The 124,783-nt window shown below is 44.9% G+C and overlaps 2 protein-coding genes and 8 pseudogenes across 2 annotated transcripts; 2 read left to right on the forward strand and 8 right to left on the reverse strand.

Moving 5' to 3' along the window:
* Nucleotides 1–10,762: 10,762 nt before the first annotated feature.
* LOC138825749 (cyclin-dependent kinase 11B pseudogene) lies at nucleotides 10,763–13,000 on the reverse strand (annotated as a pseudogene).
* A 14,934-nt stretch (nucleotides 13,001–27,934) lies between these two features.
* On the reverse strand, nucleotides 27,935–30,310 carry LOC138825852 (M-phase inducer phosphatase 1 pseudogene; annotated as a pseudogene).
* A 1,088-nt stretch (nucleotides 30,311–31,398) lies between these two features.
* On the reverse strand, nucleotides 31,399–36,768 carry LOC138825855 (crooked neck-like protein 1). Its single transcript, XM_070020498.1, has 3 exons — nucleotides 34,763–36,768; nucleotides 32,162–32,194; nucleotides 31,399–31,462 (listed from the first exon to the last, which is right to left on the reverse strand). Exons 1-3 carry the CDS (start codon nucleotides 36,766–36,768, stop codon nucleotides 31,399–31,401), a joined length of 2,103 nt encoding a protein of 700 aa, XP_069876599.1.
* On the forward strand, nucleotides 32,219–33,627 carry LOC138825816 (SNW domain-containing protein 1 pseudogene; annotated as a pseudogene).
* Nucleotides 36,769–39,898: 3,130 nt separating the features above from the next.
* Nucleotides 39,899–41,284, reverse strand: LOC138825856 (SNW domain-containing protein 1 pseudogene; annotated as a pseudogene).
* A 22,376-nt stretch (nucleotides 41,285–63,660) lies between these two features.
* Nucleotides 63,661–65,901, reverse strand: LOC138825751 (cyclin-dependent kinase 11B pseudogene; annotated as a pseudogene).
* A 17,812-nt stretch (nucleotides 65,902–83,713) lies between these two features.
* Nucleotides 83,714–91,957, reverse strand: LOC138825857 (crooked neck-like protein 1). The gene is given in 3 exon segments (XM_070020499.1): nucleotides 83,714–83,827; nucleotides 87,346–87,394; nucleotides 89,955–91,957. Coding segments are annotated over 3 exon segments (2,166 nt in total).
* Nucleotides 87,419–88,372, forward strand: LOC138825817 (SNW domain-containing protein 1-like; annotated as a pseudogene).
* Nucleotides 91,958–94,800: 2,843 nt separating the features above from the next.
* On the reverse strand, nucleotides 94,801–96,436 carry LOC138825752 (SNW domain-containing protein 1 pseudogene; annotated as a pseudogene).
* A 22,806-nt stretch (nucleotides 96,437–119,242) lies between these two features.
* Nucleotides 119,243–121,483, reverse strand: LOC138825753 (cyclin-dependent kinase 11B pseudogene; annotated as a pseudogene).
* Between the last annotated feature and the right edge of the window lie 3,300 nt (nucleotides 121,484–124,783).

Here is a 124,783-nt window from a genome sequence, read left to right on the forward strand (position 1 = left end):
TAGACATCACCAGTTAGAGTAAGAATGGATGTTGTTTGAATTGTGGAGTTGGAGTTTTGTGAAAAGATGTATGCTCCTTTGGCTAGGAATGTGTTACCTGCAGTGGTAGCTGCCAGGGACAGATGCTCTGGTGGCCTTTCTCTGGGTTTCCCTAAGAACTCTCAGTACCATTGTCCTGGAGCTTCTATTTAGCAGTCTATTATTCCCACTTTCTCTGAGAAAGCTTGTGAAGCCTTATGATTGGATCTCAGGCTTTTAGTGCCTGAAGCATATCTTAGCCTTTCTGGTCCCACCACTGAAGACAAGAGGGCCAGAGTAGGTTGAAGCCAGCTATTTGTTCTTATGCAGGACAAGGGATCTAGCAATGAGATCTTCAAAGACAGACCCTTGTTAGGGAGGCTGCTAAGCATAGTTCAAGATGACATTCTCCTCCACATTGCCTGAGATAAGCTCCCTCCAATACTCAGTGTTCACAGGAGTAAACGCTAGAATGTACAGCCATTGGCTTTCTAGCTACTTTTCAGAATTAATGATTATTGCCAGCTTACTCTTTCTCAAGCTAGTGGCTCTAGCAGGTTCTGCATGTAAGCTTCTCTTGGCTGATTCTGTACTTTCCTCAAGGTTGAGGTGACCACTTTCTCTAGCACTTAAGTAGAAGTCTAAGAGATAGTTGTTCACCTTTAACCAGTAGGCAGGGAAGCAATTGGTAGCTTCAAACTGCATGCACAAGGGTTAATATCCTCTAAATACCTCCAATAGCAAGAAGACGCTAAACTCTCCAAACTGACCTAGGACCTCTCAGGAATGTGGATTCATTTAAGCATCTCTTATTGAGGCAGAATCCAATAAGAGGAACTGAACCCAGCTCCTCACTATAGAGCTTCTATCTTGATCCTGGGATGCTGAGAAATCTGGGACCATGCTAGTGCTTTGGCCCTCTTCATTCAAAGGGAACTTTGAATGGGTTTTTAATTTTTATTTATGATGTAGATTCTAGACTTCTCAGGTAAAGGAGAGGAAGAATCTGTTCTGAATTGTCTTCCGTGGCTTCATTTCTTCAGGGACTGAGGTTTCCCTTACATGAGCCTCTCTGAGCACTAGGTGAGGCACCAAGTGAAGGGAGTTAAGCTCCAGTCACTGAGACAACATGGATCTAAAAAGCAGGTGTGTTAATCACTAGGTCTAAGGCCATGCAAGTTGTTGCATTTATTTAGTTTGGACTTCTTGATTCAAGGATCTCTAATTGTTATTGCTAGGTGAATTTGGGTATTTCATCAGAAAGACTCTAGTACATATATATTTGTGTGTGTGTGTGTGTGTGTGTGTGTGTGTGTGTGTGTGTGTGTGTGTGTGTGTGTGTGTGTTTGTTGTTGCTGGGGCCTGAACTCTGGGCCTGGACACCGTCCCTTAACCTTTTTTAGTTCAAGACTAATGTTCTGCCACTTGAGCCAAGTTCTACTTGTGATTTTTTTCTGCATATGTAGTGCTGAGGTATCAAACCCAGGGCCTCATGCCTAGGAGGCAGGCACTCTACCACTGAACCACCATCCCAGCCCCTCTACTATTATATTTTAACCCTTACAGAGCTTCAGGCATATGCAACCACTATGAAACCTCAAATACCAAATGGCCGATTTGGACAGCATGTGTCCTAGGAAGGTGGGCCTTAGCTCTGTGGAATTGGGCTGAACCTGGAAGAAAATAAACTTGAAGTAAATGAAGGGGTTCTTAGAAAAGCCTTGACCGCCAGGGATTCTTTGCCTTTCTGGTGCTCAGGGGAGGGAAGGATTGGGGAGTAAGAACACTGCTGCCCCACTGGTGTCTGTGGCTTGGCTTGATCTGCTCTGTGGGGCTGAGGACACCATGGGTAGGTTCTAATCTTTTGGGGGAGGGTTAATGACTTTTATTTGTACAATCTTCAACTGTCAGCTAAACAATGCTAAGATGGTACAAAATACCATGGTATCCTGATAAACGAAGACAGAGATTTCTTCCCATGCCTGATTCCCACATTGATTTTTCAAGATTATTTTAGAAGCCAAATAAATGGAACTCAAACAAATAACACAGCAAACTACCCATTTCCACTATCCCCAATTCCTTCCCTGACTCCAGGGCAGGAAGGGAGAAGACTAGACTCCAATGGAGGCATGATGGCTGGCATCTGAGAGTGGGGATGAATCACCTAAGGACAGCATCAGCTCCTTCAGTGGGATGTGTTCCCTTGAGACCCTTACTTCCAGTTAGGGTTACCTAACTGATGATTCATCGCTGTCGGTCTCTCAAGTTAAAACATGATAAACCAAGTTTTTTTCTTGTTCAAAATCCACATTCCCTTCTGAATAAATAGACTACAATATCATCTTTATGCCAGGAATCACGTTCTTCCTTTGAATGCCCAGGGCTTTCAGCCCAAGATCTGCCCTCAGATGGCCCACTGCACATTGATTCCAATCCTGACTCATAAAATGACTTATTTTCCTTCTTTGGAAGTGGAGAAATCAGAGGTGTTATTGTTATTGGGCTTATTTTTTGGCTTTTTAGGAAGTGCTCTTGACTAATGCCTGTGAAAGGGTATGGGACTAGGAAGAGAGATGATCCTGTTTTTTCTTATGTTGTCTTCAATAGCCATCCTTTTCCTTGACTTAATTTCATCTGTGCTCTGCTGAGGTAGAAGTAGAAGAAGCTCCATCTCTCGTTCTTAGCTTCTCTTAAAGAGTTGCTCAGCCTGGGGTCTGTTCTTGTGCCAGTACCAAGGTGTTTTGATTACTATGACTTTGTAGTAGAGTTTCAAATTTGGTATTGATATTCCTCCAGCACTGTTCTTTCTGTTAAGGATCCTTTTTGCTATCCGGGGTCTTTTATTGTTACATATGAAGTTTTGGATAACTCCTCTATTTCCTTGAAGAATGAGGTTGGAATATTGATAGGTATTGCATTGAATTTGTAGATAGCCTTGGGAAGTATTGCCATTTTCATGACGTTGATCTTTGCAATCCAGGAGCATGGGAGTTTTTTGCCACTATCTAAGTTCTGTTTTGATTTCCTTTTCAAGTTTTTAGCATTTTCATCGTAGAGTTCCTTCACTTAATGGGTTAAGTTTATTCCTAGGTATTTCATTTTTTTGTGGGGCTATTATGAATGGAGTTGCTTTCTTGATTTAAGCCACACTTTTCTCATCGGTTGCATATAGAAAAGCGATTGATTTTTGAGGGTTAATTTTATACCCTGGCAATTATTTGTACTGGGCTGGAGCTTTCATTTATTACCTTAGCCACTTTAGGAATCCATTGTCTACTTACAGTGGTGAAGGCTGCTATGTATGCAAGAGGGGACCCCAGAAATCCTCCCTCACACTTGAACCCCAGAAACCTGCCCAAAAGCTTGCAAACATTAGGAAGCTTCCGCACAAAACCGAGTCCCAGGAAAGAGTTTATTTAGTTGTAAGACGAAAATGCCGACCTGCTTCCCCAGCAGCTATAGAAGTAAGTAGTAAGAACACTCCTGTCCAAGGGCAGCATTTTTGTCTTGAGGATAGTGGTGATTGTGGCTCAGCTTGCTCTGCTCTGTGGGGCTGAGCACAGCATGACTGGGTGCTAATCTCACAGGGTTTATTTTGAGGCATTTTAGGAAGTACTCTGGACCAATGTGTGGGACTAGGCAGAGAGATGAGCTGGGTTGAAGTTTCCATTAAAGCTTGTCAGCTTAATGGAAGGGTTTGGAAACTAACCAGCTCTAAAGCTTTTCAATTTGGGACAGAAAAATAGGTCAGTCTGGAAGTGAGTGGGTTTTCTTCAGAGGCATTGCCCTGTAGGGCTGGGCTCTGAAATTTCTGGAGGCCAGGGGTAGCACCATTCCTGCAGAGGGATGTGGAAGCCTATTGGTGCCTGCCTACTACACTTTTGGTCTCTGCCCTGCTGTAGTGGAGTGAAGGCTTCAGAAATAGGTGTGCTGTCATGATATCCTTTAGAGATCTTTGGGGCAACTCTTTCTAAGGTCATAGCATGACCTTGTTGTGTACATCTGACCTTAGGCTCCTGTCTTCTGTGTACTTCCGAGGTCTAAGTATTTGCACTTCTAAGCCTGATATGCCACAGATCAGGTTCAATAAGTACTGCATCCAAGTTCAAGCTCACTAAGTACAGCTCCAAGTTGAATTGGTTGCACAGCCATTCCCACTGTACCTCTATCTCCACTAGAATGCAGACTTGTATCTTGTAGGTGAGAAATAACCACCATGAACCAGTGGGCAGACAAATATATACTGTGCTTGTCATTGTACAATTCATTGGTATATCCTTCCTTACTGTTCTGAACTCATCAATCCCCTTCCAATATTGCTGTTATTTCCCTACTTTGGAGATTCTCCTTATCTAGGAACCTATTTTCATATTGCTGAAAAATCTATCATTGGTCTAATTCTGATCTGACTTATAGACCATAAGAATAAATTGATGCTCCTCCCTGTCTTTAGTCTTCCGACTTGATTTTTAGTGTTAATAGTGTTAATACTGTTATTCCTTCACTGTGAAGACTACTCTAGAAACTTCAAACAGAAGCAAAGCAAAATATTTTGGTTTTGAAGTTTCTGGTTTGTGGAGGTCCACTGTTCAGGAAGTAAAGCTAACTTTCCAACTTAGTAGGGGGAAGGTCAGATTCTGTTCAAAATGCTCTGGGTTTTTGAAGCCTTTTTTAACCCTATCTGCATAAAGTTGCAGAGCTTCTGCAGGGCAAATGACACAGCTAGCAAGATCAATAGAAAACCCACGGATTGGGAGAAGATCTTTACTAGCCGTACAACAGACAAGGGTCTCATATCTAAAATATACTTGGAACTCAAAAAATTAAACCCCCCAACAACAAATCCTCAAAGAAACAACTGCCCAATAAATAAATGGGCGAAAGACTTAAAGAGAAACTTCTCTCAAGAAGAAAGGATGGCCAATAGACACATGAAGAAATGTTCAACATCCCTAGCCATAAAAGAAATGCAAATCAAAACAACATTGAGATATCACCTCACTCCAGTTAGAACGGCAAAAATCAAGAACTCTAACAACAACAGATGCTGGAGGGGATGTGGACAGAAAGGAACTTTACTTCATTGTTGGTGGGAATGTAAACTTGTTCAACCACTTTGGAAAGCAGTATGGAGGTTCCTCAAAAGACTTCACATAGATCTCCAATATGACCGAGCAATCCCACTTTTGGGCATTTACCCAAATGTTTACAAACAAGACCACACTAAAGCTACCAGCACAACTGTGTTTATTGCAGCATTATTTACCATAGCTAAGATATGGAACCAACACAGATGCCCCTCAGTAGATGAATGGATCAAGAAAATGTGGTATATATACACAATGGAATTCTATCCCTCCATCAGAAAGAGTGACATTGCCCCATTTGTTAGAAAATGGAAAAACTTGGAAAAAATTATATTAAGTGAAGTAAGCCAGGCCCAAAGAAACATAGGTCCAATGGTTTCCCTTATTTGTAATATCTAGTATATGTATGAGTCAAGCGGAAAAGGTCAGATAATGTGATGTCAGGAAAATTAACCCTTAGATGTGTATTTTAAATTTTTTTTCTTTCATGCATGTGTTTCTAACGCATTTATAAGATTATCTCTTTGTTGCTTTGTATGTCCCTCCCCCACAGTATGACCCCTGCTTTCACTATATTTGATGTCAGTATAACTTGTGGAGGAGATGGGGAAAAACCAGTAGTTTAAGGATACAGGTGGAACTGTTGCAACAATGAGAAGTACAAGTTGTCATGTCCAAAACGAGCTTTACAACGTCGGTGCGGGGGGGGGGGGAAGGAATAGGATTGGAATGGGGGGGAGGGGGGAGGCTGGGAAGGGATGTGAAGGGTAAACAAAGGAGGCTGCAATGCTTGGTAAGAAATGTATGCATTATCCTGCCCATGTAATTGTAACTCCTCTGTACAGTATGTTCACAAATAAAATTAAATTAAATTAAAAAAAAAGAATATAGGCATTCACACAGAGTGAGATCAAAGGAGGATATTTTTAGGAGATGAACGCAAAGGTGCAATGCCTACATAGTCTGATCATACAAAATAATTATTTATTAACATGAGCTCCAGGTAATAGCAACAAGAAAAAAAACAGATGCATTAAGGGTTTTGAGAAAACCTGAGAGTGGTTTTGGCCCCTAATGATCAGCAGAGGATATGATCTGGATTCTTCTTAGAGATTCACAAGGGAGCCCAGGAAAAGACTTGTGAGCATATTTCATTTGCTATCATGTCCTAGTATTAAATGAGCAGACAGAAGCTTGTCTCATTTTCAGAAATGTCCTATGTATGTGTGTATTTACATATATACATATGTAGGTATTTGTGTCTTTCTATAATGTGAGTATATATATATATATATATATATATACATATATAAGTATTTTTAGGTCTAGATTCTGCAAATTGGAAAGCATGCAATATATCTCAACTGAATAAAATGAATTTAAAAGCCAATATAAATGGCAAAACAAATTTGAGGCTCATACATTCTCGACCCATGACTCAGGTTCAAAGTGAGTCGTTTTTATGTAATAATGCAGCCTATGGAACACTGCGTTCACCTTGGTCAGCTAAGCACACAGCAGATGTCTTGGAGGCAGGAATTCTGCAACAATGACCATACCTGCAGCTGCTTAACTGACTTGACTGTCAAGGGACACTTGAATGCTAACAGAGGAACTTATACAGTGAGTCAGTCTTAGCTTGTCTTGCTCATGGTCATCGGAGTGTATTTAGTAGTCTTTAATAAGAGTGGTTGCAACTCTGAGGCCTGTTCACAAAGAATGATGTCAGACATTAAATTAGAAAAAGTAAAACCATAGCTACTGCAATGCCAGTAAGATGACGATCCTAGGGGAAGAGATGTACATAAATGGTTCTTTGGAGCCCCAGGAAGATGCTGGTCCTGGACCCTCAAGTCTTCTCACTTAGGTCACAAGCTAGACTGAATTCTAGATCTTCTCCCATGGTGATATGCCACATGCTAAGCAGTAGACCAGGACATGAAGTACTTACATGCCATCTTTTGCATTTACAATAAAACTGGAAGTGTTGATGAGAGTAGATTAACAAGAATAATGCCAAACACACACACAGTGCTTACTCTCCTTGGAGTTTGTCTTCTACTCACATTTTAAATGTTTTGCCAGTATCTTAAATAGTTTGCCAACTATTCCAGTCTTAAATATTATCAGACATCAATGAGCCATCTTGAAACTTCCAGCTAGTTGATTTGCCTTTGAAGTCGAGTTGTAAAGCACATTAGTAGGATAGGCACCCCCTGGGAGATGCTCCTGTCTGTAGTGGAGCTAGCTATGTGACTATGTTCATACTGTTTAGAGTAACGAGGACTGATTTATGAAAACATGCTTGCCTATTTCTAATTTTAAGTGAGAGACTGTTCCTGAGCAGTTCCTAGAAGGGAATTTTTCAAGGATGGAAATGAAAAGGAAGCTTCTAGTAGTAAATCATGGGTGATGACTAGCTGTAGGTCCCCTCTTGAACCTGGTCTTGGTTCACCTTTCAGAGGATCTGGTAAGAAGTAGTTATGATAACTAGTCCATGGGACTGAATAAGTGCAGTTAGAGTTGTCTATTTTAACCCCTCCTATATTCCAGCTCACAAAGCAGTGCTCCCTATTGAGGCCCTGAAAGTCTTGAGCCCAGACCTCATGCATCTGCTGCCCACCAGTGTGCCCATGTCAGCAGGCAAACAAAGAACTACTGGGAGGTTTCTTGAGGGTTGGTTCTTCAGTTTTGGACAACTTGTCTTTTTTTCATGGTGCCTTGTGTCTTCAACTTTCAGGTCTTGTAACCTGAAGGTATTAAGGGAACATTTTGTCCACCAAGGAAGGGACTGGAACTAAGCACATGTTCCCTTTCTTGGGACTCCCTGGGACTGTCCAGGCAGCCACAAGTGTGCATTAACATTACTATTGCCAGTGTGGACAGCACCCACACTTTAATGAGCAAGCCAGTGTATAAGAACTGCTTGTTTCAGATCATTAACTGAAGATGGTAGCCATATTTCTTTATTTCCCCTTCAAGGCTAGCACCACAGCCTAAGATACTTAAGAGGCAGAGCAAACAAGGCTGCCCTTGCTTTGTAAGCCTCCTATTCCTGCTTCTGAGGTTAATGCCATTCGAGGCGAAGCAGATATCAAAGCTGCATTAGCCTCTTTGTGAGCCTAGCTGTCTCAGATGATGTTGTATTGTGCTGTCTTTTTGGAAGAGTGCAATGGAAGAAATCTGCAGAATCATGTTAGATATGTTTAAATATTTGCAAGATATCAAAGAAAATTCCTGTTTTTCTTATGCTAGATATAATTGATTCTTCGGGTCCAAATACCCTTGAGGCTATTATCTGTTGAATAGTTGTGGGGATGGTGTTTTCTTACAGAATAATTGTAGTATCTGGCACTAGATTGCTGGTGTGAAAGAAATTGTGGCAGTGGTTTCCTGTTTGGTCGGCAACTAGAACATAGCAGAACTGTCTGCTTGTTCCCTGAGGAACAAACTATATGGAGAGACTGTGACAAGTAAGATCAGAAGCTAGCCTGAAGTGTATTCTTCAGGTATTTGCATTCCAAGAATCCTTTTTCCAATTTCTGCTTTATGCCTAGATTATTTTGTATTTTTCTTCAGCCCTACCATCCCGTTAGGAGTTTAGAGTTCTGTGGGGAAATACATAGTCATTACGATGAGTGGAACATTATGCTTCTGGAAGGTTACTGGAGAAGTATAGATGAAGTGTGTGTGGGTTGAGTAGGGCTAAGTATATGTTCAGAAGCCTTTTGGTGTAAATAAACAGCAATGGAGCCTGGGGAAATAAATAGGTTTAAGGCTTGGTACAGCAATGACAGTAACAAGAAGGTAAAGTAGGCAATAATCCTAAGTGTGATGTCTGTGCTCAGCTACTTCAGGTAGGAAAAGCTACGGGAATTCCAATCAGAGCTCCATGGGAAAGGCACCAATTTGGTCCTGAGAACTTGGTCTGTCACCACTGGGACACTGAGTATGAATACCTGCAGGTGACAGGGCAGTTGAACCTAGAGTTAGGACTAAAATCAGGAAATCTAGGGCTGAGAATGTGGCTCAGTAGTAGAGTGCTTGCCTTGCATGCATGAAGCCCTGGGTTTGATTCCTCATCACCACATAAGCAGAAAAACGAGAAGTGGTGCTGTGGCTCAAGTGGTAGAATGCTACACTTAAGCTGAAGAGCAGAGGAAGAGCAGAGGGACAGCGTCCAGGCCCCAAGTTCAGGCCCAAAATCCCTCCCAACCCCTCCCCCCAAAAAAGATGGAAATCCATCAGTTAGGGCAGATAGTTAGCTAAGCAACCTGAGACAATGCCAATGTGCCCTTCTGGGAGTGTGCTGAGGACACCCAAATGTTTGGTGGAAGCAAAGGGCCCTTGAGAGTCTGGGGATTGGTGATGACAGTCTAGGGAGAGTTCAAGATGTGCCTCTATTGAAAGTTTAGTATAGAATGAGCACTTCACTTCCACTTTAAAATGGGAAACTTGTGCCTTCATCGGTTCCAATGTGGCAAAGGAGCTTGACTAAAGGAATGGGCTGGGGAAGGGATTAAATCTGACAATGTAATCCTGCATTTTTGCTGGAAGGTGGATAATTGCTAGTCCCCCAACCTTCTCCTAAGTTTCCTCACTATATAGACAGAAACCTAAACCTCTGGGCCTGATGAAATATCCCAGCTTCCTGGGACTGGTGGGACTCATCCCCCCAATCTGTGAAAAGTGTCCACAGCACTCACCAGCCATATGGCATCGGTCTCCAGCTCTGAGTTTCAGAGAACAGCCCCATTTGCTTTTCATGGGATTTCTATAGGAAGGGGTTTCACCTAGGTCATGTTTGCAAAGCATCAAGCAGCAAGGTTACAGAGCAAAGCATAGCCTTTGAGTCACAAGAACATAGGCAACACATAATCTTCACTTGGTCTGCATGATCCATACTATCAATTTATTGACACTTGATTACAAAAAAACAAACAATATCCTTGGATTACATAAATCAAAATACAATCTTGGGTGGGGAAAGTCTATTGAACAGAAATTATTATTATAAGCTCCGGACTAATACAGCAAGTCAGTACAGCCGATGACAAGCCTCAAGCTTGTCATTGGCCTTCAGCAGAGTTTGTAGTCAAATGCAAAGCTGCCAGGCTTGGAAGCTTGAGAGACGGAGAGAAGTTCTTTTACTTTGTAGTAAGGATGTAAAGGGGCTATAGCTGACTGCTGATCAGCCTTAGCCTGGGGTTTTTCTTTACCAAGAGGTTTTCCCCTTTATCAATAATTTTGTTCTGTATTGATCTCACATTTTGTTTTCATGGATATCCTTTCTTTACTGTGTCAGGGGAGACAGTAACTTTCCTGCAGCAGGAGAGACTGAGGCCAGACAATAGAAGGAAATTTCTGCCAGTGATTAGTAACTCAGATACCTTCAATTTTTAGTGGGGATTATCACACCAGATAGTTGGGTTCCCTTGTATAAGATTCTCAAACAAGAGACCACTACTTGTTTCAGGCAGGAAAGAGTTTATTTTTATTCTTCCTAAAGGAAATAGTCATTTAATTATACAAGTTCACAAATCAAAATACAAAACAAGTGGAGAGGTTTAGCGGCAGTGTTTCCAGTCAGGTGTCCTGGCTGAGGGAGGCTCTGGATGGAAGAGCAGCACTGGGTGAGGCGGGGTGGCTATACTTCAGAACTTGAGGCTGAAGCCTGGACCCATGGCTGAGGCCCCCTGGTTGGTGGTGGTGAGGTGGAAGCCTGTCTCCATCACCTCCTCCTTCTCACCCAGCCAGTTGAAGCCTAGACCACCGCTGGGGGGCTGGGGGCTGGTGCCACACTTCACCCTCTGCTGCTGCTGCTGCTGCTCACTCTTGGCAGGCCAGGTGGGGAACATGGAAGGGTGGATAGGGAGGGGGTTCTCACGGAAATACTCGTGCTTGAGGCCATCTTCTGCGGTCATCCGCCTCCCAGGGAAATAGGTCAGGAACCTGTTCATGAGATCAAAGCCTTGGTCTGAGAGCAGAGTCCCGAAGCGCTTCCGGAGGTGATTGTAGGGTTGTTGGCTGAAGGTCATCTTCTTGACTGCTGGGAGCTCATTGTAGCCAGGCCAGATTTTCTCACTTGGAGTCCCCAGATCCTTGAATATCTTGTGGATCTGATCCATCTCTGACTTCCCGGGGAACAGGGGCTTATGTGTGAGCAGCTCTGCAAAGATGCAGCCCACCGACCACATGTCCACGGGTGTGGAGTACTCCTTGGCGCCAAGCAGCAACTCGGGGGCTCGGTACCAGAGGGTCACCACCACGGGGGTGTAGGCCTTCAGGGGCATCCCGTACTCTCGAGCCAGCCCAGAGTCAGCGATCTTGAGGATGCCTTCATGGCTCAGCAGCAGGTTGGAGGTCTTGAGGTCCCGGTGCAGAATCCAGTTGTCATGCAGGTGATTCACCCCGTGCAGCAGCTGAAGCATCAGCGTCTTCACTTCCCCTGGCAGAAAGGGCTGCTGCATGGTCTGCATGAGGCTCTTGAGGTCATGCTCCATGTAGTTCATCACTATGTAGATCTGGTCCATGTGGCTGCCCACCACGACCTCCCGGATGGTGACAATGTTGGGGTGCTGGGCCTTGAGGAGGGTGTTGATTTCTCTCAGGGATGTGATTGGGAACCCTTCTCTCCCCTCCACTTTCAACCATTTCAGAGCCACAATGGCATCTGTCTTCTTTTCCCTGGCTCTGTACACGACCCCATAGGTGCCTTCCTCAATCCTGTTCAGGCACTGGAACTCCTCCACGCTGCGGCAGCCCTGCAGCGCCGGCAGGTATTTGGGCAGCTCCTGCTTGGGCTCGGTGGGCCACAGTGCTGGGGAGTCAGGAGGGTGGTCCCCTGCGGTGGACATGCTGCTCTGCGAGGTCCTCTCGCCCACTTCTTCCTCCTCCTCTTCACTGTCCCCGTAATCTCTGTCAGATCCCGACTGTGGAACAGCCAAGATGTGGTCTTCGTGGCCTGGCTCTTCACCCTCACTCATTTCCTCCTCATTTCCTAGGTCTGCAGACTGCTCTGAGGCCTCCTCCCAGTGGCTCCGTGGATCTTCCGAGCCCGAGCCTGATTCCACTGAGGACCTGGCAGAGCTGCTTTTCCTCTCCCTGTCACTGACACTGTCCTGTAGGTTAGACAGCAGATCTCTTGCCTCAGTTTTCTTTCCTTTGCCTGGCTTTGGTCTGGCTCCCAGTGCAAAGCTCTCCCTGGGCAGCCACACAGGGCTGTCCAGGGAGTGGCCCTGCCCTTGTTGCTGTAGGCCTCCCTGGTCCTCCAGTGGTGTGCCAAGCCCTCCCTGCGGGCCTCAGGCTCCTGGCGCCATCCCTGTCCCTTCTGTTCCCGTGTCTCCTTCTGGTGCTTGCTCCTCCTGTGCTCCCATCCTTGCTTCCCTTTGACCTGCTCGAGGCGGTCCCCCTCCCTCCCGGGACGTTCTCTTACCAGTTTCCTCCTTTTCTCTCTTTCCCATTCATGGTGGTCTTGCTCCTGTTGTTCTAGGTGTCCCTTCTGACATCCGTGCTTGCTTTCTCCTTTCACTGGAGCATGCTTCCCCCCTTCTGCTGAGCGGCTGACATGTCTGTGCTTCTCTTTTCTCTTCTCTTTGCTGCGATGGGCCTTTGCTCGCTGAGACATCTGCTGTGAGGGATGGATGGCCAGAGACTCCTCTTCCTCTCCCCTGTCTTCCATCATGTCCTCTCTTCTGTAGGGCAAATTCCTGATTGTGATCTCCATTGGGGGATCTCTCTGCTCCCCTTGTTCAGCAGAGTCCTTCTTGGAATCCCAGTCATCAGAACATTTTAAGTGTTCTATCTCTGCTTTCTCCTCTTGTTTTCTCCTTCTTTTCTTGGAGAATTTCTTCTAAAGTTTTCACTCTCCATGAGTCCTGTCCACCACCCATTTGAATTAAAACAGCCTGCACCAGACTTCTTCTGAAAGAGATTATTCAGGAGAAAGACCAGATTACTGGCCTGCTGGAGATGGAGATGGGCATAGAATGAAGGTTTAGGACAGAGGAGAGGAATTATATAGGGAAGGGCAAGGAGGTATGGGCCACAGCAATGCAGAAATGACCTCAGAGCCTAGGGAGCCTCTCACTGTAGGAAAGAGGCAGGACTGAGCAGATGAGGGCCTGGCTGGGCAGCTGAAGACAAGACAAGGAGGTTTGAGGGCGTGGCTGGGCAAATGAGGGTGTGGCTGGGAGGATCAGGGCCAGGTAGCAATGCTTGAAGGCAAGTCCATCAGATGAGGGCATGCCTGGGCCACAGATGTGATTTTGGGTCAGGCTGTGGTGGGTTCCTTCTGAGGAAGACAAGCCAAGGGGAGGGTGGGGGCTGTTCTTCTGGGTAGATCTACCATTGCTTCCTTGTTACAGTTCTGAAGCACATCCATGCTGACTAATTGTGGTGATTTTTCAAGGCCAAGATCATTAGTAATACTTCCTTGGTTGTGACTAGGCTTATGCATCTAAGGAAAGTGGTCTTGGGAGGCAGGGGCTGAACATTAAGGATAAAGCCATTAGAGAAGTTATTAGAGGGCACACAAAAGTCACACGGAAGGGCAACCACACATTCGGGGCAGAAGTGAGAAAACCACTTGGAGATGACAAAAGAAATGGAAAGGATTACAAAACAGGGCAGTCAGCTCCTTGTTAATCTCATCTTCAGGGATGCAGACAGCTTTACCTTAGTAGGCCTGAGAGAAGCAGGTGTACCTTGTAGTCAGTGTCAGTCTAGGAGGAACCGGAGCATAAACCTTTTTCACTCTTGACAGATGAAACCACTGTGGCTGTCCACTGAGCTACACTGGGGTGGAGTGGTCAGCAGGACCTGGTGAGACCCTGTCCAGCTAAGATGTAAATCAGATGCATTAAGGGCTTTGAGAAAGACTGGATCCCCAGAAAAAAAAACTGGGAGAAAGGAAAAGGCCTTGATGAGTCTGGGGGAGGCATTTGTCAGCTTGTTGGCATAGCATGTGTCTAAGAAGAATTAAGATAGGAAGATAATCCATTTTGAGAAAGAAAAAGTTATTTGACTATGACCAGAAGAGCTGATCCTTCACTCTGGTCTCTATGTCAGGCTTCTCTGATTCCCAACCTTGTGTAGCTAGTGGGAATCATCAGGAAACTGTACACCTGAGATCTCCATAACTTCAGAAGCTCTTCTCAATGGAAGCCAATCAAGAATGCTCTACTTTTCCTGTACTCTTGAGTATTTTTGAAAACAGAAATAGAAATTTATGTATGAAGTATGAAGATACTGTGATGTGAAGAGGACATGGGAATGGAGAATAGATGGCTTGTTAACACTGTGAGGAGAATGGAAGGATGTATTTTGTCAAGGCAGGAGCACCTGAACTGACAGGACACAGGTGATAGATGAGCCAGCACAGTTATCATAAAGGTAGGATATGATCTTCCTTTAGGATCTTTTCCCCCCACTTGGAGTTGGAGATGGAAAATGCTAGCTGAACAACATTCCTGGCCATGTTTTGAACTTGTGACCCTTCTTTCTCAGCCTCATGAGTTCCTGATATTGAAGGAATGCACCACCTTTTAGTAAAAGATCCATGACAGGTGGATAATTGGCTTTTCTGTTTCCTCAACATTGTTTTGTGTATAGGCGTAGTGATGGCAGTTCTACAGCTGCCTTAGAAAAATTGGGGATCTCTGAAAACGAGCATATGCAGACATGAGAAATTCTCCCCTGCTTGCCTTCCCCTGCTGTCTGTTGGCTATAAATACCAAGTGGGTGCTAAGAATGGGAGAAAATGAAGATGGACCCAATTCTAATGCTGCTGGATACATGAAGCCCTGTGTTCCATCTTCTTGAAGCTGTGGGCCCATGTGTTGACTTGCAATTCCTGAGCATTTCCTGTTCCGGAACAGTTCTTGTTTGGTTACCAGAGAGAAAACCCTGGATCTTATTATTGGAGGTAGACTTGACAGTTAGAGTTCTCCCTTGAGCTAATCCTGATTTAAGCCCAACTAGGATTGGCTTGACCTTGACCTGAGAGTTGTCTTGGCCTTCTGTTGATCAGGGGAGGATATGATCTTCTGGATTCTTCTTTGACCTTTCATAAGGGACCTCAGAAAAAGATATGAGAGGAGGTCTCACTGGTATTGAGAGGATGTTTCAGTGGCTATCATGTTCTAGTGTTCAGTGAGAGGATTAGTTCTAAGTTTTAGAAATATTTCATGCATAAGTATCTGGCTTTATGGGTAATGTGTGTATACATGTACATTTATATGTATATGTATTTTAAAGACTACATTCTACAAATTGAAAATCATGCAATATATCTCACCTAATGTATTTATAAGCCATGATAACTGGCAAAAATATTTAGGCTTATAGTTTTGTCACACATGGTTTAGTGTCAGTGACTAGGTTTTACATAATGATACAGCCTATGAAACACTGTATTTACCTTGGTCACCTATGCATACAGCACATGTCTTGGAGACAGCAATTCTGTAACAGTGATCATTCCTGTGAATGCTTATGTGACTTCAAGGGATACTTGAGTGCTAATACAAGAACCTGCAGACTGAGTTAGTGTTACCTGGTCTGGGTCATCTGGGAGTGTCATTAGGAGCCATTAGTAAGAGTACTTCCAACACTGAAACCACTTCAGACATTTTAAAAAGTCAAAAATATAACTTTTGCAGTGCCAGTAAGATGATGATCCTAGGGAAAGGGATGCAGAGAAGTGGTTCTTCTCATTCTCAAAAAGATGCTGGTCCTCCCAAGACTGCAGGTCTTCTCTCTTTGGTCACAGGCTAGACTGTGTTGCCATAGCGTGTTCTAAGCAGTAGACCAGGACATGAAATGCTTACCTGTCTTCTTTTGGGTCTATTACAAAACTGGAGGACCAAGAAGTCAAAGCCCCAATGTGGAAGGAAGGTGTCTGATCTCTGAACCATAGAAGGGAATGATTGTATCTGTGAGGTGAGAGTAACCTCTCAGCCACTGAGGTTGGTTCTCTCAAATTGCTAGTGTTGATAACAATAGGATATATTAGCAAGAATGATGTCAAACACACAATGCTTATCCTCCTTGCAGTTTGTCTTCTAAGCCAATTACTCAAATTTTATATATTATCAAATGTAAATGTGTAATTTTGAAATTTCAAGAGAGTTGATTTGACTTTAAAGTTGAATTGCAAGTCACATTAATAGGGTATGCATGACCTGGGAGACAATCCCCTGTCTCTATCCCAGATCTAGCCAGTATGTGACTGTTAATACTGAATACCAAGGACTGAGAGATGAATTCATATACTTGCCCTATTTGCAATTTTAAACTGGAATCCATTTCTTGAACAGCCCTTTGAAGGAAAATTTCCAAGGATGGAAATGAAAGGAAACGTATTCTGCTAAAGCATGGATGATGACGAGGATCTATTGAGGAACCTGGTCTTGGTTCCTGTTTCAGAGGAGCAGTTAAGGTGTAGCTATTTTAATTAGTCCATGGGACAGAATGGGTGAGTGCGGTTTGAGAGTTCTCTATTTATCCTCTCCTACATTGCAGCTCACAAAGCAGTGCTCCCTCTTGAGGCCCTTGAAATCTCAGTCCCAGAGACCATGCCATCTGCTGCTCACCTGTGCGCCATGGCAGCAGATAAACAAGTCACCAGTAGGAGGTTTCTTGAAGGTTGTTTTTTCCATACTGTCTTGTGCCTTTAACTTTCAAGTTCTTGAAATGTGTGTTAAAGGAACTTCTTTTCCAGTAGTGACAAGGTTAAAACTGAGCACGTGTTTGCTTTCTAGTGACTCCCTGGGAGTCTCAGGCAGCCACAAGTGTGCATTAACTAATGCACAAGTGTGCATTAGTATTGGTGGTATGGACAGGAACCACACATAAACTGGAAACCTGGTATGTGGGAAATGCATGTTTCAGACCATTAACTGAAACTAGGTAGGTCATATTTCTTTGTTTCCCATTGAAGACTGGTACCCCAGCCAGTGGTGCTTAATAGAGGCAGAGCAAACAAGGCTGCCCTTGTCTTTGTATGTCCCAATTCCTGCCCATGTGGGCAATGGCATTTTGGAGTGAAGCAACCAACAAAGCTGCACTAGTTTCTTTGTGAGCCTAGCTGTCTCAGATGATAATTGAGAATTTTTCAGAGACATACTCATGAATTTCTTTTCCTCCCAGTATGTTGTCTTGGTCTTGGTAGGAATAGCTTGGCCATTAGGAAGTCATGTTGGTTGTTGCTTAGATATCTACCTTCAGCACCTTGATGTTCAGCTTGAACCCCCACAAAGGCCCTGTCCACTTTTTGGTGGAGCAAACAGCAGAGGCATTGGTTTCAATACAATGGATGGCCTCTGAACTATCCAGCCTGTCCCTGAGGATGCGCATTGATCTCATGGGTCTACCTGATCTGCTGAGAAGCTGAGCTGCTTGTGATGTTGATGTATATGATTGGCTGAAAGTCCGCTGTTCCCTTCAGGTTCTGCTATAGAGGTGTTGTTTATGAGGACAGAAAAATTCTTAGTTTCCTGTGGCGTCCTACCTCTGCCCTCTGCTCCAGAAGATTCATGAATTAATAACCAAGTACATGTCTTGCCTATTTTGTGTATATCATGAATTCCTTTGGATTCTTTGTGGAAGCTTCCCAGGCAGGTGGGGTACATATTCCTCGTGGGTAATGGCCAGAATGGGGTAGAGTTCTTCCAGAAGCTTGAGCAAGAGCACGCATGAGGTGATTCTCAAGACCCCTCCCCCTGTGTTTTTCTTCTGGCCTCAGTGGTGAGGGGTAGCTCATGCAGTATCTTTCTCTGATTCTTGTTATTAATGAAAAGGTAGGTAACGTCATCTTGCTATGGACATGTTCTCTTATGGTTGGTCATGCAGCTTAGGCCCTTGCTCCTTGCTGAGTCTTGATGGTTGCTGGAGTTTGTTCTTCTAGTACCCCTCTCTTATCATGGAATTGCTATTGTCCTTGGTATTGGCATGGAATGGCATTGTCTGGGGTGGGGCTGTCAGCTGTTGGTCTCAGCATCGGTCTCTTTCCAGGGAGGGTTTTTGCCTGGCTGAGACAGTTTGAGCTCTGGCCCTGGAGTGGTCTCTGTCTACTGTTTGTGTAGTAACATGGGATTTGTCTATCCTATGTGGGCTCAGAGTTAGTTCGGGACCCATACTTCCCCTGTGGGCAGTTGTTCTTCAGCTGAAAGCTTCATGACCATGAGATAGTAATGGTCCTTCTCTCTCCTCCTTGGACTTTGTTCTTTTCTAACAATGCTTAGCTTCATTTTGAAGAGGAAATGGCCTTTAGCCTTCACTCAGACGAGGATAGCTTTGAGTAAGACACACTTCTGCCAACTTCTGGGTAGCCAAAATTCTCTCTGGAATCAAAATACTTTTGTAGCCTCTGCAAGACCAGACTCCTGAGGAGCCTGCATGTGCTGGGTCATTGGCCAGGCCCATGCCCACTCTTCAGGGTTCTGGTGTTTGGTAATATATATCAGGTATACAAACTGTGGTCTTGCTGCATGAGTGATCATGTTTGCTCCACATTGTCTATGGCCTAGAGGTTTCTCTTGCTTCAGTATTCAAAGTGTGGTCTTGCTGAATGAGTGCACATGTTTGCTCCACATTGTCTATGGCCTAGAGTTTCTCTTGCTTCAGTGTCTAGTCTACTTTTCCTTATGCATCATCCTTCAGACTTCCCTTTGACTATGAAATCACCATGAGTATGGGCCTTGGGTTTCCAGGCCACCTGTTTCTCTCATCTATGAGTGATGTGGTCTATGGGCAGGTGCTCTTCTAGCCTATATTTCAAAGGGTGGAGTCCTTCCCACCCTTTACCTTGAGTTTTATTTATTGGTCTCTGCCCCCATCTTTCAGTCTAGCTTGTAGGCCCAATCCCTGATTGATTTGGAATTACATCTTGGAATCGACTAATAAGTTTATATCCCTTTAGGGTCCTATAGTCACTTTCAGATATGACAGAAAATCTGATTCCCTCCATCTAGCTGTTGGCTTCATTAGTCAATTTGGTCTCCACAGTCTGGGTCCAGAATACTTAGAGAAAATGATGTAAACAGCTGCTCACATCTTGCTCACGTCTTGCTTTATTCAGGCTTAATCCTGGATCTGGTTATTAGATGGGTTATGTCCATTATCCAGGTAAATCTCTCACCTACATCAGAGACTTGGTGGTATGGAATTGGAAGAATTTTCTGGTGTCTCTGATTACTATTCATGATTAGAAAGCTGATCTGGAAAGCTAGCTGACTGTGCCCCCGTCATGCTAGGTGATGTTAGAACTTCGTTCTGGAAGTGTCCCCTCTGAGGCTGGTGGTCATCTGGGAAATACAGGATGATCCTGTAGGGCCCGTGCTCAAAGCTAGGACCTCCATTCTGGTTACCTAGGGATCTTGGATAGAGTCTCACTGGGGTCCCAATCAGCTGGAATTGATGACTTGCCAGGCTTTCTTAGTCCAGCTTCTTGGGACCTAGTGTAACTACTTTTCCCAATTACTACTTTTTCTTATGTATTATTATACCCAGATGCTATAACAGATCATGGTAAATCTCATTGATCTGGGGCCTTGAGTTGATTCCCTGTAAAACTTTAAGAGTGTTTCCTGCTGTGTGGCCTGTTACTGGTATGTTCAACCTTGGCCAGCTATTTCTCTTAAGTTTTGGAGGCAGCTACCATAATAGAAGTGGAGTCATGAAGTTTGTAAGCTCCTTGCTATACCTAGGGCCCAATACCTTTTCAGTGAAATATCCTCTGCCTTTAATCTGATGCCCCTCTGACCTCTGAAATGAGCTTTTGGTAATAGCTGTGTTTCCACACATAGAAATTGTACAAGGACATCTGAGATTTGTGAGTGCTATTCTTAGGTTTGATTCCTGAGATTCTGATCAAGGGTTTGCTGCCTGATACCATGGTACCAGTATTTGCAAGGAGTAACTGACAAGGGGACAGTAGAAACTCAAAATTGTCTGCCTAATTGGCAGGTAGTGAAGGAATTGAAATGCCCTGGGATTAAGTGTGAGCAGCATCTGGTTGTAACTGGGAGTCTCCAGTCTGTTCTGGTCCTTCTCCAAGTCTGATGGCTCTCATTTCCTTATAGGGTAGTAAAGCACTGTTCTCATGTTGCAGGTAAGACATGTCACATTCTTTGGTTCTACCAGGCTCTCAAGTTGCCAGTTCATGGGTCTATTTCTATTTTTATTGGAATGTACAGGCATGTTGTAGGTTCTTGGCTAATAATGGGGCCTAGGCTCCTCTGGAGGAGGAATATCCAGTGTGAAGGTCCTTCATGGTCTCTGGACCCATTTTATAGGTGGGTGCCCCTTCCTACCCTATGAATAATTCAGAATCCCTTAGACTTGTATTCTTTATCCTTGTACTTCTGATGGTTGTCTAGGATTAGATGGCCAGCCTTGTAGATAGCTGGCAACTCTCCTCACCTGGGGCAAAGGAAGATTCATAGAGCAGTCCCTGGAGTCAGATACTGTCATGGAGGCCTCTCAGCAGAGAGGCTTAAAATGGAATGGAGTAAAGTATTCCTTGAAATGAACTCAATGGCATACTGATGCAAAATGATGAACCCTAGTTGGATGTTATTTCTGTTAAAATGTTTCGTTGAATTCCTACTCTAGTGTTACATTTTAATATGTTCTTCAAAACTTTTCACTAACATACATGCATACCTATGGGGAAGAGTCTGATACTTATATGCATAGTAATGCTATCATCTCAAATGCTTTACAGTTCTTTGTGTAAGAACACGGGAAATCTCCTCTTAGATTTTTGAAATATTCAATATATAATAGTCTCTCTCCTGGGCATCAAACACTAGAATTTATCCATTCTATTGAGCTGGTACTTCTTGGCCACTCTTCCTTATCCTATCTTCCCAGCCTCTGACTACTGTTCTCCCAAGGTGAGATGCTTCAACATGGAGACCATACATTATTGTTCTGTGCTTCAGCACTGAACTGTTCCAGGTTCATGCATATTGCCATAAATGATAGCATTTGATTATGCTTGAGTAGTATTCCATTGTGTAGGCAAACTATATTTATCCATTTATCTTAGGGTGAATCTATATCTTGTGAGTTATTCAAATTATTTTGAGTAATCTGCAGTAACACAGCAGTGCAGACAGGACTTTGATCTCTGCTATATACCCAGTAGTGGATCCCATGGTAATTGTGTCTTTGAATTTATTAATTTTTTGCCTGATCTTGGGAAGTCCTCCAGGCAGTCCTGGGTACTCTCCCTGAGCTGCTTCTGCTCAAAGCTAGCACTCTACCACTTTGCACCACAGTGCCACTTCTGGCTTTTTCTGTTTATGTGGTACTGAGGAATGGAACCTAGGGTTTTATGCATGCTAGGCAAACACTTTACCACTAAACTGAATTCCTAGCTCTTGTCTATAAATTTTAAGCATACTACCATACAGTTTTCCTTAAGGGTTGTACTACTGTACCAATAGTATATAATGTTCTTCAAAACTTTAAACTTAAGCGGACTTCTAATTGGGGAGGGGTGATATCTATTGAATCTTTGTGAGTTATATAATCCTAATTAGCAATATTTTTCATAGGCCTGGTAGGTAATTTGCAGATTTCTTGCACTATCTATTCAGGTCTTTTTTCACTTGCAATTGTATATTCTCTTGATACTGAATTTATAATTTCTGAATATTATGCCCCAATCAGCTTGTTTACACATGTCTTCTTCCAATCTCTAGGTTTCTTATGCTGTTTCTTTTGCCATGCATAAATGTTTTAATTTGATGTAGCCCCATTCAGTTGTTTTTGCTTTGGAGATCTTACTTTTCAAAATACTTGCTCAGACCTATGATGTACAATATTCCCTGAGGTCTAATTCAGAAAATTCAAAATGCTCCTAAATGCTCACACAATGCCAGAAATGGAAAATTCTACTTGACCATAGGTGACAGGTTGTAGTCAAAACCCAGGCATACCAAACTGTAAAAATGAGTTCAGGTATGTAAAAGGTACACATATACAAAATATAGCAATTTCATGTTTCCCTCTTTAAATTTGGTCATTTCCAATACATCCCCATGATCTCTCATCCAAAACATTTCTGACCCAAGGCATTTGGAAAAGGATGACTCACCCTGCACGACTCTATTTTTTTGAGTCCAGTGTTTGGATTTTGCTTTGAAGTCTTATATTTTGAGTTGATTATGTGTATGAGTAGGAGGTCTAGCTTACAAGTATGACTATCGAGTTTTCCCAGCATGATTTATTGATGAAGACCTTCTCTCTGTTGTGTTCTTTGGGCTTTTGAAAATCAGTTGCCTAAAAATACTGGTTTGTTTCTGGTCTCTGTCCTGTTCTGCAGTTGTTCTGCCAACACCATGCTGTTTGGGTTCCAATTGCTTTGTAGTATATTCTGAGGTCAAACATAGCTCTAGCTTTATACTTTTTCCTCAAGATTGCTCTGGTCATGGTGAGGCCCTCTCTGGTGCCATTAGATTATAGGCGATCATAATGACCTCAATTTATCTTGAATTACTTCTGTAAATACACAGTCTTTAAAGACATCTCCTTGGGTACAGTTGGTTAGGATTCAAAAGGTTTTTGAGGGAGATTTCCACCCTTGAAATGACAACATCCTTCATCTTAAGCCCACTGTGAGCTAAACATAAGTCACTGAAACCTGAATTCACAGGTATCTCAAGATTATGGAGTTTCTTCCATTCTAGCAAATACCCACACTAAAGGTCTGTGAACTGATCTTGAGTGTAGTTTGGATATGTGGCAGGAAATTTTCATGCTTTCTTTTTACAGGCATGTGGGCTTTCTTCCTGTGATTGCTGAGGACAATCATGTCCTAGAATCTTCTGGTGATATCCACAAACTTTGGTGTAGATGACTATTAGGGCATTATGGGTGTTTGTAAGTTTTAGGAACTATTTATATAATCTGCCAGATATTCATCAGCTAAAAGATTGATAGCCAAAGATTTTCCTCCCATTCTGTGTGTTGTCTCTTGAGTGTGACAATTGTCTCTGTGTGTGTGTTGGATTTCCCCTAGCAGTTTCAGGTCTTCACCATAAGATCTGTGATCTACTTTGAATAGCTTGTCAGGGTGAGGAGAGAGGGCTCTACCTTCAGTCTTCTACATGTTGCTATCCAGCTTTCCCAGCACCACTGTTTTTTAAAAATATTGTCAAGGTGATGTATAGAAGGGTTACAGTTACATAAGTAAGGTAATAAATACATTTCTTGTTGAACTTCTTACCCCTTCCCTCGCTTTTCTCCTACTTTCCCTATCTCCCCAATCCCCCCTCAAGTTGCATCTTGTCTTGTATATGTCACTGTTGCATTGGTTCCCCCTTTGTCCTTTGTCTCATGACTGTATTGTTCACTTCTCTTTCCAATTCAAATAAACATATACACAATCCAGGGTATCAAAATCACATACAGTTACAACAGGGGATGGATATACTATAGGGGGAAGAACAGACAAGACAAACAAGAAATCACATAGTACATTAAAATCAACAACAACAAAAACCGCTTGTGTCCATATCTTGGAGTTCATTTCCCTTAGCATCATCTTATATGGTTGTATGTGCATAGCTTTTGAGCTATTCTGCTCATCTGATAAGATTACCCTAGACATATACTAATTATTGCCAATAAGGGAAACCATGGACCTGTGATTCTTTGGGTCTGGATTACTTCATTTATAATATCACCCTGTGGTCATAATTAGCTTAACTTTTTAATGCTTTGTTTACATTTTCATAATTGGAATTGGCCTGTGACTTGCCTTTCCAGAACTTTCCATTGCATTGAATCATTCTGTCTCAAAGTGGCAAAGTACAGTTAAGGTTACATTTTCTGCAATGTGTAGAAACAACCAAGCTTGGAAAGAAGGGTTTGTTTTCTAGTCCCTCACGCAGACCCAGTGCAAATTTTTACCAGTCATGGTTGGGCTTCCTGTCAGAGAGGTGGTGTAACCAAGTCTGGCCATGGAGCACTTCATCCACTACTCCTAACCCTTTGGAGACTGTCCTGTCACTAAATGTCTTTTCAAGCATCTCTGGTGTGGGAGTCAAGCACACTTTTCGTATAGAACAGCAGAGTCTGTGGCACTGTGGCTCAAGTGGTAAAGCATTAGCCTTGAGCTGAAGAGCTGAGGGACAGCACCCAGGCCCAGAGTTCAAGCCCCATGACTGACCACAAAAAAAAGAACAAAGGAGGCTGTATGGGGACCATTTCTAAGAGCTTCATGTCTATCAAGCCTTTGGCTTTAGTGAAATAAGACATAGTGCACTTCTCTAGATTCTTCTTTGCTTTTAGCTTTCCTCTCTGATCAGAGCAGTATACTACCATTAAGGAAAGCAGAGGAATGATGAATGACTTTATGGTTTCATCTCTGGAGATGGCTACAGAGACAATTTGGTACTTCTTCTAGTTCCCTCAATGTAGGAAATGAGCTCAGATTGCATATGCTCTCTTATAACCTCTTTCCTTCGCTCTGTCTGCTTACATTGGTGAGTGTTGGTACTTTAGCTTTTGCCCTATTGAACCCAAGTATTTTTCTGGTTGAAAAATTCACAACTTAGTGGCATGTCTTGTATCTGGTTAGATCTAGTCTGAGAGTAGATGGAGAGTCTTATTTCATCTTTTAGAGATGCCTTGTTTTCTAGGATGGTTTGTCTTCCGCTTCGTAATAAGCCGCCTTTATTCTTAATATCTAGAAGCATCTAAATGATTGACCTATTCTAGCCAAAAGAATCTATCATGTTCATAATGTTCCATGTGGAATAATAGCAGATGATACAATTTGTGCTGGTATTTCCACAATATTTGAGTGGCAAAAGTCTGTTTCCAAACTTGGCCAAGGCCAAGTTTGAGGAGAGACACGAGACCAGCAAGAACAAGTGTTTTTCCAGAAGCTTCACTTTAGATGTTTTCTGTTTCCATTATTAAAAATTGGGAGGCGGGAGGTTAGAAACCCGATGTTCTACGTGGTCATTAGCTAGTAAATGGTAGTTTAAGACTATCTCTGGAGATCGACAATGCTTGCTGTCTACATTTGGGATGCAGAGTCTCTTAGAGGGGAAGAAGGAAGAGCTGGCTCCTAGTTGTGCCTCTTCTTTTTGTCTTCTACACCTCCTGAGTGAGCAGAAGCCACTTCACTTGGTGATACCCAAGTACTGTGGGTGAATTTGATCAGATTGTGTTTGCTCTCAGGGGCCTGCTTATGGGTCCCTGATTGATGCCCAGTAGCTCCCATTCATTAAAGAGTTCTTCTATCCACTTATATTTCTATTGTAGTCCCAAGCACAGTGTTCTGGGGGAGAGGGCTAGTAGGACTAGATGGAGCTCACATCTGACTGCTATGTAGCAGGTCTCCACTGACAGGGCTTCAGCAATGGACATGGCAGGAATGGAGAGGTAGGCCTTCTTAGATGAATGAGGCCGAGAGTATAGCAATCTTAATGGTCAGATGGGACTTAAAGGCCTAGGTTTTGGGGAGATAACGTCTCAGGATCTTCTTGTAGCTTCACAAACCTATACAACATCAGCCTGGAGAATCTCTGAGACTATTCTGACACTAGCTTTAAGCTCTGAGGTGGGGGAGAGAACCTATACCTTGGAGGTGTAGAGAGACAGAAGTTCCTGCTGGATGAGGCAGGCTCAGCACACTGAAAGCCTTAACCCTGACATTATTGACTTATCTGTGTCCTGAGGAGGAACTTACCTCTGATCAATATACAACATTGCTGGCCCCAAAGGTAGCATTTGAGGTGCAAGGAAAAGCAACCACCAGGATAGATTACCTTTAGATGTTTGGCATGGCCCATGGGGGCTGTTCCCCAAGGGGCCTGGCCAAATGCTTTTCATGGGTAACATGCAGTGATTGTGAACAGGAGTCCTACCACTCAGTGACACTGTCTGTGCCTTCTCTCTTTGGTCTAGAATTCTAAAAGGAAACCCTTGACTACTCAGCTATTGAGAATTGTCTTCATTAGAAAGTATGCATCATTAAGTATCAGTGATCTGGTAGAGCTGCTTCTAGCCTTGGTTTAGCCAGATAGCCATTGGTTATAAGGCTTTTATATTTATTCAAGAACTGTCTAGAAGATGAGAAAAGTCAACCAGAATTGATGCATACTTGAATGAGTGACTGTGTTTGCCTCATCAGAGACAAAGATGTTGATCACTCTTCTGACTTGTCATTAGACACCTGCTTTGCTAGCCTTTGTTCCCATGGCCTACACAGGTGGCTCAGGATCCTACCTGCTCCATGGACAATGTCTGGGATTCTGTTGTTGGAGAGTGAGGCTAGATGCAGGGGTCTGAAAATCAGTGGTTGCTGTTCATCCTGTGGCCCAAGGGACAGCAGCTTCCAGGAGAGCAGGAAGCTGGGGTACATGTGTGAGCATCACTAAAGGGCCTGGTTGAGCCTGGACAAAGGCAGCTTGGAGATTAGGATGCCAGTGTTGGGACAGTGTCAGGAATGAGACAAGAACCCAAGTCCAGCTGCAGCAGTGTGTGCCCGTGGCCTGCCAGAACACTTCCTTACAATCTGTCTCATACCTCAAGTGGACACAAAAACAGGAGGCAGCATGCAGTGTCTAGTCTTCCATTTACCTAGGTGCCCTGCCATGCTGTGTATCTGTATATGGGGACTTAATCTTGGTCTCCTGATCTGCTTTGTGCTTTTATTCCATGGAATTTTTTGATATTCCTAATTTCCTGGCTATTGTACTCATTCACCTGAGTTTTTAATGTGTTTTTAAAGGCTGTCTTTCTGTGACTTCTTTCCCTACATCTGACGTGATCTTCTGCTTCAGGATACGTCAGTAACCAATTCACTGAACTGGCTGAACTGGCTTTAGCCATCTTAGGACAGAAATGGCCTGACACTACTGAGATACTGAGACCACTTCTTATCCAGCCACAATTCAGTGTGTTGTCTGGTGATGTTTTCACGGAGAGCTTGGATCACTACCATCATTGTCATCAGTTTCTTGGCTACTCAGGTACTCCTTCTCTTCCTCCTCCTGAGCATTGTTTTTCCTTTTTTAAATATATTAAAAAGCAATATTGTACAAAATGCTGCGACTAGTAGGAAACAGACACACAATTTACAGTGAATATTTTTTTTCGGTCCTGGGACTTGAAATCTGGGCTTGGGTTCTGTCTGTGTGCTGTTCAGTTCGAGGCGAGAGCTCTACCGCTTCAGGCACAGCACCACTTCTAGTTTTCTAGTGGTTTATTGGAGAAAAGAATCTCAGTTTCCTGCCAGGGCTGGCTTTGAACCATGATCCTCAGATCTCAGCCTCCTGAGTAGCTAGGATTACAGGTGTAAGCCACCCGCGCCTGGCTTCATTGAATTTGTATAAACAATTCTGCAGTGAAACAAATGTTTTTCACAAGATTTAGAACTTTTTAAATCAGAAATGTTGACTTTCCAATAGCACCACACATACCCAAGAGCAACATGTACAAGTTGTATAATAAAATGTGTCCTGCCTTGAGCACATTGAAAATTTAAAATTTCTCAAGTCTGAGAGGAAACACATAAAAGTTTCTATGAATCTTTTCCCCAAAAGGAGTATTTTTAGTAAAATACTATTGACTATGCATTGATATTTTTCTCTATGGTACCTTTGGAGGAATTTGTCAGAGACAAAGACTGGTGTAGAATCTCAGGGATCCTCTAGATTAAGTGATCCTCCAGGACTAATTGCAGCCAAGCTCTTCTGCCACTTTGTGCTTCCCTGTGGAGATTCCTCTTGAGATTGTTCTGTTCCCTTCATTGCTGACCAAATGCTGGAGTCACACTGGGAAGGAGAGGCAAACAGCCCTCACCCACTGCCAATATTTGTAGCTCTTCTCATAACTATGGGTGCTGTCCAGAGACTTGCCATGCTCGATGGGGCCTCCACATCATTCTTCAGAGTCTCTCCATCAAGAAGGTCCATGAAGCCATCATCCTCATCAGACAAACTGGCTGTCACAGGTGACTGGAGTGTGAAAAGAGGAACAAAATTCCCTTGCTCACATCTCTTTCATGTGAAGAAAGCATCCGAGCTGGGGCTGAGTTCTGCCTCTGTGAGAAGTCATCTTTACCCTCGTCTAGTCCATGGGCATACAGGCAACCATGAGATGCAGGTGTTATGAGCTTCTTAAACTCAAATGCTTCTTTTCCCTTTTTTTCATCCTGGCCAATGAGCTGAAAGATATCATGTTCCAGAGAATCGGAATGCCTCCTATTCCAAGCTGGGCTATACCCCAAAATCTTCTAAGGCAAGGAATCTATCCTCATAATTTATCCTCCTCATCTGATTTTAAAAGTGTTTTTTTCTGTCCAAGGTCCAGGAAAATCCAGCCAGAAATCTGCATCAGTGGATTCAGAAGAGCCGGTTCCCTGAAGACTGCTGTTGTTTTACACCTCCAGTGGCTGCTCACACTCAATTCTCAGCTCATGCAACTGGTACATCCTGATCACCAGGTTGGTGACAGGGAACATTTCCCCAGCAGCAGATATGCCCACCAAGGCCTGGGCCAAGGAGTATAACACGGGTTGAGGAGGATTGCTGGCAAAAATCTGCCGTCCTACAATCCTCCGGATTACAGAGCTGAACCCTTGCCCCTCAGCCCCATGCAATTTTTTGCTATTCCCTATTTCCAGGCTATTGCACTCATGACCTGTGTGTGTGTGTTAGTTCTTTGGAAAAACAGGATTGATATATTATTTTCTTGTCAAAATCTTTGCAGGTGCAGACAAAGAAGTGTTAAAGTATTCACCAACAGTTAAGGAAATAAACCACTTAAACAGAACAATGTCTGTACTTATATCTGTATAAAAATAAGATAAATTTTTACAGAATTCACACTCCAGTTTTTATAGCAATAAACAATACACAACTATAGTAAAGTACAATCATTCCTGACTATGGTTTCGCATTAGATACTTCCCTTTCTAAAAATTCAATTAGACTTTTTCCTGGTGTACAGCCAAAGCATCTTATGCATATTTCTTGAACTTCCTATTCTGTAGTGCCAAAAAAAAAAAACCTGTGAGAATGAGTAGGCAGTAAAAACTGGAGCACCCTAGTTGCCAGGTAGATGCACTTGCACGATATGTTCTCTGGTTGGAAGTGAACAAAAATATTGCTCACAAACTATCGTTCATGTAATTCCATCAGGGACTACCTAGGCAGTCTGAATGAGGATTTGATCACGTTCACATTTTAAGACTTGTAAATACATAGCAATGATCATCTGGGGTGCTTGACATGCGCACAGAACCCCAGCTACTTCAGCACCCTCTGCTTCGCCTTGATAACTTGCATTTGCTGTTAATGGTGTTCTGGGCAAAGACCAGAGGGCTTGGAGTCTTACTTCTTCTTTACTGGTGGAAGTGGTGGAATACACTTATCACATCTCTTATCCTCCTGGGAGCTTCTGAGATTTCTGATGCAAGCTAGACTTGAAGGACCATAGAAAGGAGGTGTCTTCCTAAAGGGCAGGACTCTGGGTTGTCACTGGGTTGTCTTTGCCTAGTAGGACAAATGGTCTAAAAAGAAGTCATTCTAAGTCATGGAATTAGAAGTAGCAACACTATGATTTATCATGAGACTGAGCTGGGCTGGGGAATATACAGGTGGAGCACTTGGAGTGAAAACACGGTACCCTTGAATACTCAAAGTCCTGGCCATGAGAGACTCAGGTAGTTGAACAAGATGGCTGCCCTCAGATGGACCTGCGTCTTTCCCTAGCTACTCTACTGCTGACTGAAAGGACTCACAGATGAAGTGCTCTAGAGGAAATGATCCCTAGGTGGGATCCATGACTTGAATGTCTTTAAAAAGCTGAACTGATACTGCTGCAACAGTGACCCTGATAAACTTCTTGAACCTGGGAGACAGCCAGCCATCCAAAGGCCAATTGCTGGCATTGGACTGCTGTGATAGGATGGAGCCACTTGCCTTTAAAAGATTCTTGCTGGGATTTTACCCTACTTTGTCTGACAGACACAGTCATTTTTTATAACACTCAGAACTTTCAATGTAACACTTGGTGTCACTGATTCCACATCAGTTCTGCTTGTGATGGAGAAAGTGCCTTCTTTGTACCAGTGAATCCACAGGCTGGTGCCCATGGAACCTTCTGGCATGCAGAGCATCCCAGAAGCAGCTGGCTTTGTAGAACACTGGAAAGGCTTCCAAAGCCTCCATCATGGCACCAAGGGACATTCTACTGTGGGAGACTGTGGTACTGTCCCTGGGTGAAGCCTGTGTCCTGAGCATTCATATCAGGCAATTGCATTTCCCTCTACCAGGCTGTTCAAGCTCAGACACTGCAGGAGGACAATGAACATGGTATCTCCCATGGCAACACCAGAGAACCCACCAAACAAATGACTCCCATCTTTGTGATTGCAGCTTTGCTGGTTCAGAGCTATACCAGGAAGAATGCTTCTCTCTTCTTGATGTAGAGGCTGTCTGTGGTCTTCTGTAGCTGCAACTTTATATAGGCAGAGGGAGCTGAGGAATCGAACCTGGGCCTCAGGCATGCAAGGCAAGCACTCTACCACTGAGCCACCTTCCCAGCTCAAACTTGACTTTTCTGAGTGAGCTTTGTTCTCTAGCTCTGAAGCCTTCTGAAGGGCTGTAGGCTATTAAACTCTTTTCTCTTAAACAACATGCAGCCTGTTTCTAATAGGGCCAGGGGTGAAACATTTAATCAGCTCTGAAAGCATGTTCTCTGGCCTTGATTAACCCACCCTCTCATTCTCTACATGTACTGGACACCACCTGTCTACTTAAACCTGTGTGTCTCTGAACTCTCTCTGTAAAACTTGGCTTACCTAGTCAACCTTCATACCTACATATGGGCATGTGTATGCACTTATGTGCTTGTGTGTTCATGGCCATACCTTCCCTTACTTGGTCTGTCACACCTGACTATTCTCAGGAGTTGTCACTGGGATCAGCTCCCAGGCTCTCTCATTTTTTTCATTTTATTTGTGAACATGCTGTACAGAGGGGTTACAATTACATGGGCAGGATAATGCATACATTTCTTACCAAGCATTGCAGCCTCCTCCTTTGTTTACCCTTCCCCTCCCTTCCCAGCCTCCCCCCTCCCCCAGCCCAATCCTTCCCTCTTCCCCCCCCCCACCGACATTGTAAAGCTCGTTTTTGACATGACAATTTGTACTTCTCATTGTTGAAACAGGTCCACCAGAATATCTCTCACTTTTGACCTACAGATGGGCCACCAGGAGTTAGTGCTGCTGTCCTCTGTCCCTTATCCTGTTCCATCACTGGACCACCTTTGCCCCTCTCACTTGGATGTGGAAATGACTGGTCTTTAGCTCCTCACACCTGGAGGTGAAAAGTGGTCCAGTCAGGTCCTCACCCCTCCCCCTTAACCCTCCCCAGACCAAATCTTTGGTCAAACCCCTGTTGGTACCATGGGAACCACTAAGGGCATCAAGTCACCCATTTTAAAGTGGAACAGAACTTTTCATTCTATGCTATACTTTCAACTTCTTGTTTAGCCCCTGCCTCCTAAGACTTCTTTCCATAGACAAATATAAACATTCACAACCAAGGAACTGTTACTGCTGCTTTATATCAGTCGGGATGTCATCTCAGCCTTCTACCCCTAAAAATGACCCCCCCCCCCCGTGTCAGCAGGAAGTAGCCAGAGAGAATCAGTGGCTCTTTTCAGTTGTCCAAAGGCTAGAATGTTAGGTATGCCCATGACATTGGCCCACTCTCCTCTTCTCTGCTAGAAAGGAAAGCTCAGTAGCCATTCCAGAAATCACCTGTGGGAAACAAGTAATCAATCACATCAAAGTGTCAATCCCCTGATTGAGTTTGCAAGGCCCCGGGCTCTGAGGTCACTTCCTCATCCTCTGAGGTCTTGTGCTTATCTGCCCCAGTCAGGCCTCTTCCTGCCAGAGAGAAGATCCATCAGCTCTGATGTCATTTCCACATCTGCTGTGGACACATCTCCTCCTTGCCCTTCCTATATAATTCCTCTCTCCTGCCTGTGTTCTCACTGTGCATGCATCCAACTCAGGCAGGACATCCGTTTGCTCCTGCTCTTGACTAAATCAACTCTTGCTGAAGAAGATGGCACTCGCCAGCTTTTTACCTGTACCTACTCAGCTATCTCAGAACCAACCTGAAGCAGAAGAGAAGGCAGAATCACACAGTCCATGGCAAATTTCCCTGGCCTCTTCCCGTAGAGAAACTTCCCTCATACAGATACCAAAAAGGCTGTTTGTCTCGCTTGCTAGAGGACTTTGATGATGCTTTTCCAGAGATCTATGTGGCCCATTATCCACTGGATAGAGATGACAAAAAAAAAAAAAAACAGGTCAAATGCACTGGCCATTCAGGTCGATCCTGAAGGAAGAATTCAGTACGATGCAATTGCTCAACGAAGACATTCAAAAGACAAGGTCATTTACAGTAAATATACTGACTGGAGCCAAAGGAGGGTATGAATACCAATGATCCATACCCACAGAGACCCTGCGAAGAAGTTCTCAAGAGCTCATAGCAAAGACATGAGAGCCTTAGACAAGTATGTCCAGGAAAAGGTTGCCACAGCCATGCCAGTTCAAGCAGCTGATAAACTGGCTCCTACTCAATATATGAGATACACACCATCTCAGCAAGGAGTGGCATTTAACTCTGGAGCTTCACAGAGACTAATACAGAGGGTAGAGATGCAGACAGATCCAATGGAACCTCCGAGGTTCCGGATCAACAAGAAGATTCCCCGGGGACCACCTATTCCTCCTGCACCTGTCATGCACTCTCCAAGTCAAAAAATGACTGCCAAGAAGCAACAAGAGTGGCAGATTCCTCCTTGCATTTCCAACTGGAAAAATGAAAAGTGTTATCCAATTCCATTAGACAAGCAACTGGCCGCTAGTGGAAGAGGACTTCAGATGGTACACATCAATGAGAACTTTGCCAAACTGGCTGAAATTCTCTATATTGATGACTGGAAGGCTCTGGACACTGTTGAAAGATGGGCCCAAGTGGAGAGAAAAAGGATTCAGAATGAAAGGGAAACTTAGAGTGATGGCGCAAAAGCCAGGGGGAGGAGAGCTGGGATCAAAACCCATGTGGAAAGACTATAGGGAGTCACGCACGTAGGAGGGATGAGATCCAGCAGGAGAGGCAAAAAGAGAGACGGCATGACCATTATCTTTCCTGGGCAGCTGCTGGGAAGGGATCAGAACTGCAGAAAAAGGAACAGCAGATATAACTGAAATCACTGACCTCATTGGGGTGTCCCCAATCCTTGCACCTCAAATGAAGTTCAGTATGACCAACAGCTCTTCAACCAATCCAAGGGTATGGACAGTGCATTTGCAGGCAGAGAAGATGGAATTTACAATATGTCACAAGCTAAAAAGAAAATAATACTGACACAGATAATAGCAAAAAGTTTTAAATCCTTTCTTCTGCCTTCCCCTACCATCCATTTAGAAACTAACACACCTCACCAAATCAACAGGAAATGACTTGACAGCTTACTTGGTTTTATGGTCACATCCTACTTTGGGGTGATAACCTTTGTCCCTGTTGTCTATCAAATATCCATAATTTTTCGAAAACAATAACCAAAAATATATTCTTTTAAACATGCTCTATCCATGTTGTCCAGGCTGCTTCAAACTCCCAATCCGCCTACCTGAGTCTCACAAGTGCTGGGATTACAAGCAATCACTATCAGAGCTTAAATCAAAAATCATTCTTCCTCATGTTTCCATGAGTTGACTGATCTCCCTTGGGATCTGTAGTAGGGTGGAAGTCAGGCGCCTGCAGGGGCTGAAGGGTTACTAGGTGTGGACATCCACATGGCTTGCCAGTGGTGAGCAGAAGCTTTGTTGGTCAGACCTCCTTAATCCAATCAACCAGGCACAGGGAAAGGTCAGATGTGACATTTCAAGAAACAAGCCTGAGAAGTGCTTACAATGAAGACCTGTGATGGAATTAACATGGTCAACATTGGCAACAGTACTTCACATTCCGTACCTCTAGTTGGGCAGAATTGTTCCTTCTGATCTGCACTGTGACATTTTTATAGTAGCTTCTAAATAAATACATACCTACCATAGGACTTGGCAATCTCTTTCTTGGAATCAAAACAAGTATACTAAAAGTGGATGTCCATCCAAAGTCTGCAATGTGGGTGTTCCTAACAGCTTCAAGTGTCTGAGCCAAATGTCCATCCCCAGTGAGTTGATTAAAAACTATACATGTACTAAGTAATACTATCAAATAAACAACTGTACTTCAATATCTTCCATATGAAAACAAAGAACTACCATTTATACATATATAGGACAACGTTGTCCTGCTCTTCCGAGGGAAGGTTGATAATCGCTAGTCTCCTGACCTCCTTTTTAAAGTATCCTCAGTAAGTTTAGAGAAGCTGAACCTCTGGGCCAGGTTGTTGGGTTCTCTAATGTAAGTTTCAATAAATGCAGACCACAACATGCTGCAGATAGGTAAGAGTTTATTTTATTTTAATCCTTCCAACAAGGAAAAATTTTACAAACTTTACAATATTACAAAATTTTACAACATTACAAATAAAAATATAAAACACCAAAATGTGGCAACATTTAGAGAAAGCATCCTGAGTCAGGATGCTGTTGTTTCTTCCAAAGTTTAGCCATAGCCAGAAGTTTGAGGTTAGCTTGGCTGGCAGCTTCATCTTCTGGAAAGATGTAGTCACAGTATTCTTCCCAGCCTGCATCAGACCAGTCATCCATCTGAACCTTTCTTCTCTTCTTCACTTTCTCTGGCATGAGTCTGTCTACTATCTCCTTATCTGATACTGTTCCAAATTCATCCTCAAAGCTTCTCCAAGATTGCAGCAGCATAAGCCTCGCTTCCTTTTCTTCACAGTTCCGCATGATTTTGTTAGCCTCTTCATAAATCTGTCTGCATTTAGACACATTTCCGTCTTCTCCTGCAGACAACTCAAAGTGAGCCAAACTGATCCATACCTTGACATGCTGTGTCCGTTGGAGCAACTGTCGGTAAAGATTTCGTGTTCTCTCAATTTCTCCCTGTTCCATCTCAAAGTCGATGTAGGATTTCCAAAGCACCTCTGGCATGTCTAAGCGAGGCTGGCTGATGGCTAACTCATAGATTGCCCTGGCTCTCTCCACATCACCAAGGATTGTCTCTAATTCTGCAAACTTAATCCAGGAGGTACAATTTTCAGGTGCAAATTCCAACAGCTTTGCATAAAGCTTCCGGCATCTGTCAAATTCTCGAAGCTTCACTTCCAGTTCTATGTAGCCTTTAAATAACTTGCTCTTTGGACACTTGCCTATGGAAGTCCCCAGAGCTCTTCTGGCAGATGATAAATTTCTCTGTCTTATTTCAAATTGTGCATAATAGAGCCACATTTTGGCAAATGTGAACTCTTGATGAGGAATTAATTCCAAAGAGGCTTGATACACCTGCCTTGTCCTCTCAGGATCCTTTGCCTGCAATTCTTCATAGAGTGCATAGTTGATCCAGAGGTAGATGTAACGCTTCCAGTGTCTCTTCTCCTGAATGGGTGGGACATTGGCAATGGCTCTCTCATAAACCTCTCGCACTGTGTCAGCTTCTGCAGTGCTTTCCAGTAAGCGCAAGTAATCAAACCACGCATCATAATTGTGTGGACTGGCCCTCACTTCCTCTTCATACTGGAATCTGCATTTGCTCACAATGATAGCTTCAATACCCCGCCTGTCACCAAACTTCTTCTCAAAGATGGTATAGTTCTTGAAGAGCTCTTGAGCCTCATGTGTTGGGATTCTGTCCAAGGCATACTTGTAGATGACCTGGGCCCTCTCAAATTCTTTCTGGTTTTCCTCAAATTTGGCAAAGGCAACATAGAGGTGTTCATCCATATGTTCCTCTCCGAAGAACTCAACAGCTCTCTCATACACTTTCCGTGCGTGGGCAAAATAACCATGTTTTTCTTCAGAGTGGGCATATTTGATCCAGTTCTTCACCCACGGGTGCACAAGAACAAAGCGTTCGTAAATGGTCCGAGCCCGCTCCACCTCTTTGTACCTCAGCTCAAAGTTAATGTAGGAGTGCCAGGCTTGCTCCTCGGGCTGCCATTCCATCCAGCGCTCAAACACCTGCCGGGCACCGGCCATGTTCCCCAACAGCTCTTCCATGTATGTGTACTTGTACCAGAACTGGCTGACTCGTGGCAGTGTTGTGATGGCACGGTCCCACACATTTCGGGCATGGTTGGCCTGGCGATTCCTCATTTCCATTTCTGCATATTTCAGCCAGAGTGTGATATTTCTATAGTCCACGTCTAAAGCACGCTCGTAGATGGATCGAGCCCTCTGAATTTCCTGGAGCCTTTCTTCCCACTGTGCGTATTTTATCCAGTTCCCAATCACAGTCCGGTTCTTCCTTAAGTTATCTTCAAAGGCCTTCCTTTTCCTCAGCTTGTAGTCATTGAATTCTTCTTCATCTGCGATCCTCTGTTGAGGTGGAGGTGGAAGAAGCTCAAGCTCTCGTTCTTTGGCCTCCCTCAGCAGTTGTTCAGCGGTGATCTGGACTAGAGCTGGAGCTTTGTTTTTGACCTTGGCCAGCTGAGGGATCCGCAGTTTCCCGACTGCGTTGGAGACCGCCATGTCTGCAGGAGATCCTGGGAGATGTCCGCACACACTGGGATCGCAGAGAGCTGCCCGACAGAGAGCTCTTGACACTACCAAGCTTCCCAACAACGAAGCGAGTCCGCGGGAAGAGCTGAGTTACAGGAGGGAGCAAGACCAACCTGCGCTCCGACCTGACTGGAGGGAGGCTGGCCCAGAGACAAAGCTTAGCACCAGCCAGAGGGCTTATATAGTGCCAGGCGGGGAGGAGGCGTGGCCACAGCGGAGGCGGAAATGACCTCAGAGCTAAGAGAGCCTCTCACTGGTGGAAGCAGGCAGGGCTGGGCGGATGAGGGAGTGACTGGGCTTATCAGGGTGTGACAGAGAGGATAAGGGCGTGGCTGGGCTTAGGAAGACAGGGCTGGGTGGGTGAGGCCGTGACCTCAGAGGGTGAGGTGGTGACCTCAGAGCCTGGAGCCCTTTGCTGACTCTCATTCAGGAGATGGAATGAGGAGATTACTGCTTTCCTTCTGGAAAGGCTACAATGCTGCCCTCTCCTGGAAAGGAGGAGGAGAGCAGGAGGGGGATTGGGGGCAGTGTTGTTTCCCAGGGCACTCCTACCATTCCAGCATTTTGGCACTTTTGAAGGAGAGCCTTTTCTCTCTGGCTACTTCCTGCTGACACAGGGGTATCATTCTTTGGAATAGAATGCAGAGATGTCATCCTGATCAGGACAAGGCAGCAGAGATGGTTCCTTGATTGTGAACCTGGATATTCTTCTAGGGAAAGAAGACTGAGGAAACAGTCTGAATAAGAAAGTTGAACGTATAGTTTAGAAGGAGAGTTCTGTTTCAATTTAACATGGGTAGCTTGATATCCATAGTGGTTTACATGGTGGCAATAGGCGATTGACCAATATATGGGCTAAGGAGGGGTGGGAGCAGGATCTCATTAGGGCTGACAAACTAATCTTACTTTCAGGTGGGAAAATTGATAATCATTACTCTGCTGACCTCCCACTTAAAATGTACTCAGTATATAGAGAGAAGCCAAACCCTCTGGGCCAGGTTGTTGGGCTCCCTTGTGTAAGGTTTGCCGAAAGGAGACCGGTGCCACATGGTTCAGATAGGAAAAACTTTATTATATTATATTTTGTTCCTTCTACAATGAAGGAATTTTATCCTGCAAGTTGACAAATGAAAATAGAAAAAAGGAAAACGTGGAAACGTTAAAAATAACTTTTCCTATTTTTTGTATTGTGAAAATACATACAAAGGGGTTACAATCATGTGGGCAAAGTAATGAGTACATTTCTTTCTTTTTTTTTTTTTTTTTTGGGGGGGGCTTGTTCCGAGCATGGGGCCTGAACTCTGGGCCTGGGCCCTGTCCCTCAGCCCTTCAGCTCAAGGCTAACACTCAGGTGAGCCACAACACCACTTCCACTTTTTTCTTTTTGCTTTTGTGGTGCTGAGGAATCAAACCCAGGGCCTCAGGCATGCAAGGCAAGCACTCTACCACTGAGCCACCTTCCCAGCTCCACGAGTACATTTCTTATCAAGCATTGTTGCCTCCTCCTTTGTTTCCCCTTCCCATCCCTTCCCATCTCCCACCTCCCCACCCCAGCCAAAGTTGTAAAGTTCATTTTTCGACATAACAACTTGTATATCTCATTCTTGCAATGGTTCCACCTGTATCCCTATTTAAACGATGTGTTTCTTCCCTTCCACAAAATATACCAACATCAAATACAGTGAAAGCAGGGGTTATACCGTGGGGGAGGGACACACAAAGCAACAAAGAAACCATCTTATAACTATGTAAGAAACAACAGCAAGAAAGAAAGAAAAAACATTTGAATACTCATCTTGGCATTCATTTCACCGAACATCAATTTATGTGACCATTTCTACTTGTCTCAGACATATACTAGTTATTGTAAATAAGGGAAACCATGGGACCTATGTTTCTTTGGGCCTGGCTTACTTCACTTAATATAATTTTTTCCAAAACTTTCCATTTCCTAACAAATAGGGAAATGTCATTCTAAGGGTTCATTTTCCTATCACATTATCTGACCTTTTCCGCTTGACTCATACATATACTAGATATTGCAAATAAGGGAAACCATGGGACCTATGTTTCTTTAGACCTGGCCTACTTCAATTAATATAATGTTTTCCAAGTTTTTCCATTTCCTAACAAATGGAGCAATGTCATTCTTTCTGATGGAGGCATAGAATTCCATTGTGTATATATACCACATTTTCTTGATCCATTCATCTACTGAGGGGCATCTGGGTTGGTTCCATATCTTCACTATGGTATATAATGCTGCAATAAACATAGTTGTGCTGGGAGCTTTAGTATGGTCTTGATGGGGAAACACTTGCATAAATGCTCCAGAGGGGGATTGCTGAGTCCTAGGGGAGCTCTATGTGGAGTCTTTTGAGGAACCTCCATTCTGCTTTCCAAAGTGGTTGAACAAGTCTACACTCCCACCAACAATGCAGTAAGGGTCCCTTCTGTCCACATCCTCCAGCATCTGTTGTTATTAGAGTTCTTCATAATAGCCATTCTAACTGGGGTGAGGTGGTATCAGAAGGTTGTTTTGATTTGCATTTCTTTTATGGCTAGAGAGGTTGAGCATTTCTGCCTGTGTCTATTCGCCATCCTTCTTTCCTCTTCAGAGAAGTTTCTCTTTAAGTCTTTAGCCCACTTATTTATCGGGCAGTTGTTTCTTTGGAGATTTGTTTCTGGGGGATTTAATTTTTTGAGTTCCAGGACTATTTTAGATATGAGACCCTTGTCTGTTGCGTGGCTAGTGAAGCTCTTCTCCCAATCCGTGGGCTTTCTATTGATCTTGCTACCTAAGTCCGTTGTCATAAAGAAGCTCTGCAATATCATACAGTCCCATTTGTCCAAGCTTTCTTTGATTTGTTGTGTTTCTGGGTCTCTTTGAAGAAAATTTTGGCCTGTGCCAAGTAGACCTAGGCTTTCTCCTCTTCCATCCTGTAATATTTTCTGAGGGTCTGCTTTGACTCTGAGGTCTTTGAACCATTTGTGGTGTATCCAGATTTGGATTTTACTCTGACCCTTTCCAAAGCATATCCCCATGACTTGCATCACGAGGGTTCTGGACAAAGTTCATTGAGTGGGAAGAGAGAAGTATCTACGGCTTCCTCCTCTTCTTGCCTTCATGCTCATGCTCCTCGGGTCGGCTGCTATCTGCAAGTCTTTTGGAGCCACTGTGCTGTTTAGCTTCTTGCAGAAACTTGTCCAAACCAAAAGGATCCTCCTCAAACTGCACTGGCCCTTCTCGTGCGGTCTGCCTATGTTCTGAACCAGAAAACTCTTGAACTAGAAGAAAGCTGTTGGTCTGGATTTTGGTTTTCAGGTCATCACCATCCATGTCCTTGTCCAGATTTGTCCTGGGCCTATAGATGGTCTGGGCCATGTCTTTATCACCTCTCCAGGTGAGATCATAAACGCTGTAATTGTCATCTTCTCCACCTAGAAATCTGCTGTCCATACCTTTGGACTGGTTGAAGAGCCTCTGGTCATACCAAACTTCCTTGGAGGTTCCAGGATTGGGGACACCCAGAGCAATGACTTCAGTGATATCTCGATGTTCCTTCCTCTGCGGTTTCCATCTCTTCTCAGCAGCTGCCCTGGAAAGATGCCGGTTGTGCTGTCTCTCTTTTTGCCTCTCGTGCCGGATCTCCTCCCTCCCACGGGCCTCCCCATCTTCTCTGTCCACACGGGTTTTGATGCCAGCTCTCCTCTTCCTGGCTTTTTGGGCCATCACTCTAAGTTTCTCTTCATGCTTCTCTTTTGCTTTCTGAGCCCTTTTTCTCTCCACTTGGGCCCGTGTTTCCACAGCCTCCCGAGCCTTCCGATCGGCAATGTAGAGAGCTTCGGCGAGTTTGGCAAAGTTCTCATTGATGTGTACCATCTGAAGTCCTCTTGCATCGGCGGCCAGTCGCTTGTCTAAGGGAATTGTATAACCCTTTGCATTTTTCCAGTTGGAGATGCAAGGAGGAATCTTCCACTCTTGCTGCTCCTTGGCAGTCATCTTTTGGCTTGGAGAGTGCATGACAGGTGCAGGAGGAGAAGGTGGTCCCCGGGGAATCTTCTGGTTGATCCGGAACCTCGGAGGCTCCATTGGATCTGTCTGCATCTCTACCATGCGAATGAGCCTCTGTGTAGCTCCAGAGTTCAATGCCACTCCTTGCTGAGATGGTGTGTATCGCAGATACTGAGCAGGAGCCAGTTGATCAGATGCCCGAACTGGCATGGCTGAGGCAACCTTCTGCTGCACACACTTCTCTAAGGCTACCGTTGTCTTTGCTGTGATCTCTTGAATAGCTTCTTCGCCGGGTCTCTGTGGGTCTGGATCACCAGCATTCATGCCCTCCTGTGGCAGCAGGTCAGTATATTTGCTGTAAATGACCTTGTCTTTTGACTGACCTTGAGGAGCAACTGCATCGTACCGAATTCTTCCTTCAGGATCGACCTGAATGGCCAGCGCATTGGACCTGGTTTGTTGTCGTCCCATATCCCTGAGTCCTTTCCTGTGACCTAGCCCCACTGGGAAACAAGACACCAGATATCAATTAAGATAGCTTGACATCTCCCAAAGCAAGACTTCCTGTGTTGGTAGTGTCAAGTGTGATTTAACATTAGCCTGTTTTCCCAGTTTCCTCAGTGTTGAGAAGTTGACAATAAAGTCTGAAGAATTAGCATTATCCTGTGAGTGTTACCTTCATATGCCAAAAATGGAAACATACTTGATTCTGTTTCTGAACTTTAGACTTCCAGGATTGCAGTAACTGTCCTTGTTTTGGACAAGACCATAGGAGATAAAGGATGGCCTCTTCCTTCCTCCAGAGCATCCATTTCACATTGAGAATCCTTTCAAACAAGGCTCAAAGCAGAGATATGCATGCCTTGCATATCAGATCAGATCCCTACTTGGATCTGATCCTTTCTGTTGACTAGCCAGGGGGGTTGATCTCCACAAGAGTGTTCATGGTCTGTTTCAGAGACAAAAGAAACACCTCTTTTCATCACCTGTCATGACCTGTTTTCTAATCCAGTTCTAAGTAAAGCCCATCCTTTAGTGTTCTCAATACTGTCTTTGACTAGATGGAGTGCCTGGAAGCTGTCCGCAGGTCTCCCATGTGTCCTGAAACTTGGTGAAGTTTGAGGCAGGGATCTTGTTTTGTGGTTTGGTGTGGCAGAGACTGGAGATGAGTCTGAAGCTGAGGGCTTGAGACTAGGGCCCATTCCAGGGTCTCTGTGGTCACAGCAACCCACTATGCAGGGATGTGTCATGCTGAGACCTTGCTAGCCAGGGTAAAGGCCATGGGGAAGGTGCATTGAGTATGGAATGAAATATTTTTTTCTTTCCCTAGACAACTCAACTATAATCTTGCCTTTCAAGTTGCTGTTTTACCTGCTATGGTATGTATACCCCATTACTTGGGCTTCTGGAAAGTTGATCTTCAAGGTTCTTGGCTGGTGGAAAACCTGATATCTCTCTCGTGCCTACTACCTCCATCTCTGGCAGCACATATAGCTCCTATGTGGTAGGAATGGCATATTTGGCTTGCTTGAGGTCAGGTTTGAATCTTTCTAAGATCTTTAGTCCTACAGGTGTGTCCTAAATCTCTTGATACCCTTCAACTCTCTATTATCTATCTCCTTTGCATTCTAGGTGTGAGATAAAATATGCTTGCCTATACTATTCAGTGTCCAGTTTTGTGGTCATGACTGGAAGGGTCATGAGAGCTAGAATATCTGACCTTCTCTTCTAAGACGCAGCTTTCCACCCTCATAGGTGTCTTCCTGTAGATTTATCTTACACAACTAGCTCTCCCTACAGGTGTAAGCCTGGTTCTCCCTCCTGGGTGCCCACCCCTGGGTGGGTCATCACCCCAGGCCCAATCCATCTCCCACTTTGGTGGTACAGGGATTGTGCCTGGTATCGTGGGGCACCCCTCCCTGCTTTGCCAGTGGGTGCAAACTCAGGGAAGAACCACCTCTACTTCGGGCTGGGCTCAGGGAAGGTAAAGGGGGGGGGGTAAACAGGGTCCCCTCCACCCACCACCCCTGCCCAATCTGGTCCCTGGCTGCTTCCCAAATGCTTGGTTCAGCCTGGGCCCCAGCAGAACAACAGCTCCCCCAGCTCCAGCAGCAGCATGTCCAGTGCTCAGCTCCAGGTCCATGTGCTCCTGTGGCCAGACTCAGGAGCCTCTCCCCTGTGCTCTCTCCCTGGCCCCAGCCTCTAACTCTGGCTGTGCCAACTGGTTGAGGGTGGCCCTGCATCTCTCAGGAAGCAGGCTCCAATGCGCCCCCTCTTGGCGCTCCCCAAGGTGCTGCAGCCTCCTGGCAAAAGCATTCCCTGGACCCACTAGCCCAGGATCTGAAGGTGAGCTACCAAAACCAAGGGAGCTCAGGGGTGCTCTAGAAGCCCTGCAAGTCCCTGGTATGCGCCACTCTGTCCCTGCATCTTCCCGGTGGTCAAGGAGCCCTCGCCTTCTATCTCCAATTAAACACCCAAAGACTGGAAGTGGCACTGTGGATCAAGAGGTGGAGGGCTCTCCTTGAACTGAAGAGCTCAGGGACAGTGCCCAGGCCCAGAGATCAAGCCACACGACTGACAAACAAACAAACAAAAATGGCTGGATTTGAACCACAATCCTCAGATCTCAGCCTCCAGAGTAGCTAGGATTACAGCTGTGCTTTCTATGGTAGTGAACTGGAGATAAGAGTCTCAGGGCCTTTCCTGCTCAGGCTAGCTTCAAACTGGGATCCTTGGATCTCAGCCTCCTGAGTAGCTAGGATTACAGTATGAGCCAACAGAGCCCAGTAAGATGCTGATATTTAAACATGGGTTAAAAATGAAATAGGGACTGGGAATATGTCTTAGTGGTAGAATGCTAGCCTAGCATGCATGAAGGCCTGGGTTTCATTCCTCAATACCACATACACAGAAAAGGCCAGAAGTAGTGTTGTGGCTCCATTGGTGGAATTCTAGCCTTGACGGAAAGAAGCTCAGGGGCATTGCCAGGCCTCTGGGTTCAAGCCCCAGGACAGGCTTTAAAGAGAGGGGGGAAGGAGAAAGGGGGAGAGAAGACGAGAGGAGGGGAGCAAGAGAGAGGGGGAGAGAGAAGGGAAGAGAGAGGGGAAGAGACAGGGGGAGGAAAGAAAGAAGAAACAGAAAAGAAATTGAAATAGTTCAAGTATGTCTCCTTGGGGTCACCTGACCCCAGCTATCAGTTTGACTGACAATCAGGTGGCTTTTTCAGTGGTTTTCTAAGAAAGGACATTTTCAGCCAGCAGGTAGTTTGGCCTGGAGTCAGGCCTGGAGTCACCCTGGAGGGTGTGGTCCTGGCCCATGTACTCCAGCTGTGGAGTGAGGCTGCCTCCTGGCAGCCGCAATACTGGATGAGGTGGACAGTGAACCTCCTGTCAGCTCCTGTTGAGGGTGGGGGAACACTCCCAAAACTGGGGGTGGGCTCTCAGCCTAGGTCACAGGCCAGCAGCTTGAGACATAAGAGAAATAGGCAGCCTAAGTCAGGCCACCCCAAGAACTAAAAGATGGGGCCCCACCAGATCTAAGACCACAGCCCTGTGGTCATTCTATGAAACCTTCTCACAGGGAGACCCTTAGAGCCAAGAGTCTCCCTGGCCTTGAGCAGGCCCTCTGGGTAGGCCTAAGCCAGACTTCCACAGCTGAATTCCATGCACAGCAAAGGCCGTGGCAACAGGATTCCAACATGGGGAGTTGGTGATTTTAGCATCATCTTGAAGCCTCTCAACAACTACAGGTTAGTAGTTTCAGTTGAAAAAAACAGAAGGAAGCCAGGTGCCAGTGGCTCACACCTGTAATCCTAGCTACTGAGGAGGCTGAGACCTGAGGATTGTGGTTCAAAGCCAGCCTGGGCAAGAAAATCAGGAAATTCTTATCTCCAATAAACCACCAGAAAACCGGATTTGGCTCTGTGGGTCAAGTGGTAGAGTGCTAGCCTTGAGCTGAAGAGCTGACAGACAGCAGTGCTCAGGCCCAGAGTTCAAGCCCCATGACCAACAACAACCACCACCACCACCAAAAACAGAAGGAAAAAAGCCACAAAGACTCAGAAAGGTTAAACAACTTGCCTAAAGTCACGCAGCTGATCATGTGGGAATCATGATTCAAACCTAAGAATGTGACACCTCAGATCCCAAATGCTTCAGTGAACTGCTCTGCCCGCAAAGTGGGTTGGAGAAAGCCCTGGCATGTGGCGCTCCACAAGCTGTGGGACTTGTCCCCATGTTATGGGGGACATCTGTCTCATCTGTAATGCTGGGATGGAATCAGAAGAAATCTGGTGAGATTCTCAGAATTCCCTCCTGAGCTCACCACCAAGCCATGAGGGTAGAACAGAGCAAAAGCCCACCCACTGTTCAGGAGATTTGGGGGCCTAAGCATAGCTGGGGTTGATTATGTGGGGTCCCTGGCTCTGCAGCATTGTGGCCCTAGGGAAGTCACTCCCAGTGTGGTGCTCCTGCTTTGCTCATGGCATGTGTAGCACGCCTGGCACCTGTACACTCAAAGAGCACATGCGTGAAAAAGAGGAAAACACCACTGACTTCCCCATCACCACTCCATCTCCCTAGGGCTTGTTTAGCAATTGGTAAAATAAAGGGACTGCCTGGTGACATTGATGCGATTATATTTGAGTGGGAGACACTGGTTTGCAAATCAAGCTTGAAAAAGGAAAAGCAGCATGAACTGAGTGCAGGCCTTGGTTCCCTTAAGTAACAGGCATTGGTTTCTCTTAAGTAACAGGTAAGTTAAATACTCAAATTTGTTGGTTAGTATACATATATAGCATCAGAATATGAAATGTATATATAATAAAATCTATGTCTGCAATCTGTATAATCTATCAGCTTTCTGTATCCAAGAAATAGGTATCATTGTTGTCAATCAAACCCCAAATCAGGGAAATTTCCAAGCCCTGAGTTCAAACACAAGACCAGAACAGCACACACACACACACACACACACACACACACACACACACACACACACACAGACACTATCACCACCAACCACCACCACTACAACTAAGGAAACATTAGGACACCCAGAAAATCAAGTGGACCATTCTTAGCCATTCCCCAAATCCTGGCTGATGGCCCTCCACTGGCCATCGACTCTGGAGACTTGGGAACAGTAGGTCTCAAAATGGAGGCAGTAGAATAGTAATATTAGTGCCACCTGGGAACCAAGCATGTTGGGAGGCAAATTCTCCAATTCTAGCCCAGGCCTACTGAATCCAGGACTCTGGGGATGGGGCCCAGAGGGTGTGTTTTAATAAGCTCTCCAAGTGATTCTAATGCAGGCTGCAGAGTTGAGAACAGCTGATTAGAAGAATGAGCCCAAGCGGGTCTATAAAAACCTCCTTCCCAGGAAGCCCTCAGCTCCGCTTTGTACCGGTCACTCTAGCCAGCCATGCTGTAGGCCAAAACAGGTCTCTAGTGGAAGCTAAAGTTCTCTTTGTCTGACAGAGCAGAGGGTCTCTTGGGCTTCTATCCATGGACTAGAAGGAGTGATTGGACTGGGAAGTAGACCGACCTGGCTGAGTCTGGAGGGGATTCCTGGCTTTTAGGGAAGCCAGGAACAAATGCATGCTGAGGATAAATAGGGACTTTCTCTTCCATAGGGTCTGGGCCTGCTTCTCCAAAAGATGGACTTTGTCTAGGCAGGGAGAAGACAAGTGACTAGATGAGCACTTTTGCACTGGGAATGCTCAGCCTGGCTTCAGCATGGAGTTCTGGGCACATGCCTGAAGCGGGGGTGGGGAGAGTGGGGCGGTACGGGTGGTGGTGGGGTTGATCCTGCCAGTCCTCAGCTAAGCAGCCGCTTGAGAAGAAAGAACTGTGGGTGGGGGTCAAGAAATTTCCAGAGTGTTAGGTGGAGTGTAGGCTCTCACTGGTAAAAGCTGAAAGAAGAGGAAGGAGAAGGAGGTTGGAATTCTAGCAGCTTCTGGTCTGAAGGAAAAGTAATGTTGGCTACTGGGTTGGCTGGAAAGGGAGCCAGGGAGGTGCTGCTACCACTGGTTCTGTTCAGATCTGACACTGGGCAATGGGACAAGGGGCTTTCTGAGGCTTCCTGGTCAGCCTGGTGAACTTTAGGGGTTTGGAGTTTGGATGGGAGAAACAGTGTTGGTCTCAGTTACTGAAGAGTGGTCCTTTAACCCTGTCTAGCTCCCAGAAGGGCTGAATGCAACCCCAGTTACGGAGGCAATGTCATAGGCAGGACCCCGGGAAAGGCCGCTCCTAGCCCATGCTGGGGTACTTTGGGCCTGGAACCAACAGGGTTTTTTTTTGTTTTGTTTTCTAAAAGGCCTGGCTCAAAACCCAGGTGCTTGACTCATCAGGAAGCTGGCTGTTAGATGCCAGGAAATAACCTAGTTTGCTTCTAAAGCCTTGTGGCCATCCAGCTCTGGTGCTGGAGTCTGACTTGCTTGGTAGCTCAGGGAGGTACTCTGAGCACAAGGCTTGAGTGTGGACAACCGGAGCTGTCTGTGACTCCTATCTTATCTGCCATGTGTGAGCCACTGCCCAGCAATGACAGGAAGAAGGTCAGAACCCAGAACTTGAAGGGTTCCCTGGATAGGGAGCAAGAGGGAGGAAATGCACCGAAGCTGGACCTCAGAAGTGGGCTAACTGGAGCCAATGACAGGTCTCTTGATACAAGCATGGGCAGGGCCCCACTTTGGCCTTGAGGTCTCTACTGTAGCATGACAGCTTTCTAGCTCTTATGAAGAGGGGAAACCTAATAATGGCTGTGTTCTCAGGGAAGGAAGGCACAAATGGCTTCAGATGTTGGAGCAAGGAGGGGGAAGAACCAGAAGGGCCTAACCCTAGCTCAGGTGGAAGATATTGATGCCTCCCTCTTCTATCAGGCTGTGGTGTGGAGATGACTGAAAATGGTGACAAAGTTGAGGATTCTCTCAAGAAACCAAGGGCAGGGAGAATGTGTGAGGCCCCGTTCCCAAGAGGGCTGAGTAAGGCTAGCAGCAAGCTAAGCGTAGGCAGCTGGGTAAATGAAATCGGGTGTTTGCAAAGTGCCTGCTCTTGGTGGGGGGTGGAGGGTCCAGGTGGGCTGCCCTGGGCCTTGTGAGCTAGGCTGCGCTGCTCCAGGAAGCTAGGGGACTTGTCCTAGTCCACTCTTTTCTCTATGGTCTCAGGAAGTAGCATCTCCAGGCTGGGGCAACTTCCTGTATGTTGCTGACAGCAAGGAACTGGTAGTTCTCTGCAAAGGTGCCGTCTCCAAAGAGCCTGGTATCTCACTCTCCAAGCAACTGCTGATGTCAGTCACCTGCTTTCCCAGCTCTGATCTTCCTTTTCAGTGAAGCACATACCATAGCCAACTAGCTGAGCCTGAGCTGTGCACCTTTGTGCTCTCTACAATCTCTCTCAACCTTAGAATATTCCCTTCAGACATACCTCCATCTCTTCCCCTCTTCTCATTTCAACTATTGAGAGATGATTTTATTTTTGGTCAATCCTGATTTCAATGAAGCTCTCTAGTTTTTCAGTTGAATCAATTCAGCTTGCAGAGCCTTTACATACTATATTTGAATGGTTTTTCAGGCCTCATTTAGTATTGGCTTATAGCCTTGAGCCCCTTGGCCTATTTTAAATGCTTAACCTCTGGCAGGTGATCTAGTAGCCATCCTGAAGGAGAATGTTCCACTTTGGATTGAGTTCATTTCTCATGGAGAGCTTTTGTCTGGTCCAAGGACATCTATGAGGAGGGCCAGACCTCAGCCCTTGAAGCATTCAATCTCCATCCCCAGGGAACAGAAATAGAGAATGATGAGTCTTGGGAGAGAGAACAGGTCAAATGACTTCTTGTGCAGAATCTCCCATTGTTAGCAGGCAGAGAGCCACAGGAGGCCAGCATGACGTTTATAAGAATTCACTGGTTGTGGAAGTGGTGGGAACAGGGATGGTGAAGTGGGTAAAGCAGCTTCCTTGTTAAGGATTCATGTGGGGATTTCTCACTTGTCTTTGACTTTAGCTCAAGGCTTTCTGAGGAGATTGTCTTCTGAAAGACTCCAACTTACTGACCTTAGGAGTGGGTGTTAACTGAGATGATGAAGGGGGTAAAGGAGCTTCCTTGTCAGGCAAAGATGTGGGAATTTCTCACCTGTTTTTCCTTGGCACAGAGCTTTCTGACTTCATTGTCTTACAGAAGAAAAGTCACTGGAGGTAGTGGTTTCTGCCAGTATGAAGCAAGCTAGGGCCTAATCTATTTGTGGAGGAGCAGGAGGTGAATTCGTCTTGGTCCTTTCTCCTCTGCTGTACCAAGCTACCTCCAGCTTGGCCTAGAGACAGCCACCCTCTTGTACCAGGTCAAAGTAGTACCTTACCTGGAGGCCTTTTTTCCCTCCAGTTTCTTTGGTTGTAACTCTGGGAGGGGGAGCTTGACAACTGTGCCAAAAATCTTCAGGGCTGACACCAGGTCTAATCTTGGACTGAAGAATTTAGTGAGGAAAGTACTGACTAGCTGAGCAATGACTTTGCCCTGCTTTGTTGAGTCCCAGTAAATAGAAGTAAATCAAATACTTAGTAATGTGGACTAAAAGTCCTGTTGAGGAGTGCACAAACCTCTGCAGCTGCTCTGTACTGACTTCTACCTGTGTTCCCAAGAAAGTTTCCTTTGCCTTCGTGGCAGGATCAAAGTTTCTAAACTTTGGTTTTGTTTCCTTCCTGGGACTCTCAGCTGAGCTATGCTGTTGGTAATCCTAAAAGACCTTGCTCAATTCTAGACGAAGCTCCTTAGAGCCTGCTCCTGACCTTGACTCTTCCCCCTGTCACTCTGAGGATGAGGCGATTTGCCTCTTGCTAAAGTGGATGGCTGGATGTAGGGGCAGCAGGGAAGCTCAGCCTTGAGCTCAGGGAGCTGCCAGGCACCTGAAGGGGGCCACAGACAGTTCGCATATGGTACTTGGAGGTCCTGAAGGTAAAGGACACAAGGTTCTCATTGCTTTGGCGACCACACAGCATGGGTTCTGTGTCTGCCTGTCTTTATGCTTTTTGAATAATCGGGAGAACAGCATAGAAATGTGTGTCTGGTGACATAGCATGTTAATGAGGAGAAAAGGATCCAGTCCAGATGGAACCAGATCTTCAGGATTGCATATTTCCTAAGGGTTTGTGGGAAGGAGACATCCAAAGATTGGAAAAGGACATCTTAGATCAGCCCACAGCTTACCATTATTAAGAAAAAGGAAGTGCTGAGAGCCCCCGTCTTGGAATCCATTCCAAGCATAACAGATGACTTTCCTCCAGTTTCCTTTGGGACTCCAGTTATGCTGGGGAAGCCCTGCTCAGACAGCATGCACACACTTTCCTTTGGTTTCCATTCTTGTGGAGAAGAAAAAGTAGTGAGTAGTCTTCGGGAAAAATTTCAGTTCAGCACTTACAAAACAAGAAAAGCTAGAGGTTTTTTTTAATTGTTTGAGTCTTCCACCTAGAATCTCTAAATCTTACAAAGTCAGATGTCAGGTGAATCTAAGATTCTGCTCTCCTCACTAGGACAGATGACTGTTTGTTGGTTATAGAAGCCACTTGCAGTGGACCAGATAGGATTCTGGGCAATGGGTTTTTGGGCTCCTTGAGTGACTAGACCAGCTGTGGACTATGGGAAGTGAAAAGTAGTATAATTGGCCAGCATGGGCAGGTGAGGCTAGTGATCATTCTGGCAGAAGGATAGCAGGGTTACTGGGGTAACACTGAGTTAACTGGCCATGGAAGATGGAGTTGTTCAGCCTTCTGCAGTCCTTGGTTGGTCTGACCTCGGTTTGCTCTTAGGCTTGCTTTTGGACCTGAGCAAATTTTCTGCATCTCCATTGTGTCCTGGCTTTGATCATTTCATTCCTTCCTTCCTGATCTCTTCCCTCTCTCCCCTCCCCACTTTCTCCCCACCCGCCATTTCTAGCTCAGTAGCTGTGAGTCTGTTGGTGTCTCACAGCTTTACAACCTTAACATGTAAAGATCATCATCCAGAAGAACTCTGGCTTCATTTCCTTTCCTTGCACAGGAACGATGATGTTCTACTGTCTTCTGGCTGCTTACGTCTTGGAGATAGTTAATGGCACTGAAGTGTATCAACATATGGAGGATGAACAAACACTGGGGTCTTGAATTCTTGGTGGCTCTTGACCACCTAGGCTTACTGAGCTTTGACAAACTATGAAGGTGGTATCTTGGGCTGAAGCCACCACCCAGAATACCCAGTTTACTTGAGAACCTGCTTCTCCTTGCAGAAGCCAGCTCAGCCTTTGCTATTTCCCCTTGCAGAGAGGAAGCCTCCCTAGGGAATGGTATAGGGGCCATTCTCTTGGAATATGCTAATATATTATATATACTACGTGTACATATATATTAATTGCTCTGATGTCCTAATAGGTAATGTCTGCCTAAGAGCTAATACTCCAGGATGTCAGGAACTTGGGGGTACCAGGACATGCTAGAAACCTGAAAGTATTTCGAGGATGCTGGGAGGCTACTTTCTTATCTACCAAAATTACTATTGAAGGGGCTAGAAACATAGCTGAACTGACTGACTATGCACCTAGAAAGCAAGAGGCCCCGAGTTAAAACACCAGTACTGCCAAGAAATATTGTTCTGCGCAGGGCATTGGCCAGGTATCCAAACTCTTAATTTTCCTACCAGACATCAAACAAAGGCCAGCTGAAAAGACAACTCTGACCCAAGTTGAATGGCAAAGTTTCAGCAGGAAAACACAAGTGCAGCACAAAAGGTAGGGGTGTGTAGAAAATGGGAATGCTCTAGATCTCTGCCTTTTGGCCTCATTCAGAATTTGGGGATGCCTCTGGGAGGGAAAACCTACCTCAAGGTGGTCCAGGCACCTCTTCTTCACTCTGGGAATGATTATATCTGAGTGTTATGATGCTGAATCCTTGTAGAGAGCTGCGAGAGGCCGCACCTGGAAGATGGCGCCGGCTTCCGCCATTGGCCTTCCTGATGGCGAGTGATCTCCTGGTAAACAACTCCTTATATGGCTAAGGCAAAGAATCTGGCTTGCTTCCGCACACCTGAACCTATTGGTGGTTCCCACATGGCGTATCACGGTTGGCTACCCAGCGGGTACTTAAGGATGTGGGGAATTCTCCCCGGGGTTGGGGTCAGAAGATTACTCAAAGGTCCTGAATAAACTGCAGAGAGAAGAGTCCAGTGTCGCGTCTTCCTTGCTGGTCGAGGCGGTAGCGACAAATCCTGTAGTCAGATGTCCAGAACAGCTGTGCCGTCCTCCTGTGGGACTAGTCTATTAACATAGTTTCAAGCTCAATTATTTTGGTCCACTGTTATTAAGACATGGAGTTGTTTTCAAAACTCCACCTTTTCCCTTATATCAACCATTCGTTCTCATGGTATCTAAGTCCTAGAGATTTACACATATGTCTTCTCTTTTATATTCTGTCTGACTCTGAGGATCTGACATCTGATTACGATGCTTAGTAATTCTCTTTGGAATGATCCTGCTTCTGGCATTCACTAGCAATTTTTGGAGAAAGCTAGACATCACCAGTTAGAGTAAGAATGGATGTTGTTTGAATTGTGGAGTTGGAGTTTTGTGAAAAGATGTATGCTCCTTTGGCTAGGAATGTGTCACATACAGTGGTAGCTGCAAGGGACAGATGCTCTGGTGGCCTTTCTCTGGGTTTCCCTAAGAACTCTCAGTAACATTGTCCTGGAGCTTCTATTTAGCAATCTATTTTTCCCACTTTCTCTGAGAAAGCTTGTGAAGCCTTATGATTGGATCTCAGGCTTTTAGTGCCTGAAGCATATCTTAGCCTTTCTGGTCCCATCACTGAAGACAGGAGGGCCAGAGTAGGTTGAAGCCAGCTATTTGTTCTTATGCAGGACAAGGGATCTAGCAATGAGATCTTCAAAGACAGACCCTTGTTAGGGAGGCTGCTAAGCATAGTTCAAGATGACATTCTCCTCCACCTTGCCTGAGATAAGCTCCCTCCAGTACTCAGCGTTCACAGGAGTAAACGCTAGAATGTACAGCCATTTTCTAGCTACTTTTCAGAATTAATGATTATTGCCAGCTTACTCTTTCTCAAGCTAGTGGCTCTAGCAGGTTCTGCATGTGAGCTTCTCTTGGCTGATTCTGTACTTTCCTCAATGTTGAGGTGACCATTTTCTCTAGCACTTAAGTAGAAGTCTAAGAGATAGTTGTTCACCTTTAACCAGTAGGCAGGGAAGGAATTGGTAGCTTCAAACTCCATGCACAAGGGTTAATATCCTCTAAATACCTCCAATAGCAAGAAGACCCTAAACTCTCCAAACTGACCTAGCACCTCTCAGTAATGTGGATTCATTTAAGCATCTCTTATTGAGGCAGAATCCAATAAGAGGAACTGAACCCAGCTCCTCACAATAGAGCTTCTATCTTGATCCTGGGATGCTGAGAATTCTGGGACCATGCTAGCTCTTAGTGCCTTGGCCCTCTTAATTCAAAGGGAACTTTGAATGGGTTTTTAATTTTTATTTATGATGTAGATTGTAGACTTCTCAGGTAAAGGAGGGGAAGAATCTGTTCTGAATTGGCTTCCCTGGCTTCATTTCTTCAGAGACTGAGGTTTCCCTTACATCAGCCTCTCTGAGCAGTAGGTGAGGCACCAAGTGAAGGGAGTTAAACTCCAGTCACTAGACAACATGGATCTAAAAAGCAGGTGCGTTAATCACCAGGTCTAAGGCCATGCAAGTTGTTGCATGGATTTAATTTGGACTTCTTTATTCAAGACTCTCTAATTGTTATTGCTAGGTGAATTTGGCTATTTCATCAGAAAGGCTTTAATATATACATATATATATATATATACACACATATATACATATATATACGTGTGTACATATGTGTGTGTGTGTGTGTGTGTGTGTGTGTTGTCGGTGGTGGGGCCTGAACTCTGGGCCTGGGCACTGTCCCTCAGCTTTTTTAGTTCAAGACTAATGCTCTACCACTTGAGCCAAGTTCCACTTGTGATATTTTTCTGCTTATGTGCTGCTGAGGTATCAAACCCAGGGCCTCATGCCTAGGAGGCAGGCAATCTACCACGGAGCCAGCTTCCCAGCCCCTCTACTACTATATTTTAACCCTTACAGAGTTTCAGGCATATGCAACCACTATGAAACCTCAAATACCAAATGGCCTATTTGGACAGCATGTGTCCTAGGAAGCTGGGTCTTAGCTCTGTGGAATTGGGCTGAGCCTGGAGGAAAATAAACTTGAAGTCAATGAAGGGGTTCTTAGAAGAGCTTTATTGGCTATGAGCTACCCTAGCAGCTATAGGTTACCCCAGCAGCAGGTTTCAGGACCGTGGTATCATTGATATTGGGGACCGCCAGGGATTCTTTGCTTTCTGGTGCTCAGGGGAGGGAGGGATTGGGCAGTAAGAACACTGCTGCCCCCCTGGTGTCTGGCTCGGCTTGATCTGCTCTGTGGGGCTGAGGACACCATGGCTAGGTTCTAATCTTTTTTTGGTGGGTGGGGTGGTTAATGACTTTTGTTTGTACAATCTTCAACTGTCAGCTAATCAATGCTAAGATGGTACAAAATACCATGGTATCCTGACAATTGTGGACAGGTATTTCTTCCCATGCCCGATTCCCACAATGAGTTTTCAAGATAATTTTAGAAGCCAAATAAATACAAGTCAAACCCATAACACAGCGAACTAACCATTTCCATTATCACTGATTCCTTCCCCAACTCCAGGGCAAGAAGGGAGAAAACTGTACTCCAATGAAGCCATGATGGCTGGCATTTGAGAGTGGGGATGAATCACCTAAGGACAGCATCAGCTCCTTCAGTGGGATGTGTTCCCTTGAGACCCTTACTGCCAGTTAGGGTTACCTAACTGGTGATTCATCACTGTCGGTCCCTCAAGTTAAAACATGATAAACCAAGTTTTTTTCATGTTCAAAATCCACATTCCCCTCTGAAGAAATAACCTACAATATCATCTTTATGCCAGAAACCACGTTCTTCCTTTGAATGCCCAGGGCTTTCAGCCCCATAACTGCCCTCAGATTGCCCACTGCACATTGATTCCAATCTTGACTCATAAAATGACTTATTTTCCTGCTTTGGAAGTGGAGAAATCAGAGGTGTTATTGTTATTAGGCTTATTTTTTTGGCTTTTTAGGAAGTGTTCTTGACTAATGCCTGTGAAAGGGTATGGGACTAGGAAGAGAGATGATCCTGTTTTTTCTTATGTTGTCTTCAATAGCCATACTTTTCCTTGACTTAATTTCTTCATCTGTGATCTGTTGAGGTGGAAGTAGAAGAAGCTCCATCTCTCGGTCTTAGCTTCTCTTAAAGAGTTGCTCAGCCTGGGGGCTGTTCTTGTGCCAGTACCAAGGTGTTTTGATTATTATGGCTTTGTAGTAGAGTTTCAAATTTGGTATTGATATTCCTCCAGCACTGTTCTTTCTGTTAAGGATCCTTTTTGCCATCCTGGGTCTTTTATTATTACATATGAAGTTTGGGATAACTCTTCTATTTCCTTGAAGAATGAGCTTGGAATATTGATAGGTATCGCATTGAATTTGTAGATAGCCATGGGAAGTATTGCCATTTTCACGATGTTGATCTTTGCAATCTTGGAGCATGGGAGTTTTTTGCCACTATCTAAGCTCTGTTTTGATTTCCTTTTTCAGGTTTTTAGTGTTTTCATCGTAGAGCTCCTTTACTTAATGGGTTAAGTTTATTCCTAGGTATTTCATTTTTTATGGAGCTATTACGAATGGAGTTGCTTTCCTGATTTCAGGCACACTTTTCTCATTGTTTGCATATAGAAAAGCGATAGAGTTTTGAGGGTTAATTTTATACCCTGGCAGTTATCTGTACTGGGCTGGAGCTTTCATTTGTTACCTTAGCCACTTTAGGAATCCATTGTTTCCTGACAGTGGTAAAGGCTGCTATGTATGCAGGAAGGGACCCCAGAAATCTTCCCTCACACTTGAACCCAGAAACTGCCCAAGAGCTTGCCAACATTAGGAAGCTTCCCCACAAAACCAAGTCCCTGGAAACAGTTTTAGTTGAGAGAAAGACCAAAATGCCGGCCTGCTTCCCCAGCAGCTATAGGAGTAGGTAGTAAGAACACTCCTGTCCAAGGGGCATCATTTTTGTCTTGAGGATAGTGGTGATTGTGGCTCAGCTTGCTCTGCTCTGTGGGGCTGAGCACAGCATGACTAGGTGCTAATCTCACAGGGTTTATTTTGAGGCATTTTAAGAAGTACTCTGGGAAAGGGGTGTGGGACTAGGCAGAGAGATGAGCTGGGTTGCAGTTTCCATTAAAGCTTGTCAGAATAATGGAAGGGTTTGGAAACTAACCAGCTCTAAAGCTTTTCAAGTTGGGACAGAAAGATCGGTCAGTCTGGAAGTGGGTGGCTTTTCTTCAGAGGCATTGCCCTGTAGGGCTGGGCTCTGAAATTTCTGGAGGCCAGGGGTAGCACCATTCCTGCAGAGGGATCTGGAAGCCTATTGGTGGCTGCCTACTACACTTTTGGTCTCTGCCCTGCTATAGTGCAGTGAAGGCTTCAGAAATAGGGTGCAGTCATGAGATCCTTTAGAGATCGGGGAACTCTTTCTAAGGTCATAGCATATCCTTGTTGTGTACATCGGACCTTAGGCTCCTGTCTCCTATGTACTTCCGAGGTCTAAGGATTTGGCACTTCTAAGCATGATATGCCACAGATCAAGTTCAATACGTACTGCATCCAAGTTCAAGCTCATTAAGTACAGCTCCAAGTTGAAGTTGGTGCCTAGCCATTCCCACTGTACCTCTATCTCCACTATTATGCAGACTTCTATCTTGTAGGTGAGAAATAACCACCATGAACCAGTGGGCAGACTGATATATAGTGTGCCTGTCATTGTACAATTCATTGGCATATCCTTCCTCACTGTTCTAAACTCATCAATCCCCTTCCAATACTGCTGTTATTTCCATACTTTGGAGATTCTCCTTGTCTATTTTCATATTGCTGAAAAATCTATCATTGGTCTAATTCTGATCTGACTTATAGACAATAAGAATAAATTGATGCTCCTCCCTGTCTTTATTCTTCCGACTTGATTTTTAGTGTTAATAGTGTTATTCCTTCACTGTGAAGACTATTCTAGAAATTTCAAACAGAAGCAAAGCAGAATATTTTGGTTTTGAAGTTTCTGGTTTGTGAGGTCCACTGTTCAGGAAGTAAAGCTAACTTTCCAATTTAGTAGGGGGAAGGTCAGATTCTGTTCCAAATGCTCTGGGTTTTTGAAGCCTTTTTAACCCCATCAGGAACAATGGGAATGTCTCTGGCAGGAAGGCAAAAAATTGGATGACTTGGAGATAAGAAAAGGAAGGAGGTAGACAGGGACAGAGAGGAGAGCAGTCAGCCCAGTGTTACTCTCATCTTCAGAGATGGATGGTAGCTTGATATTAGTCTGTCTGAGAGAGGAGCTGGCCACCTTGGAGTCAGTGTTGGTAGAGAAGGGGCAGGAGAATAAGCATTTTTTAATCTTGACAGATGAACCCACTGTGGCTGTCCGTTGAGCTTAACTGCGGTGGCACTGGTCAGCAGGACATGGTGAGGGCCTGTCCAGCTAAGGTGTAAACCCGATGCATTATGGGTTGTGAGAAAGACTTGATCCCCAGACAAACTCTGAGGAGAAGGAAAAGGGCCTTGATGAGGACAGGGGTGTATTTTGTCAGCATGTTGACATCATCTATGTCTAAGACAAGTTAAGACAGCAAGAGAACTCAAACATTTCCTTTCTCAAAATGGATTATCTGAATATGACCAGGAGAGCTGGTCTTTCTTCTGGACTCCATGTTAGGCCTCTCTGAGCCCCCACCATGTGTAGCTAGTATGAACCATCAGGAAACTGTATACCTAAGAACTCCATAACTTCAGAAGCTCTTCTCAATTGAAGCCAGTCAATAATGCTCTACTACTGGTATGTTCTGGAGTATTTTTTTCCAGTCCTGGGGCTTGAACTTCTTTTGCTTCTTTTTCTCAAGGCTAGTGCTGTACCACTTGAGCCACAGCATCACTTCTATCTTTTTCTGTGTTTGTGGTACTGAAGAATTGAACCCAGGGCTTCATGCATGCTAGGCAAGCACTCAACCACTAAGCCACATACCCAGCCATTCTTGAGTAATTTTTCAAACTAACATATATGTTTATTAAGTAGGAAGACTGTTTGAAGTGGAGAAGCCATGGAAATGGAATTCAGACGACTTGTTAACACTGTCAATAGAATGGAAGGGTGCATTTTGTCAAGGCAGGAGCACTTGAACTGACAGGTCACAGGATGGTAGATGAGGCAGTAAAATGATCAGAGGTATGAAATGATCTTCCTGTAGTATTTTTTTTACCTTTCATGCTGGGGCTGGAAAATGCTAGATGAACTACATTTCTAGCCCTTGGTTTTGGCAATGGGGTACCTTGAACTTGTGGCCCTTCTTCCTCAGCCTCAAGGGCATGTAGACATGAGTTGTTCTCAACTCCTTGCCTTCCCATGTTCTCTGTGGCTATAATACCCAATGGGTGCTAAGGATGGGAGAAAATGAAGATGTACTAGATTCAAATGCTACTTGATTCAGGAGGCCCTCTGTGGCATCTTCCTGAAAGCCTGGGCCTGTGAGTTGACTTGATGTCCCTGAGCACTTCCTGTTCCTGAGCAGTTCTTGTTTGGCTCACAGGAGATAAAACCCTGAATCTTATTATTGGAGGTAGACTTGACCGTAAGACTACTCCATTGAGCTAATCCTGACATAAGCCTAACTAATGTGGACCTTAGTCAGTCTGTGAGAGGAGCAGGTGTACCATGGAGTCAGGGTTGGTATAGAAGGAGCAGGAGCATAAGACTTTTTTACTCTTGACAGATGAAACCATTATGGCTGTCCATTGAGCTTAACTGCAGTGAGAATGGTCAGCAGGACCTGACAAGGGCCTGTCTACTTAGGATGTAAACCAGATGCATTAGCAAAAAGCTCAGGGACAGTCCCAAGGCCCTGAGTTCAAGCCACAAGACCAATAACCCATGACTGACCAAAAAACCAAAACCAAAACCAAGCACAGCCATGAGGGTTTGAGTTTGAAACCCAGTACAGAATGATATAAGACAATAGGCATTCACACAGAGTGAGACCAAGGAGGATATTTTTAGGAGATGAATGCAAAGGTGCAATGCCTACGTAGTCTGATCATACAAAATAACTATTTATTAACATGAACTGCAGTTAATAGCAACAAGAAAAAACAGATGCATTAAAGGTTTTGTGAAAACCTGAGAGTGCTTTTGGCCCCTAATGATCAGCAGAGGATATGATCTGGATTCTTCTTAGAGATTCACAAGGGAGCCCAGGAAAAGACTTGTGAGCATATTTCATTCGCTATCATGTCCTAGTATTAAATGAGCAGACAGAAGCTTGTCTAATTTTCAGAAATGACCTATGTATGTGTGTATTTACATATATACATATGTAGGTATTTTTAGGTCTAGATTCTGCAAATTGGAAAGAATGCAATATATCTCAACTGAATACAATGAATTTAAAAGCCAGTATAAATGGCAAAACAAATTTGAGGCTCATACGTTCTCGACCCATGACTCAGGTTCAAAGTGAGTCGTTTTTATGTAATGATGCAGCCTATGGAACACTGTGTTCACCTTGGTCAGCTAAGCACACAGCAGATGTCTGGAGGCAGGAATTCTGCAACAATGACCATACCTGCAGCTGCTTAAGTGACTTGACAGTCAAGGGACACTTGAATGCTAACAGAGGAACTTATACAGTGAGTCGGTCTTAGCTTGTCTTGGTCATGGTCATCGGAGTATATTTAGTAGTCTTTAATAAGAGGGGTTGCAACTCTGAGGCCTGTTCACAAAGAATGATGTCAGATATTAAATTAGAAAAAGTAAAACCATAGCTACTGCAATGCCAGTAAGATGACGATCCTAGGGGAAGAGATGTACATAAATGGTTCTTTGGAGCCCCAGGAAGATGCTGGTCCTGGACCCTCAAGTATTCTCACTTTGGTCACAAGCTAGACTGAATTCTAGCTCTTCTCCCATGGTGATATGCCACATGCTAAGCAGTAGGCCAGGACATGAAGTACTTACATGTCATCTTTTGCATTTACAATAAAACTGGAGGTGTTGATGACAGTAGATTAGCAAGAATAATGCCAAACACACACACAATGCTTACTCTCCTTGGAGTTTGTCTTCTACTCACATCTCAAATGTTTTGCCAGTATCTTAAATAGTTTGCCAACTATTCCAGTCTTAAATATTATCAGACATCAATCAGCCATCTTGAAACTTCTAGCTAGTTTATTTGACTTTGAAGTGGAGTTGTAAAGCACATTAGTAGGATAGGCACCCCCTGGGAGATGCTCCTCTGTCTGTAGTGGAGCTAGCTATGTGACTATGTTCATACTGGTTTGAGTAACGAGGACTGATTTATGAAAACATGCTTGCCTATTTCTAATTTTAAGTGAGAGACTGTTCCTGAGCAGTTCCTAGAAGGGAATTTTTCAAGGATGGAAATGAAAAGGAAGCTTCTAGTAGTAAATCATGGGTGATGACTAGCTATAGGTCCCCTCTTGAACCTGGTCTTGGTTCACCTTTCAGAGGATCTGGTAAGAAGTAGTTATGATAACTAGTCCATGGGACTGAATAAGTGCAGTTAGAGTTGTCTATTTTAACCCCTGCTATATTCCAGCTCACAAAGCAGTGCTCCCTATTGAGGCCCTGAAAGTCTTGAGCCCAGACCTCATGCATCGGCTGCCCACCAGTGTGCCCATGTCAGCAGGCAAACAAAGAACTACTGGGAGGTTTCTTGAGGGTTGGTTCTTCAGTTTTGGACAACTTGTCTTTTTTTCATGGTGCCTTGTGTCTTCAACTTTCAGGTCTTGTAGCCTGAAGGTATTAAGGGAACATTTTGTCCCCCAAGGAAGGGATTGGAACTAAGCACATGTTCCCTTTCTTGGGACTCCCTGGGACTGTCCAGGCAGCCACAAGTGTGCATTAACATTACTATTGCCAGTGTGCACAGCACCCACACTTAAATGAGCAAGCCAGTATATAAGAACTGCTTGTTTCAGATCATTAACTGAAGATGGTAGCCATATTTCTTTATTTCCCCTTCAAGGCTAGCACCACAGCCTAAGATACTTAAGAGGCAGAGCAAACAAGGCTGCCCTTGCTTTGTAAGTCTCCTATTCCTGCTTCTGAGGTTAATGCCATTCGAGGCGAAGCAGATGTCAAAGCTGCATTAGCTTCTTTGTGAGCCTAGCTGTCTCAGATGATGTTGTATTGTGCTGTCTTTTTGGAAGAGTGCAATGGAAGAAATCTGCAGAATCATGTTAGATATGTTTAAATATTTGCAAGATATCAAAGAAAATTCCTGTTTTTCTTATGCTAGATATAATTGATTCTTCAGGTCCAAATACCCTTGAGGCTATTATCTGTTGAATAGTTGTGGGGATGGTGTTTTCTTACAGAATAATTGTAGTATCTGGCACTAGATAGCTGGTGTGAAAGAAATTGTGGCAGTGGTTTCCTGTTTGGTCGGCAACTAGAACATAGCAGAACTGTCTGCTTGTTCCCTGAGGAACAAACTATATGGAGAGACTGTGACAAGTAAGATCAGAAGCTAGCCTGAAGTGTATTTTTCAGGTATTTGCATTCCAAGAATCCTTTTTCCAATTTCTGCTTTATGCCTAGATTATTTTGTATTTTTCTTCAGCCCTACCATCCCGTTAGGAGTTTAGAGTTCTGTGGGGAAATACATAGTCATTACGATGAGTGGAACATTATGCTTCTGGAAGGCTACTGGAGAAGAATAGATGAAGTGTGTGTGGGTTGAGTAGGGCTAAGTATATGTTCAGAAGCCTTTTGGTGTAAATAAACAGCAATGGAGCCTGGGGAAATAAATAGGTTTAAGGCTTGGTACAGCAATGACAGTAACAAGAAGGTAAAGTAGGCAATAATCCTAAGTGTGATGTCTGTGCTCAGCTACTTCAGGTAGGAAAAGCTACGGGAATTCCAATCAGAGCTCCATGGGAAAGGCACCAATTTGGTCCTGAGAACTTGGTCTGTCACCACTGGGACACTGAGTATGAATACCTGCAGGTGACAGGGCAGTTGAACCTAGAGTTAGGACTAAAATTAGGAAATCTAGGGCTGAGAATGTGGCTCAGTAGTAGAGTGCTTGCCTTGCAAGCATGAAGCCCTGGGTTTGATTCCTCATCACCACATAAGCAGAAAAACGAGAAGTGGTGCTGTGGCTCAAGTGATAGAATGCTACACTTAAGCTGAAGAGCAGAGGAAGAGCAGAGGGACAGCGTCCAGGCCCCAAGTTCAGGCCCCAAATCCCTCCCAACCCCTCCCCCCAAAAAAGATGGAAATCTATCAGTTAGGGCAGATAGTTAGCTAAGCAACCTGAGACAATGCCAATGTGCCCTTCTGGGAGTGTGCTGAGGACACCCAAATGTTTGGTGGAAGCAAAGAGCCCTTGAGAGTCTGGGGATTGGTGATGACAGTCTAGGGAGATTTCACGCTGTGCCTCTGTTGAAAGTTTAGTATAGAATGAGCACTTCACTTCCACTTTAAAATGGGAAACTTGTGCCTTCATCGGTTCCAACGTGGCAAAGGAGCTTGACTAAAGGAATGGGCTGGGGAAGGGATTAAATCTGACAATGTAATCCTGCATTTTTGCTGGAAGGTGGATAATTGCTAGTCCCCCAACCTTCTCCTAAGTTTCCTCACTATATAGACAGAAACCTATACCTCTGGGCCTGATGAAATATCCCAGCTTCCTGGGACTGGTGGGACTCATCCCCCCAATCTGTGAAAAGTGTCCACAGCACTCACCAGCCATATGGCATCGGTCTCCAGCTCTGAGTTTCAGAGAACAGCCCCATTTGCTTTTCATGGGAGAATTTTATAGGAAGGGGTTTCACCTAGGTGATGTTTGCCAAAGCATCAAGCAAGCAAGGTTACAGAGCAAAGCATAGCCTTTGAGTCACAAGAACATAGGCAACACATAATCTTCACTTGGTCTGCATGATCCATACTATCAATTTATTGACACTTGATTACAAAAAAACTAACAATATCCTTGGATTACATAAATCAAAATACAATCTTGGGTGGGGAAAGTCTATTGAACAGAAATTATTGTTATTATAAGCTCCGGACTAATACAGCAAGTCAGTACAGCCGATGCCAAGCCTCAAGCTTGTCATTGGCCTTCAGCAGAGTTTGTAGTCAAGTGCAAAGCTGCCAGGCTTGGAAGCTTGAGAGACGGAGAGAAGTTCTTTTACTTTGTAGCAAGGATGTAAAGGGGCTATCGCTGACAGCTGATCAGCCTTAGCCTGGGGTTTTTCTTTACCAAGAGGTTTTCCCCTTGATCAATAATTTTGTTCTGTATTGATCTCACATTTTGTTTTCATGGATATCCTTTCTTTACTGTGTCAGGGGAGACAGTAACTTTCCTGCAGCAGGAGGGACTGAGGCCAGACAATAGAAGGAAATTTCTGCCAGTGATTAGTAACTCAGATACCTTCAATTTTTAGTGGGGATTATCACAACAGATAGTTGGGTTCCCTTGTATAAGATTCTCAAACAAGAGACCACTACTTGTTTCAGGCAGGAAAGAGTTTATTTTTATTCTTCCAAAAGGAAATAGTCATTTAATTATACAAGTTCACAAATCAAAATACAAAACAAGTGGAGAGGTTTAGCGGCAGTGTTTCCAGTCAGGTGTCCTGGCTGAGGGAGGCTCTGGATGGAAGAGCAGCACTGGGTGAGGCGGGGTGGCTATACTTCAGAACTTGAGGCTGAAGCCTGGACCCATGGCTGAGGCCCCCTGGTTGGTGGTGGTGAGGTGGAAGCCTGTCTCCATCACCTCCTCCTTCTCACCCAGCTGGTTGAAGCCTAGACCACCGCTGGGGGGCTGGGGGCTGGTGCCACACTTCACCCTCTGCTGCTGCTGCTGCTCACTCTTGGCAGGCCAGGTGGGGAACATGGAAGGGTGGACAGGGAGGGGGTTCTCACGGAAATACTCGTGCTGGAGGCCATCTTCTGCAGTCATCCGCCTCCCAGGGAAATAGGTCAGGAACCTGTTCATGAGATCAAAGCCTTGGTCTGAGAGCAGAGTCCCGAAGCGCTTCCGGAGGTGGTTGTAGGGTTGTTGGCTGAAGGTCATCTTCTTGACTGCTGGGAGCTCATTGTAGCCAGGCCAGATTTTCTCACTTGGAGTCCCCAGATCCTTGAATATCTTGTGGATCTGATCCATCTCTGACTTCCCGGGGAACAGGGGCTTATGTGTCAGCAGCTCTGCAAAGATGCAGCCCACCGACCACATGTCCACGGGTGTGGAGTACTCCTTGGCGCCAAGCAGCAACTCGGGGGCTCGGTACCAGAGGGTCACCACCACGGGGGTGTAGGCCTTCAGGGGCATCCCGTACTCTCGAGCCATCCCAAAGTCAGCGATCTTGAGGATGCCTTCATGGCTCAGCAGCAGGTTGGAGGTCTTGAGGTCCCGGTGCAGAATCCAGTTGTCATGCAGGTGATTCACCCCCTGCAGCAGCTGAAGCATCAGTGTCTTCACTTCCCCTGGCAGAAAGGGCTGCTGCATGGTCTGCATGAGGCTCTTGAGGTCATGCTCCACGTAGTTCATCACTATGTAGATCTGGTCCATGTGGCTGCCCACCACGACCTCCTGGATGGTGACAATGTTGGGGTGCTGGGCCTTGAGGAGGGTGTTGATTTCTCTCAGGGATGTGATTGGGAACCCTTCTCTCCCCTCCACTTTCCACCGTTTCAGAGCCACAATGGCGTCTGTCTTCTTTTCCCTGGCTCTGTACACGACCCCGTAGGTGCCTTCCTGAATCCTGTTCAGGCACTGGAACTCCTCCACGCTGCGGCAGCCCTGCAGCGCCGGCAGGTATTTGGGCAGCTCCTGCTTGGGCTCGGTGGGCCACAGGGCTGGGGAGTCAGGAGGGTGGTCCCCTGCGGTGGACATGCTGCTCTGCGGGGTCCCCTTGCCCACTTCTTCCTCCTCCTCTTCACTGTCCCCGGAATCTCCGTCAGATCGCGACTGTGGAACAGCCAAGATGTGGTCTTCGTGGCCTGGCTCTTCACCCTCACTCATTTCCTCCTCATTTCCTAGGTCTGCAGACTGCTCTGAGGCCTCCTCCCAGTGGCTCCGTGGATCTTCCGAGCCCGAGCCTGATTCCACTGAGGACCTGGCAGAGCTGCTTTTCCTCTCCCTGTCACTGACACTGTCCTGTAGGTTAGACAGCAGATCTCTTGCCTCAGTTTTCTCTCCTTTGACTGGCTTCGGTCTGGCTCCCAGTGCAAAGCTCTCCCTGGGCGGCCACACCAGGCTGCGACTCCAGGGAGTGGCCCTGCCCTTGTCACTGTGGGCCTCCCTGGTCCTCCAGTGGTGTGCCAAGCCCTCCCTGCGGGCCTCAGGCTCCTGGCGCCATCCCTGTCCCTTCTGGTCCCGCGTCTCCTTCTGGTGCTTGCTCCTCCTGCGCTCCCATCCTGGCTTCCCTTTGACCTGCTCCAGGTGGTCCCCCTCCCTCCCGGGACGTTCTCTTACCAGTTTTCTCCTTTTCTGTCTTTCCCATTCACGGTGGTCTTGCTCCTGTTCTTCTCGGTGTCGCTTCCGATGTCCGTGCTTGCTTTCTCCTTTCACTCGAGCATGCTTCCCCCATTCCGCTGAGTGGCTGCCATGTCTGTGCTTCTCTTTTCTCTTCTCTTCGCTGCGATGGGCCTTTGCTCGCCGAGACATCTGCTGTGAGGGATGGATGGCCAGAGACTCCTCTTCCTCTCCCCTGTCTTCCATCGAGTCCTCTCTTCTGTAGGGCGAGTTCCTGGTTGTGATCTCCGTTTGGGGATCTCTCTGCTCCCCTTGTTCAGCCGAGTCCTGCTTGGAATCCCTGTCATCAGAACATTTTAAGCATTCCATCTCCAATTTCTCCTCCTGTTTTCTCCTTCTTTTTTCTTGTAGAATTTCTTCTAAAGTTTTCACTCTCCACGAGTCCTGTCCACCACCCATTTGAATTAAAACAGCCTGTGTTGGACTTCTTCTGAAAGAGGTTACTCAGGAGAAAGGCCAGCTTACTGGCCTGCTGGAGATGGAGATGGGCAGAGAATGAAGGTTTAGGACAGGGGAGAGGGATTATATAGGGAAGGGCAAGGAGGAGGTGTGGCCAACACAATGCAGAAATGACCACAGAGCCTAGGGAGCCTCTCACTGTTGGCAGGAGGCAAGACTGAGCACATGAGGGTGTGGCTGTGCCGCTGACCAGGTCAGACAAGGAGGGTTGAGGGTGTGAATGGGCGAATGAGGGTGTGGCTGGGAGGATCAAGGCCAGCTTAGGAGGCTTGAGTGTGGGCCCAGCAGATGAGAGGGCTTGGGTGGGCTACAGAGGTGATTTTGGGTCAGACTGTGGTGGGGTCCTTCTGAGGAAGAGAAGCTAAGGAGAGGGTGGGGGCTGTTCTCCTGGGCAGATCTATCATTCCTACCTTGTTACAGTTCTGAAGGGCACCCATGCTCCCTAATTGTGCTGATTTCTCAAGGCCGAGATCAGTAATAGTTCCTTGGTTGTGACTAGGCTTATGCGTCTATGGAAAGAGGTCTTGGGAGGCCTGGTCTGAACATTAAGAACAAAGCCATTAGAGAAGTTATTAGAGGGCACACAAAGGTCACACATAATTGTAACCATCCATTCCCAGTAGAAGTGGATAAAATGACTTGGACATGACAAAAGAAATGGAAAGGATTACAGAAGAGGGCAGTCAGCTTGGTGTTAATCTTATCTTTAGGGATGAAGACAGCTTTACCTTAGTAGGCCTGAGAGAAGCAGGTGTACCTTGTAGTCAGTGTCAGTCTAGGAGGAACCGGAGCATAAGCCTTTTTTGACAGATGAAACCACTGTGGCTGTCCACTGAGCTACACTGGGGTGGAGTGGTCAGCAGGACCTGGTGAGACCCTGTCCAGCTAAGATGTAAATCAGATGCATTTAAGGTTTTGAGAAAGACTTGATCCCCAGAAAAAAAAACTGGGAGAAAGGAAAAGGCCTTGATGAGTCTGGGGGAGGCATTTGTCAGCTTGTTGGCATAGCATATGTCTAAGAAGAATTAGGACGGGAAGATAATTCATTTTGAGAAAAAAGTTTGAGTTATCTATGACCAGGAGAGCTGATCCTTCCCTCTGGTCTCTAGGTCAGGCTTCTCTGATTCCCAACCTTGTGTAGCTAGTGGGAATCATCAGGAAACTGTATACCTGAGATCTCCATACCTTCAGAAGCTCTTCTCAATGGAAGCCAATCAAGAATGCTCTACTTTTCCTGTACTCTTGAGTATTTTTGAAAACAGAAATAGAAATTTATGTATGAAGTATGAAGATACTGTGATGTGAAGAGGAGATGGGAATGGAGAATAGATGGCTTGTTAACACTGTGAGGAAAATGGAAGGATGTGTTTTCTCAAGGCAGGAGCACAGGTGATAGATGAGCCAGCACAGCTATCATAAAAGTATGATATGATCTTCCTTTAGGATCTTTTTCCCCCCTTGGGTTGGGAATGGAAAATGCCAGTTGAACTACATTCCTGCCCATATTTTGAACTTGTGATCCTTCTTTCTAAGGCTCATGAGCTCCTGATATTGAATGAATGCACCACCTTTTAGTAAAAGATCCATGACAAGTGGATAATTGGCTTTTCTGTTTCCTCAACATTGTTTTGTGTATAGGCGTAGTGATGGCAGTTCTACAGCTGCCTTAGAAAAATTGGGGATCTCTGAAAACGAGCATATGGAGACATGAGAAGTTCTCCCCTGCTTGCCTTCCCCTGCTGTCTGTTGGCTATAAATACCAAGTGGGTGCTAAGGAAGGGAGAAAATGAAGATGAATCCAATTCTAATGCTGCTGGATCCATGAAGCCCTGTGTTCCATCTTCTTGAAGCTGTGGGCCCATGTGTTGACTTGCTCTTCCTGAGCATTTCCTGTTCCTGAACAGTTCTTGTTTGGTTACCAGAGAGAAAACCCTGGATCTTATTATTGGAGGTAGACTTGACAGAGTTCACCCTTGAGCTAACCCTGATTTAAGCCCAACTTGTATTTGCTTGACCTTGACCTGAGGGTTGTGTGGCTTTCTGATGATCGGGGAGGTTATGATCTTCTGGATTCTTCTTTGATCTTTCATAAGGGACCTCAGAAAAGGACCTGAGTGGATGTCTCAGTAGTATTGAGAGGATATTTCAGTGGCTATCATGTTCAATGAGAGAGGATTAGTTCTAAGTTTTGGAAATATTTCATGCATAAATATCTAGCTTTATGTGTAATGTGTGTGTACATGTACATATGTATGTATATGTATTTTAAAGACTATTTCTACAAATTGAAAATCATGCAATATATCTCACTTAATGTTTTTATAAGCCATGATAACTGGCAAAAATATTGAGGTTTATAGTTTTTTCACATATGGTTTAGTTTCAGTGACTAGAATTTACATGATGATACAGCCTATGAAACACTGTATTCACCTTGGTCAACTATGCATACACCAGATGTCTTGGAGACAGCAATTCTGTAACAGTAATCATTCCTGTGAATGCTTATGTGACTTCAAGGGATACTTGAGTGCTAATACAAGAACCTGCAGAGTGAGTTAGTCTTACCTTGTCTGGGTCATCTGGGAGTGTCATTAGGAGCCTTTAATAACAGTAAGTGCAACACTGAAGCCAGTTCCCAAAGAATACTGTCAGACATTTTAAAAAGTCAAAAATATAACTTCTGCTGTGCCAGTAAGATGACGTTCCTAGGGAAAGGGATACAGAGAAGTGGTTCTTCTCATCCTCAGGAAGATGCTGGTCCTCCCAACACTTGCAAGTCTTCTCTCTTTGGTCACAGGCTAGACTGTGGTGGTATACTGTGTTCTAAGCAGTAGACCAGGACATGAAATGCTTACCTGTCTTCTTTTGGGTCTATTACAAAACTGGAGGACCAAGAAGTCAAAGCCCCAATGTGGAAGGAAGGTGTCTGATCTCTGAACCATAGAAGGGAATGATTGTATTCTGTGAGGTGAGAGTAACCTCTCAGCCACTGAGGTTGGGTCTTTCAAATTGCTAGTGTTGATAACAATAGCTTATATTAGCAAGAATGATGTCAAACACACAATGCTTATCCTCCTTGGAGTTTGTCTTCTAAGCCAGTTACTCAAATCTTAAATATTATCAAATGTAAATGTGTAATTTTGAAATTTCAAGAGAGTTGATTTGACTTTAAAGTTGAATTGCAAGTCACACTAATAGGGCATGCATGACCTGGGAGACAATCCCTGTCTCCATCCTAGATCTAGCCAGTATGTGACTGTTAATATTGAGTAGCAAGCACTGAGAGATGAATACATATACTTGCCTTATTTCTAATTTTAAACTGGAATCTATCCCCTGAACAGCCCCTGGAAGGGAATTTTCCAAGGATGGAAATGAAAGGAAACTTATTCTACTAAAGCATGGATGATGACGAGGATCTATTGAGGAACCTGGTCTTGGTTCCTGTTTCAGAGGAGCAGTTAAGGTGTAGCTATTTTAATTAGTCCATGGGACAGAATGGGTGAGTGCAGTTTGAGAGTTCTCTATTGAACCTCTCCTACATTGCAGCTCACAAAGCAGTGCTCCCTCTTGAGGCCCTTGAAATCTCAGTCCCAGAGACCATGCCATCTGCTGCGCACCTGTGCGCCATGGCAGCAGATAAACAATCACCAGCAGGAGGTTTCTTGAAGGTTGTTTTTTCCATGCTGTCTTGTGCCTTTAACTTTCAAGCTCTTGAAACATGTGTTAAAGGAACTTCTTTTGCAATAGTGACGGGGTTAAAACTGAGCACATGTTCCCTTTCTAGTGACTCCCTGGGACTCTCAGGCAGCCACAAGTGTGCATTAACTAATGCACAAGTGTGCATTAGTATTGCTGGTATGGACAGGACCCACACATAAAATGGAACCCTGGCATGTGGGGAATGCATGTTTCAGACCACTAACTGAAACTAGGTAGGTCATATTTCTTTGTTTCCCATTGAAGACTGGTACCCCAGCCAGTGGTGCTTAAGAGAGGCAGAGCAAACAAGGCTGCCCTTGTCTTTGTATGTCCCAATTCCTGCCCATGTGGGCAATGGCATTTTGGAGTGAAGCAGATATCAAAGCTGCACTAGTTTCTTTGTGAGCCTAGCTGTCTCAGATGATAATTGAGAATTTTTCAGACACATACTCTTTTTTTACAATATTATTATTATTAATTTTTAGGTAGTTGTAGAAAGAAGTTTCCATTCTACAAAACAGTATATAAATATAAGGTGCAGAGATAAACTCTTGAATTTCTTTTCCTCTCACTATGGTGTCTTGGTCTAGGTAGGAATGGCTTGGCCATTAGGAAGTTGCATTGGTTGTTGCTTAGATATCTACCTTTAACACCTGGATGTCCAGCTTGAACCCCTGCAAAGGCTCTGTCTACGTCTTGCTAGAACAAACAGCAGAGGCATTGGTGTCTGTACAATGGATGGCCTCTGAACTATCCCCTGTCCTGAGGATGTGCATTGATTGTTGTGCCCAAGTCACAGCACCCCCACCAAGAAGACCACTGAGAGTCAGACTTACAGCTGTTTTAATATTTTATTTAGTCGGGCTGCAGATTGGGCCTTGTCATACACTCTGACACAGCAGAGCTTAGGAGGAGAGCCCCAAACTAAAGATTTGCAGATCTTATGAAGTCACACAAACAACCAGGTGTTTGGGATACCACTAGGAATTGCTCTGCTAGACAGAATTTGCTGATCTTAAGTTTAGTTTAAACAAGCAACTAGTGATCACTGCCTCAAGTACTTTAAGCCTTCATTGATCTCATGGGTCTACCTGATCTGCTGAGAAGCTGAGCTGCTTGTGATGTTGATGTATATGATTGGCTGAAAGTCCAGTGTTCCCTTCGGGTTCTGCTATGGCAGGTGTTGTTCATGAGGACAGAAAAATTCTTAGTTTCCTGTGGGCAGAAGATTCAAGAATTATTTTCCAAATACATGTCTTGACTATTTTGTGTAGATCATAAATTTCTTCGGATTCTTTGCTGAAGGCTTCCCAGGCAGGTGGGGTACATATTCCTGCTAGGTAATGGCCAGAATGGGGTAGAATCTTCCAGAAGCTTGAGCAAGAGCAGGTATGAGGTGATTCTCAAGACCCTTCCCCCTTTGTTTTAATTCTGGCCTCAGTGGTGAGGGGTATCTCATGCAGCATCTTTCTCTGATTCTTGTTCTTAATGAAAAGGTAGGTAACGTCATCTTGCTATGGACATGTTCTCTTATGGTTGGTCATGCAGCTTAGGCCCTTGCTCCTTGCTGGGTCTTGGTTGCTGGAGTTTGTTCTTCTAGGACCCCTCTCTTATCATGAAATTGCTATTGTCCTTGGTATTGGCATGGAATGGCCTGGGGTGGGGCTGTCAGCTGTTGGTCTCAGCATCCATCTCCTTCCAGGGAGGGTTTTTGCCTGGCTAGGACAGTTTGAGCTCTTTCCCTGGAGTGGTCTCTGTCTATTGTTTGCATAGTAAACATGGGATTTGTCTATCCTATCTGCACGCAGAGTTAGTTTGGGACCCATACTTCCCCTGTGGGCAGGTGTTCTTCTGCTGAAAGCTTCATGACCATGAGATAGTAATGGTCCTACTCTCTCCTCCTTGGACTTTGTTCTTTTCTAACAATGCTTAGCTTCATTTTGAAGAGGAAATGGCCTTTAGCCTTCACTCAGGCGAAGATAGCTTTGAGTAAGACCCGCTTCTGCCAACTCGGGGGTAGCCATTGTTTTCCCTGGAATCAAAATATTTTTGTACCCTCTGCAAGACAAAACTCCTGAGGAGCCTGCATGTGCTGGGTCATTGGCCAGGCCCATCCCCACTCTTCAGGGTTCTGGTGTTTGGTAATATATATATCAAGTATACAAAGTGTGGTCTTGCTGCATGAGTGACCATGTTTGCTCCACATTGTCTATGGCCTAGAGTTTCTCATGCTTCAGTGTCTAGTCTACTTTTCTTCACACTTTCCTTTGACTATGAAATCACCATGAGTATGGGCCTTGGGTTTCCAGGCCACCTGTTCCTCTCTTCTATGAGTGATGGTGTCTGTGGGCAGGTGCTCTTCTAGCCTATATTTCAAAGGGTGGAGTCCTTCCCACCCTTTACCTTGAGTTTTCTTCATTGGTCTCTGCCCCACCCTTTCAGTCTAGGTGGTAGGTCCAATCCCTGATTGATTTGGAATTACACCTTGGAATCGACTAACACATTTATATCCCTTTAGGGCCTGTAGTCACTTTCAGATATGACAGATAATCTGATTCCCTCCATCTAGCTCTTGGCTTCATTCGTCAATTTGTTCTCCACAGTCTGGGTCCAGAATACTTAGAGAAGATGATGTAAACAGCTGCTCACATCTTGCTCACATCTTGCTTTATTCAGGCTTAATCCTGGATCTGGTTATGTCCATTGGCCAGGTAAATCTCTCAAAAATGGCAGTTTATATACCTAGTTACATGAGAGACTTGGTGGTATAGGAATTGGAAGAATATTCCGGTGTCTCTGATTACTATTCATTTTTACAAAGGTGATCTGGAAAGCTAGCTGGCTGAGTCCCCAGTCATTCTAGGTGATGTTGGAAGTTGGCTCTGGAAGTGTCCCCTCTGAGGCTGGTGGTCATCTGGGAAACACAGGATGAGCATGTAGGGCCCGTGCTCAAAGCTAGGACCTCCATTCTGGTTACCTAGGGATCTTAGATAGAGTCTCACTGTGGTCCCAATCAAGCTGGATTTGATGACTTGCCAGGCTTTCTTAGTAGGGCTTCTTGGGACCTAGTGGAACCACTTTTCCCACTTCTTTTTCTTAAGTATTACTATACCAGAGGCTATAACAGATTATGGTATGTCTCATTGATCTGGGGCCTTGAGTTGATTCCCTGTAAAATGTCAAGAGTGTTTCTTGCTGTGTGGCCTGTTACTGGTATCTTCAACCTTGGCCAGCTATTGCCCTTAACAGTTTTAGTGGCAGTTACTATTACAGAAGTGGAGTCATGAAGTTTTTAAGCTCCTTGCCATTCCTACGACCCAATACCTTTTCAGTCAATTCTCCTCTTCATGTAAGTTGATGCCCCTTGGACCTCTGGAAATGAGCTTTTGGTAAAAGCTGTGTTCCCAAACCTACAAGCTGAGCAATAAATCTGTGTTTTGTGAGTGCTAGTCTTACCTTTGATTGCTGAGAGTCTGATCAAGGATTTGCTGCCTGACACCCTGGTACCAGTTTTTTCAAAGAGTAATTGACAAGGGAATAGGAGAAACTCAAAATTGTCTGCCTAATTGGCAGGTAGTGAAGGAATTGAAATGCCCTGGGATTAAGTGTGAGCAGCATCTGGTTGTAACTGGGAGTCTCCAGTCTGTTCTGGTCCTTCTCCAAGTTTGATGGCTCTCATTTCCTTATAGGGTGGTAAAGCACTGTTCTCATGTGGCAGGTAAGACTTGTCACATTCTTTGGTTCTACCAGGCTCTCAAGTTGCCAGTTGATAGGTCTATTTCTATTTTTATTGGAATGTACAGGCATGTTGTAGGTTCTTGGCTAATAATGGGGCCTAGGCTCCTCTGGAGGATGAATATCCAGTGTGAAGGTCCTTCATGGTCTCTGGACCCATTTTATAGGTGGGTGCCCCTTCCTACCCTATGAATAATTCAGAATTCCTTAGACTCGGATTCTTCATCCTTGTACTTCTGATGGTTGTCCAGGATTAGATGCCAGCCTTGTAGATAGCTGGCGACTCTCCTCACATGGGGGAAAGGAAGATTCATGGAGCAGTCCCTGGAGTCAGATAGTGTCATGGAGACCTCTCAGCAGAGAGGCTTAAAATGGAATGGATTAAAGTATTCCTTGAAATGAACTCAGTGGCATACTGATGCAAAATGATGAACCCTAGTTGGATGCTATTTCTGTTAAGATGTTTCCTTCAATTACTACTCTGGTCTTAGATTGTAAGACGTTCTTCAAAACTTTTCACTGACATACCTGCATACCTATGCAGAAGAGTTTGATACTTATATGCATTGTATCATATATGAATACTATCTCAAATAGTTTACAGTTCTTTGTGTAAGAACACTAGAAATATCCTCCTAGATTTTTGAAATATTCAATATATAATAGTCTCTCTCCTGGGCATCAAACACTAGAATTTATCCATTCTATTGAGCTGGTACTTTTTGGCCAGTCTTCCTTATCTTATCTTCCCAGCCTCTGACTACTGTTCTCCCAAGGTGAGATGCTTCAACATGGAGACCATAGATTATTGTTCTATCCTTCAGCACTGAACTATTCCAGTTTTGCATATTGCTATAAGTGATAGGATTTGATTATGGCTGAGTAGTATTCCACTGTGTATGCAAACTCTATCCATTTATCAATTGATGCCTAGGGTGAATCTATATCTTGTGAGTTCTTCAAATTTCTTTGAGTAATGCTGCAGTAACACAGCAATGCAGACAGGACTTTGATCTCTGCTACATAATCAGTAGTGGATCCCATGGTAATTGTGTCTTTGAATTTATTATTTTTTTGCCTGACCTTGGGAAGTCCTCCAGGCAGTCCTAGGGACTCTCCCTGAGCTGCTTTTGCTCAAAGCTAGCACTGTACCACTTTGTACCACAGTACCACTTCTGCCTTTTTCTGTTTATATGATAATGAGGAATGGAACCCAGGGTTTCACTCATACTAGGCAAACACTTTACCACTAAACTGCATTCCTAGCTCATGTCTATAACTTTTAAGCATACTTCCATACAGTTTTCCTTAAGGGATGTACTAATGTACCAATACTATATAATGTTCTTCAAAACCTTTAAACTTAAGCACTCTTCTAACTGGGGAGGGGTGATACCTATTGAGGGTTTTGGAGTTACATAATCCTAATTGGCAATATTTTTTCATAGGCCTACTAGGTAATTTGCAGATCTCTTGAACTATCTATTCAGGTCTTTTGTCCACTTGCAATTTTATATTCTCCTGATAATGAATGTATAATTTCTGCATCTTATGCCCTCATCAGCTTGTTTATACATGTCTTCTTCCACTCTCTAGGGTTTTTCTTTTTTTATTTGAGAACATACTGTACAGAGGGGTTACAATTACATCTAGGGTTTTTTTATTTTTATTTTTATTTTTTGTGAACATACTGTACAGAGGGGTTACAATTACATGGGCAAGATAATGAGTACATTTCTTATCAAGCATTGCAGCCTCCTCCTTTGTTTACCCTTCACATCCCTTCCCAGCCTTCCCCCAACCCCACCCCACACAATCCTCCCCCCCCTAAGGTTTTTATGCTGTTTCATTTGCCATGCATAAAAGTTTTAATTTGATGGAGCCGCATTCATTTGTTTTTGCTTGAGAGATCCTACTTTTCAATATCCTTGCTCAGACCTATGATATGGAATATTCCCTGAGGTCTAATTCAGAAAATTCATAATGCTCCTAAATGCTCACACAATTCCAGAAATGGAAAATTCTACTTGGCCATAGGTGACAGGTTGTAGTCAAAAGCAAGGCATACCAACTGTACAAGTGAGTTCAGGTGTGTGTAAGGTACACATACACAAAATATAGCAATTTCATCTTTCCCTCTTTAAATTTGGTCATTTCCAATACATCCCCATGATCTGACATCCAAAACATTTCTGACCTAAGGAATTTGGAGAAGGGTGACTCACCCTGTAGGAGTCTCATTGTTTTGGGTCCAATGTTTGGAATTTGCTTGGAAGTCTTATATTTTGAGTTGATTTCATGTTATGAGTTAGAGGTCTAATTTCCAAGAATGACTATCGAGTTTTCCCAGCCTGATTTATTGATGAAGATCTTCTCTCTGTTGTGTTCCTTGGGCTTCTGAAAATCAGTTGCCTATAAATACTGGTTTGTTTCTGGTGTCTGTGCTGTTCTGCTGTTCTTCTGCCAGCCCCTTGCTGTTTGGGTTCCAATAGCTTTGTAGTATATTCTGAGGTCAAACATAGCTCTAGCTTTATACTTTTTCCTCAAGATTGTTCTGGTCATGGTGAGGCCCTCTCTGGTTCCATTAGATTATAAGTGATCATAATGACCTCAATTTTAACTTGAATTACTTCTGCAAAGACTCAGTCTTTAAAGACATTTCCATGGGTACAGTTGGTTAGGATTTCAAATGTTTTTTGAGGAAGATTTCCACACTTGAAATGACAATTTCCATCTTAAGCCCACTGTGAGCTAAATATAAGTAACTCAGCCCTGCATTCACAGGTATAGCAAGATTATGGAGTTTCTAACATTCTAGCAAATATCCACACTAAAGGTCAGTGAACTGATCTTGAGTGTAGCTTGGTTCTGTGGTATTTCTCCTATATAAATTGTGTGGCCTGATTTTCATGGGTCAGATGACATAGCCTAAGAAACTGGACATGGACTATGTTCATGAAACCTCCATGGGCAGAGCTTGTTTGGCAGTAAGGCCTTGGTGACCTCAGTGGATGACTTTGTGGTGACCTCAGTGGTGACCTTGGTGAATCAGACCCCTTGGCTATGTTCAGGAGATTGGACTTGAATTGGAAAGATCCCAAGAAAGCTAAGCCATGGAGGACGGATGCTTCCTGACTCTTAAGAATGGGACTCCAAGGGAAACAGGATAAAAAAAATACAGCAGAGGGCCCATCAGCTGTACTGGATATTGATGAAAGTGAGCTAAGCAACTCAAGGGCAGGGATGGGAAGGAGAGAATGAAAGAGAAAGAGGGAAGAGCTTACACTAAGCAAAAGGAAAGCAATATACATATCAACATATCAACTGATTTGGAAGAAATAGTTATATTGTCAAAGTCTGTAGTGTTCATAAGTTTTATAGACCATGAAAATGTCAGTTCTTGGAAGTGGTGCTGTGGCTCAAGCAGTAGAGCACTCACCATGAGCTGTAAGAGCTGAGGGATAGTGCCCAAGGACAGAGTTCAAGCCCCAGGACTGACAAAAAGAAAAAAAAACTGTCAGTTCTCCTTGTAAAGTTCACAGTGTTTGTGACTAAGTATCACAATCTCACAATACTGTGAAATTTATGAAATCACTTAATCTCAATAATGACATTTTTTAAAAAACCTAAAAACAAAAAAATGGGACTCCAGGAACCTGTCTGGCCCCTTAGCAGCTGGTCAGGAGGTGAAGCTTAAGGCATTATGATGCAAAATACTGACTCTGGCAGGCTCCTTCAGAACTCTCTAGGCTTGAGATCCTAATGTGCTTGGACACATAACTTTTCAGTTATTCACCTGTTCAGACAGTCAGGAGCAAAGACAGAGCTACAACAAAGATGGCATACTACCTATGAGTGTCTTAACATGTAGGTAAGTCTTGAGACTAAAGACTTCTGGCTGGGCGGCAGGCTAGTTTCCTGGATCTGGGTACACCAGTCCTGGATCTCTGTCTGCTCCCTACAGATGGCAGCCACAATCTGGCTTGCGTCAAGCAAGGGATATTTCTGGACCTAGTTTCTTCTCTGTGTTTGCTGTTGTTATGTTTTCTCTCTGGGGTACATGCCCATCACTAAACATAACCAGATATTGGAAGTAGAAATCTTCCCTGAGACCTTTCTTGTGACCTCGCCTAAAAGGGAAAGAAGACACCAGATGGCTGTTAAGGTAGCTTGCCATCTCCCAAAGACGGTTGTCACTACAAACACAGGAAGTCTGTGATGTAACATTTAGCCACTTTTCTCATTTACCTCACTTTATTGTCTTCATGCACCTCTGAGTGGTGCATTCATATGACAAATATGGAAACATACTTGGTTCTATTTTTGAACTTTATTCTTCCAGGATTGCAGTAACTTTGCTCTTTTCAGAAAAGAGCACAGGAGATAAATTGTATCCTCTTCTGTCCTCCAGAGCATCCCATTCACATTGAGTATCCTTTCAAACAAGGCTCAAAGCAGAGGCGCACATGCCTTCCATATCAGATCAGAAGCCTACTTGGATCCGAACCTGTTTGTTGACGAGCCATAGTGGAAGTTATCCATGAGACTACTGAGACAAGAGCAGCACTGTCCCAATGTCATAATCTCTGTCTAATCCATTTCTATGCAAGGTCTATTCTTCAGTGATCTCAAGATTATCTTTGACTACATGGAGAGCCTGGAAGCTCTCCACAGGTACTCCTTGGTGCTAGATAACTCCTGAAATTTGATGAACTTTGAGGCAGGCATCTTTTTTGTGGTTTGGTGTGGCAGAGCCTGGAGATGAGTCTGAAGCTGGGGGCTGGGACCAGCACCCATTCTAGGGTCTCAGCAGCCCACTATGGAGGGATGTGTCATGCTGAGACCTTGCTAAGCCAGGGTAAAGCCCATGGAGAAGATGCATCTAAGGATGAAGTGAAACCTTTTTTTCTTGTGGATGACTCAGTTATATTCCTGGCCTTCAAGTTGCTTTTCTACCTGCTATGGTAGGTATATCTGTATGTCAGCCATCTCATTGCTTGGGCCTCTGGAAAGTTGGTCTGCAAGGTTCCTGTTTGGTGTAAAACGTGATCTCTCCCTCATACACGGTGCTTCCTTACCTGGACTTGGGCAGCACATATACCTTGTATGTGGCAGGTGGTATATACATTATGTGACTGTCGGAGGTCGGGGTCTAACCCTTACTTAGATCTTTATTCTTACAGGTATAGCCTAAACCTGTTGTTGTCCTTCTATACCCTTCAAGTTTTATGCTATTATTTATCTCCTTCAATATCCAGGTATGACAAGAAATATAATATATTGCTCATGGTGGCAAGTTGTATGGCCATCTCTAGGGGAACCATGAGGGCTACAGCATCTCCATCTATTCTGGGATGCAGCTTTGCACCCTGTTGGATTATCTTGCACAACTATCTCTCCCTGCAAGTATAAGCCTTGTGCTCCCTCCTGGGTGCTCAGTTACCCTGCTTGTGTCCTACTCGGCTTTCCTCATTCTGAAGCACTTCTCCTGTCCATGGCCCTGCTGCCCTGTGCATTGTGCCTGTTAGGCTACTTCTGCCTGGTTTTCTTAAGTTTTGGAGAGGGTTAGAGATGCTTCTGTCTTGGTACTGTCTCTTGATAAGTCACATGCTGCTTCTATGATGTGGCTTTGTTGGCGAGGTCAATACAACTGTCATTGGTCTGGCCTCCAGAGGGCCTCCTAGCAGCAGCTCCCCAGTGGTATCCAATGGAATTCTTTGCACTCTCCTGGCTTAGCCTCTTAGGCTTAGCATATTCTTCTAAGGCCCTGTTGGCTTTAACTTCCCATTGCTCCTGAGTCCACTTCCCTGTTATATCTGCATAAGTGGCAGGAAATTCTCATGCTTTCTCTTTCTCCAGGCATGTGGGCTTTCTCCCTGTGATTGCTGAGAACAATCATGTCCCAGAATCTTCTGGTGATATCCACAATCTTTGTAATAGAAGAGCATTAAGACATGATGGGTGTTTGTAAGTTTTGGGGACTATTTATATAATCTGCCAGCTATTCATCAGCTAAAAGATTGATAGCCAAAAATTTTCCTCCCATTTTGTGTGTTGTCTCTTGATTCTGACAATTGTCTGTGTGTGTGTGTCAGATTTCCCCTAGCAGTTTCAGGTCTTTACCATAAGATCTGTGATCTATTTTGAATAGCTTTTCAGGGTGAGAAGAGACGGCTCTACTTTCAGTCTTCTACAAGTTGCGATCCAGCTTTCCCAGCACCACTGTTTTTTTAAAAAATATTGTCAAGGTGATGTATAGAAGGGTTACAGTTACATAAGTAAGGTAAAAAGTACATTTCTTGTTGAACTTCTTACCCCTTCCCTCGCTTTTCTCCTACTCTCCCTATCTCCCCAATCCCCCCTCAAGTTGCATCTTGTCTTGTGTATGTCACTGTTGCATTGGTTCCCCCCTTATCCTTTGTCGCATGACTCTGTTGTTCACTTCTCTTTCCAATTCAAATAAATATATATACAATCCAGGGTACCAAAATCAAATACAGTGACAACAGGGGATGGATATACCATAGGGAGAAGAACAGACAAGACAAACAAGAAATCACATAGTACATTAAAAACAACAAAGAAACCACACTTGTGTCCATATCTTGGAGTTCATTTCCCTTAGCATCATCTTATATGGTCATATGTGCATAGCTTTTTAGCTGTTCTGCCCATCTGATAAGATTACCCTAGACATATACTAATTATTGCCAATAAGGGAAACCATGGACCTGTGATTCTTTTAGGTCTGGATTACTTCATTTATCATATCACCATGTGGTCATAATTAGCTTAACTTTTTAAGGCTTTGTTTACATTTTCATAATTGGAATTGGCCTGTGACTTGCCTATCCAGAACTTTCCATTGCATTGAATCATTCTGTCTCAAAGTGGCAAAGTACAGTTAAGGTTACATTTTCTGCAATGTGTGGAAACAACCAAGCTTGGAAAGAAGGTTTTGTTTTCTAGTCCCTCACGCAGACCCTGTGCAAATTTTTACTAGTCATGGTGGTCTTCCTGTCAGAGAGGTGGTTTAACCAAGTCTGTCTATGGAGCATTTCATCCACCACTCCTATCCCTTTGGAAACTCTCCTGACAATACATGTCTTTTCAAGCATATCTGTTGTGGGAGCAAGCACTTTTCCTACAGAACAGCAGAGTCTGTGGCACTGTGGCTCAAGTGGTAAAGCATTAGCCTTGAGCTGAAGAGCTGAGGGACAGGACCCAGGCCCAGAATTCAAGCCCCATGACTGTCCAAAAAAAAAAAGAACAGAGGAGGCTATATAGGGATCATTTCTAAGAGCTCACATCTGACTGCTATGTAGCAGGTCCCCACTGACAGGGCTTCAGACTTGGACATGGCAGGGATGGAAAGGTAGGCCTTTTTAGATGAATGAGGCTGAGAGTTTAGCAAACTTAATGGTCAGATGGGACTTAAAGGCCTAGCTCTTGGGAGATAACATCTCAGGATCTTCTTATAGCTTCAAAAACTTATACAACATCAGCCTGGAGAATCTGAGACTATCCTGACACTAGCTTTAAGCTCTGAGGTGGGGAGAGAACCTGTACCTTGGAGGTGTAGAGAGATAGATTTTCCTGCTGGATTAGGCAGGCTCAGCAACCTGAAAGCCTAAACCCTGACATTATTGACAAACCTGTGTCCTAAGGAGGAACTTGCATCTGATCAATATACAACATTGCTGGCCCCAAAGGTAGCATTTGAGGTGAAAGGAAAAGCAACCACCATGATAGATTACCTTTAGCCGTTTGGCATGGCCCATGGGGGCTGTTCCCCAAAGGGTCAGGCCAAATGCTTTTCATGGGTAACATGCAGTGATTGTGAACAGGAGTCCTACCATTCAGTGACACTGTCTGTGCCTTCTCTCTTTGGTCTAGAATTCTAAAAGGAAACCCTTGACTACTCAGCTATTGAGAATTGTCTTCATTAGAAAGCATGCATCATTAAGAATCAGTGATCTGGTAGAGCTGCTTCTAGCCTTGGTTTAGCCAGATAGCCATTGTTATAAGGCTTTTGCATTTATTCAAGAACTGTCCAGAAGATGAGAAAAGTCAACCAGAGTTGATGCCTACTTGAATTAGTGCCTGTGTTTGCCTTACCAGAGACAAAGGTGTTGATCACTCTTCTGACTTGTCATTAGACTCCTGCTTTGCTAGCCTTTGTTACCATGGCCTACACAGGTGGCTCAGGATCCTACCTGCTCCATGGACAATGTCTGGGATTCTATTGTTGGAGAGTGAGGCTAGATGCAGGGGCCTGAAAATCGGTGGTTGTTGTTCATCCTGTGGCCCAAGGGACAGCAGCTTCCAGGAGAGCAGGAAGCTGGGGTACAAGTGTGAGCATCACTAAAGGGCCTGGTTGATTCTGGACAAAGACAACTTTGAGATTAGGATGCCAGTGTTGGGACAGTGTCAGGAAGCAGACAAGAACCCAAGTCCAGCTCCAGCAGTGTGTGCCCGTGGCCTGCCGGAACTCTTCCTTAAAATCTGTCTTATACCTCAAGTGGAGACAGAAACAGGACCTAGCATGCAGTGTGTAGTCTTCCTTTTACCTAAGTGCCCAGCCATGCTGTGTATCTGTATATGGAGACTTAATCTTGGTCCCCTGATCTGTTTTGTGCTTTTTCTCCATGGAATTTTTTTTATATTCCCTATTTCCAGGATATTGTACTCATTTGCCTGAGTTTTTAATGTGTTTCTATAGGCTGTTTTTCTGTGACTTCTTTCCCTACATCTGACGTGATCTTCTACTTCAGGATACGTCAGTAACCAATTCATTGAACTGGCTGAACTGGCGTTAGCCATCTTAGGACAGAAATGGCCTGGGACTACTGAGATACTAGGACCACTTCTTATCCAGCCACAATTGAGTGTGTTATCTGGTGATGTTTTCAGGGAGAACTTGGATCACTACCATCATTGCCATCATCTTCTTGGCTACTCAGATACTCTTTCTATTCCTCCTCGTGGGCATTTTCCTTTTTTTTAATACACTAGAAAGCAACATTGTACAAATGCTGTGACTAGTAGGAAACAGATCCACAATTTTCAGTGAATTTTTTTTTTCGATCCTGGGGTTGAACTCTGGGTTTGGGCTCTATGTGTGCACTCTTCAGCTCAAGGCGAGGGCTCTACCACTTGAGACACAGCACCACTTTCAGTTTTCTAGTGACTTATTGGAGATAAGAATCTCACAGAGTTTCCTGCCAGGGCTGGCTTTGAACCATGATCCTCAGATCTCAGCCTCCTGAGTAGCTAGGATTACAGTCGTGAGCCACCTGTGCCCAGCTTCAGTGAATTTTTATAAACAATTGTGCAGTGAAACAAATGTTTTCTAACAAGATTTAAAACTTAAAATCAGAAATGTTCACTTTCCAATAACAGCACACACACCCAAGAACAACCTGTACAAGCTGTATAATAAATTGTGTCCCTACCCTCTGGCTTTGAGCACATTGAAAATTTAAAATTTCTCAAGTCTGAGAGGAAACACATAAAAGCTTCTATGAATCTTTTTTCCCCAAAAGGAGTTTTTTAGGAAAATACTATTGACTATGCATTGATATTTTTTCTCTATGGTACCTTTGGAAGAATTTGTCAGAGACACAGACTGGTATAGAATCTCAGGGACCCTCTAGATTATGTGACCCTCCAGGACTAATTCCAGCCAAGCTCTTCTGCCACTTTGTGCTTCCCTGTGGAGATTCCTCTTGAGATTGTTCTGTTCCCTTCATTGCTGACCAAATGCTGGAGTCACACTGGGAAGGAGAGGCAAACAGCCCTCACCCACTGCCAATATTTGTAGCTCTTCTCATAACCATGGGTGTTGTCCAGAGACTTGCCATGCCCGATGGGGCCTCACATCGTTCTTCAGATTCTCTCCATCAAGAAGGTCCATGAAGCCATCATCCTCATCAGACAAACTGGCTGTCACAGGTGACTGGAGTGTGAAAAGTGGAACAAAATTCCCTCGCTCACATCTCTTTCTTGTGAAGAAAGCATCCGAGCTGGGGCTGAGTTCTGCCTCTGTGAGAAGTCATCTTTACCCTCGTCTAGTCCATGGGCATACAGGCAACCATGAGATGCAGGTGTTATGAGATTCTTAAACTCAAATGCTTCTTTTCCCTTTTTTTCATCCTGGTCAATGAGCTGAAAGATATCATGTTCCAGAGAATCAGAATGGCTCCTATTCCAAGGTCCAAGGTCCAGGGTCTGTCCAAGGTCCAGGAAAATCCAGCCAGAAATCTGCATCAGTGGATTCAGAAGAGCCGGTTCCCAGAAGACTGCTGTTGTTTTACACCTCCAGTGGCTGCTCACACTCAATTCTCAGCTCATGCAACTGGTACATCCTGATCACCAGGTTGGTGACAGGGAACATTTCCCCAGTAGCAGATATGCCCACCAAGGCCTGGGCCAAGGAGTATAACACGGGTTGAGGAGGATTGCTGGCAAAAATCTGCCGTCCTACAATCCTCCGGATTACAGAGCTGAACCCTTGCCCCTCAGCCCCAGGCAATTTTTTGCTATTCCCTATTTCCAGGCTATTGCACTCATGACCTGGGTGTGTGTTTTAGTTCTTTGGAAAAACAGGATTGATATATTATTTTCTTGTCAAAATCTTTGCAGGTGCAGACAAAGAAGTGTTAAAGTATTCACCAGCAGTTAAGGAAATAAACCACTTAAACAGAACAATGTCTGTACTTATATCTGTATAAAAATAAGATAAATTTTTACAGAATTCACACTCCAGTTCTTAGAGCAATAAACAATACACAACTATAGTAAAGTACAATCATTCCTGAGTATGGTTTCCCATTAGATACTTCCCTTTCTAAAACTTCAATTAGACTTTTTCCTGGTGTACAGCCAAAGCATCTTATGCATATTTCTTGAACTTCCTATTCTGTAGTGCCTAAAAAAGATGAAACCTGTGAGAATGAGTAGGCAGTAAAAACTGGAGCGCCCTAGTTGCCAGGTAGATGCACTTGCATGATATGTTCTCTGGTTGGAAGTGAACAAAAATATTGCTCACAAACTATCGTTCATGTAATTCCATCAGGGACTACCTAGGCAGTCTGAATGAGGATTTGATCACGTTCACATTTTAAGACTTGTAAATACATAGCAATGATCATCTGGGGTGCTTGACATGCGCACAGAACCCCAGCTACTTCAGCACCCTCTGCTTCGCCTTGATAACTTGCATTTGCTGTTAATGTTGTTCTGGGCAAAGACCAGAGGGCTTGGAGTCTTTCTTCTTTACTGGTGGAAGTGGTGGAATACACTTATCACATCTCTTATCCTCCTGGGAGCTTCTGAGATTTTGGTGCAAGCTAGACTTGAAGGACCATAGTAAGGAGGTGTCTTCCTAAAGGGCAGGACTCTGGGTTGTCACTGGGTTGTCTTTGCCTAGTAGGACAAATGGTCTAAAAAGAAGTCATTCTAAGTCATGGAATTAGAAGTAGCAACACTATGATTTATCATGAGACTGAGCTGGGCTGGGGAATATACAGGTGGAGCACTTGGAGTGAAAACACGGTACCCTTGAATACTCAAAGTCCTGGCCATGAGAGACTCAGGTAGTTGAACAAGATGGCTGCCCTCAGATGGACCTGCCTCTTTCCCTAGCTACTCTACTGCTTTCTGAAAGGACTCACAGATGAAGTGCTCTAGAGGAAATGATCCCTAGGTGGGATCCATGACTTGAATGTCTTTAAAAAGCTGAACTGATACTGCTGCAACAGTGACCCTGATAAACTTCTTGAACCTGGGAGGCAGCCATCCATCCAAAGGCCAATTGCTGGCATTGGGCTGCTGTGATAGGATGAAGCCACTTGCCTTTAACAGATTCTTGCTTGGATTTTTACCCTTCTTTGTCTGACAGACACAGTCATTTTTTATAACACTCAGAACTTTCAATGTAACACTTGGTGTCACTGATTCCACATCAGTTCTGCTTGTGATGGAGAAAGTGCCTTCTTTGTACCGGTGAATCCACAGGCTGGTGCCCATGGAACCTTCTGGCATGCAGAGCATCCCAGAAGCAGCTGGCTTTGTAGAACACTGGAAAGGCTTCCAAAGCCTCCATCATGGCACCAAGGGACATTCTGCTGTGGGAGACTGTGGTACTGTCCCTGGGTGAAGCCTGTGTCCTGAGCATTCATATCAGGCAATTGCATTTCCCTCTACCAGGCTGTTCAAGCTCACACACTGCAGGAGGACAATGAACATGGTATCTCCCATGGCAACACCAGAGAACCCACCAAACAAATGACTCCCATCTTTGTGATTGCAGCTTTGCTGGTTCAGAGCTATAGCAGGAAGAATGCTTCTCTCTTCTTGATGTAGAGGCTGTCTGTGGTCTTCTGTAGCTGCAACTTTGTATAGGCAGAGGGAGCTGAGGAATCGAACCTGGGCCTCAGGCATGCAAGGCAAGCACTCTACCACTGAGCCACCTTCCCAGCCCAAACTTGACTTTTCTGAGTGAGCTTTGTTCTCTAGCTCTGAAGCCTTCTGAAGGGCTGTAGGCTATTAAACTCTTTTCTCTTAAACAACATGCAGCCTGTTTCTAATAGGGCCGGGGTGAAACATTTAATCCGCTCTGAAAGCAAGTCCTCTGGCCTTGATTAACCCACCCTCTCATTCTCTACATGTACTGGACACCACCTGTCTACTTAAACCTGTGTGTCCCTGAACTCTCTCTGTAAAACCTGGCTTACCTAGTCAACCTTCATACCTACAGATGGGCATGTGTATGCACTTATGTGCTTGTGTGTTCATGGCCATACCTTCCCTTACTTGGTCTGTCACACCTGACTATTCTCAGGAGTTGTCACTGGGATCAGCTCCCAGGCTCTCTCACTTTTTTTTCATTTTATTTGTGAACATGCTCTACAGAGGGGTTACAATTACATGGGCAGGATAATGCATACATTTCTTACCAAGCATTGCAGCCTCCTCCTTTGTTTACCCTTCCCCTCCCTTCCCAGCCTCCCCACTCCCCCCAACCCATTCCTTCCCCCCTTCCCCCCCATCAACGTTGTAAAGCTCGTTTTTGACATGACAATTTGTACTTCTCATTGTTGCAACAGGTCCACCTGAATGCTCTCTCACTTTTGACCTACAGATGGGCCACCAGGAGTTAGTGCTGCTGTCCTCTGTCCCTTATCCTGTTTCATCACTGGACCACCTTTGCCCCTCTCACTTCGATGTGGAAATGACTGGTCTTTAGCTCCTCAGACCTGGAGGTGAAAAGTGGTCCAGTCAGGTCCTCACCCCTCCCCCTTAACCCTCCTCAGACCAAATCTTTGATCAAACCCCTGTTGGTACCATGGGAACCACTAAGGGCATCAAGTCACCCATTTTAAAGTGGAACAGAACTTTTCATTCTATGCTATACTTTCAACTTCTTGTTCAGCCCCTGCCTCCTAAGACTTCTTTCCATAGACAAATATAAACATTCACAACCAAGGAACTGTTACTGCTGCTTTATACCAGTCGGGATGTCATCTCAGCCTTCTACCCCTAAAAATGAGCCCCCCCCCCTTGTCAGCAGGAAGTAGCCAGAGAAAATCAGTGGCTCTTTTCAGTTGTCAAAAGTCTAGAATGTTAGGTACGCCCATGACATTGGCCCACTCTCCTCCTCTTCTCTGCTAGAAAGGAAAGCTCAGTAGCCATTCCAGAAATCACCTGTGGGAAACAAGTAATCAATCACATCAAAGTGTCAATCCCCTGATTGAGTTTGCAAGGCCCCGGGCTTTGAGGTCACTTCCCCATCCTCTGAGGTCTTGTGCTTATCTGCCCCAGTCAGGCCTCTTCCTGCCAGAGAGAAGATCCATCAGCTCTGATGTCATTTCCACATCCGCTGTGGACACATCTCCTCCTTGCCCTTCCTATATAATTCCTCTCTCCTGCCTGTGTTCTCACTGTGCATGCATCCAACTCAGGCAGGACATCCGTTTGCTCCTGCTCTTGACTAAATCAACTCTTGCTGAAGAAGATGGCACTCGCCAGCTTTTTACCTGTACCTACTCAGCTATCTCAGAACCAACCTGAAGCAGAAGAGAAGGCAGAATCACACAGTCCATGGCAGATTTCCCTGGCCTCTTCTCGTAGAGAAACTTCCCTCATACAGATACCAAAAAGGCTGTTTATCTCACTTGCTAGAGGACTTTGATGATGCTTTTCCAGAGATCTATGTGGCCCATTATCCACTGGATAGAGATGACAAAAAAAAACAGGTCAAATGCACTGGCCATTCAGGTCGATCCTGAAGGAAGAATTCAGTACAATGCAATTGCTCAACAAAGACATTCAAAAGACAAGGTCATTTACAGTAAATATACTGACCTAGAGCCAAAGGAGGGTATGAATACCAATGATCCATACCCACAGAGACCCGGCGAAGAAGTTCTCAAGAGCTCATAGCAAAGACATGGGAGCCTTAGACAAGTATGTCCAGCAAAAGGTTGCCACAGCCATGCCAGTTCGAGCAGCTGATAAACTGGCTCCTACTCAATATATGAGATACACACCATCTCAGCAAGGAGTGGCATTTAACTCTGGAGCTTCACAGAGGCTAATACAGATGGTAGAGATGCAGACAGATCCAATGGAACCTCTGAGGTTCCGGATCAACAAGAAGATTCCCCGGGGACCACCTACTCTTCCTGCACCTGTCATGCACTCTCCAAGCCAAAAGATGACTGCCAAGGAGCAACAAGAGTGGAAGATTCCTCCTTGCATTTCCACCTGGAAAAATGCAAAGTGTTATACAATTCCATTAGACAAGCAACTGGCCGCTAGTGGAAGAGGACTTCAGATGGTACACATCAATGAGAACTTTGCCAAACTGGCTGAAATTCTCTATATTGCTGACTGGAAGGCTCTGGACACTGTGGAAAGATGGGCCCAAGTGGAGAGAAAAAGGATTCAGAATGAAAGGGAAACTTAGAGTGATGGCGCAAAAGCCAGGTAGAGGAGAGCTGGGATCAAAACCCATGTGGACAGATGATAGGGAGGCACACACGTAGGAGGGATGAGATCCAGCAGGAGAGGCAAAAAGAGAGAGGGCATGACCATTATCTTTCCTGGACAGCTGCTGGCAAGGGATCAGAACTGCAGAAAAAGGAAGAGCAGATATAACTGAAATCACTGAAGTCATTGGGGTGTCCCCAATCCTTGCAACTCAAATGAAGTTCAGTATGACCAACAGCTCTTCAACCAATCCAAGGGTATGGACAGTGCATTTGCAGGCAGAGAAGATGAAATTTACAATATGTCACAAGCTAAAAAGAAAATACTGACCTAGATAATAGCAAAAAGTTTTAAATCCTTTCTTCTGCCTTCCTCTACCATCCATTCAGAAACTAACACACCTCACCAAATCAACAGGAAATGACTTGACAGCTTACTTGATTTTATGGTCACATCCTACTTTGGGGTGATAACCTTTGTCCCTGTTGTCTATCAAATATCCATAATTTTTCGAAAACAATAACCAAAAATATATTCTTTTAAACATGCTCTATCCATGTTGTCCAGGCTGCTTCAAACTCCCAATCCCCCTACCTCAGTCTCACAAGTGCTGGGATTACAAGCAATCGCTATCAGAGCTTAAATCAAAAATCATTCTTCCTCATGTTTCCATGAGTTGACTGATCTCCCTTGGGATCTGTAGTGGGGTGGAAGTCAGGTGCATGCAGGGGCTGAAGGGTTACTAGGTCTGGACATCCACATGGCTTGCCAGTGGTGAGCAGAATCTTTGTTGGTCAGACCTCCTTAATCCAGTCAACCAGGCACAGGGAAAGGTCAGATGTGACAATTCAAGAAACAAGCCTGAGAAGTGCTTACCATGAAGACCTGTGATGGAATTAACATGGTCAACATTGGCAACAGTACTTCACATTCCTTACCTCTAGTTGGGCAGAATTGTTCCTTCTGATCTGCACTGTGACATTTTTATAGTAGCTTCTAAATAAATACATACCTACCATAGGACTTGGCAATCTCTTTCTTGGAATCAAAACAAGTATACTAAAAGTGGATGTCCATCCAAAGTCTGCAATGTGGGTGTTCCTAACAGCTTCAAGTGTCTGAGACAAATGTCCATCCCCAGTGAGTTGATTAAAAACTATACATGTACTAAGTAATACTATCAAATATACAACTGTACTTCAATATCTTCCATATGAAAACAAAGAACTACCATTTATACATATATAGGACAACGTTATCCTGCTCTTCCGAGGGAAGGTTGATAATCGCTAGTCTCCTGACCTTCTTTTTAAAGTATCCTCAGTAAGTTTAGAGAAGCTGAACCTCTGGGCCAGGTTGTTGGGTTCTCTAATGTAAGTTTCAATAAATGCAGACCACAACATGCTGCAGATAAGTAAGAGTTTATTTTATTTTATTCCTTCCAACAAGGAAAAATTTTACAAACTTTACAATATTACAAAATTTTACAACATTACAAATAAAAATATAAAACACCAAAATGTGGCAACATTTAGAGAAAGCATCCTGAGTCAGGATGCTGTTGTTTCTTCCAAAGTTTAGCCGTAGCCAGAAGTTTGAGGTTAGCTTGGCTGGCAGCTTCATCTTCTGGAAAGATGTAGTCACAGTATTCTTCCCAGCCTGCATCAGACCAGTCATCCATCTGAACCTTTCTTCTCTTCTTCACTTTCTCTGGCATGAGTCTGTCTACTCTCTCCTTATCTGATACTGTTCCAAATTCATCCTCAAAGCTTCTCCAAGATTGCAGCAACATAAGCCTCGTTACCTTTTCTTCACAGTTCCGCATGATTTTGTTAGCCTCTTCATAAATCTGTCTGCATTTAGATACACTTCTTTCTCCTGCAGACAACTCAAAGTGAGCCAAACTGATCCATACCTTGACATGCTGTGTCCGTTGGAGCAACTGTCGGTAAAGATTTCGTATTCTCTCAATTTCTCCCTGTTCCATCTCAAAGTCAATGTAGGATTTCCAAAGCACCTCTGGCATGTCTAAGCGAGGCTGGCTGATGGCTAACTCATAGATTGCCCTGGCTCTCTCCACATCACCAAGGATTGTCTCTAATTCTGCAAACTTAATCCAGGAGGTACAATTTTCAGGTGCAAATTCCAACAGCTTTGCATAAAGCTTCCGGCATCTGTCAAATTCTCGAAGCTTCACTTCCAGTTCTATGTAGCCTTAAAATAACTTGCTCTTTGGACACTTGCCTATGGAAGTCCCCAGAGCTCTTCTAGCAGATGATAAATTTCTCTGTCTTATTTCAAATTGTGCATAATAGAGCCACATTTTGGCAAATGTGAACTCTTGATGAGGAATTAATTCCAAAGAGGCTTGATACACCTGCCTTGTCCTCTCAGGATCCTTTGCCTGCAATTCTTCATAGAGTGCATAGTTGATCCAGAGGTAGATGTAACGCTTCCAGTGTCTCTTCTCCTGAATGGGTGGGACATTGGCAATGGCTCTCTCATAAACCTCTCGCACTGTGTCAGCTTCTGCATTGCTTTCCAGTAAGCGCAAGTAATCAACCCACGCATCATAATTGTGTGGGCTGGCCCTCACTTCCTCTTCATATTGGAATCTGCATTTGCTCACAATGATAGCTTCAATACCCTGCCTGTCACCTAACTTCTTCTCAAAGATGGTATAGTTTTTGAAGAGCTCTTGAGCCTCATGTGTTGGGATTCTGTCCAAGGCATACTTGTAGATGACCTGGGCCCTCTCAAATTCTTTCTGGTTTTCCTCAAATTTGGCAAAGGCAACATAGAGGTGTTCATCCTTATGTTCCTCTCCGAAGAACTCAACAGCTCTCTCATACACTTTCCGTGCGTGGGCAAAATAACCATGTTTTTCTTCAGAGTGGGCATATTTGATCCAGTTCTTCACCCGCGGGTGCACAAGAACAAAGCGTTGGTAAATGGTCCGAGCCCGCTCCACCTCTTTGTATCTCAGCTCAAAGTTAATGTAGGAGTGCCAGGCTTGCTCCTCGGGCTGCCATTCCATCCAGCGCTCAAACACCTGCCGGGCACCGGCCATGTTCCCCAACAGCTCTTCCATGTATGTGTACTTGTACCAGAACTGGCTGACTCGTGGCAGTGTTGTGATGGCACGGTCCCACACATTTCGGGTATGGTTGGCCTGGCGATTCTTCATTTCCATTTCTGCATATTTCAGCCAGAGTGTGATATTTCTATAGTCTACGTCTAAAGCACGCTCGTAGATGGATCGAGCCCTCTGAATTTCCTGGAGCCTTTCTTCCCACTGTGCGTATTTTATCCAGTTGCCAATCACAGTCCGGTTCTTCCTTAAGTTATCTTCAAAGGCCTTCCTTTTCCTCAGCTTGTAGTCACTGAATTCTTCTTCATCTGCGATCCTCTGTTGAGGTGGAGGTGGAAGGAGCTCAAGCTCTCGTTCTTTGGCCTCCCTCAGCAGTTGTTCAGCGGTGATCTGGACTAGAGCTGGAGCTTTGTTTTTGACCTTGGCCAGCTGAGGGATCCGCAGTTTCCCGACTGCGGTGGAGACCGCCATGTCTGCAGGAGATCCTGGGAGATGTCCGCACACACTGGGATCGCAGAGAGCTCTTGACACTACCAAGCTTCCCAACAACGAAGCGAGTCCGCGGGAAGAGCTGAGTGACAGGAGGGAGCAAGACCAACCTGCTCGCAGACCTGCACTGGAGGGAGGCTGGCCCAGAGACAAAGCTTAGCACCAGCCAGAGGGCTTATATAGTGCCAGGCGGGGAGGAGGCGTGGCCACAGCGGAGGCGGAAATGACCTCAGAGCTTAGGGAGCCTCTCACTGGTGGAAGCAGGCAGGGCTGGGCAGATGAGGGAGTGACTGGGCTTATCAGGGTGTGACAGGGTGGATAAGGGCATGGCTGGGCTTAGGGAGACAGGGCTGGGTGGGTGAGGGCGTGACCTCAGAGGGTGAGGTGGTGACCTCACAGCCTGGAGCCCTTTGCTAACTCTCATTCAGGAGATTGACTGAGGAGATTACTGCTTTCCAGTAGGAGAATTCTGGAAAGGCTACCATGCTGCCCTCTCCTGGAAAGGAGGAGGAGAGCAGAAGGGGAGGGAGTGGTATTATCCTGGGCACACAGAACATTCCAGCCTTTTGAAGATTCTCTGGGCTACTTCCTGCTGACACAGGGGTATCATTCTTAGGGATAGAATGCAGACATGTCATCCGAATCAGGACAAGGCAGCAGAGATGGTTCCTTGATTGTGAACGTGGATAGTCTTCTAGGGAAAGAAGACTTAGGAAACAGAGTCTGAATAAGAAAGGTGAAAGGTTAGTTTAGAAGTAGAGCGTCTGTTCCAATTTAACATGGGTAGCTTGATATCTTTAGTGGTTCACATGTTGGCAATAGACTTTTGACCAATACATAGGCTAAGGAGGAGTAGGAGCAAGATCTCATGAGATCTGACAAAGGATTCTTACTTTCCTGTGGGAAAATTGATAATCATTACTGTGCTGATCTCCCACTTAAAATGTCCTCAGAACATAGAGAGAAGCCAAATCCTCCGGGCCAGGTTGTTGGGCTCCGTTGGGTAGGGTTTGCGGAAAGGAGACGGCCACATGTTTCAGGCAGAAAGAGTTTATTATATTGTATTTTATTTTGTTCCTTCCACAAGGAAGGAATTTTATTCTGCAAGTTTACAAATAAAAATAGAACAAAGGAAAACGTGGAAACGTTAAAAATAACTTTTCCTATTTTTTTGTGAAAATACCGTACAAAGGGGTTACAATCACATGGGCAAAGTAATGAGTACATTTATTATCAAGCATTGTTGCCTCCTGCTTTGTTTCCCCTCAGCATCCCTTCCAATCTACCACTTCCCCACCCCAGCCAAAGTTGTAATGTTCGTTTTTTTTTAAAAATTTTTTTATTGTGAAAATAGTGTACAGAGGGGTTACAATTACATGGGCAATATAGTGAGTACATTTCTTATAAAGCCTCCTTATTGTAGCCTCCTCCTTTGTTTACCATTCCCATCTTTCCCATCCTCCCTCCCCACCAACCCAATCCTCCCAAAGTTCGTTTTTTTGACAAAACAACTTGTATATCTCATTGTTGCAATGGGTCCACCTGTATCCCTATTTATTCGACCTGTTTCTTCCCTTCCCCTCCACAAATTATACCAACATCAAATACAGTGAAAGCAGGGGTTATACCGTGGGGGAGGGACACACAAAGCAACAAAGAAATCATCTTATAACTATGCTAGTAAAAATTGCAAGAAAGAAAAAACATTTGAATACTCATCTTGGCGTTCATTTCACCGGACATCAATTTATGTAACCTTTTCTACTTGACTCACACATATACTAGTTATTGCAAATAAGGGAAACCATGGGACCTATGTTTCTTTGGGCCTGGCTTACTTCATTTAATATAATGTTTTCCAAGTCTTTCCTTTTCCTAACAAATGGTGCAATGTCCTTATTTCTGCTTGAGGCATAGAATTCCATTGTGTATACATACCACATTTTCTTGATCCATTCATCTACTGAGGGGCATCTGGGTTGGTTCCATATCTTCGCTATGGTAAATAATGCTGCAATAAACATAGTTGTGCTGGGAGCTTTTGTGTGGTCTTGTTGGGGAAACACTTGGGTAAATGCCCAAGGTGGGATTGCTGGGTCATAGGGGAGCTCTATGTGGAGTCTTTTGAGGAACCTCCATTCTGCTTTCCAAAGTGGTTGAACAAGTCTACACTCCCACCAACAATGCAGTAAGGGTCCCTTCTGTCCACATCCCCTCCAGCATCTGTTGTTATTAGAGTTCTTGATTATAGCTAGCCATTCTAACTGCGGTGAGGTGATCTCAAGGTTGTTTAGATTTGCATTTCTTTTATGGCTAGAGAGGTGGAGCATTTCTGCCTGTGTCTATTGGCCATCCTTCTTTCCTCTTCAGAGAAGTTTCTCTTTAAGTCTTTAGCCCACTTATTTATCAGGCAGGTGTTTCTTTGAAGATTTGTTGCTAGGGGATTTAATTTTTTGAGTTCCAGGTCTATTTTAGATATGAGACCCTTGTCTGTTGTGTGGCTAGTGAAGCTCTTCTCCCAATCCGTGGGCTTTCTATTGATCTTGCCAGCTATGTCCTGTGCCATGCCGAAGCTCTGCAATTTCATGCAGCCCCAATTGTCCAAGCTGTCTTTGATTTGTTGTGTTTCTGGGTCTCTGAAGACAATTTTGGCCTGTGCCAAGCAGACCTAGGCTATCTCCTCTTCCATCCTGTAAGATTTTCTGAGGGTCTGCTTTGACTCCGAGGTCTTTGATCCATTTGGAATGGATCCAGATCTGGGTTTTACTTTGACCCTTTGCAAAGCATATCCCCATGACTTGCATCACTAGGGTTCTGGATGAATTTCATTGAGTGGGAAGAGAGAAGTATCTACAGCTTCCTCCTCTTCTTGCCTTCATGCTCATGCTCCTCGGGTCGGCTGCTATCTGCAAGTCTTTTGGAGCCACTGTGCTGTTTAGCTTCTTGCAGAAACTTGTCCAAACCAAAAGGATCCTCCTCAAACTGCACTGGCCCTTCTCGTGCGGTCTGCCTATGTTCTGAACCGGAAAACTCTTGAACTGGAAGAAAGCTGTTGGTCTGGATTTTGGTTTTTAGGTCATCACCATCCATGTCCTTGTCCAGATTTGTCCTGGGCCTATAGATGGTCTGGGCCATGTCTTTATCACCTCTCCAGGTGAGCTCATAAATGCTATAAATGTCATCTTCTCCACCTGCAAATCCGCTGTCCATACCTTTGGACTGGTTGAAGAGCCTCTGGTCATACCAAACTTCCTTGGAGGTTCCAGGATTGGGGACACCCAGAGCAATGACTTCAGTGATATCTCGATGTTCCTTCCTCTGCGGTTTCCATCTCTTTTTAGCAGCTGCCCTGGAAAGATGCCAGTTGTGCTGTCTCTCTTTTTGCCTCTCGTGCCGGATCTCCTCCCTCCCACGGGCCTCCCCATCTTCTCTGTCCACACGGGTTTTGATGCCAGCTCTCCTCTTCCTGGCTTTTTGGGCCATTACTCTAAGTTTCTCTTCATGCTTCTCTTTTGCTTTCTGAGCCCTTTTTCTCTCCACTTGGGCCCGTGTTTCCACAGCCTCCCGAGCCTTCTGATCGGCAATGTAGAGAGCTTCGGTGAGTTTGGCAAAGTTCTCATTGATGTGTACCATCTGAAGTCCTCTTGCATCGGCGGCCAGTCGCTTGTTTAAGGGAATTGTATAACCCTTTGCATTTTTCCAGTTGGATATGCAAGGAGGAATCTTCCACTCTTGCTGCTCCTTGGCAGTCATCTTTTGGCTTGGAGAGTGCATGACAGGTGCAGGAGGAGAAGGTGGTCCCCGGGGAATCTTCTGGTTGATCCGGAACCTCGGAGGCTCCATTGGATCTGTCTGCATCTCTACCATGCGAATGAGCCTCTGTGTAGCTCCAGAGTTCAATGCCACTCCTTGCTGAGATGGTGTGTATTGCAGATACTGAGCAGGAGCCAGTTGATCAGCTGCCCGAACTGGCATGGCTGAGGCAACCTTCTGCTGCACACACTTCTCTAAGGCTACCCTTGTCTTTGCTGTGATCTCTTGAATAGCTTCTTCGCCGGGTCTCTGTGGGTCTGGGTCACCGGCATGCATCCCCTCCTGTGGCAGCAGGTCAGTATATTTGCTGTAAATGACCTTGTCTTTTGACTGACCTTGTCGAGCAACTGCATCGTACCGAATTCTTCCTTCAAGATCCACCTGAATGGCCAGCACATTTGACCTGGTTTGTTGTCCTCCCATAGCCAGTGGATACTGGGCCACATGGATCTCTGGAAAAGCACCTCCATCTCCAAAATCTTCTAGCGAGCGAGGATTCCAACCTTTTCGGCACCCATACGGGGGAGCTTCAATGCGTGAGGAGGCCAGGCAGGTCTGCCAGGAACTGTGAGATGTTGCCTTCTCTTCAGCTTCAAGTTTGTCCAGGGATAGCTGAGTAGGTGCGGGTAAAAAGCTGGTGAGTGCCATTTTCTTTGGCAAGAGTTGATTTACACAAAAGCAAGAGCAAGAAGGAGAGCACACTGCCAGCCCGCCTGAGCTGGAAACCACAGTGCAGAGAGTGAAAGTTTAGGGCAGGTGAGAGGGATTAAATAGGGGAGGGCCAGGAGGAGGTATGGTCACAGGGCATTCAGAAAGGACCTCAGAGCCTAGGGAGCCTCTGACTGGGGAAAGCAGGCCTGGCCAGGCACAACAAGGCCTGGCAGATTGGATCTGGGTGTGACCTGGTGGATGAGGGTGTGACTGGGTGGAGGAGGCCTGGACCTCAGAGCATTAGGCAGTGGCTGGCAGTCAGAGGATGAACCCTCAGAGCTGATTACTGGTGTCCAGTAGGCCATTTGTGCTAAGGCTACCGTGCTGTCCTTGTAGGGGAGGAGGAGGGAATGAGGGGAGGGGGCTATTCTCCCAGGTAGACCTTACATTCTACTGTTTCTAGTGGTGAAGGGTTTCTGATTCTCCGTGGAGACACAGGGTGTTATTTTTAGGGGCATAAGCCTGAGATGTCATCAGGGTCTGGAACAAGGCAGCAGTAAGACTTCCTTGGCTGGGAATGCCTGTTAAGTAATTTGCATGTCTCTTGAAATGTCTATTTAAGTTTTTTGTCCACTTTTAATTGTATATTCTCATGATATAGAGTTTCTACATTACAGATGTTAACCTCTCATCAGCGAGTTTGTAAATGTTTTCTTCCATTCTGTACATTTTTTATTCTGTTTCTTTTGTCATGCAGAACTGTTTCAATTCCATATAACCCCATTCATCTGTTTTTGTTTGGAGATCTTATCTTTAAAAATCCTTGCTCAGGCCAAAGATATGGAATATTCCCTGAAGTCTAATCCAAAAAACCCAAAATGCTTCTAAACCTACAATTTTTGAGTGTTCACACCATGCCAGAAATGGAAAATTCCTCTTGACCATACATGAACATGACAGGTTCTAGGGAAAATGCAGGCATACCAAACTGTACATGATGAGCTTCAGGTGTGTGTAAGGAACACACACCACTTAGATATTTCACTTTTCCCTCTTCAGATCTGGGTCATTTCCAATACACCCCATTATGTGACATCCAAAACATTTCTGACCCAAGCCTTCTGGAGAAAGATGACGCATCCTGTATGAGTCTCATTGAGTCTAATGTTACAACTCGGGAACCTATCACATGGTTTTCGATTGTCCCTCTTCTCATTCTGGGCTCATCTCACTGAGTTCTCAGTCTGTGCCACATGTCAGCAGTATACACTTCTGTTCATTTTCCATATTAAAAATAGCTTCTTTCTTGGAGCTAGGTTGAAGTAGCCCTGGATGAGGCTATGAGTAAGTCATTGCTGTCTTCTCTATGTCTTGGCCTGAGCTTCCCATTCCAGATTGTGCTTCCTACTTTGTGACCTTGTCTTTACTTAATTTTGCCTAGTTCAGCTACAGACAGTCCCCTGACCACCAGGTCTTTTTGAGGTCTATGGGAACAAGCACAATTGTAGAACTCAGACGTGTCAATCCAATAGGTCTGAACTACCTTAGTATATGCTACAGAGACAGTGGCTACCTTGGTTTTTGAGATCCTAAGTATATGTGCTAGAAAGAAGGGGACTCCAGGAATCTGTCCAGACTCTTAGCAGTTGGCCAGGAGGTGAAGTATAAGACATTGGTAAGCAAGATACAGATTCTGGCAGGTCCTTCCAACTCTCTAGGCTTGAGATCCTAATGTCTCTGGGACAAATAACTTCCAACCTTTTAACCTCTTCAGAAAGGCAGAAACAAAGAAAAACCTACAACAAAGATGTCATACTACCTATGGGTGTCTACCATCTAAGTAAGACTTGGGACTAAAGACTTGTGGCTGGGAGACAGGCTAGTTTCCTGGATGTCTGATCCCTGTCCCCTACAGATGGCAGCCACCATCTGGCTTTGCCTCAAGCCAGAGATCTTCCTGGATCTAATTTCTTCCCTGTGTTTGATGTTATTCTTTTTCCTCTCTGAGGTACATGCCCAAGACTAACACATAATCTTCCCTGAGTCCTTTCCTGTGACCTAGCCCAACTGGGAAACAAGACACCAAATACCCATTAAAGTAGCTTGCCATTTCCCAAAGCTAGACTTCCTGTGTTGGTAGTGTCAACTGTGATTTAACATTAGCCTGTTTTCCCAGTTTCCTCAGTGTTGAGGAGTTGACAATAAAGTCTAAAAATTAGCATTATCCTGTGAGGGTTACCTTCCTATGAGTAACTGACCTTGTTTTGGACAAGACCATAGGAGATAAAGGATGGCCTCTTCCTTCCTCCAGAGCATCCATTTCACATTGAGAATCCTTTCAAACAAGGCTCAAAGAAGAGATATGCATGCCTTGCTTATCAGATCAGATCCCAATTTGGATCTGATCCTCTCTGTTGACTAGCCAGGGTGGTTGTTCTCCACAAGAGAGCTCATGGTCTGTTTGACAGACAAGAGAAACACCCCTTTTCATCACCTGTCATCACCTCTTTTATGCTAGCCTTGACCGAAAGAAGCTCAGGGGCAGTGCCAGGCCTCTGGGCTCAAGACCCAGGACTGGCTTTAAAGAGAGGGAGGGGGGAAGGAGAAAGGGGGAGAGAGAAGACGAGAGGAGGGGAGGGAGAGAGAGGGGGAGAGAGAAGGGAAGAGAGGGGGAGAGAGAGGGGGAGGAAAGAAAGAAGAAACAGAAAAGAAATTGAAGTAGTTCAAGTATGTCTCCTTGGCGTCACCTGACCGCAGCCATGTTTGACTGACAATCAGTTGGCTTTTTCAGTGGTTTTCTAAGAAATGACATTTCAGCCAGCAGGTAGTTTGGCCTGGAGTCAGGCCTGGAGTCACCCCTGGAGGGTGTGGTCCTGGCCCATGTACTCCAGCTGTGGAGTGAGGCTGCCTCCTGGCAGCTGCAATGCTGGATGAGGTGGACAGTGAACCTCCTGTCAGCTCCTGTTGAGGGTGGGGGAACACTCCCAAATCTGGGGGTGGGCTCTCAGCCTAGGTCACAGGCCAGCAGCTTGAGACATAAGAGAAATAGGCAGCCTAAGTCAGGCCACCCCAAGAACTAAAAGATGGGGCCTCACCAGATCTAAGACCACAACCCTGTGGTCATTCTATGAAACCTTCTCACAGGGAGACCCTTGGAGCCAAGAGTCTCCCTGGCCTTAAGCAGGCCCTCTGGGTAGGCCTAAGCCAGACTTCCACAGTTGAATTCCATGCACAGCAAGGGCAGTTGCAACAGGATGACAACATGGGGAGTTTGTGATTTTAGCATCATCTTGAAGCTTCTCAACAACTCCAGGTTAGTAGTTTCAGTTGAAAGAAACAGAAGGAAGCCAGGTGCCAGTGGCTCACGATTGTAATCCTAGCTACTGAGGAGGCTGAGACCTGAGGATTGTGGTTCAAAGCCAACCTGGGCAAGAAATTCAGGAAACTCTTATCTCCAATAAACCACCAGAAAACCGGATTTGGCTCTGTGGGTCAAGTGGTAGAGTACTAGCTTTGAGTGAAGAGCTGAGGGACAACACTCAGAATTCAAGCCCTATGACCAACAACAACAACCACCACCAAAAAAAAAAAAAAAAAAACCAGAACTCAGAGTTCAAGCCCCATGACCAACAACAACAACCACCAAAAAAAAAAAAAAAAAAAAAAAACCCTCAGAGTTCAAGCCCCATGACCAACAACAACAACAACCAAAAAAAAAAAAAAAAAACAAACTAGAATGCGGAGCTGAGAAGGTGAAGTCGTAGGGCGCTTGTCTTGCATGCATGAGCCCCTGGGTTCGATTGCTCAGCACCACATAAGCAGAAAAAAAAGCCAAAAGTGGCACTGTGGCTCAAGCCTTGAGCTGAAGAGCTGAGGGACAGCGCCAAGGCCCAGAGTTCAGGCCCCACGACTGGACCCAAAACAACAACAACAAAAACAAGAATAAAATAAAACAGAAGGCAAAAACCCACAAAGATTCAGAAAGGTTAAGCAACTTGCCTAAAGTCATGCAGCTGATCATGTGGGAATCATAATTCAAACCTAAGCATGTGGCACTTCAAATCCCAAATGCTTCAGTGAACTGCTCTGCCCCCAAAGTGGGTTGGAGAAAGCCCTGGCATGTGGCGCTCTACAGGCTGTGGGACTGTCCCCATGTTATGGGGAACATCTGTCTCATCTGTAATCCTGGGATGGAATCGGAAGAAATCTGCTGAGATTCTCAGATTTCCCTCCTGAGCTCACCACCAAGCCATGAGGGTAGAACAGAGCAAAAGCCCACCCACTGTTCAGGAGATTTGGGGGCCTAAGCATAGCTGGGCCTTGATGATGTGGGGTCCCTGGCTCTGCAGCATTGTGGCCCTAGGGAAGTCACTCCCAGTGTGGTGCTCCTGCTTTGCTCATGGCTTGTGTAGCAGGCCTGGCACCTGTACACTCAAAGAGCACATGCGTGAAAAAGAGGAAAACACCACTGACTTCCTCATCACCACTCCATCTGTCTCGGGCTTGGTTAGCAATTGTGAAAATGAAGGGACTGCCTGGTGGCATTGATGGGATTATATTTGAGTGGGAGACACTGGTTTGCAAAGCAAGCTTGAAAAAGGAAAAGCAGCAGAAACTGAGTGCAGGCCGTGGTTTCTCTTAACTAACAGGTAAGCTAACTATTCAAATTTCTTTGTTACTGTACATATATGCCACCATAATATGAAATGTATATATTGTAAAATCTATGTGTACAACTGTGTAATATATAAAACAGCTTTCTGCATCCAAGAAATAGGTATCATTGTTGTCAATCAAAACCAAAATCAAGCTGGGCACTTGTGGCTTACACCTGTAATCCAGTTACTCAGGAGGCTCAGATCTGAGGATCACAATTTGAAGCCAGCCCAAGCAGGGAAATCTGTGAGACTCCTGATTTCATTGACAACCAGAAAGCAGGAAGTAGAGTTTTAGCCTTCAACAAAAAAGCTCAGGGACATTTCCAAACCCTGAGTTGAAGCACAAGACTACACCAGCACACACACACACACACACACACACACACACACACACACACACACACACACACAATCACCCCCAATACCACCAGCAACAGCCACCACCACCACCACAACTAAGGAAACATTAAGACATCCAGAAAATCAAGTGGACCATTCTTAGCCATTCCCCAATCCTGAAGCTATTGTGTACAGACAATCCTTGTTGATGGCCCTCCACTGGCCATCGACTCTGGAGACTTGGGAACAGTAGGTCTCAATATGGAGGCAGTAGAATAGTAATATTAGCGCCACCTGGAAACCAAGCATGTTGGGAGGCAAATTCTCCAATTCTAGCCCAGGCCTACTGAATCCAGGACTCTGGGGATGGGGCCCAGAGGGTGTGTTTTAATAAGCTCTCCAAGTGATTCTAATGCAGGCTGCAGAGTTGAGAACAGCTGATCTAGAAGAATGAGCCCAAGCGGGTCTATAAAAACCTCCTTCCCAGCAAGCCCTCAGCTCTGCTTTGTACCGGTCGCTCTAGCCAGCCATGCTGTAGGCTAAAACAAGTCTCTAGTGGAAGCTAAAGTTCTCTTTGTCTGACAGAGCAGAGGGTCTCTTGGGCTTCTGTCCACAGATTAGAAGGAGTGATTGGACTGGGAAGTAGACCGACCTGGCTGAGTCTGGAGGGGATTCCTGGCTTTTAGGGAAGCCAGGAACAAATGCAAGCTGAGGATAAATAGGGACTTTCTCTTCCATAGGGTCTGGGCCTGCTTCTCCAGAAGATGGACTTTGTCTAGGCAGGGAGAAGACAATGAGCACTTTGGCACTGGGAAAGTTCAGCCTGGCTTCAGCATGGAGTTCTGGGCACAGGCCTGAAGCAGGGGTCGTGGGGGGGGGGGGGGACGGTTGATCCTGCCAGTCCTCAGTTAAGCAACAGCTAGAGAACAAAGAATTGTGGGTGGGGGTCAAGAAATTTCCAGAGTGTGAGGTGGAGTGTAGGCTCCCACTGGTAAAAGGTGAAAGAAGAGGAGGGAGAAGGAAGTTGGAATTCTAGCAGCTTCTGGTCTGCAGAAAAGTAATGGTGGCTACTGGGTTGGCTGGAAAAGGAGCCAGGGACGTGCTGCTACCACTGATTCTGTTCAGATCTGACACCGGGCAATGTGACAAGGGACTTTCTGAGGCTGTCCGGTCTGCCTGGTGAACTTTGGGGGTTGTGAGTTTGGATGGGAGAAACAGTGTTGGCCTCAGTTACTGAAGAGAGGTCCTTTAACCCTGTCTAGTTCCCAGAAGGGCTGAATGCAACCCCAGTTACGGAGGCAATGTCATAGGCAGGACCCCGGGAAAGGCCTCTCCTAGCCCATGCTGGGATACTTTGGGCCTCTAACAAAGAGGGTTTCTTGTTTGTTTTCTAAAAGGGCTGGGCTCAAAACCAGAGGCTTGACTCGTCAGGAAGCTGGCTGTTAGATGCCAGGAATAAGCTTGTTTGCTTCTAAAGCCTTGTGGCCATCCAGCTCTGGTGCTGGAGTCTGACTTGCTTGGTAGCTCAGGGAGGTACTCTGAGCACGAGGCTTGAGTGTGGACAACCGGAGCTGTCTGTGACTCCTATCTTATCTGCCATGTGTGAGCCACTGCCCAGCAATGACAGGAAGAAGGCCAGAACCCAGAACTTGAAGGGTTCCCTGGATAGGGAGCAAGAGCGGGGAGAATGCACCCAAGCTGGACCTCAGAAGTGGGCTAACTGGAGCCAATGACAGGTCTCTTGATACAAGCATGGGTAGGGACCCACTTTGGCTTGAGGTCTCTACTGTAGCCTGACAGGTTTCTAGCTCTTAGGGGAGACCTTATACTGGCTGTGATCTCAGGGAAGGAAGGCACAAATGGCTTCAGATGTTGGAACAAGGAGCGGGAAGAACCAGAAGGGCCTAACCCTAGCTCAGGTGGAAGATACTGATGCCTCCCTCTTCAATCAGGCCGTGGTGTGGAGATGACTGAAAATGGTGACAAAGTTGAGGCTTCTCTCAAACAAGAAACCAAGGGAAGGGAGAATGGGCGAGGCCCTGTTCCCAAGAGGGCTGAGTAAGGCTAGCAGCAAGCTAAGTGTAGGCAGCTGTGTAAATGAAATTGGGTGTTTGCAAAGTGCCTGCTCTCAGTGGCGGGTGCAGAGTCCAGGTAGCCTGCCCTGGGGCTTGAGGGCTAGGCTGCGCTGCTCCAGGAAGCTAGGGGACTTGTCCTAGTCCACTCTTTTCTCTATGGTCTCAGGAAATAACATTCCCAGACTGGGGCAACTTCCTGTATGTTGCTGACAGCAAGGAATTGGTGGTTCTCTGGAAAGGTGCCATCTCCAAAGAGCCTGGTATCCCACTCTCCAAGCGCCTGCTGATGTCAGTCACCTGCTTTCCCAGCTCTGATCTTCCTTTTCAGTAAAGTACATGCCAGAGCCAACTAGCTGGGCCGGAGCTGTGCACCCTTGTGCTCTCTACACTCTCAAACTTAGAATATTCCCTTCCAACATACCTCCGTCTCTTCCCCTCCTCTCATTTCAAGTATCTGGAGATGATTTTATTTTTGGTCAATCCAGATTTCAGTGAAGCTCACTTGTTTTTCAGTTGAAACAATTCTGCTTGCAGAGCCTTTACATACCATATTTGAATGGTTTTTCAGGCCTCATTTAGTATTGGCTTATAGCCTTGAGCCCCTTGGCCTCTCTTAAATTCTTAACCTCTGACAGGTGATCTAGTAGCTATTGTGAAGGAGTCTGTTTCACTTTGGTTTGAGTTCATTTCTCATGGAGAGCTTTTGTCTGGTCCAACCACATCTATGAGGAGGGCCAGACCTCAGCCCTTGAAGCATTCAATCTCCATCCCCAGGGAACAGAAATAGAGAAGGATGAGTCTTGGGACAGAGCATCCTGAAAACAGGTCAAATGTCTTCTTGTGCAGAACCTCCATTGTTAGCAGGCAGAGGGTCACAGGAGACCAGCATGACGTTTATAAGAACTCACTGGTTTTGGATGATGATGGGAACAGGGATGGTGAATTGGGTAAAGGAGCTTCTTTGTCAAGGATTGAGGTGGGGATTTCTCACCTGTTTTTCCTTGGCTCAGAGATTTCTGACTTCAATATCTTAAAGGAAAAAAGTCACTGGAGGTAGTGGTTTCTGCCAGTCTGAAGCAAGCTAGGGCCTAATCTATTTGTGGAGGAGCAGGAGTTGAATTGGTCTTGGTCCTTTCTCCTCTGCTGTACCAAGCTACCTCCAGCTTGGGCTAGAGACAGCCACCCTCTTGTACCAGGTCAAAGTAATGCCTTCCCTGGCGGCTTTTTCTTTTCCCTTCAGTTTCTTTAGTTGTATCTCTGGGAGGGGGAGCTTGGCAACTGTGCCAAAAATCTTCAGGGCTGGAACCAGGTCTAATCTTGGACTTAAGAATTTAGTGAGGAAAGTACTGACTTACTGAGCAATGACTTTGCCCTGCTTTGTTGAGTCCCAGTAAATAGAAGCAAATCAAATACTTAGTAATGTGGACAAAAAGTCCTGTTGATAAGTACACAAACCTCTGTAGCTGCTCTGTACTGACTTCTAGCTGTGTTCCCAAGAAAGTTTCCTTTGCCTTCCTGGCAGGGTCAGAGTTTCCAAACTTTGGTTTTGTTTCGTTCCTGGGACTCTCATCTGAGCTATGATGTTGGTCAACCTAAAAGTCCTTGCTCAATTCTGGACAAAGTCTTTTCGAGCCTGTTCCTGACCTTGACTCTTCCCCCTGTCACTCTGAGGATGAGGCGATTTGCCTCTTGCTAAAGTTGATGGCTGCATGTAGGGGCAGAAGGGAAGCTCAGCCTTGAGCTCAGAGAGCTGCCAGTTACCTGACTGGGGCCACAGACAGTTCGCGTATTCTACTTGGAGGTCCTGAAGGTAAAAGACACAAGGTTTAAATCCAGGCTCTCATTGCTTTGGTGACCACACAGCATGGGTTCTGTGTTTTGCCTGTCTTCATGCTTTTTGAATAATCAGGAGAACAGAATAGAAATGTGTGTCTGGTGACATAGCATGTTAATGAGGAGAAAAGGATCCAGTCCAGATGGAACCAGATCTTCAGGATTGCATATTTCCTAAGGGTTTGTGGGAAGGAGACATCCAAAGATTGGAAATGGACATCTTAGATCAGCCCACAGCTTACCATTATTAAGAAAAAGGAAGTGCTGAGAGCCCCTGTCTTGGAATCCATTCCAAGCATAACAGATGACTTTCCTCCAGTTTCCTTTGGGACTCCAGTTATGCTGGGGAAGCCCTGCTCAGACAGCATGCACACACTTTCCTTTGGTTTCCATTCTTGTGGAGAAGAAAAAGTAGTGAGTAGTCTTCGGGAAAAATTTTAGTTCAGCACTTACAAAACAAGAAAAGCTAGAGGTTTTTTTTAATTGTTTGAGTCTTCCACCTAGAATCTCTAAATCTTACAAAGTCAGATGTCAGGTGAATCTAAGATTCTGCTCTCCTCACTAGGACAGATGACTGTTTGTTGGTTATAGAAGCCACTTGCAGTCGACCAGATAGGATTCTGGGCAATGGGTTTTTGGGCTCCTTGAGTGACTAGACCAGCTGTGGACTATGGGAAGTGAAAAGTAGTATAATTGGCCAGCATGGGCAGGTGAGGCTAGAGATCATTCTGGCAGAAGGATAGCAGGGTTACTGGGGTAACACTGAGGTAACTGGCCATGGAAGATGGAGTTGTTCAGCCTTCTGCAGTCCTTGGTTGGTCTGACCTCGGTTTGCTCTTAGGCTTGCTTTTGGACCTGAGCAAATTTTCTGCATCTCCATTGTGTCCTGGCTTTGATCATTTCATTCCTTCCTTCCTGATCTCTTCCTTCTCTACCCTCCCCACTTTCTCCCCACCCGCCATTTCTAGCTCAGTAGCTGTGAGTCTGTTGGTGTCTCACAGCTTTACAACCTTAACATGTAAAGATCATCATCCAGAAGAACTCTGGCTTCATTTCCTTTCCTTGCACAGGAACGATGATGTTCTACTGTCTTCTGGATGCTTACTTCTTGGAGGTAGTTAATGACACTGAAGTGTATCAACATATGGAGGATGAACAAACACTGGGGTCTTGAATTCTTGGTGGCTCTTGACCACCTAGGCCTACTGAGCTTTGACAAACTATGAAGGTGGTGTCTTGGGCTGAAGCCACCACCCAGAATACCCAGTTTACTTGAGAACCTGCTTCTCCTTGGAGAAGCCAGCTGAGCCTTTCCTATTTCCCCTTGCAGAGAGGAAGCCTCCCTAGGGAATGGTATAGGGGCCATTCTCTTGGAATATGCTAATATATTATATATACTACGTGTACATATATATTAATTGCTCTGATGTCCTAATAGGTAATGTCTGCCTAAGAGCTAATACTCCAGGATGTCAGGAACTTGGGGGTACCAGGACATGCTAGAAACCTGAAAGTATCTCGAGGATGCTGGGAGGCTACTTTCTTATCTACCAAAATTACTATTGAAGGGGCTAGAAACATAGCTGAACTGACTGACTACGCGCCTAGCAAGCAAGAGGCCCTGAGTTCAAACACCAGTACTGCCAAGAAATATTGTTCTGCGCAGTGCATTGGCCAGGTATCCAAACTCTTAATTTTCCTACCAGACATCAAACAAAGGCCAGCCGAAAAGACAACTCTGACCCAAGTTGAATGGCAAAGTTTCAGCAGGAAAACACAAGTGCAGCACAAAAGGTAGGGGTGTGTAGAAAATGGGAATGCTCTAGATCTCTGCCTTTTGGCCACATTCAAAATTTGGAGATGCTTCTGGGAGGGAAAACCTACCTCAAGGTGGTCCAGGCACCTCTTCTTCACTCTGGGAATGATTATATCTGAGTGTTATGATGCTGAATCCTTGTAGAGAGCTGCGTGCGAGAGGCCGCACCTGGAAGATGGCGCCGGCTTCCGCCCTCCGCCTTCCCGATGGCGAGTGCTCTCGTGGTAAACAACTCCTTATATGGCTAAGGCAAAGAATCTGGCTTGCTTCCGGGCACCTGAACCTATTGGTGGTTCCCACGTGGCGTATCACGGTTGGCTACCCAGCGGGTACTTAAGGCTGTGGGGAATTCTCCCCGGGGTTGGGGTCAGAAGATTACTCAAAGGTCCTGAATAAACTGCAGAGAGAAGAGTCCAGTGTCGCGTCTTCCTTGCTGGTCGAGGCGGTAGCGACAAATCCTGTAGTCAGATGTCCAGAACAGCTGTGCCGTCCTCCTGTGGGACTAGTCTATTAACATAGTTTCAAGCTCAATTATTTTGGTCCACTGTTATTAAGACATGGAGTTGTTTTCAAAACTCCACCTTTTCCCTTATATCAACCATTCGTTCTCATGGTATCTAAGTCCTAGAGATTTACACATATGTCTTCTCTTTTATATTCTGTCTGACTCGGAGGATCTGACATCTGATTATGATGCTTAGTAATTCTCTTTGGAATGATCCTGCTTCTGGCATTCACTAGCAATTTTTGGAGAAAGCTAGACATCACCAGTTAGAGTAAGAATGGATGTTGTTTGAATTGTGGAGTTGGAGTTTTGTGAAAAGATGTATGCTCCTTTGGCTAGGAATGTGTCACATACAGTGGTAGCTGCAAGGGACAGATGCTCTGGTGGCTTTTCTCTGGGTTTCCCTAAGAACTCTCAGTAACATTGTCCTGGAGCTTCTATTTAGCAATCTATTTTTCCCACTTTCTCTGAGAAAGCTTGTGAATCCTTATGATTGGATCTCAGGCTTTTAGTGCCTGAAGCATATCTTAGCCTTTCTGGTCCCATCACTGAAGACAGGAGGGCCAGAGTAGGTTGAAGCCAGCTATTTGTTCTTATGCAGGACAAGGGATCTAGCAATGAGATCTTCAAAGACAGACCCTTGTTAGGGAGGCTGCTAAGCATAGTTCAAGATGACATTCTCCTCCACCTTGCCTGAGATAAGCTCCCTCCAGTACTCAGCGTTCACAAGAGTAAACGCTAGAATGTACAGCCATTTTCTAGCTACTTTTCAGAATTAATGATTATTGCCAGCTTACTCTTTCTCAAGCTAGTGGCTCTAGCAGGTTCTGCAATTGAGCTTCTCTTGGCTGATTCTGTACTTTCCTCAATGTTGAGGTGACCATTTTCTCTAGCACTTAAGTAGAAGTCTAAGAGATAGTTGTTCACCTTTAACCAGTAGGCAGGGAAGGAATTGGTAGCTTCAAACTCCATGCACAAGGGTTAATATCCTCTAAATACCTCCAATAGCAAGAAGACCCTAAACTCTCCAAACTGACCTAGCACCTCTCAGTAATGTGGATTCATTTAAGCATCTCTTATTGAGGCAGAATCCAATAAGAGGAACTGAACCCAGCTCCTCACAATAGAGCTTCTATCTTGATCCTGGGATGCTGAGAATTCTGGGACCATGCTAGCTCTTAGTGCCTTGGCCCTCTTCATTCAAAGGGAACTTTGAATGGGTTTTTAATTTTTATTTATGATGTAGATTGTAGACTTCTCAGGTAAAGGAGGGGAAGAATCTGTTCTGAATTGGCTTCCCTGGCTTCATTTCTTCAGAGACTGAGGTTTCCCTTACATCAGCCTCTCTGAGCACTAGGTGAGGCACCAAGTGAAGGGAGTTAAACTCCAGTCACTAGACAACATGGATCTAAAAAGCAGGTGCGTTAATCACCAGGTCTAAGGCCATGCAAGTTGTTGCATGGATTTAATTTGGACTTCTTTATTCAAGACTCTCTAATTGTTATTGCTATGTGAATTTGGCTAGTTCATCAGAAAGGCTTTAATATATACATATATATATATACACACATATATACATATATATATACGTGTATATATATGTGTGTGTGTGTGTGTGTGTGTGTGTGTGTGTGTGTGTTGTCGGTGGTGGGGCCTGAACTCTGGGCCTGGGCACTGTCCCTCAGCTTTTTTAGTTCAAGACTAATGCTCTACCACTTGAGCCAAGTTCCACTTGTGATATTTTTCTGCTTATGTGCTGCTGAGGTATCAAACCCTGGGCCTCATGCCTAGGAGGCAGGCACTCTACCACGGAGCCAGCTTCCCAGCCCCTCTACTACTATATTTTAACCCTTACAGAGTTTCAAGCATGTGCAACCACTATGAAACCTCAAATACCAATGGCCTATTTGGACAGCATGTGTCCTAGGAAGCTGGGTCTTAGCTCTGTGGAATTGGGCTGAGCCTGGAGGAAAATAAACTTGAAGTCAATGAAGGGGTTCTTAGAAGAGCTTTATTGGCTATGAGCTACCCTAGCAGCTATAGGTTACCCCAGCAGCAGGTTTCAGGACCGTGGTATCATTGATATTGGGGAACACCAGGGATTCTTTGCTTTCTGGTGCTCAGGGGAGGGAGGGATTGGGCAGTAAGAACACTGCTGCCCCCCTGGTGTCTGGCTCGGCTTGATCTGCTCTGTGGGGCTGAGGACACCATGGCTAGGTTCTAATCTTTTTTTGGTGGGTGGGGTGGTTAATGACTTTTGTTTGTACAATCTTCAACTGTCAGCTAATCAATGCTAAGATGGTACAAAATACCATGGTATCCTGACAATTGTGGACAGGTATTTCTTCCCATGCCCGATTCCCACAATGAGTTTTCAAGATAATTTTAGAAGCCAAATAAATCCAAGTCAAACCCATAACACAGCGAACTAACCATTTCCATTATCACTGATTCCTTCCCCAACTCCATGGCAAGAAGGGAGAAAACTGTACTCCAATGAAGCCATGATGGCTGGCATCTGAGAGTGGGTATGAATCACCTAAGGACACCATCAGCTCCTTCAGTGGGATGTGTTCCCTTGAGACCCTTACTGCCAGTTAGGGTTACCTAACTGGTGATTCATCACTGTCGGTCCCTCAAGTTAAAACATGATAAACCAAGTTTTTTTCATGTTCAAAATCCACATTCCCCTCTGAAGAAATAACCTACAATATCATCTTTATGCCAGAAACCACGTTCTTCCTTTGAATGCCCAGGGCTTTCAGCCCAAGATCTGCCCTCAGATTGCCCACTGCACATTGATTCCAATCTTGACTCATAAAATGACTTATTTTCCTGCTTTGGAAGTGGAGAAATCAGAGGTGTTATTGTTATTAGGCTTATTTTTTTGGCTTTTTAGGAAGTGTTCTTGACTAATGCCTGTGAAAGGGTATGGGACTAGGAAGAGAGATGATCCTGTTTTTTCTTATGTTGTCTTCAATAGCCATACTTTTCCTTGACTTAATTTCTTCATCTGTGATCTGTTGAGGTGGAAGTAGAAGAAGCTCCATCTCTCGGTCTTAGCTTCTCTTAAAGAGTTGCTCAGCCTGGGGGCTGTTCTTGTGCCAGTACCAAGGTGTTTTGATTATTATGGCTTTGTAGTAGAGTTTCAAATTTGGTATTGATATTCCTCCAGCACTGTTCTTTCTGTTAAGGATCCTTTTTGCCATCCTGGGTCTTTTATTATTACATATGAAGTTTGGGATAACTCTTCTATTTCCTTGAAGAATGAGCTTGGAATATTGATAGGTATCGCATTGAATTTGTAGATAGCCATGGGAAGTATTGCCATTTTCACGATGTTGATCTTTGCAATCTTGGAGCATGGGAGTTTTTTGCCACTATCTAAGCTCTGTTTTGATTTCCTTTTTCAGGTTTTTAGTGTTTTCATCGTAGAGCTCCTTTACTTAATGGGTTAAGTTTATTCCTAGGTATTTCATTTTTTATGGAGCTATTACGAATGGAGTTGCTTTCCTGATTTCAGGCACACTTTTCTCATTGTTTGCATATAGAAAAGCGATAGAGTTTTGAGGGTTAATTTTATACCCTGGCAGTTATCTGTACTGGGCTGGAGCTTTCATTTGTTACCTTAGCCACTTTAGGAATCCATTGTTTCCTGACAGTGGTAAAGGCTGCTATGTATGCAGGAAGGGACCCCAGAAATCTTCCCTCACACTTGAACCCAGAAACTGCCCAAGAGCTTGCCAACATTAGGAAGCTTCCCCACAAAACCAAGTCCCTGGAAACAGTTTTAGTTGAGAGAAAGACCAAAATGCCGGCCTGCTTCCCCAGCAGCTATAGGAGTAGGTAGTAAGAACACTCCTGTCCAAGGGGCATCATTTTTGTCTTGAGGATAGTGGTGATTGTGGCTCAGCTTGCTCTGCTCTGTGGGGCTGAGCACAGCATGACTAGGTGCTAATCTCACAGGGTTTATTTTGAGGCATTTTAAGAAGTACTCTGGGAAAGGGGTGTGGGACTAGGCAGAGAGATGAGCTGGGTTGCAGTTTCCATTAAAGCTTGTCAGAATAATGGAAGGGTTTGGAAACTAACCAGCTCTAAAGCTTTTCAAGTTGGGACAGAAAGATCGGTCAGTCTGGAAGTGGGTGGCTTTTCTTCAGAGGCATTGCCCTGTAGGGCTGGGCTCTGAAATTTCTGGAGGCCAGGGGTAGCACCATTCCTGCAGAGGGATCTGGAAGCCTATTGGTGGCTGCCTACTACACTTTTGGTCTCTGCCCTGCTATAGTGCAGTGAAGGCTTCAGAAATAGGGTGCAGTCATGAGATCCTTTAGAGATCGGGGAACTCTTTCTAAGGTCATAGCATATCCTTGTTGTGTACATCGGACCTTAGGCTCCTGTCTCCTATGTACTTCCGAGGTCTAAGGATTTGGCACTTCTAAGCATGATATGCCACAGATCAAGTTCAATACGTACTGCATCCAAGTTCAAGCTCATTAAGTACAGCTCCAAGTTGAAGTTGGTGCCTAGCCATTCCCACTGTACCTCTATCTCCACTATTATGCAGACTTCTATCTTGTAGGTGAGAAATAACCACCATGAACCAGTGGGCAGACTGATATATAGTGTGCCTGTCATTGTACAATTCATTGGCATATCCTTCCTCACTGTTCTAAACTCATCAATCCCCTTCCAATACTGCTGTTATTTCCATACTTTGGAGATTCTCCTTGTCTATTTTCATATTGCTGAAAAATCTATCATTGGTCTAATTCTGATCTGACTTATAGACAATAAGAATAAATTGATGCTCCTCCCTGTCTTTATTCTTCCGACTTGATTTTTAGTGTTAATAGTGTTATTCCTTCACTGTGAAGACTATTCTAGAAATTTCAAACAGAAGCAAAGCAGAATATTTTGGTTTTGAAGTTTCTGGTTTGTGAGGTCCACTGTTCAGGAAGTAAAGCTAACTTTCCAATTTAGTAGGGGGAAGGTCAGATTCTGTTCCAAATGCTCTGGGTTTTTGAAGCCTTTTTAACCCCATCAGGAACAATGGGAATGTCTCTGGCAGGAAGGCAAAAAATTGGATGACTTGGAGATAAGAAAAGGAAGGAGGTAGACAGGGACAGAGAGGAGAGCAGTCAGCCCAGTGTTACTCTCATCTTCAGAGATGGATGGTAGCTTGATGTTAGTCGGTCTGAGAGAGGAGCTGGCCTACCTTGGAGTCAGTGTTGGTAGAGAAGGGGCAGGAGAATAAGCATTTTTTACTCTTGACAGATGAACCCACTGTGGCTGTCCGTTGAGCTTAACTGCGGTGGCACTGGTCAGCAGGACATGGTGAGGGCCTGTCCAGCTAAGGTGTAAACCCGATGCATTAAGGGTTGTGAGAAAGACTTGATCCCCAGACAAACTCTGAGGAGAAGGAAAAGGGCCTTGATGAGGACAGGGGTGTATTTTGTCAGCATGTTGACATCATCTATGTCTAAGACAAGTTAAGACAGCAAGAGAACTCAAACATTTCCTTTCTCAAAATGGATTATCTGAATATGACCAGGAGAGCTGGTCTTTCTTCTGGACTCCATGTTAGGCCTCTCTGAGCCCCCACCATGTGTAGCTAGTATGAACCATCAGGAAACTGTATACCTAAGAACTCCATAACTTCAGAAGCTCTTCTCAATTGAAGCCAGTCAATAATGCTCTACTACTGGTATGTTCTGGAGTATTTTTTTCCAGTCCTGGGGCTTGAACTTCTTTTGCTTCTTTTTCTCAAGGCTAGTGCTGTACCACTTGAGCCACAGCATCACTTCTATCTTTTTCTGTGTTTGTGGTACTGAAGAATTGAACCCAGGGCTTCATGCATGCTAGGCAAGCACTCAACCACTAAGCCACATACCCAGCCATTCTTGAGTAATTTTTCAAACTAACATATATGTTTATTAAGTAGGAAGACTGTTTGAAGTGGAGAAGCCATGGAAATGGAATTCAGATGACTTGTTAACACTGTCAATAGAATGGAAGGGTGCATTTTGTCAAGGCAGGAGCACTTGAACTGACAGGTCACAGGATGGTAGATGAGGCAGTAAAATGATCAGAGGTATGAAATGATCTTCCTGTAGTATTTTTTTTACCTTTCATGCTGGGGCTGGAAAATGCTAGATGAACTACATTTCTAGCCCTTGGTTTTGGCAATGGGGTACCTTGAACTTGTGGCCCTTCTTCCTCAGCCTCAAGGGCATGTAGACATGAGTTGTTCTCAACTCCTTGCCTTCCCATGTTCTCTGTGGCTATAATACCCAATGGGTGCTAAGGATGGGAGAAAATGAAGATGTACTAGATTCAAATGCTACTTGATTCAGGAGGCCCTCTGTGGCATCTTCCTGAAAGCCTGGGCCTGTGAGTTGACTTGATGTCCCTGAGCAGTTCCTGTTCCTGAGCAGTTCTTGTTTGGCTCACAGGAGATAAAACCCTGAATCTTATTATTGGAGGTAGACTTGACCGTAAGACTACTCCATTGAGCTAATCCTGACATAAGCCTAACTAATGTGGACCTTAGTCAGTCTGTGAGAGGAGCAGGTGTACCATGGAGTCAGGGTTGGTATAGAAGGAGCAGGAGCATAAGACTTTTTTACTCTTGACAGATGAAACCATTATGGCTGTCCATTGAGCTTAACTGCAGTGAGAATGGTCAGCAGGACCTGACAAGGGCCTGTCTACTTAGGATGTAAACCAGATGCATTAGCAAAAAGCTCAGGGACAGTCCCAAGGCCCTGAGTTCAAGCCACAAGACCAATAACCCATGACTGACCAAAAAACCAAAACCAAAACCAAGCACAGCCATGAGGGTTTGAGTTTGAAACCCAGTACAGAATGATATAAGACAATAGGCATTCACACAGAGTGAGACCAAGGAGGATATTTTTAGGAGATGAATGCAAAGGTGCAATGCCTACGTAGTCTGATCATACAAAATAACTATTTATTAACATGAACTGCAGTTAATAGCAACAAGAAAAAACAGATGCATTAAAGGTTTTGTGAAAACCTGAGAGTGCTTTTGGCCCCTAATGATCAGCAGAGGATATGATCTGGATTCTTCTTAGAGATTCACAAGGGAGCCCAGGAAAAGACTTGTGAGCATATTTCATTCGCTATCATGTCCTAGTATTAAATGAGCAGACAGAAGCTTGTCTAATTTTCAGAAATGACCTATGTATGTGTGTATTTACATATATACATATGTAGGTATTTTTAGGTCTAGATTCTGCAAATTGGAAAGCATGCAATATATCTCAACTGAATACAATGAATTTAAAAGCCAGTATAAATGGCAAAACAAATTTGAGGCTCATACGTTCTCGACCCATGACTCAGGTTCAAAGTGAGTCGTTTTTATGTAATGATGCAGCCTATGGAACACTGTGTTCACCTTGGTCAGCTAAGCACACAGCAGATGTCTGGAGGCAGGAATTCTGCAACAATGACCATACCTGCAGCTGCTTAAGTGACTTGACAGTCAAGGGACACTTGAATGCTAACAGAGGAACTTATACAGTGAGTCGGTCTTAGCTTGTCTTGGTCATGGTCATCGGAGTATATTTAGTAGTCTTTAATAAGAGTGGTTGCAACTCTGAGGCCTGTTCACAAAGAATGATGTCAGATATTAAATTAGAAAAAGTAAAACCATAGCTACTGCAATGCCAGTAAGATGACGATCCTAGGGGAAGAGATGTACATAAATGGTTCTTTGGAGCCCCAGGAAGATGCTGGTCCTGGACCCTCAAGTATTCTCACTTTGGTCACAAGCTAGACTGAATTCTAGCTCTTCTCCCATGGTGATATGCCACATGCTAAGCAGTAGGCCAGGACATGAAGTACTTACATGTCATCTTTTGCATTTACAATAAAACTGGAGGTGTTGATGACAGTAGATTAGCAAGAATAATGCCAAACACACACACAATGCTTACTCTCCTTGGAGTTTGTCTTCTACTCACATCTTAAATGTTTTGCCAGTATCTTAAATAGTTTGCCAACTATTCCAGTCTTAAATATTATCAGACATCAATCAGCCATCTTGAAACTTCTAGCTAGTTTATTTGACTTTGAAGTGGAGTTGTAAAGCACATTAGTAGGATAGGCACCCCCTGGGAGATGCTCCTCTGTCTGTAGTGGAGCTAGCTATGTGACTATGTTCATACTGGTTTGAGTAACGAGGACTGATTTATGAAAACATGCTTGCCTATTTCTAATTTTAAGTGAGAGACTGTTCCTGAGCAGTTCCTAGAAGGGAATTTTTCAAGGATGGAAATGAAAAGGAAGCTTCTAGTAGTAAATCATGGGTGATGACTAGCTATAGGTCCCCTCTTGAACCTGGTCTTGGTTCACCTTTCAGAGATCTGGTAAGAAGTAGTTATGATAACTAGTCCATGGGACTGAATAAGTGCAGTTAGAGTTGTCTATTTTAACCCCTGCTATATTCCAGCTCACAAAGCAGTGCTCCCTATTGAGGCCCTGAAAGTCTTGAGCCCAGACCTCATGCATCGGCTGCCCACCAGTGTGCCCATGTCAGCAGGCAAACAAAGAACTACTGGGAGGTTTCTTGAGGGTTGGTTCTTCAGTTTTGGACAACTTGTCTTTTTTTCATGGTGCCTTGTGTCTTCAACTTTCAGGTCTTGTAGCCTGAAGGTATTAAGGGAACATTTTGTCCCCCAAGGAAGGGATTGGAACTAAGCACATGTTCCCTTTCTTGGGACTCCCTGGGACTGTCCAGGCAGCCACAAGTGTGCATTAACATTACTATTGCCAGTGTGCACAGCACCCACACTTAAATGAGCAAGCCAGTATATAAGAACTGCTTGTTTCAGATCATTAACTGAAGATGGTAGCCATATTTCTTTATTTCCCCTTCAAGGCTAGCACCACAGCCTAAGATACTTAAGAGGCAGAGCAAACAAGGCTGCCCTTGCTTTGTAAGTCTCCTATTCCTGCTTCTGAGGTTAATGCCATTCGAGGCGAAGCAGATGTCAAAGCTGCATTAGCTTCTTTGTGAGCCTAGCTGTCTCAGATGATGTTGTATTGTGCTGTCTTTTTGGAAGAGTGCAATGGAAGAAATCTGCAGAATCATGTTAGATATGTTTAAATATTTGCAAGATATCAAAGAAAATTCCTGTTTTTCTTATGCTAGATATAATTGATTCTTCGGGTCCAAATACCCTTGAGGCTATTATCTGTTGAATAGTTGTGGGGATGGTGTTTTCTTACAGAATAATTGTAGTATCTGGCACTAGATAGCTGGTGTGAAAGAAATTGTGGCAGTGGTTTCCTGTTTGGTCGGCAACTAGAACATAGCAGAACTGTCTGCTTGTTCCCTGAGGAACAAACTATATGGAGAGACTGTGACAAGTAAGATCAGAAGCTAGCCTGAAGTGTATTTTTCAGGTATTTGCATTCCAAGAATCCTTTTTCTGCTTTATGCCTAGATTATTTTGTATTTTTCTTCAGCCCTACCATCCCGTTAGGAGTTTAGAGTTCTGTGGGGAAATACATAGTCATTACGATGAGTGGAACATTATGCTTCTGGAAGGTTACTGGAGAAGAATAGATGAAGTGTGTGTGGGTTGAGTAGGGCTAAGTATATGTTCAGAAGCCTTTTGGTGTAAATAAACAGCAATGGAGCCTGGGGAAATAAATAGGTTTAAGGCTTGGTACAGCAATGACAGTAACAAGAAGGTAAAGTAGGCAATAATCCTAAGTGTGATGTCTGTGCTCAGCTACTTCAGGTAGGAAAAGCTACGGGAATTCCAATCAGAGCTCCATGGGAAAGGCACCAATTTGGTCCTGAGAACTTGGTCTGTCACCACTGGGACACTGAGTATGAATACCTGCAGGTGACAGGGCAGTTGAACCTAGAGTTAGGACTAAAATTAGGAAATCTAGGGCTGAGAATGTGGCTCAGTAGTAGAGTGTTTGCCTTGCATGCATGAAGCCCTGGGTTTGATTCCTCATCACCACATAAGCAGAAAAACGAGAAGTGGTGCTGTGGCTCAAGTGATAGAATGCTACACTTAAGCTGAAGAGCAGAGGAAGAGCAGAGGGACAGCGTCCAGGCCCCAAGTTCAGGCCCCAAATCCCTCCCAACCCCTCCCCCCAAAAAAGATGGAAATCTATCAGTTAGGGCAGATAGTTAGCTAAGCAACCTGAGACAATGCCAATGTGCCCTTCTGGGAGTGTGCTGAGGACACCCAAATGTTTGGTGGAAGCAAAGAGCCCTTGAGAGTCTGGGGATTGGTGATGACAGTCTAGGGAGATTTCACGCTGTGCCTCTGTTGAAAGTTTAGTATAGAATGAGCACTTCACTTCCACTTTAAAATGGGAAACTTGTGCCTTCATCGGTTCCAACGTGGCAAAGGAGCTTGACTAAAGGAATGGGCTGGGGAAGGGATTAAATCTGACAATGTAATCCTGCATTTTTGCTGGAAGGTGGATAATTGCTAGTCCCCCAACCTTCTCCTAAGTTTCCTCACTATATAGACAGAAACCTATACCTATGGGCCTGATGAAATATCCCAGCTTCCTGGGACTGGTGGGACTCATCCCCCCAATCTGTGAAAAGTGTCCACAGCACTCACCAGCCATATGGCATCGGTCTCCAGCTCTGAGTTTCAGAGAACAGCCCCATTTGCTTTTCATGGGAGAATTTTATAGGAAGGGGTTTCACCTAGGTGATGTTTGCCAAAGCATCAAGCAAGCAAGGTTACAGAGCAAAGCATAGCCTTTGAGTCACAAGAACATAGGCAACACATAATCTTCACTTGGTCTGCATGATCCATACTATCAATTTATTGACACTTGATTACAAAAAAACTAACAATATCCTTGGATTACATAAATCAAAATACAATCTTGGGTGGGGAAAGTCTATTGAACAGAAATTATTGTTATTATAAGCTCCGGACTAATACAGCAAGTCAGTACAGCCGATGCCAAGCCTCAAGCTTGTCATTGGCCTTCAGCAGAGTTTGTAGTCAAGTGCAAAGCTGCCAGGCTTGGAAGCTTGAGAGACGGAGAGAAGTTCTTTTACTTTGTAGCAAGGATGTAAAGGGGCTATCGCTGACAGCTGATCAGCCTTAGCCTGGGGTTTTTCTTTACCAAGAGGTTTTCCCCTTGATCAATAATTTTGTTCTGTATTGATCTCACATTTTGTTTTCATGGATATCCTTTCTTTACTGTGTCAGGGGAGACAGTAACTTTCCTGCAGCAGGAGGGACTGAGGCCAGAAAATAGAAGGAAATTTCTGCCAGTGATTAGTAACTCAGATACCTTCAATTTTTAGTGGGGATTATCACAACAGATAGTTGGGTTCCCTTGTATAAGATTCTCAAACAAGAGACCACTACTTGTTTCAGGCAGGAAAGAGTTTATTTTTATTCTTCCAAAAGGAAATAGTCATTTAATTATACAAATTCACAAATCAAAATACAAAACAAGTGGAGAGGTTTAGCGGCAGTGTTTCCAGTCAGGTGTCCTGGCTGAGGGAGGCTCTGGATGGAAGAGCAGCACTGGGTGAGGCGGGGTGGCTATACTTCAGAACTTGAGGCTGAAGCCTGGACCCATGGCTGAGGCCCCCTGGTTGGTGGTGGTGAGGTGGAAGCCTGTCTCCATCACCTCCTCCTTCTCACCCAGCTGGTTGAAGCATAGACCACCGCTGGGGGGCTGGGGGCTGGTGCCACACTTCACCCTCTGCTGCTGCTGCTGCTCACTCTTGGCAGGCCAGGTGGGGAACATGGAAGGGTGGACAGGGAGGGGGTTCTCACGGAAATACTCGTGCTGGAGGCCATCTTCTGCGGTCATCCGCCTCCCAGGGAAATAGGTCAGGAACCTGTTCATGAGATCAAAGCCTTGGTCTGAGAGCAGAGTCCCGAAGCGCTTCCGGAGGTGGTTGTAGGGTTGTTGGCTGAAGGTCATCTTCTTGACTGCTGGGAGCTCATTGTAGCCAGGCCAGATTTGCTCACTTGGAGTCCCCAGATCCTTGAATATCTTGTGGATCTGATCCATCTCTGACTTCCCGGGGAACAGGGGCTTATGTGTCAGCAGCTCTGCAAAGATGCAGCCCACCGACCACATGTCCACGGGTGTGGAGTACTCCTTGGCGCCAAGCAGCAACTCGGGGGCTCGGTACCAGAGGGTCACCACCACGGGGGTGTAGGCCTTCAGGGGCATCCCGTACTCTCGAGCCATCCCAAAGTCAGCGATCTTGAGGATGCCTTCATGGCTCAGCAGCAGGTTGGAGGTCTTGAGGTCCCGGTGCAGAATCCAGTTGTCATGCAGGTGATTCACCCCCTGCAGCAGCTGAAGCATCAGTGTCTTCACTTCCCCTGGCAGAAAGGGCTGCTGCATGGTCTGCATGAGGCTCTTGAGGTCATGCTCCACGTAGTTCATCACTATGTAGATCTGGTCCATGTGGCTGCCCACCACGACCTCCTGGATGGTGACAATGTTGGGGTGCTGGGCCTTGAGGAGGGTGTTGATTTCTCTCAGGGATGTGATTGGGAACCCTTCTCTCCCCTCCACTTTCCACCGTTTCAGAGCCACAATGGCGTCTGTCTTCTTTTCCCTGGCTCTGTACACGACCCCGTAGGTGCCTTCCTGAATCCTGTTCAGGCACTGGAACTCCTCCACGCTGCGGCAGCCCTGCAGCGCCGGCAGGTATTTGGGCAGCTCCTGCTTGGGCTCGGTGGGCCACAGGGCTGGGGAGTCAGGAGGGTGGTCCCCTGCGGTGGACATGCTGCTCTGCGGGGTCCCCTCGCCCACTTCTTCCTCCTCCTCTTCACTGTCCCCGGAATCTCCGTCAGATCGCGACTGTGGAACAGCCAAGATGTGGTCTTCGTGGCCTGGCTCTTCACCCTCACTCATTTCCTCCTCATTTCCTAGGTCTGCAGACTGCTCTGAGGCCTCCTCCCAGTGGCTCCGTGGATCTTCCGAGCCCGAGCCTGATTCCACTGAGGACTTGGCAGAGCTGCTTTTCCTCTCCCTGTCACTGACACTGTCCTGTAGGTTAGACAGCAGATCTCTTGCCTCAGTTTTCTCTCCTTTGACTGGCTTCGGTCTGGCTCCCAGTGCAAAGCTCTCCCTGGGCGGCCACACCAGGCTGCGACTCCAGGGAGTGGCCCTGCCCTTGTCACTGTAGGCCTCCCTGGTCCTCCAGTGGTGTGCCAAGCCCTCCCTGCGGGCCTCAGGCTCCTGGCGCCATCCCTGTCCCTTCTGGTCCCGCGTCTCCTTCTGGTGCTTGCTCCTCCTGCGCTCCCATCCTGGCTTCCCTTTGACCTGCTCCAGGTGGTCCCCCTCCCTCCCGGGACGTTCTCTTACCAGTTTTCTCCTTTTCTGTCTTTCCCATTCACGGTGGTCTTGCTCCTGTTCTTCTCGGTGTCGCTTCCGATGTCCGTGCTTGCTTTCTCCTTTCACTCGAGCATGCTTCCCCCATTCCGCTGAGTGGCTGCCATGTCTGTGCTTCTCTTTTCTCTTCTCTTCGCTGCGATGGGCCTTTGCTCGCCGAGACATCTGCTGTGAGGGATGGATGGCCAGAGACTCCTCTTCCTCTCCCCTGTCTTCCATCGAGTCCTCTCTTCTGTAGGGCGAGTTCCTGGTTGTGATCTCCGTTTGGGGATCTCTCTGCTCCCCTTGTTCAGCCGAGTCCTGCTTGGAATCCCTGTCATCAGAACATTTTAAGCATTCCATCTCCAATTTCTCCTCCTGTTTTCTCCTTCTTTTTTCTTGTAGAATTTCTTCTAAAGTTTTCACTCTCCACGAGTCCTGTCCACCACCCATTTGAATTAAAACAGCCTGTGTTGGACTTCTTCTGAAAGAGGTTACTCAGGAGAAAGGCCAGCTTACTGGCCTGCTGGAGATGGAGATGGGCAGAGAATGAAGGTTTAGGACAGGGGAGAGGGATTATATAGGGAAGGGCAAGGAGGTGGTGTGGCCAACACAATGCAGAAATGACCACAGAGCCTAGGGAGCCTCTCACTGTTGGCAGGAGGCAAGACTGAGCACATGAGGGTGTGGCTGTGCCGCTGACCAGGTCAGACAAGGAGGGTTGAGGGTGTGAATGGGCGAATGAGGGTGTGGCTGGGAGGATCAAGGCCAGCTTAGGAGGCTTGAGTGTGGGCCCAGCAGATGAGAGGGCTTGGGTGGGCTACAGAGGTGATTTTGGGTCAGACTGTGGTGGGGTCCTTCTGAGGAAGAGAAGCTAAGGAGAGGGTGGGGGCTGTTCTCCTGGGCAGATCTATCATTCCTACCTTGTTACAGTTCTGAAGGGCACCTATGCTCCCTAATTGTGCTGATTTCTCAAGGCCGAGATCAGTAATAGTTCTTTGGTTGTGACTAGGCTTATGCGTCTATGGAAAGAGGTCTTGGGAGGCCTGGTCTGAACATTAAGAACAAAGCCATTAGAGAAGTTATTAGAGGGCACACAAAGGTCACACATAATTGTAACCATCCATTCCCAGTAGAAGTGGATAAAATGACTTGGACATGACAAAAGAAATGGAAAGGATTACAGAAGAGGGCAGTCAGCTTGGTGTTAATCTTATCTTTAGGGATGAAGACAGCTTTACCTTAGTAGGCCTGAGAGAAGCAGGTGTACCTTGTAGTCAGTGTCAGTCTAGGAGGAACCGGAGCATAAGCCTTTTTCGACAGATGAAACCACTGTGGCTGTCCACTGAGCTACACTGGGGTGGAGTGGTCAGCAGGACCTGGTGAGACCCTGTCCAGCTAAGATGTAAATCAGATGCATTTAAGGTTTTGAGAAAGACTTGATCCCCAGAAAAAAAAACTGGGAGAAAGGAAAAGGCCTTGATGAGTCTGGGGGAGGCATTTGTCAGCTTGTTGGCATAGCATATGTCTAAGAAGAATTAGGACGGGAAGATAATTCATTTTGAGAAAAAAGTTTGAGTTATCTATGACCAGGAGAGCTGGTCTCTAGGTCAGGCTTCTCTGATTCCCAACCTTGTGTAGCTAGTGGGAATCATCAGGAAACTGTATACCTGAGATCTCCATACCTTCAGAAGCTCTTCTCAATGGAAGCCAATCAAGAATGCTCTACTTTTCCTGTACTCTTGAGTATTTTTGAAAACAGAAATAGAAATTTATGTATGAAGTATGAAGATACTGTGATGTGAAGAGGAGATGGGAATGGAGAATAGATGGCTTGTTAACACTGTGAGGAAAATGGAAGGATGTGTTTTCTCAAGGCAGGAGCACTTGAACTGACAGGCACAGGTGATAGATGAGCCAGCACAGCTATCATAAAAGTATGATATGATCTTCCTTTAGGATCTTTTTCCCCCCTTGGGTTGGGAATGGAAAATGCCAGTTGAACTACATTCCTGCCCATGTTTTGAACTTGTGATCCTTCTTTCTAAGGCTCATGAGCTCCTGATATTGAATGAATGCACCACCTTTTAGTAAAAGATCCATGACAAGTGGATAATTGGCTTTTCTGTTTCCTCAACATTGTTTTGTGTATAGGCGTAGTGATGGCAGTTCTACAGCTGCCTTAGAAAAATTGGGGATCTCTGAAAACGAGCATATGGAGACATGAGAAGTTCTCCCCTGCTTGCCTTCCCCTGCTGTCTGTTGGCTATAAATACCAAGTGGGTGCTAAGGAAGGGAGAAAATGAAGATGAATCCAATTCTAATGCTGCTGGATCCATGAAGCCCTGTGTTCCATCTTCTTGAAGCTGTGGGCCCATGTGTTGACTTGCAATTCCTGAGCATTTCCTGTTCCTGAACAGTTCTTGTTTGGTTACCAGAGAGAAAACCCTGGATCTTATTATTGGAGGTAGACTTGACAGAGTTCACCCTTGAGCTAACCCTGATTTAAGCCCAACTTGTATTTGCTTGACCTTGACCTGAGGGTTGTGTGGCTTTCTGATGATCGGGGAGGTTATGATCTTCTGGATTCTTCTTTGATCTTTCATAAGGGACCTCAGAAAAGGACCTGAGTGGATGTCTCAGTAGTATTGAGAGGATATTTCAGTGGCTATCATGTTCAATGAGAGAGGATTAGTTCTAAGTTTTGGAAATATTTCATGCATAAATATCTAGCTTTATGTGTAATGTGTGTGTACATGTACATATGTATGTATATGTATTTTAAAGACTATTTCTACAAATTGAAAATCATGCAATATATCTCACTTAATGTTTTTATAAGCCATGATAACTGGCAAAAATATTGAGGTTTATAGTTTTTTCACATATGGTTTAGTTTCAGTGACTAGAATTTACATGATGATACAGCCTATGAAACACTGTATTCACCTTGGTCAACTATGCATACACCAGATGTCTTGGAGACAGCAATTCTGTAACAGTAATCATTCCTGTGAATGCTTATGTGACTTCAAGGGATACTTGAGTGCTAATACAAGAACCTGCAGAGTGAGTTAGTCTTACCTTGTCTGGGTCATCTGGGAGTGTCATTAGGAGCCTTTAATAACAGTAAGTGCAACACTGAAGCCAGTTCCCAAAGAATACTGTCAGACATTTTAAAAAGTCAAAAATATAACTTCTGCTGTGCCAGTAAGATGACGTTCCTAGGGAAAGGGATACAGAGAAGTGGTTCTTCTCATCCTCAGGAAGATGCTGGTCCTCCCAACACTTGCAAGTCTTCTCTCTTTGGTCACAGGCTAGACTGTGGTGGTATACTGTGTTCTAAGCAGTAGACCAGGACATGAAATGCTTACCTGTCTTCTTTTGGGTCTATTACAAAACTGGAGGACCAAGAAGTCAAAGCCCCAATGTGGAAGGAAGGTGTCTGATCTCTGAACCATAGAAGGGAATGATTGTATTCTGTGAGGTGAGAGTAACCTCTCAGCCACTGAGGTTGGTTCTTTCAAATTGCTAGTGTTGATAACAATAGCTTATATTAGCAAGAATGATGTCAAACACACAATGCTTATCCTCCTTGGAGTTTGTCTTCTAAGCCAGTTACTCAAATCTTAAATATTATCAAATGTAAATGTGTAATTTTGAAATTTCAAGAGAGTTGATTTGACTTTAAAGTTGAATTGCAAGTCACACTAATAGGGCATGCATGACCTGGGAGACAATCCCTGTCTCCAT

Source organism: Dipodomys merriami, unplaced genomic scaffold (assembly GCF_024711535.1).
Source record: "Dipodomys merriami isolate MVZ:Mamm:240054 unplaced genomic scaffold, mDipMer1.0.p SCAF_14, whole genome shotgun sequence".
Taxonomy (NCBI): Eukaryota; Metazoa; Chordata; class Mammalia; order Rodentia; family Heteromyidae; genus Dipodomys; species Dipodomys merriami.

What these genes read in the sequence shown, in the direction of transcription:
- LOC138825855 (XM_070020498.1), bottom strand. Translation starts at nt 36,768, where the DNA reads ATGGCGGTCTCCAACGCAGTCGGGAAACTGCGGATCCCTCAGCTGGCC. An exon ending in AAACTTTGGAAGAAACAACA is followed by an intron (nt 32,195 to 34,762) that starts GCATCCTGACTC and finishes GAGTTGATTTAG; the next exon opens with TCAAGAGCAGGAGCAAACGG. An exon ending in CAAACGGATGTCCTGCCTGA is followed by an intron (nt 31,463 to 32,161) that starts GTTGGATGCATG and finishes TTTCACCTCCAG; the next exon opens with GTGTGAGGAGCTAAAGACCA.